General features: G+C 38.6%; 1 protein-coding gene across 3 annotated transcripts; it reads left to right on the top strand.

Annotated features, from left to right (window-relative positions):
* Positions 1 to 23,367: 23,367 nt before the first annotated feature.
* TDRD15 (tudor domain containing 15) lies at positions 23,368 to 108,179 on the top strand. 3 transcript variants are annotated; one of them, XM_070799084.1, is made up of 6 exons: positions 23,370 to 23,665; positions 45,109 to 45,274; positions 46,436 to 49,856; positions 52,867 to 63,628; positions 69,750 to 69,853; positions 72,822 to 91,703. In XM_070799084.1, exon 6 carries the CDS (start codon positions 72,825 to 72,827, stop codon positions 79,194 to 79,196), a length of 6,372 nt encoding a protein of 2,123 aa, XP_070655185.1. In that variant the 5' UTR covers positions 23,370 to 23,665; positions 45,109 to 45,274; positions 46,436 to 49,856; positions 52,867 to 63,628; positions 69,750 to 69,853; positions 72,822 to 72,824; the 3' UTR covers positions 79,197 to 91,703. The 3 variants fall into 3 exon arrangements, 2 of the variants coding, with proteins under 2 accessions (XP_070655186.1, XP_070655185.1); XR_011569370.1 differs by lacking the exon at positions 72,822 to 91,703 and adding an exon at positions 107,232 to 108,179 and having other exon boundaries at positions 46,436 to 63,628; XM_070799085.1 differs by lacking the exon at positions 45,109 to 45,274 and having other exon boundaries at positions 23,368 to 23,665; positions 46,436 to 63,628.
* Positions 108,180 to 135,514: the final 27,335 nt, after the last annotated feature.

Raw genomic sequence — 135,514 nt, 5'->3', positions numbered from 1 at the left:
TGTGTGAAGGCAAAAAGTCCCATTGGGTGAACCACTGGTCTGAGTAATCACAGAGCTCAGGGTCCCCATTAGAAAGCCATCTGATGAATGGAATTTCAAGGAATTAGATAAGGCTGAATACCCCAGTTTCAGTCTTCAGAAACGAAACTATGCATTCTGTTTATCTGCAGGTGACCAGAAGGGTCCTGGTCAAGTTCAGGGACCTACAGGAACTATTCAAGGCCCCTCGGCAGCCCACTATCCTGAGTTCAGCATAGTTTATATACTGAAATGTATTCAATATATATTTGCTGAAAACAAATGAATGACTTTATGACATTCAGTTTTACCTCTGTTGCTTCCAGGACATTCAGGGACAGTGACCATGATGTTAAATATATCTTTTCAGGGACATAAAACAAGAAAATACAATCTGATACAAATTATTCCCAGCTATACTGTTCAAATAACTCATCTGGCAAATAGGGACCAGAATTGACAATGATTAATTGGCTCATTTCTTTTCTGCCTATGACAGCATTATAATTGCTAAATGACGCCCAGAAGCTAAAAGTAAACTTCAAGAATTATAGATGGAGGGATTTCCCTGGTGGTCCAGTGGTTAAGAATCTGTCTTCCAATGCAGGGGATATGGGATCAATCCCTGGTCTGGGAAGATCCCAGATGCCACAGGGGATGAACCCACACGCTACAACTACTGAAGGTCGAAACCGTAGAATGTATGCTCTGCAACGAGAAGCTGCAGTAGTGAGAGACGAGTGCACCGCAATAGAGTAGCCCCTGCTCGTCACAACTAGAGAAAGCCCACACAGAAATGAAGACTCAGTGCAACCCAAAATAATAAATAGATAAACTGAAGAAAAAGAATTGTAGATGGGGCCATTCCCAGTATGGTCTGTGCATGCTGATAACAGAGTGCAGACGCACATATGTACAAACACATACAGAAATGATAAATGTCAAAGAAAAAAACAGTGCTAAATGGTGTAAAAGAAAGATGGTGGGAAGGGCCAGCATCAATCAGATGAAGACATGACTGATGGATGATTCATTTCTGGTGAAGAAGCAAAAAGAAGCCTTCCTCCTCAGTTATTCTGCTATCCAAGAGATAAGGTCAGACTGTTGAGCTGCAGTGCTTACCGAGGAGGAAAGTCCGAAGTCAGCATGGTTCAGCGTGCGGTCAGGTCGTATGGGTGTGTAGCCATCCCTTCCATGACCGTGCAGATCTCAGCCCTCCACCCTGCCAGGGCAGCTCTAGCCCCACCTACTTCCAGGAGCCTTTCTCTGGCTCCCATCGTTAGACCTCCTGGCTTCTGATCCTGGTCTCTCAAGGGTCAGTTCCTTTATAGGGCAACAGTTCCTAAAAGACCTCCATACAGACATCCTGTTGCCCTGAATCTATATTTGTCTCTGGTGATATTATTTAATTTTTATGTGTTTACATATTATCTTGCCAACTGGAGAGATAAGCTTGGAGGACAGGACTGTGTGTTGTTTTCGCCTTTGTGTTCCTCTTCCCTCTCCCTCGCCAGCGCCTCACAGAGGGCCAGGCAGGTAGCAGTGAAGGAGTAAAACCCTGTGACTGTTATGTGAGATGGTCCTTGTGAGACAGGTTTTTTTTTTTTTTTTTTTAATTTTTCCATACCTACAACTCAGTTTTACTCTTGGGTGCTGCTGTATATGCTTATATGTTAATTTATTGGGTTGGCCAAAAAGTTCATTTGGATTTTTCCATAAGAAACCCGAACAAACTTTTTGACCAACCCAACAGAATGAGTGGTGGATCTGAATCAGCATGAGATAGGCAGGATCTCAGAGCCGGGATCATGGGACAGTCTCAGACTGAGTATGGTCCCTCACCTGTGAGATGAGTAAACATGATTAGGTGACCTTTTAAACTCATTGCAGCTCTGACTACTTGATTCTGCGGACACTTTGGAACTTAAAGAAAACAACCTACAAATTATCTTGGGTTCCGACTTCACTGTGATGAGGAACTGGGGCTGAGGACGTGGAATCACTGAGCAGGATGCATTTCCAGGAGACCTGAACTTATACTGTGTAAGAAATATAACTCTTCATCTGTTTTAAACAGATTTCCAAATAAGGAGAGGTCCTGCCCTCCTGGGGGCAGTGGGGACTCTTAGGAAGTCCTTCCTCATGTATGCTTTTAGGCTTCATCCTTGCCTTGCCTTTTTTTTTTTTAATTTTGACGACATTGGGTCTTCATTGCAGTGCATGGGCTTCTCTCGTTGTGGTGTTTGGGTTCAGTAGTTGCAGTGCCTGGGCTTAGTTGCTTGGCAGCATGTGGGATCTTAGTTCCAAAACCAGGGATCAAACTGACATCCCCTGCATTGGAAGGCAGATTCTTAATCACCGGACCACCAGGGAAGTCACTTGTCTTCTTTAGACATATCTTAGTTTTTCCTTTGAAAGGCTTTTTGCCGGCTTTAGTCAGCTGCTCTTTACTGACTTTTTTTAAGTTTTGTGTTCTTACAGGACCAAGGTTTATAACACGCTACCCTCAAAGAGCTGACCAGCACTAATGACAAAGAAATGGCTGGATAGCTAAACAAATCCCACCTGCCCCACCCACACAACTGCAGGTTCTCTTCAAGTATTCAGGGAGCCTCTGAGCACTTCATCTTCTGAAAGCTTACAGGTGAGGAGAAGGGCCTGAATGCACATCACAGCTAATAAAAAGAAAGAAAAAGCTAAAGAGCCCAGTGTGGGGTCTACACAGCAAGGCTGCAGTGGTCCGATGTGGGTCTCTGAGGTCCCGCAGGAGGTGGGTCTTGAGTAGATCTTGGATGATGGACAGGATTTGGGTACTTTGACTGGGGGGTACCACTGAAAGTGCAAGGGCCAGAAGTTGAGTCTCTGATGTGGCTGACAGTCTGTAATCCAGCCAGCCAGCTGAGTTCATGGAGAAGGGTGGGGAAAAGTGGGATGCGGATTAGGACGGAGCACAGGGCACTGTGCCTGGGACACAGACAGCTGGCTGGCTAATTCAATCTTTGGTTTAACTGTGAGTTACTGCATAAATGGAATATTTGTCATTAAAAGTGGTACTTTACGGCATTAAGTGGGGCTTCCTTGGTGGCTCAGATGGTAAAGAATCTGCCTGCAATGCAGGAGACCCTGGTTTGATCCCTGGATCAGAAAGATCCCTTGGAGAAGGGAATGGCTACTCACTCCAGAATTCCTGCCTGGAGAATGCCATGGACAGAGGAGCCTGGTGTGCTTCGGTCCATGAGGTCACAAAGAATTAGACATGATTGAGTCACTTTCACTTCACATGGCATTAAACCTCTAGCTAGTATGAATGCAATGATTATATTGCGCTGGATTCTCCTTGTCCAAAGCTGTGAAGGGAAATGGAGGAACAGGGATTCCCAGAGTGTAAAGGCACAGAATATATTAGAGGGTGACTCCAGACAATATTCTTACTCTATAGATAAACTGAGGCCTTGACAGCCTGAGGTTCTTTTTTTTTTGTTTGTTTATTTTTTCCAGACAAGGGCAAAGATGGGGTAAGAACTTGGGTCTCCTAATTTATAATCTAGACTATTCATTATTCTCTAATTGCACTAAATCTATGCTGACTACATAAAATTGCTTGGAGACGCTTTATGAAAATGAATCTTTGATCTCAGTGTATTTCCTTGTAATCTATTGCCCATTAAAAGTGAAAAACTTAATTAATATTTTTGTGGGTTTGTGTTCAGAATAAATGTTGTTATGTAACAAACTACACAGAATCACAGAGATTTAGGGCTTCACAGGGCCATTACAGTCATTGCATCCAACTCATCTCCCAACATGGGTATCTCATCAAACTCAAAATACCTGGGAGCCCATTAGCAAGCTGCCTAAAAATGCTCTAGTTAGCAGAGCAAGTAAAATTCCCTTAAAGGGACACTCCCCCAGCCTGCTTATCTGCAGAGGACCAGCTGGACCCTATGTATGGACAGCAATGCCTGTGGTCATATCTCAGGTCTCTTCTATTTCTGGCCTCTGCCCAGGTCAGATCATCCATCACTGGGAAAACTGAGAAAGGGGCCCATTTGGGGATGGAAGTTTCTCTGATACAGTCTGTATCTGTATTTTGGTATGAAGAGCAAATAACTGTCAGATTGGCTGATATTATTTTCATCTGTACCTCCTTTGCTGTCTGTTAGCTTAGGGGGAGGAGTCAGGCCATTCCCAGAACCCAATCTGCTTTGGTGTTTCGTTATTCAAAACAGAAAGTGGGTAGACCCATGTGCTGTTTAGTATCTGGGGTTCTTTGCCTTTCTTCTTTTTAATGGTGGCACTTAGCTTTTAATAGTTATTTTAAAAAATAATGGTCACCTTCAGCTATTTTGAGATCTATCTTGGAAAAGAATTTTTTAAATCAGCTTTATTGAGATAAGATTCATACCATAAAATACACCCATTTCAAGTGTATAATTCAATGTTTCTTAGTGTAATCAGAGAATTGTACAACCATTACCTCAACAGGTTTTTAGAAAAAATTTTAACATCTCTGAAAGAAATCTTGTTCCAATTAGCCAGCAACCCCCTAAACTCCCCATTCCTTCATCCCCATGCGTGTGTCTAAGTCGCTTCAGTCGTGTCTGACTCTTTGTGACCCTACGGACCATAGCCAGTCAGGCTCCTCTGTCCAGCCACAAACTGCCTATGTTAGACATTTTGTACAAATGGGGTCATAAATGTATTGTTTTTTTGTGACAGGTTTCTTTTACTTAGCATAATATTTTCGAGGGTCATCCATATTGTAGCATCATTCCTTTTTATTGCCAAATAATATTCCATCATTTGGATTTACCACAGTTTATCTCTTCATCAGTTGATGGACATTTATGCTGCTTCTACTTAGTGGCTATTATGAATAATGCTGCTATGAATATTTGTGTACAAGTTTTTGGGTGGATGAACGTTTTCATTTCTCCTAAGAATATGAACAACAACACTTGTTGATTACCGCCATTCTAGTGGGTTTGAACTGTTTTCTCATTGTGATTTTCATTGGTATTTCCATGAGGGCTAGGATATTGAGCATATTTTTTGTGTTCTCACTGGCAATTTGTATATCTTCTTTGGAGAAACATTTATTCAAATCCTTTGGATTTCAAACTGTTTAATTGAGTTATTTTTATTACTAAGTTGTAAGAGTTCTTTGGGGCTTCCCAGGTGGCTCAGTGGTAAAGAATATGCCTGCCAATGCAGGAGATGTGGGTTCAACCCCTGGGTCAGAAAAATACTCTAGAGAAGGAAATGGCAACCCACTCCAGTATTCTTGCCTGGAAAATCCCATGGACAGAGGAACCAGTGACCTACAGTCCATGGGGTCACAAAAGAGCCGGACATGACTCAGTGACTAAGCAACAAAACAAGAGTTCTTTACATATGATAGACACAAGACCTTTATTAGACATAGGATTTGCAAATATTTTCTCTCATTTTGTGGACTGTCTTTTCACTTTCATGGTGTCCTTTGAAATACATTTTTAATTTTGGTAAAGTCTGCTTTATTTATTTTTGTTACTTGTTCTTTTGGTATCTTACCTAAAAATACTGCCTAAAACAAGGTCAAGAAAATTTACTCCTATATATTCTTCAAGGAGATTCATAGTATTAGATATTATATTTATGTGTTCAATCCATTTAGAATTAAATTTTGTACACAGAGACCACCTTTCAAGCCTTGCTTTTGGAAATGTCTGAGTCCTGTGAGCCTGCACATGACTCTGAATAACCTCTCCCTCCTCCCTGCTAACAGGGTGTGGCTCGTTCCCGATGAGAATGACATCAGGCCCCTTGCTCAATGCACAGGGTCAGCCCCTTATCAGGTGCTGCTCCTCCCTGGTGCTTTCCAGGCAGTGACCAGTCACCAGTGCCCGAGAGCCACAGTCTCTGAGAGGACAGGCCTTGAGCCCTTGTCTTCTCAGAAGGAAAAAAGATGTTTTTGGTCTCTGAAGCTGAACTTCCAATCTCCTTTTCAAGTCCATGAGGCTCTCTGATAACCATGCTTCCTTTTTCCTTCCAAAAGTATCCAGTGGTTAGAGAAATGAGGTGTTTCTGCACCCAAGATGGCTCAACATGTTCTACAAGGAAATATACAAAACTAGAGACAAACAAACAAATGAAGTGACATCAAACACATCAGAATGATTGCTTAGTGGGTAAAGGGAAGAAGAGCAGGAGTTGTAGGTGGGAATGGGGAGTTAGGATGGGAAATAAATAAACCAGGAGAATGAGACAAGGATCCCTGCAGACCAATAACTGTGTGTCAGAGACTGGGAGGGGGAACAGTCATGTCTCCTCTTGAGTGATAACAGAACAACACTCCTAACTAAAAATGTTAAAAGAAAAAAAATCGTGTTTCTCAAGTACCCAAAATGTACTAATCACGGTGAGAGTTAACTTTCATAAATCATTTAACATTAAAAAAAAAAAAAGAAAATCTGCAAAACAGGTATTTTTAACCCCTGTTCCTAAAAATAAGGAAGCAAGGGCTAAATTCTACATAAAAGTGAAAGTCTTAGTCGCTCAGTTATGTCTGACTCTTGGTGACCCCATGGCCTGTAGCCTGCCAAGCTCCTCTGTCCATGGGATTCTCCAGGCAAGAATATTGGAGTGGGAAGCCATTCCCTTCTCCAGTGGACCTTGCTGACTCAGGGAGTGAACCCAGGTCTCCTGCATTGCAGGCTGTGTGAGCCACCAGGAAAGTCACAAATTTCACTGTCTTCCTTATGCAAGGTCTTCCTCATGATCCCTAGAAGAGGCAACCATGGATGTATAATAGGATCAAATGAACACCAAGGTTCATCTCAATTCATCTGGGTACATATACTCAAGTGGCTCTTTATCTGGGGAAATAAACTACTGTCTTATTAACAAGAGCTGCAATTGTATCTTGCTTTAAGTTTTGCCAAAGTCTTTGGTGTCCATTATTTCTTTTTTCTAATAACCTTTTGATCTGTTTTTTTTTTTTTTGGCTGTGCTACCTGGCATACATGATCTTAGTTCCTCAGCCAGGGATTGAACCTGCGCCTCTTGCAGAGACAGCACAGAGTCTTAACCACTGTACTGCCATGGAATTTCTAACCCTGTGAGTTTTATATTAGATATTACAGGTGAGGCTCTGGAGGCTCCCTGGAGTTAAATGACTTTCTGAGCACACCTGGCATGTCACCAGCTGAGCGAGAACTCAAGATTAGGTGTTCTGACTTCACATCCCCAGGAATTCATACTTATTTCACCATCCTGAATCTTAATGAGAGAATTAGGGAATCCAGGACTTTTTATGGAATGTGATAGAGGAATAAGGCACAGGGGTTCTGAGCCTCTGAGACGCTCAGAGAGACAACGTGAAAATACGGGAGCAATCCACTGCCGCAGGAGGAGAGGGGGTTTGGTGGTACTTCCGAAGGGCCACCTTTGATAACATGCAGCTTTCTGTTGAAACGCACTTAGGTGAGAAGCAACAATGTGCTGAAACACCTGTGGCCGTTGCTCCTTTGATGTGTTCTTAATGTAAATGCTGTTTCTTGCAATTTTCCCCTTCTCAGTGCCTTCATGCATTTCCTCTAAGTAGGTAAACAAGAAGCTGGCTCAGACACCTCAGTTCTTTTTCCATATTTATCTTGCACATGATGACCTCACATGGTTATTCCTATGAGTGAGAATGTGAGACACTGTCTCATACTCAGAAAATCTGAGAATGAGTCAGTATGAAATGATGTGTCTGTCCTTTTATTCCAGACCAGGTCTTGGGACTGGAGAGTCCCTTGGCAGAACACTGGGTTAACAACATTCTCCATCACTGGCCAACCCATAGGCAAAGCTAATGGTCATTGAAATAACTTAATTTGGAGAAGTCCAATATAAAATGGTCTAAGTGATGGTGCTCAGTTGTATCTGACTCTTTTGTGACCCTATGGACCATAGCCCACCAGGCTCCTCTGCCCATGGGATTCTCCAAGAATACTGGAGTGGGTAGCCATTTCCTCCAGGGGATCTCCCTGACCCGGGGATCGAATCCATGTCTCCAACGTCTCCTACACTACAGACAGATTCTTTACTGTTTGAGCCACCAGGGAAGCCTTGAGGCAATTAACTCAAATCAATATATGCCTCTTGACTCTTACACCCAGACTTCTTAGTTAAATATGGTGATAGATGTCTGAATTACCCAGGTAACTGCTTCATCCTCACTTCATTAATAACAGAACTGTTTCTCCTTGTTAGAGGGCAGATGTGCTGTTTGCCTCCTTACTGCTCAGAGAAGCTAGAACCTTCCTGAAAAGAGGGAGGTTGAGGGTTGGGCAATCAGACAATGTAGCTTCCAGCCCATCCCATGGATGAGAACGCCACCATCTTTAGCTGCCCTGCTTCCACCTCTCTGATGGCCCCCTTCCATGGAGGGAGAGGAAACTCTCCTGGGAGCAACTTCCCTCTCCTCCACTCTCCTCACTTTCTTTCTCACTCTTGCCTCAGCAAATTCACTCTCTTGCCCTGGTCACCAAACCCCAGCCCCAAATTCCATTTTCTTTATTAAAGCTGTCTGTCACATTCTTCGTCCTCTTTCACATTTTCTTTATCATCACCACCAATTTAGCACCTTGTTATCTCTGAATTAATTGATATTTTGAGTTATTTTATGGACCAAGAGGCTGCCATATAAGTGAATATGTTGTCATGACTCCCAACATAGCCTGTGTATTAGTTTGCTCAGGTCACCATAACAAAGTACCACAGAATGGGTGACTTAAACAACAGCAATTTCTTTTCTCAAAACTCTGGGGGCTACAAGTTCAAGATCAAGGTGTTGGCAAGGCTGGTTTCTTTGGCTTATGGATGGCTATCTCCTCTTCCCTCAGTTTTCTCATGGTTTTCCCTCTCTGCCTGCCTGCCTGTCTGTCTTACAAAGACAGCAGTCTTATTGGATCATGCTCACACTAATGGTTTCATTTTAATCACTGTGCTAAAAGCCCCATCTCCAAATACAGTCACATTCTGAGATACTGGAGCTTAAGATTTCAAAGTATGCCTTCGTCTGCTCAGACTGTTATAGCAAAAACCATAGACTGGGGCCTTAAACAACAGAAAATTTATCTTCTCACAGTCTGGAAGCTAGAAGTTTGAGATGAGCGTGCCAGCATGGTCAGGTTCTTGTGAGAGCTCTCTTCCAGGACTGCAGATGGCTACCTACTACCTGTGTCCTCACATGGTAGGGGGGTGAGTGGGAGCAGGGGTAGGAAGCAGAGAGAGAGAGAGAGAGAGAGAGAGAGAGAGAAAGAGAGAGAAGCAGGGAGCTCTGATGTTCCTTCTTATAAGGGAACCAATCTCACCATCAAAGCCCTGTCCTGAAGTTGTCTAAACCTAATTACCTCCAACAGCTCTATTTCCAAACACTATCACATTGGGGATTAGGGCTTCAACATACACATTTGAGGGGAACACAATCCTATTCATAGCAACATCCAAATTTTGGGGGGGATACACTTGAGCCCTATACTCAGTGACTATACAATATAGTCAGAAGGGCTTTATAAACAGAAGTATATGACTTCCTTACAACTGGCAGTTATGCAGACTCTTTCCTGAGAAGGACTCTGGAAAGCTGCAAAAAGACCCTGTTAGTGGAGTAGCTGACTAGGGACTAGGGTCCAAATGGGCTTGGAACTGCCTCACTGAGTTAAATGGCTTCCTCAGAGTCCTGAGATGGGCTTTGGCCATGTGATTGCTCCGTGGAACGACACCTTGGGAGAATAGTGCCTCTAGAGCATTCTTCTGGGCAGCCAGGAGCTGTGCTTAGTTGCACATTCGTGTCCTACTCTTTGTGACCCCCATGGACTGCAGTCCATCAGTCTCCTCTGTCCATGGGATTTTACATGCAAGAATACTGGAGTGGGTCACCATTGCCTTCTCAAGGGGGATCTTCCATACCCAGGGATCAAACCTGCACATATTGTAAGTCTCTTGCATTGGTAGGTGGGTTCTTTACCACTAGTGCCACTTTGGAAGTCCTGGGTAGCCAGGAGATCCTGTGGTAATTTCAATGGTAGGACAAGTCCAGAAAACAACTGGCCTGGGACACTAAGACAGCCTATCAGCAACAACAAAATAACCCATAATAATAATAGAGTGCATTGTTTTGCTCATTATTATTTTAAAATATTTATTTATTGATTTATTTGGCTGTGCTGGGTCTTAGTGGTGGCAAGCAGGGTCTTTAGTTGCATCATTTGGGCTCTAGTTCCCTGACCAGGGTTTGAACCTGGGTCCCTGGAGTTGGGGGCTCAGAGTCTTAGCCATTGGACCACTAAGGTAGTCCTGACTTTTGCTCTTAAAGGACTACTTTTCTCCCTTTTATTCTAGCAGAATAAACTCATCTCTAAGAGAATTAAAGATAGATTCCTGGGAAATTATGGATTCCCTTGTACCTGTGGGCCAGCAGTCTTCTTAGCTCAGGAGCAGGGCAGCAGTGGCCTTAACCTGATTAGGAAGGGCAGATTAATACTTTGATACTCTGAATGCTTTGGGTGGAGAACAGAGAAATAAAAGTGTCTCTTGCAAGAAAAAAAATAGGTGCAAAAATCTACAGATTAGAAAAGACTCATTTACATGAAATACTAGGCTTCTTCTCAAGGAAATGTGAGAAATCATTTATAAAATTTTTTTTAAAGTGACACCATTAATATCAACCAGCCTATGATAAAGGCACGGTAACAGCACATTTGGGTAAAATCACAAAAATAAGGCAACGATAACACTATATTATTTAGTTGAGTAGTTTCACTGAAACCAAAAGTGATTTCATTGTGGTCAGAGAATTTACTCTATATGATTTTAATTATTTCAAATTTGTTGAGGTTTGTTTATGGCCCAGAATATGGCCTATGTTGGTGAATGTTTCAATAGTCATTTGAAAAAATGTGTATTCTACTGAGTTGGGTATAGACTTATATGCATGTCCGTTAGATCCTGTTGGTTGATGGTGTTGTTGAGTTCTTTTATATTCTTGTTGATTTTGTCTATTGATTCTATGAGATGCTGAGAGTAGGGTGTTGAACTAGCTGACTATAACTGGAGCTGGGACACAAAAAGAATAAGGCTTCCTCGTATCAGTCAGTCAATAAGTCAATTAATCAGCGAAAGAACATTTATTATTTTCAGCATTCTTTAGTCCTTACACTGGGTGGTGAAAGAAAGAAGATATGGATTTAGTTAATAAAACTGGGAGTTTATGTCATGTATGAAATTAGTGTGTATGGGCTCATGATGATATGCTGAAATATTTATAACTTCCCTTTCTAGAGAACTTTATGTGTTCATTAATTCATTTGGTCAGCCAAATTGTGTTTGAAGTAACCATGTGTGTGCATGCTAAGCTGCTTCAGTCATGTCCAACTCTTCGCAACCCCATGAACTGTAGCCACCAGGCTCCTCAGTTCATGGGATTCTCCAGGCAAGAATACTGGAGTGGGTTGCCATGCCCTCCTCCAGGGGATCTTCCTGATTCAGGGATCAAACTCACATCTCTTACATCTCCTGCACTGGCAGCTGAGTTCTTTACCACTAGCTGCACCTGGGCAACTCTATGGCCCAACAATGAAGGTGGGCTTTCAGAATGGACAGTCTATTGAGCAACTTATTCTTGCAAAACAAGCTGATCCCAGGAGACCCAGAAATCCATTTTTTTCCAGAGCTGGGTACTGATACTTCCCTTGCTCATGTATTCTTTTCAGGAAGTGCATTTGCAGAATGGTTAAGAGCCCAGACTCTGAAGTCAGCACTACAGCTCTGTCACTTACAGGTAATGTGACTGGGGGCATGTTATTTAATCTCTTGTGGCTCTGTTTCCTTATCTGTAAAAAGGGGATCGGAATAGATCGTTCCTACCTAATAAAATTGAAGGTACTGCACATAGTTCTTATGCATGGTAAAGAGTCCTTAAATATTAGTTACTATCATTGGTCTGTCAATATATCCTTTCACATTCAGCTTCCTTCCTTCTTGCCAATGTCTGTGGTCTACTGATAGGCACACATAATGTCTACTTCAGATATCTTCCCAAGATGAATACAAAGTTTTTCTGTTAATTTACATTCTTAAAGAGGAAGTGAGACCTACAAGAATAGCCAGACTGTAAGACCAGACGTTATTGCTCTAGAAGAGGTGCAGCTGGGTCACCAGAGGTGGTGGAGGGAGACAATGTGCTATCATGAAAGATCCAAACCTTTGAAGGTTTTGCAATAAGTTCCTTTGCATGCTAGCTGAATGGCCAACTGACTTTTTTGTGATATTTATGTTTTACTAAATGTATTCCTGGCATTTTCTTTATTAGATGCGATTTTCATTTGAAGTAAAAACACTAACGTCTCATTTTGTAAAATGAGTTTCAGCTTCTTACTTGGTATTTTTACACATTTAGTGGAGATTCTCAGAAATCTGGAAACTCTCAAATTATTTGTCTGGTAGGCTGTTTCTTCATCTAGCTTTAGCATTTATGAAAAAGCAAGTAATTCTTTTCCCATGCAATTTGTAAAAATATTTTCATAAGTATAATATAAAGTTTGCAATACAATTACAATATCCATGGTTGGGCTGAAAGCTGAGTTACCTTAGAACCTTCTGAACAGGGTAGGAGTGAATGGACTGCCCACATCTCTGATCTCTGGTCAGGGGAGGAAACTAAAGCCTCATAGTGAAATCTGATAAGGAAGATTCTTCTGTTGAAGAACTCAGAATTGGGACTCATGATTTTGTGATTTGTTACATGGAGAGGTATTTTCTAAAATTTTAGTTTCATGAAAGACTAATACTAGAGGGTAAAACGCATCCAGCTCTCCAGTAATTCAACCAGCTGTTCTAAAGTTTTTTAGAGCTGTGATTCTTTCTGATGCAACCATAAAAAGGAAAGAAGTAAGGCAAAAGTACTTTCAGACCTTGAGCAAGTCTCTGAGTCTCTAACGATCTTCTTTTTACCACATCCCCAAACCGTAAGAGTTGATCATATGGTATAACAAGTGGCCTCACAGAAGCTAAGAGAATTGAGAATTTTAAGAAGGGTCCAGTGGAATCAAGGGATGGAAAATGTCCACTGGCTTTGGAAATTAGGAAATTGTTTGAAGTCTTGTTTATGTTAAAGGTGTGAGGCCTAAAGCCAGATCACAATAAGCTGGGATTGTAAATGGGAGACAAAAAGGAAGAGACTCTTTAGAAAAGCTAGCCTATAAGGAAAAAAGAAGGGTGATCTGAAGAGAAGAGCATAGAAGAGCCTTTATTTGGCAAGATGGAAACATGGATATGTCTTGAGGTTATGAAGGAGAAGGCTGATGGTATAAAAAGAGTAACTGAAGGAGGATTTTCCCAATGGAGTTGGGAAATAAGGGGGAAGAAGATGTGGTAAAGATTGAAAATAGATAACTCAGTGGGGAAAAGAAACGGAGACTAGGATAATAAACCCTCTCTCAAGGTGAGCTCAGTGTCTAACTGATGTTGGAAATAATGTTTAAGATGATCCTGAGAACTCAGTGGGAATTTTCTCTCTATACGGCCTTGTATATCCCTTGTAGATACTGCATGGTCAAAGTAAGCATGGATTTGGGACTGACTGAGGGATGTGAAGAAGAACAAAGGAGTCAGGTAACCAAGGGTGGTAGTCTTTGGAGGGATTCACTACGTAATCTGGAGATGAGAGGGCACAGGGGTCATGAAGTGTAGACAGATTAGAAGGGGTGAAGGGACTGAGGCTCTTTGTGAAGGTGAAAAGAAAGCTTAGTGGATGTTAGGGTCAGATGTTGGTTTTCTGAGTTTAAGCTTTCAGAAGAAGAATAACTCTGGGATTCTGGACAAAGAGATAGTTTGGAATGTGACCATGGATGTGGGTTGCTAGAATACAGGTGAAGGTCACTGGAGTTGAGGTGATTTAGAGACCTTTGATTATAGAGTACAGGTGAGTCACTGATTTAGAAACTAACATTATTAAAAAGTTGGCAGGAAAGGAAAAAATAATTTGTCCTGTTTGTTCATTCACCTGGATTTATTCAACAAACACTGATCAGTATGTATTTGTCTTAGTATTGCTGCTGCTGTGCTAAGTCATTTCAGTTGTGTCTGACTCTGTGCGACCCCATAGACAGCAGCCCACCAGACTCCCCTGTCCCTGGGATTCTCCAGGCAAGAACATTGGAGTGGGTTGCCATTTCCTTCTCCAATGCATGAAAGTGAAAAGTGAAAGTGAAGTCGCTCAGTTGTGTCTGACTCTTCTCGACCCCATGGAATGCAGCCTACTGGGCTCCTCCGTCCATGGGATTTTCCAGGCAAGAGTACTGGAGTGGGGTGCCATTGCCTTCTCTGGTCTTAGTCTTAAGAACATTCAAATAACTTGACTGTATCAGTTTGTGTCCAGAATCTATTCTGGAGTGATTCAAGTATAAAAAGACAGACTATGTAACAATCTTTAAAGGCTTTTACTTATAAGACTAAACACTTTTTGAGATAACTGCATATTCATATGCAGTGGTAAGAAATAATACAGAGAGGTTTTTGTTTACCCTTCACCTGGATTCCCACAAGAGGAACATTTTGTAGAAGAATAACACAGTATCACAACCAGGAAAATGACACTGATACAATCCAATGACTAACTTTCACCAGTTTTGCATGCATTTGTTTGTGATATGTGTGCACATAGTTCTGTGCAGTTTCACTGCATATGCAGATTTGTGTGGCCACCCCCACAGTCAAGACACGAATCTGCTGCTGCTGCTGCTAAGTCGCTTCAGTCGTGTCCGACTCTGTGCGACCCCATAGACGGCAGCCCACCAGGCTCCCCCATCCCGGGGATTCTCCAGGCAAGAACACTGGAGTGGGTTGCCATTTCCTTCTCCAATGTGTGAAAGTGAAGTTGCTCAGTCGTGTCTGACTCTTAGCAACCCCATGGACTGCAGCCCACCAGGCTTCTCCGTCCATGGGATTTTCCAGGCAAGAGTACTGGAGTGGGGTACCATTGCCTTCTCCAAGACACGAATCTATTCCCTCACAAATACCTTTGTACCTTCTCATCACTACAACTACTTTCCTCTTCAGTGTTCCTCCTTAACCCTTGGAAACCTCTAATCTGTTCTCCATTTCTATAATTTTGTCGTTTCAAGAATGTTATATAAATAGAATTATACAGTATACATACTTTTGAGATTTTTTTTCACTCACAATTGCCTACAAATCTATAGCAATGTGTATCAATAACTGTTCCTTTTTATTGCTCAGTAGTATTGGATGGTGAAGATTTATCAGAGTATGTTTAACCATTCACCCTTTGAAGGACCTTTGGCTGGTTTTCACATTTTTGATTATTAAGACAACGACTGCTATAAGCATTGTGTATGGGTTTTTGTGGGAACATAAGCTTTTGTTTCTCTGAGATAAATGTCAGAAAGGATGCTTGGGTAAACATTATCCTGAGGCTTTGAGAACCTGCAGAGAGGTGTTTGCATGTGGAGACAGGAAGCCATTCTGCTTGGACTAAGAATTCTTGGTGGTCACCAGTGCTAAACGATAGCAAAGAGAATTGTGAATGATAGAGAGTTACTTTCATCCCTCTTCACACCTCCCCCTGGACTCTGACCTCCTTCCCTGGGCAGGAAATACATTTACCGTCTGTTTTTGTTTGTGGTGTATTAAGAAAGCAGCAGGGTTGGCCTTGAAGAGTTTCTTTCCAATCCTGTGATCTGTACATTCCTGGATTTGCTCACATGTTGCAGATAACAGATGAATTGCTTCACCTGCGTTGTTATCCTCTTCTGCTTCTGGAGGTTCTTATTCCACATGTTGTGCCCTCTCTCTCTTATCTTTAGACTCTGCTCCGTCAGCAGCACAGTTGTTTCAAGCTTTGGAGTAAAGCATTCTCTGCCCCTCTGCTCTGAAACTCATTGACTGACCTCACAGTAGGCAAACTGTTTAACCTCTTAGACTCCGCTTCTCATCTTTAAAAGGGTGATAGGAACAATTTTATCATTTCTTGGACTTTGGCATTAGACTTCTGGTTCAATTTTGACCTGGCTGTTTTATAACTGTATGCCTGGAGATATACTTCTCTGTCCTTCAGATTTTCTCATCTGCAAAATGAAAGTGAAATGAAAATACCAGTTATCCCATAAGAGTTTTCATAAGGATTAAATGAGGTAATATATGTAAAGTGTCCATTTCCTATATTAGAATGCAGGAAGCACTCAATAAATGTTAAATATGATTGTTATCATCTCAGAATTATTCTGAGAATTAACCAAGAGTGCATATCTAAAATGATTAAAATTGCATATAAAACATGCTATGCTGTTTGCATATATAAAACCTGTCAAATCCCTACTAACTTAAAAAATGTTTTTTGATACTGAATCACTAACTACCACCCTCTATTCCTCCTTGATTTTCCTACAGCTTTTCCTAAATGCAGTTCACATAAACATTGCTTCCATTTTCTCACTTCTAATTCACGTCTCAGCTCAATGCAATCTGGTGTAGACCCTCTCAGCCACTAAAACCCATGACAACTACTTTGTTAAGGGTGCCAAAACTTATTTAACACATCCCGTGTCAGCATCCCAGTCTCTATGCTGCTTGACTTAACTTCAACTTTTGACACTGATATGTGTTGCCCTGTTTGTGAAGTCCCACTCTCCTGATGAGTTTCATGTCATTACAATCTACTAGTTCTCCTCCCATCCTCCACAGAGCAACCTACTTTACCCAACATTGCTGTATCTGTTCTTTAAATGTCACTCTTCTCTCAGGCTCTCTTCTTGTCACTCTCTATCTCACCTATCCTGTGGCTTCCACCTCTATTGACATGCTGATGGCTTCTCATTTATATTTTCAGCCCAGTTTTCTTGTTTGGGATCCTCACCAACATATATAATTGCCATCCAATTGGACGTCCTGTAGGCATCTCAAACACAACACATTTGAAGCTGAATATTTCATTTTACCCATCCTTGAATCTAAATCTCTTCACCATGTGCATTCCCTATTTTATCGATGGGAAACAGTTTTCTCCACATACCCAAACCAGAACCCTAGGAGTCAGTAGGGCCTCTTCCCTCTTTATTTCTGAGCCCTGTCAATCACAAAAACAAGTCTAGTCTACTTTCTAAATATCTCCATTACTTTTTTCCTCCAGTTCTCTACAGCCACTGATCTGGACAAGAGCCATCGTGCACCCCATCTACAGCCATACAATTCAATGTGTAGTTGCCTGAATATTTCAACATCTTTCACTTCTTGGAGTCCTTGAAGATGCCACTCTCTGCCTGGAATGCTCTCCTCCCATCAGTTTGACAAACAAACTTAAAGGCCTTTCTGTAGCTATCTGTGATGTCCCCAACAAATTAATAGTTGCTTTTAATGCTACTTCTGTGCTTTGGACATATTCGCATTATAGTAATATCTGGTGGTACTGTAATCATCTATTTGTCCATCCATTTCTTCATTACTCTGACCATTTTAAGGGCAGAGGTTCTGCCTTTTCACTTTGTCAGCTCATTGCCAGGCACACCAAAATGTCTCCACTTGGATACCCCACAAATATCTCAGACATGACTTTTTCGAAAGTACAAAATTTGTTGAATATACTTCTTTTCATCTTCTGTACTTTAAGTGTGAGGATCTTCATCGTCTTTGGTGGTGAATATTTAATCAATCCTATGTCTTAAGTGATGGAGATTCACAGACTATTGGTTCTCATCTGTCATTCACAACCTGTTCCCTTCTCAAGTGGCAGTTTTCTGTAGGGTGTAATACAGACTTTTTTTCCTTTAAACTCCAATGAAGTTTCCATTGTTTCACAGAAAGATCCTCATTTGAATTAAAGCACAGTGTTAATAGGAACGCTTCCTGGATGCACAGTTGGATTTGAACAGGGCAGTGGTATTTCAAGAGCGTCGCTTCCTTTTTATCTGGCTTGCATTTAAAAAGATCAAGAAAGATAATTTCTTTTGCAGAATCATTTGCAAAAGTTATGGTTGTGTACAAACATACACACACTTCATTCACAAACCTCAAAACAATTAATGAATAAAAAAGGAAAATTAATTCACATTGTCTTAGAGGAATTGATGGTTTTTAGCAATTTCTACTATCTGTTTGGTCAGAGTTAGAAAATGTTCTTCCTTTGTGTCATGTGAAATTCCTTCTAGTTCCACACTTTATGAAACATTGTTCTACTCTGAGCAAAAGAACAGAGCCTACTTTTTATTATTTTTTATGATTCAGTAATGAGATATAATTTTCACTCTAGTAAAATTCTTTGGGGTTTAGAAAAATGAAGTAGTTTAGAATTGGAAATATAAACGCTCTGGTACATGGACCACTGGTTCACTTCTTCAGCAAAAGAACCTATCAATTCCCACCAATGAAACATAAAGCTGTGAAGGGAAGAATATATTTCTCATTTCTCAGCTATCTGAAAAATGTCACTGGGCCAACTTTAATCATCTTTCCCATTACCATCTAAATGTATATTTGAAATGCAGCATCATAAACTAAATGGATATTTTTAAATTGTCATGTTAGATTTTCACTGGTCATAAAGCTGCTTGATATTATTTTCTATTATTTTAGCAGCCAACTAGAACTTATTTTATACAACTCTCCAAAATCAACATGATATAACTAAATAACATGGAATAGTTAACTATTAACTTTTTCTACTTTTTCATTATTCTATCAGTAATGACTCAGTCATGATAGAGATAGTTATTGATTTAGAACACTGGAAAGAATGAATAGAGGACAACAACATTTTTATAGCCCAAATTTTTCTCTTGTTGTCAGATCCCTGCTTTTAAAAGTGAATGAATTAATTTTGCTGACATTAATTATCTGTAAGAAACTTAATACTTAAATAATTAGGTATTTTCATACAAACAGAAAGAAACAATCCCAATTTAGGCATGGGATTAACCTTCTTGGAGCTCAGGAAAGCTACAAGCTGTGAAATTAGGCCATAGTTAATCTTCTGATAAAAACACCTTGATTTAGATTATACAATTGTGTAAAAGTTATTTAGTCATTTAGAGGACATCAGGTAAACTTTTTTCTCAGCTACTCAGCAATAAAGAAAAGAATGTCTCTTCTGGAACAAAAGATAAATACCCTAGTTTCAAAGGATACAGTTTTAGATTTTCTTAGATTCAAATTTTTAAAAATCAGACTATAAATACACAATGTGATCAGATAACAATTAGCCAAATGAGTTGCAATAAGCCAATTCAGTAAGAAACATCATGGCCTAGCTGGATACGGTAGAGTCATCATAGCCTGCTCTCTCAGTATTTTTAATAGCAGCGATTGAAGGAACAGAATCCACTGTGGGGAAATCTACACTCTTCACGCTGATGACAGAAACTGGGGGACTGCTGTATTGCATAACAAATGGACTATCTTCTATTTACTTGTTTTTGAACATGCTGCTACAGTAGGATCAGAAACCAATGCTTACACAAATAGTGCAGGGATAGTAACGTGTGACACTGCGTTTTAAGGAAATCAGCCCTTAGATTTGGTCAAAGCGCTTCTAGCTAGTCTTCCACAGGGTACGCATTCCCACTGAGGCAGTAACACCCTGGCCACTAGAATCTGTTAACTGACCACTTACTAAGTAGATGCTGGGGCAGTAAATCATACAGACACCATCTTCTGTTACTCAAAAGATCTTTGTCCCCATTTTACCCAGGGTTACAAAACTACTCTTCTTACTATTAGAACACATAAAGATTATACGTGAGAAAACTGATTGTTCTCAAACATTTGGGGGCCACAGAACCCTGCCCTTTGATGATCTGATCCTAGCTAGTATCCTCTTACTATAAACAGCTACAAATGGCCTGCAAATTTTGCACAGAACTTCAAGAGGTTGTGAAGTCCCTGGAACCCATCCAGACCCCAACAATGCTTTAGCTGCTTACTCTGACAACTAGAGGATCAGGTTTAGACTTAATTTGTCCCTGTATCTTTAGACTTCCTTGTGCAGTGACTAGCCTGGAGCAGGATTTCAGATTTACTGGCAATAAATAACTTACCAGGGGTTGGAGTTGGTGCTCTCAGCCACAGGGAGCCCCAGAGCACCAGGAGGAAGGCTCTGAGAATCTCAGTGCACCAGTGCCTGCATCTCCAGAGGTCGAGTGCTCCCCACCGCAGCCCGTTGTCTGTGCATTCAGGATAGAGGATTTCAGGAGAATTGGGAAGCCCGGGCAGCGCTGGGTGAGTGCTGGCTGTCAGGGACACCCACATGCTGGCACCAGAAACCCCAGCCTGACCACCCTGGGCAAGTTATGGGTGAGGTCACTGCTGTCAGGATGGTTTTTGGTGCTTTGGCCCGTGATATTAGATGATAGAATAATACCATCCTTCAATAAATGGTATGGTTAACCGCTCTAGTGTCATCAAGAAATCCTGGTGTGAGCCAACAAGTGTGCTGAGCCACAGGTCCAGAAATGATGGTCTTGACAGGGAAAATGTACGCTTTGGGAAGAATGCAGAGAAAGCCTTCAAATGGAATCCATGAAGCCTTAGAATCAGGTTTTCCTCTGGGTGTTGCCGTGTGTGTGTGTGTGTGTGTGTGTGTGTGTGAAAGAGAGAGAGAGACGGGGACAGGGGGCAGAGAAGGAAGTCCCAAAGCTGCGCCTCAATCCATGCTTCCAGGGATGTTTCGAGGCTCACCGTCCTAAAGCACACGTGACCTGTGACATCACTTTAACTTCTGAGCCAAAGCCTTTGGCACTGTCCCAAAGACTCACTGTACCTGGACAGTGTCTCAATACTAGAGCCACACTGAGCTGTGTAGGACAGTCATGTGCTGATATACCGCATCAGTGCAGAGATCAGGTTTCTGTGAGAACATCCCACTGGCAAAGGTTCCTCTCAAGTGCAGTAGCTCAAGAATACAAATGTGTTAAATCTCAGATGACATGTTGTTCTGCTGCCTGTCTCTTGTCCTGTCCTGGCCTGTAGTAACTGTGCGTGGTGACTGGCCAGGGTTAGGGCTGAGAGAAGATGATGCAAGGGAGGGAAACTCGGGCTATGCTTGCTGAGAGCTGGTAGCTGGGGTCAGCCAGCCAGGCAGGAGCTTGTGGGCACAGAGGACTGGCAAGATGTCAACCCATTTACACGGTGCTGCCCTTAGGATTTGCTCTCAGTGGACTTATTAGAAATCTGCCTGGATATCTCAGTTCCCCTCCTCTTCAATGCCATTCTGTTAACTGAACTGTAATGATTACCTGGTGTGACATTTAAATATTCCTAATATTCTCTATTATTTGTGATCATTCTCCTTTACTGGTTATGTCCTTGGGAGTGAGATGTCTGTAGGCAACACCCCATGGAGTTGAGCAGGTGTAGAAATCAAGAAATACTGGCTTGAGTGAGTTAAGAATCTAACTATTGAATTATTAAAGAAGCAACCAGGCTTAGTCCAGATAATTTTATAAATATTCAAGTAGAGAAGGCATGCAATCTCTATCAACATTTCAAACTTCTTGAAAGTGACTTCTAAGTACTTTACCATTCCAACAGAGTACATACACACACACACATGAGATAAAAGTTACCTGAAACAAAACTTACTCTTATCCTTATTACATGTGATACACTGATTTTTAAAATTCTGTTTCATTAAAAAAAGAAGAAAAGAGCTGGTCACCACGCATTAAATTGATTTCCTGATCTACCAATGGGTGGCAATTTGTTTGCAAAATATTGGCTTACTTCATTGGACTATATTAAACCCGGTAAGGAACCCTATTCTGCTTTGCCCTTTTCTCTAAAAACCATAAAAATATTTTCTATTCATACATAATTTACATAAGCTAAGCTTGGAAGCAAAGCTTTACAACATTTCTTAAGTAGGTTTCACATCCAGGAAGTAGTGAAATTTAGAGCCACAGCCAGTCTTAAGTTTCCAAATCAAAGGCTATTTCCACTTTATCATGCTGCATTCATGATCTGATTAGTGTCGGTCTAGCCTCCAAAACTTGGTTGTAAGTTCCCAAAAGACCATGAATACTCCTAACACCATGCTGGATGCCCCAGGGGTGATGTGCTCAATGGTAAACAGAAAGGTATAATAAGGTTAGTCAAAAGCCATGTTCTGGTTTTGATATTGTATTTTGGGCATTTTTGTGCCGAAACTTTTTATAATGCTTTAGAGGCAAACCTCATAAAAGGAATGATTTTGTTTCATAGATTGTATCATATTTATGATACCCTATGTGTCAATGTTTCCCAAGGTTGTAGGATCTTTTGAGTGAACAGATAGGAAGTCATGAGAGAGGGACACTGGTTCCTGTACTTGAGCTTTCCCCAGAGCTCAAAGAGAAAGTTCCAGAAAGGCCAATAAAAGGACCAGACAGCAAAGTCTTTATTTCTGCTAGTTTTCCCAAATGGCTTTCCTCAGGCTGTAATTTGCAGACCTGGCAGACTCTGAACCCATGGTCAGTGGTAAAGTATCAAGAATAAGCCCCCATTTCAGTTCCTTTGGGGCTCTCCAGCTAAAATGCAAAATCCTTAGGGGAACACATACATACATCTGTCCTAAGGTATACCCACATATGTATGTGGGGGTAGGTAAGAACTTGTAAAGACTGAATAGGCAATAAATACTCACCTGTTGATTGAGAGTACGGATGTGAAAAATCAAAGTGTGAATGTATGCTATACATATGCGGATATTCAGCATTTTTATATGTCCTCATAAGGCCTGTTTTCCTCAATGTTCTAGGAGCAGGAGGTGTGACAATACCAGTCCTGGGGGCACTCAGAAAGGAAAGGATTGGGGAAAGAATAGCTGAATGGAGAAAAGTGAAGGGAGGAATGGGAAAAAAAGAATGAGAGGAAAACGTGGCTGAAATTGCAGGAAGAAGGCCCAGCAACACTGAGCGCTGATCACATCTTTGTTAGTTCTAGAATCATCTTTATCTTACTTGTTACTCTGTATACTTTGTTGGACTCAAAGTACACATTTCATATGGTGGAAAGTTTCCCTGTTTACTTACTCTTCCTGACCCAGCTTTAAAGGCTATTTGACCATTTCAATATGTTTCTTGTAGCTGATATACCTGTGAGCTGAGGTAAGGAGTGGGAGGAAGCAGACTAAGATGGCTTCCTACATCTAGTTCATGTGAAAGAAACCTATCCTAATATTACATCAAATGGAACCCTCTCAGTAGGAGAAAAATAGGTGATGTTGCAAGGATAAGACTCACCTTTCAACCTCATGACTGATAAGGTTTGGAGGAAAGAATGACATTCTGTTCAAAAGTCAGGTCAAAAGCTTATCCACACACTGATTTCTCAATCCAGGATCTGTAATACCAAATAAAACAAAGGCCTTGGTCCCAAATGAAGTCATTAGCAAATATCTCTTTGCTCTGCTGGGAGTTCTGTTCTCTCACAACATCCTTTTGAATTATCACTTTGTATTGAGGCAGCAGTTTTACTCTTTCAAATGAACTATACAATCTCAGAAGAGGCCAGTGGTTCCGAGGGAGGAAGGGAAGGCTGGTTCTACCCTTGTGCTGGGAGAAACATTAAGATCAAGAGCACAGCTATGGGAGTCAGACAGCCTGGATCTGAAATTGGTTCCACCACCAGCTCTGTAAGTGACACAACCTTTCTATGCCTCTTTTGTCAAAGTCAATGAAATGGTTTTCATATGAATGATACAAGTGATGTACTTGTTTAAAGCAGTGCCTGAATACAGCAGGCATTCATTAAATCCTAGATATGACTAGGATCTAAAAAATAAATATTATTTGCTAAGTTTGTGGTTTATTTTGGTAGGTTTTTTCCCCTGCATCTTTATAAGGACCAGTGGTTTTAAGAATCTTGGAATAATAGGTCTGAAAGGAATGTTTATTTTACAGAGATGTAAAAAGCCCAGAGCATTGAGCTCTTCAAGGTCACACAGATATCTAGCGGTACATTCAGGACTAGAAACCAGACTGCTGACTTCAGACCATTCTCCACTGGACACTTTTTCCCTGGGGGAGGATGTCCAGGACCAAGAAAGTCCCATCAGAGCAATAGCAACAACCAGAACTGCCGTACCTCCTCCAGGGGCTCCCTTGTCACCCCAATGACAATCTTAAGCTGGTTTGTTCATTCGTTCATTCACTCACTCACTCACCCATTCCCTCACTCACCCATTCCCTCACTCACCCACTCACCCATCACTGAGTTAGGCTATCAATGAAAGGTACAGAAAAGTAAAATGCAGTCTTTGTCTTTAAAGGACTTTGGTTGAAACTGGAGCAACAAAAGAGGCAGAAATAAAATGATACAATAATACAAACACTTAATGATATGGAAAGTATTAGAAAGGTTAGTCATCTTTTGCTATACAACCAATCAGAAGTTTGGTAAAAGAACTTATGATAAGGTCAGTACATTTATAAAATGACTAGGATAAATGAAACTAAGCAGGTCTACTACGAGCTGGGCTGTGCTTACTGTTTAATGTAGCTGTAGGTGTAGGTGCGGGAGGCGTCAGGTTTCTGCAGTGCCTTTCTGTTCATCTCCCCTGCTGCCCAGGGATGATTCCCTGAGAAGTCCTCCTTAGACAGAATCTGCATTTTCAACCATAGCCCCCTGCTACATCACAGCCCTGTTTGTGTGGTGGTGAGGTGTCTGGGAGGGAAAGCATTCTATAGTTTTGTAGTTAAATCTCAGTGTTTGAGTGTGCTTTGGTCGCTGGTAGGTGACCTTCACAAGTGTCCCTTGGACCCCTTCTCTGTTAGGCAGGACAGGAAACAAACACATTGAGGGCTGGAGGCAGGGGAGAGCACTTCTCCCAAATGGACAAAGACTTGGGTAGAATCTTTCCCCTGAAGGGCAGGGCTTTGTTATGGAAATCACTCTGGATTTATTTCAAATTAGGAAAACTTTTCCACCACCTGTCAGAGCCATGAGGTGATGTTTCTTGGTTCTTCACTGTGAGAACCTGGTGGGTTTCCTAGAAGTAAAGTCCATGAAAGTATGAGTGATCCCCTAAGATCAGAGATTCTAGGAGTCTCACTCTCTTACTAGTCCGCACTCAGCTCCTGCAACTTGTCAGAATTACCACAAAAGTATTGTTATCAGTGTCTGGCTCCAGTGATTCCCATTCCAGGGAAGTGGACCTCAGTGACCTTACCATCCATCCAGATTTTGGGGTGGTCGCTTGCCCTGCTACCTAAGCTTCATGAGTCCAGGGAAAGTCCCTGATTTTTAGTGGGTTTTTTTTTTTTCACTTTTTTGGGGGGTAAGATTGTGGTTTTTACATGCAGGGCTGAAGCCTAAAGCTCCAGATTCATTTTTTACATTTGGATCTGCAGTTATACCAGCACCATTTGTGGCAAAGACTCTTCTCTCCCCACTGAATCTTTTGGCATCCTCATCAAAAATCATTTGACCATAAATATGGGAGTTTATTTCTGGACTTTCAATTCTATTCTCAAATGATCCAAATGTCTACTTTTATGCCAGTATGACACTGTCTTGATGACAGTAGCTTTGTAGTAAATTTTGAAATTGGGAAGTGTGAGTCCCTCAAATCCATTATTTTTCCCCAAGATTGCTTTGGTTATTCTAGTTCCCTTGCATTTCCTATGAATTTTAGAATTACCTTGTCATCTTGTGCAAAGAAGCCAGCTGGAATTTTGAAATAAATTGCACTGAATCTTTAGATCAATTTGGAAAGTTTTGCTTATGTTAACAGTATTAAGTCTTCCAATTCTTAGATGTGGGATGTCTTTCCATTTATGTAGGCCTTTTTTTCTTTCAATGATGTTTTAAAATTTTAGGTGTACAAGTACTACACTTTTGTTATATTTATTCCTGAATGTTTTATTATTTTAATGCTACTACAATTGGAATAGTTTTTTTTTAAGTTACAGTTATGGATTGTTCACTGCTAGGATACTAACATAAAGTAATTGATTTTTGTATGTTGACTTCATATTCTGCAAACTTCCTGACTTGTTTATTAGTCCTTATGATTGTGGAGTGTTTCTTTTAGGATGATCAGTTATAACTTCTCTACAATTCAGTGAAATTGGGATTAAAAATGCCCATGAAACTTATCAGCTAGAACCATAAAATTTGTCAATTAGAACCATTCTTTAGTCGTGTGTGCACAAGAATAAAGATAACAGTAAGCAGTAATAGTGTTTTGATCTTTGGCTGGAGATTTACTGTCCAGGTGTTGTTATGAAAGTATGTTAAAAAAGTGTCAAAGATACTGATAAAAAAAAATTGAGACAACCTATCATGTTATAACAGTCTAAGTTGGCATGCAAGCCTTAGCAAGTCCTCACAGACCGGGAAACATTATGGGGGTTAAAGAACTGGAGGTCTCTCTAGTGTTGAAAGAAGGTACAGTGGGAGTGAAGGCACAAGAGAAGTAGAAGGATAAGAGGTTGAGACTCATAACGGGACAGTGCACTTCAGAGTTTCAGATGTGGTGCGTTCCAGGTGATGACAAGATTCTAGGTGTGATTTGGCTAAAGCAGAGTGGATGTGAGAGACTCTGGAATCATGAAAGTCTGGGTTCGTTTTCTGGATGGCTCATCTATTAACACACAACCTTGATATCACCAGAATTATGATAGGAACTGGGGTAGAAAGAAAGATTCAGGTCCTATATTTGCCAGTTAATGAGAGGGGATATCCTAGGAAGTTGGTAGATGACAGTAATAAAGTGAGGTAGAGGTTGGTAAACCTGAACGACCTAACCTCATGGGATCAAGAGCTTATACCCAATGTAGCCAAGGGTTACAAGGCTCTCTTTAATCACAGTGGCTCCTTCTGAGATGGTTCTTAAGGTGGGGAAGCATCCTGAGAGAATCTTTTGGGGGTGAACCAGAGCGTTAGCCCATCTCTGCATTCGAAAACTCAGCCTGGTTGTTCTGATTTAACCAACAGTTCAGTTCAGTTCAGTTCAGTCACTCAGTCGTGTCTGACTCTTTGCAACCCCATGAATCGCAGCACGCCAGGCCTCCCTGTCCATCACCAACTCCCGGAGTTCACCCAGACTCATGTCCATCGAGTCAGTGATGCCATCCAGCCATCTCATCCTCTGTCGTCCCCTTCTCCGCCTGCCCCCAATCCCTCCCAGCATCAGAGTCTTTTCCAATGAGTCAACTCTTCTCATGAGGTGGCCAAAGTACTGGAGTTTCAGCTTTAGCATCATTCCTTCCAAAGAAATCCCAGGGCTGATCTCCTTCAGAATGGACTGGTTGGATCTCCCTGCAGTCCAAGGGACTCTCAAGAGTCTTCTCCAACACTGCAGTTCAAAAGCATCAGTTCTTCAGCACTCAGCCTTCTTCACAGTCCAACTCTCACATCCATACATGACCATAGGAAAAACCATAGCCTTGACTAGACGAACCTTTGTTGGCAAAGTAATGTCTCTGCTTTTGAATACGCTATCTAGGTTGGTCATAACTTTCCTTCCAAGGAGTAAGCGTCTTTTAATTTCATGGCTGCAGTCACCATCTGCAGTGATTTTGGAGCCCAACCATCAGGAGGTGTAATTTCCCACTGTTTTCCTCTTCCCAGTGAGAATTGCTGTTTTAGGCATGGCTACAGAAATCCAGGGAGAATTCCTGAGGGGCATATGGCTTCTGTCCTATTCATACTCTTGTGCTTGCAACTGACAACTACATACAGACTTGAATTTAGATTTCTGACAGACCTTCCCAAGGAAAAACACATGTATTTTTTCGTAATTATGTTTAATTTGATATGAAATAGTATAAATGCATGCATTCATTTTAATAACAGGTGTTATTTACAGTGAAATGAACAGATCTTAAATGCACAGTTTGGTGAGCTTTGACAAATGCATAAGCTCTCACCTATATCAGGCTACAGAATACTTACTCTAGAAAGTTCCCTGATGACCCTTCCCACTCAATTCCTGCCCTCCTTGAGGCAACCACAGGACTGATTTTTATCATCATAGATGAGTTTTGTTATTTTAGGGCTTCATTTTAATGGAAACATGGTTGGTACTCTTTCGTGTCTGGCTTCTTTTGCTCCACATAATGAGGCTTAAGTTAGAACTTGGGTATTAAAACAAGTAATTCTAATAGAAAATTCTCATTATTACCAAGGTGACTGAATTCAGATCAAAAGAAGGCAGATATGTAAAAGAACTGTGGTGTGTTTCCCCGCTCCTGGATAGAATTTGCCAAGAAAGCCCAAGATACTTTAATTACACATTGCAGAAATTATCCTGTGGCTAAAGTCCACTTGGCTTTGTGTCCCCATCACCACCCACTTCCTGAATTCATCTTCTGTTGATGGATTCTCAGGTTGTTTCATATATCTGCTGTTGTGAATATGCTGCTAGGAATATGGGGGTGCAGATATTTCTTTGTTATCCTCTTTTCATTTTTTTTGGATATATACTCAGAAGTAGGATTTCTGGATTATATGGTAATTCTATTTTTAATTTTTGAAGAACCTCCATACTGTTTTCCATAGTGGCAACACAATGTACATTCTCATCAAAAGTGGACAAGGATTCCTATTTTTCCACATCTTCATCAACCTTAACTCTTGTCTTTATGAGGACAGCCATTCTAACAAGTGTGAGATGATTTATTGTGGTTTTGATTTTCATTTCACTGATGATGACAGATGTTGAGCACCTTTTCATGTATCTGTTGGCTTCCTGTATAACTTCATGGAAGAAATGTCTATTCAGTTCCTCTGTCCCATTTTTAATTCAGCTTGTCTGTTTTTGCTTTTGAGTTGTATGAGTTCTTTATATATTTTGGATATTAACCCTTTATCAGATATATGATTAACAAATATTTCCTTCCATTTCATATGTTGCCTTTTCATTTCATGGATTGTTTCCTTTGCTGTGGCGAAGCTTTTCAGTAGTCCCACTTTTTAATTTTTGCTTTTGTTGCCTTATTGCTTGATATTTTCACTCTTCTGGATAAATGTGCTTTGCTGACAAGTGAGAGAAAAGTTCAGTTATCTAATTACAGACTTTTGGAAGTGTGTGTATGCATGCAAGAGAGAGAGAGACAAAAACAGTGGGCAACATTTCTCTGATAGGACATGTGCCTCAAAGATGGCCAGAAAACACTATTGTCTAGTGTATCAAGCATTGTTTAGTTAAAATCTTTTAATTGAAAGCATCAGTTCAGTTGCTCAGTCTTGTCTGACTCTGCGACCCCATGGACTGCAGCACTCCAGACTTCCCTGTCCATCACCAACTCTCGGAGCTTACTCAAACCCATGTCCATTGAGTTGGTGATGCCATACAACCATCTCATCTTCTATCATCCCCTTCTCCTCCTGCCTTCAATCTTTCCCGGCATCAGGTTCTTTTCCAGTGAGTCAGTTCTTCGCCTCAGGTAGCCAAAGTATTGGAGCTTCAGCTTCAGCATCAGTCCCTCCAATGAATATTCATGGCTGATTTACTGTAGGATGGACTGGTTTGATTTTCCTGCTTATCTCTCAAGAGTCTTCTCCAACACCACAGTTTAAAAGCATCAGTTCTTTGGTGCTCAACTTTCTTTATAGTCCAACTCTCACACGCATACAGGATTATAGGATAAACCATAGCTTTGACTATATGTACCTTTGTTGGTAAAGTAATGTCTCTGCTTTTTAATATGCTGTCTAGGTTTGTCATAGCTTTTCTTCCAAAGATCAAGAATCTTTTAATTTCATGGCTGCAGTCACCATCTGCAGTGATTTTGGGGCCTAAGAAAATAAATTCTGTCACTGTTTCCATTGTTTCCCCATCTATTGGCCATGAAGTGATGGGACTGGATGCCATGATCTTAGTTTTTTGAAAGTTGAGTTTTAATCCATGTTTTCCACTCTCCTCTTTCACTTTCATCAAGAGGCTCTTTAGTTCCTCTTCATTTTCTACCATAAGGGTGATGTCATCTGCATATCTGAGGTTATTGATATTTTTCCCAGCAATCTTGATTCCAGCTTGTGCTTCATCCAGCCTGGCATTTTGCATGATGTACTCTGCATATAAGTTAAATAAGCAGGGTGACAATATACAGTCTTGACGTACTCCTTTCCCAATTTTGAACCGGTCTGTTGTTTCATGTCCATTTCAAACTGTTGCTTCTTGACCTGTGTGCAGGTTTCTTGAGAGGCAGGTGAGGTGGTCTGGTATTCCTATGTCATTAAGATTTTCCCACAGTTTGTTGTGATCCACACAGTTTAAGGCTTTGGTGTAGTCAATGAAACAGATGTTTTTCTGGAATTCTCTTGCTTTTTCTATGATCCAACAGATGTTTGCAATTTGATCTCTGATTTCTCTGCCTTTCCTATATCCAGCTTGAACATCTGGAAGTTCTCAGTTCATGTACTGTTGAAGCCTAGCTTGGAGAATTTTGAACATTACTTTGCTAGTGTATGAGATGAGAACAATTGTGTGGTAGTTTGAGCATTCTTTGATATTGTCTTTCTTTGGGATTGGAGTGAAAACTGACCTTTTCCAGTCCCGTGGCCACGGCTGAGTTTTCCAAATTTATTAGCATATTGAGTGCAGCACTTTTACAGCATCATCTTTTAGGATTTGAAATAGCTCAACTGGAATTCCATCACCTCCACTAGCTTTGTTCGTAGAGATGCTTTCTAAGGCCCACTTGTCTTTGCACTCCAGGATACATGGCTCTAGGTAAGGGATCACACCATTGTGGTCATGTGGGTCATTAAGATCTTTTTTGGATAGTTCTCCAATGTATTCTTGCCACATCTTATTAATATCTTCTGCCTCTGTGAGGTCCATACAGTTTCTGTCCTTTATTGTGCCCATCTTTGCATGAAATATTCCCTTGGTATCTCTAATTTTCTTGACAAGATCTCTAGTCTTTCCCATTCTATTGTTTTCCTGTTTCTTTGCACTGATCACTGAGGAAGGCTTTCTTATCTCTCCTTGCTATTCTTTGGAACTCTGCATTCAGATACATATATATTTCCTTTTCTCCTTTGCCTTTCCCTTCCCTTCTTTTCTCAGCTATTTGTAAGGCCTCCTCAGACAACCATTTTGTCTTTTTGCATTTCTTCTTCTTGGGGATGGTTTTGATCACTGCCTCCTGTACAGTGTTATAAACCTCTGTCCATAGTTCTTCAGGCAGTCTGTCTATCATATCTAATCCCTTGAATCTATTTGTCACTTCTACTGTGAGTGAAGAGGAACTAAAAAGCCCCTTGATGAAAGTGAAAGAGGAGAGTGAAAAAGTTGGCTTAAAGCTCAACATTCAGAAAACTAATATCATGGCATCTGGTCCCATCACTTCATGGAAAATAGATGGGGAAACAATGGAAACAGTGGCTGACTTTATTATTTTGGGCTCCCAAATCACTGCAGATGGTGATTGTAGCCATGAAATTAAAAGACACTTACTCCTGGGAAGGAAAGTTTTGAACAACCTAGATAGTATATTAAAAGCAAAGATATTACTTTGCCAACAAAGGTCCGTCTAGTCAAGGCTATGGTTTTTCCAGTGGTCATGTATGGATGTGAGAGTTGGACTGTGAAGAAAGCTGAGCACTGAAGGATTGATGCTTTTGAACTGTGGTGTTGAAGAAGACTCTTGAGAGTCCCTTGGACTGCAAGGAAATCCAACCAGTCCATCCTAAAGGAGATCAGTCCTGGGTGTTCATTGGAAGGACTGATGCTGAAGTTGAAACTCCAATACTTTGGCCACCTCATGCGAAGAGCTGACTCATTGGAAAAGACTCTGATGCTGGGAGGGATTGGGGGCAGGAGGAAAAGGGGATGACAGAAGATGAGATGGATGGATGGCATCATTGACTCGATGGACATGCGTTTGAGTAAACTGGGAGTTGGTGATGGACAGGGAGGCCTGGCGTGCTGCGATTCACGAGTTGCAAAGAGTTGGACATGAGTGAGCGACTGAACTGAACTGAACTGTATAATCAAGGGATTTGATTTAGGTCATACCTGAATGGTCTATTCCCTGGTGGCTCAGATGGTAAAGCATCTGCCTGCAATGCTGGAGACCCAGGGTCAATCCCTGGGTGGGGAAGATCCCCTGGAGAAGGAAATGGCAACCCACTCCAGTACTCTTGCCTGGAAAATTCCATGGATGGAGAAGCCTGGTGTTACTGTACCTGGGCTACAGTCCATGGTGTCGCAAGAGTCAGACACAACTGAGTGACTTCACACTTTCTTTCACACACTTTCTGAATGGTATAGTGGTTTCACCTACTCTCTTCAATTTAAGTCTGAATTTTTGCAATAAGGAATTCATGATCTGAGCCACAGTGAGCTCCTGGTCTTGCTTTTGCTGACTGTATAGAGCTTCTCCATCTTCAGCTGCAAAAAATATATCCCACCCATCAGAACAAGACCCAGATTTCCCCACAGCCAGTCCCTTCCATCAGGAAGCTTCCACAAGCTTCTTATCCTTATCCATCAGAGGATAGACAGAATGAAAACCACAATTTATAAAACAGATAAACAACAAAGACTACTGCATAGCACAGTGAACTATATTCAAGGATAATGCAAAAATCTATAATAGAAAAGAATCTGAAAAAGAATATATATATCTCACTTTACTGTATACATGAAACTAACATAACACAGTACTATAAATGAACTATACTTCAATAAAAAAGAAATTGGAGGGATTCTTGGGACCTAATTTCTCTGAACATAAAGTTAACAGGTTAATTAAATACCAGATGATCTCTGATATCCCACCCAAGCCAAACTTTTCAAGACTTTTACACTCAGTTCAGTTCACTCGGTCATGTCCGACTCTTTGCAACCCCATGCACCGCAGCACACCAGTGAGGTCCGCAGCATGCCAGGCCTCCCTGTCCATCACCAACTCCTGGAGTTTACCCAAACTCATGTCCATTGAGTTGGTGATGCTATGCAACCATCTCATCCTCTGTCATCCCCTTCTCCTCCTGCCTTCAATCTTTCCCAGCATCAGGGTCTTTTCAAATGAGTCAACTCTTCACATCAGGTGGCCAAAGTATTGGAGTTTCAGCTTCAACAGACTCTTAACTATTTGATTTTAAATTATCTTCCAAGCCTCATCTTCTCTAACTTGATATAAACCTAATTTTTTCATATATTCATATATTTTTACCATTAGAAATACATTTTTATATCACTTCATAAAAAGTAAAATTCAATACATAAGAGTTCAGGAGCAATGAAACATTTTTCTTCTCTTCAAATGAATTTATTAATTCAGTTCATGTTCCATAAATTGTCACTGATCTGGTAATTTGCTGGAAACATTTATATACAAATATTCCACTAAAATAAAAAGTCTGTGGACACTAAGAAATTTATTCAGCCATATATGTAATCTTAGAATAAAATACTCTGAATACATACAAATGAGTAAGACATGAGAGTATAATAAAAAGCATTTCTACTGGAGGAGTTTGATGATATATGTCTCTAGAGATTTAAAATTGCATTAGAATCACCTTATCTCCATTTTCTTTTATTTCAAAGATCTTTCATATAGCACACTACTCTTATGTTGGGAGTTTATCACTAAATTTAACTTTTTTACAATCTTAATTACTTCATTATTTCTTTTTTGTAACCATTTGAAATATTGGAATAAAGTCAGTTATTGCCAGGCTTTATGAAAATTATATCAAATTCTAAAGTCGCCTAGCCCCTTCTGAATGGTGTTACCCTAGATAGCTGCTTCTCTATAGCTATTCTTTTTAACACCAACATTTTTATTCACTTTGTCATTTTAAAGAAAAATTTTCCATAATCAGAGCATCCTCCTCAGAGAATAATGAACAGAGCTCAGTATTTTCTTTATGATTGAAGATTATCCTTAACCTTTTTCTTTTACTGCAGAATCATTTATTAAGCATACATTGAACAAATTGCTAGAGATGCTACTACACTATCTCCGTGTAGGGCCTAAGTACAAGGAGACATGCTCAGGGCATATTTGGGCATGGACACAAGTGATTGCTGGCCTGGAGATGGAAAAGGTTATAAATGTATCATAACTGGTGTGTCTTCATATTTTTTCATTTTTGTTCCACACATACCCTTCAAACTAACACTAAATCTCCCATGTATACTTCTTTTTATCCATTACCAGATGTTCACCCTCTTTTAATCCTCAAATACAAATCTACAAGATAGATGGGTAAATGGTATCCTTCCCATCTGGTGGGTGAAAAAGAAATACAGGCTCTAAGGCTAAGTGCTTGCCTGGATCCTGCAATATGTAGCTGGTTGGAGTGAGGATACATTTGTCTTCCAACTCATAGCCTGACTCCTTAGTATCTCTGATTATTTTGCCTAATCTTTGCACAAAATAGGAGAGGAATTAGTAGTTGTGAATAGGAATGGAAATATGGTGAAAAGGAATACATCTATAATGAAACTCGTCAGCTTCCTTCAAAAAATAAAATGGCAGGTCTCCACACAGGTTGGGAAGCTGGATCACAGAACTCTGACTTTCATCCTTGAGATTCACTTGCCCCTAAGTGGTTTTTTACACTGGCCCAAGCTTCCCTGGTGGCTCAGAGGGAAAAGCGTCTGTCCACAATGCGGGAGACCTGGGTTTGATCCCTGGGTCAGGAAGACCCCCTGGAGAAGGAAATGGCAACCAACTCCAGTATTCTTGCCTAGAGAATCCCATGGACAGAGGAGCCTGGTACGCTACAGTCCACGGGGTCGCAAAGAGTCGGACACGACTGGATGACTTCACTTTCTTTTCACTTAAGCAGGTACACACAGATCACTTTCTTGACTCTCCATAGCACAGCTGAGAAACTTTTTAAAATGTATTTAAATAGAGATTTGTTTATTCAGATTTTTGACTCCATCTTAATCATTTTGATTTCAAGTTCTTTTCTTTCAGCAAAGATATTGTTCAGTATCTTCTTTCATCCAATACTGTTGATGATACATGTAATGCCACTTATTTTGAACAACCTTTTTCTAACCCTCTCTGGAGGCTTCAGAAGTCTGTCTTTTCTCTTGTAGTTTTAGCACATTGACTATATACCTCATGTTCTTAACTTTCATTACTTTTGTACATTGTTTTATCTTTGTTGTGTGTTTATTTTTAATCCTTCTCTATAGTTGGAATCCCGGGGATGGGGGAGCCTGGTGGGCTGCCGTCTATGGGGTTGCACAGAGTTGGACACGACTGAAATGACTTAGCAGCAGCAGCATAGTTGGTACCATTTGAATCTGAGGATTTATATGTTTCTTCAACTATAAGAAATTTCATCCTATTATTTCTTCATATTTTACCTTTCCTCTGTTTTCGTTATTTTCTACTGGGTAGATACTATGGCTTGCAGAACTCTCTTCCATGTGTTAAGTTTTCATCTTTTTCTCACCTCGTCCTTCATTTCCAGGCTGTCTTCCAGATATCCAGTTTCTTTTATAGCTGCGCCCATTCTTCTATTTATATCTACTGAATTTTTAATTTCAATAATTTTTTACTTCCAAGGTCTGTCTTTGGTTTTATGACAGACAGTTTCTGATTCATTATTGTGACTCCATCCTATATCTGAAGACACTAATTAAACTTGTATTAAAGTCCTTTTCTTATCACTCTATTAACTTTTGCATAGTTGTACCTCTGTTGGGTTGTTGTCTGTTTTTTCACAGTGGCTGCATGCCAGATGTTGGTGATTTCTAATTATAGCTCATCTCTGTGCTTTGGATCCTTTGCCAGATCCTTTATACTGCCAGACCCTCAGCCTTCCTTGTGGGAGCTGGAGAAACAGCTATTGAGGTTCGTGCTCCCCACTGTTTTCAGTTGAAATGGGGAAAAGGTGGGACGCATGCTGGATGGGATTCCTTCGAGGCTGGTATTCTGGGCTGAGTCATTCTCTCTGGGCACTGTCAGTTTCTGCCTCTCCTTCAGCATGGCTCCTGCTCAAAGACAAACCTGAACGAGTGGAGAGGAGAGTAGGATGCACGTGGCACAGCCACTGTGGGGATCCCATCGTGTTCCCTGTCATCTGCACTGAATCCCTCTTCTCTGCTCCTGGCTTCTACCTGCAGGCATGTGTGCTCAGCTGTGTCCAACTCTTTGCTACCCTATGGACTCTAGCCCACCAGGTTCCTCTGTCCATAGAATTTTCCAGGCAAGGGCACTGGAGTGGGTTGCCATTTCCTTCTCCAGGGGACCTTCCTGATCCAGGGGTTGATACCCCGTCTACTGTATCTTCTGCATTGGTGGCTGGATTCTTTACCACTGAGCCACCTGGGCAGCTCTTCTCCCTGCAGGCAGGCGGAATTCCTGGTGAAGCCCCCATGTGCTGTGGCAGTACTTTCCAAAATGGTCCAGCACAAATTCCAGACTGCAATTACCCTCTTCAAACTTATCCTTTGTTTTCTTAGACTCTCGGAAATTCTCATAATTTTCATTAGCTAAAAATTTCCCTTTGAATTTACAGAATGGGGTATATATTTCCATACTCATGAAAAGAAAGCCAAGGCTTAGAATAGAAGGACAGAGAAGGTTGGGGAAGGAGAAAACATTCCTGGGTGCGGTTAGTTTCCCAACAGAAAGGCAAAAACCCCCAATTTTATTTTGGGTTGGTTGTCTTTTTCTTATATTAGAGATATTAACCAATTGTTAGTTATGTTGTAAATACTTATTACTCATGTCTAAGGTACTGCCTGAGATACAGAAATTTTACATTTTTATGAGGACAAATCTGTCCATTGTTTTACTTCAAGATTTCTGGGTGTTGTGTCATGCTCAAGAGACCATCCTAATACAAACCGAAACCTATTTTACTGTATAGTGACTTTTAATATTCAGTAGTTCAGTCTTTTGTGGTTAGATATTTCATGTTTAGATACATAGCCATCAGGATTTTAATTTTGTGTTTGGTCTGAGATTTCGTGTGTATCCCTTTTCCAAATAGAGCCTTGTATTGCTGTTGTCCCCTTCCGCTCTGCTACCTGTGGGTATGCAGGAGTTGTGAACGTTTGTTAATATTTTTAGTTCATCGGTCACCAAACCATAAGGAACCACATACTTGATCTGAAGTATTTGATGAATTGGACTGCACTGCAGTGAGAGTTCTTACCTTTGAGATGAATGTAGTAACTCCCTAAGATTTGGGGTTATCTCTCTTGGGGACAAGGTGAGTGAGAAGCGGGATCTGCAGATACAGTTAGCCAGAGCATCCACAGAAGCAATTTTCCAGTTTTCCCTTTGAGCACACAGCTAGAATCTATCTTCCTGCTTCCCTCATGACTGGGTACAGCCATGGGACTATGCTCTCCCCAGTGTAATGTGAACAGTATTTATGCCAGGCCCCTAAAAACTCTCACTTACACTCCTCCATCCTCCTTTTTGAAGCTGAATATAGAGGATGAGTTTCCAGGAGATGAGGCCATGAGATGCAAGGATTCTGAGTACCTGTAAGACTGTGAATAGGGCTTGCTAACCAGAAACACTCACCTTGGACTTAAGTAAGAAAGAAGCTTCTTTGGTTGTTTGCCTAAACTAAGACAGGAGACTTAGGTTTCTAGTAGATATGTTGTACCCAGTTAGGGAAGTTTCCTTCCATTTACCTAATTTACCAAGAGACTTTCTTGTGTAATCAGGAATGGATATTAAATTTTTTAAAAAAGATTTATTATTTGATTTTTGGCTGTGCTGGGTCTTCATTGCTGTGTGTGAGCTTTCTCTCTGTTTGCATAGGACGGGGCTGCTCCAGGCTGCGGTGCAGGGCTTCTCACTGCAGTGGCTTCTCCTGTTGTGTAGCACAGGCTCTAGGTGACGGGCTTCGGTAGTAATTGCAGCCCGTGGGCTCAGTAGTTGTGGCTCACGGGCTTCACAGTGCATGAGCTCAGTAGCTATGGCACGTGGGCTCAGTTGCTCTGTGGCACATGGGATCTTCCTGGAGCAGGAATAGAACCCGTGTCCCCTGCACTGGCAGGTGGGCTCTCAACACTGGACCACCAGAAAAGCTCTGTGTTACATTTTATTAATACATTTTTGATATCTATCAAGGGTATTGTAGACATCTTACCCTTAAGTTTCAAAATGTAATAAATTACAACTGTTATATTAATATTGTCCTTAAAACAAATGGTATTGTGCTTAGTCATGGCCAACTCTTTGCAACCCTTTGGATTGTAGTCCACCAGGCTTCTCTGTCCCTGGGATTTTTCAGGCAAAAATACTGGAGTGGGTTACCATTTCCTCCTCCAAGGGACTTCCCAAGCCAGGGATCAAACTCACATCTCCTGTGTCTTCTGCATTGAAGGCAGATTCTTTACCCATTCAGTTATGGGGGAAGCCCCAATAGTCCTTAAAACAGAATTATATTTAAATAATTTCATGGCATAGTATTCTTTTAAAAGCAGTTCTGGAAATAACTTTGCTTATAATTTGTTAAAACTCTCCAAATAATTCATTGGTTTATGGTTTCCTTGTTTTATTCTATCTTTGTCCACTTTCCACATTGAGTTTATGCCAGATACAAACTGAGACACTTGTCAGATTTTTCTCTGGTCTTGAACAACTGACGTCATGAGTCACTGGGGACTGTCTTTGAGAAATACATTTTTTTTTTAAACTATAGTTCTAATTTCCTCTATGGTTATTGGTCAACTCAGTTAATTACAAGTGAAACATCTTTCTACTTTGGAGTTTTCTGGGCCATAGTTTTTCCAGCTTATATCGAGTTAATGAGCAAGCAACTGAAAGCAGACCTGTATTCCTGTACAATATGTTTGGTGTTCTTGATGTACAATTTTACCTATTTAAGTGTTTTAGAACTTAAGTCTTACTGTGGATAAAAAGGAACCTGGATTCTTATAGATAACCTACATCTTTTTTTTTTTTTTTTACTAATTGGAAAAATGTACATATTGAACTTATCCATGTTAAAACTTCTGAATTCTAAAATTATCACAAATATGAGAGCTTAACTAATAGAAACTGGCAAACTTCTGTCTTTAAATATTTCAATTTTGTTATTGTTTAGTCACTAAGTCTGACTTTATCAGACTGGACAGTAGCGTGCCAGGCTTCCCTGTCCTTTACTATCTCCTGAAGTTTGCTCAAACTCATGTCCATTGAGTCACTGGTACTCTTCAACATTTCATCTTTTGTAGCTATATGTGAAAATGAAGTGTCTTATTAAAATGACATGGTGATTTACACTTCTTGATTATCTGTATCTTTGGAATTAGCTGCCAAATAGAAACCTGATATGACCATAAAGTAACCTTTATATGACTTGCTCTAGGGATTTAAAGATGCATTTTCTTTTTTTTTTTCTAATCATCTCATTATTAAAACCAAAAATATGCAAAGTAAATTCATTCATTAGGAGGCTATCTAATATCATCTCCAGTCTATATCAATACAGTTCAGAATATGGACTTTGGCCTAGCTCTGTGACATTTGGCAAGCATCTTAACCTCTCTGTATTTCAGCTCTCTCAAATGTAAAGTGACAACAAATATGTTAGCGGCTTGATAGGATTTTTCCAAGGGTTAAGAGTTCAAAGTGAAAAGTTACTAGAACATTCCTGGGGAAAATATGACAACTGTTAAGAGTAAATAAATAAAAAAACACTGGGAAAGATTGAAGGTGGGAGGAGAAGGGGACGACAGAGGATGTGATGGTTGGATGGTATCACTGACTCAATGGAGATGAGTTGGGGTAAACTCCGGGAGTTTGGCATGGCCAGGGAGGCCTGACATGCTGCAGTCCATAGGGTCACAAATAGTCGGACATGACTGAGCAACTGAACTGAACTGATTTTTATTACAATCTAGGAGAAATCACAGGCACCTCTCTGAAAATCTTTTGCTGATTTTCTTCTCATTATTAGAGTGTCCTTTATGTTAAGGAACATTCTACAAATTATCATAATCTTATTTTAAACCTCATGATATAGTATCATTACACTCTGTAAGAAAAACTAAGAAACATGAAATAACTGTTCAAATTCACAAAGCAGTAAGAGGCAGAATTGGGATTTGAATCCAGGTCTGTCTGACACCAAAGTCATGCTCTTTTCATTACATTACTCAGCCTGATGCTACCTCTCTCTGTAAAACCCACCATGATCACCTCTTTCTGCCATCACCAAAGCAGAGCAGTTAATATTTCTTTTGGAATACTGAAAATAATGATCCAGCAGTGTACACCTCTGTACTGACATTAAACTGTTGGTACCTGATGACATTAATGATTTATTCCTGCTTCTCTCAGCTTACCCCAGATAATGTGTCAATCAGTACTCAGTTTTTTGGTTTTCTCTATGCCATGCCTCTCAGCTTCCAGTTTCAAATAGGTGTTTAAGGATGCTGTCTACTCAGACAACATTGAAAGGCTACTGTAATCAAAACAGCACAGTTCTGACATAAAAACAGACATATAGATCAATGGAACAGAATAGAGTCCAGAAATAAACCCACACACCTAAGGTCAATTAATCTTCAACAAAGGCAGCAAAAATACACAAGAGAGAAAAGACAGTCTCTTCAATAAATGGTGCTGGGAAAGCCAGACAGCTACATGTAAATCAGTGAAATTAGAACACTCCCATATACCACATACAAGAATAAACTCAAAATGGTTTAAAGACCTAAGTATAAGACATTACCATAAGTATCCTGGAAAAGAATAGAGGCAAAACATTCCTGGACATAAATCATACCAACATTTTCTTAGATCAGTCTCTTAAGGTGAAATGAATAAAATCAAAAATAAACAAATGGGACCTAATCAAACTTAGAAGGTTTTGCACAGCAAAGGAAACCATCAACAAAATGAAAGTACATTCTATGAAATGGGAGAACATGCTTGTAAATGATGCAACAAACAAGGGTTTAATTTCCAAAACACACAAAGCTCATACAACTCAGCATCAAAAAAAAAAAAACCCAAAAAAACAAACAAAAAACAAACACAACTCAATCAAAATTAGCATAAGACCTAAATAGACATTTATCCAAAGAAAATAAATGAACAATTTTTACTCTATCTGGCATCTGGATTACACTTCACAGTTGATACATTTTTTTTGCATAAATTACCCCTTTAATTCATTATAATAATCTTCAGCTTAAAAGTTATATTTTTATTATGAGAGAAAGAATTGAAGCTTAAGGGTGGTATATCACTTGTCCAAGACCACAAAGCTAATCAATGGGAAAGTAAAATACATTACTTTACTCCCAGTTCTTAATGGGAGAATTAAACAATCTATGTTCTTTGAGATTCTTCCCTACATGCTCTATTCACTCTGAATCACAGAATTGAGAAGTTTCCAGAAAAGGATACTTGCTGTTTTCCCATATCTCATAGGTGTCAAAGAAAATAAAGGCTTAAATAAGTAGCAGGAGTGATTTAGGTTAGATATTAACTGGGTGGCTGATGCTGATGAGACTGGAAAAGATGACCAAAGGATATTTTGAGATTATCTGTTTTGAAAAAACAGTATGGGTTGGATTCCATTCCAGTACATGCCTGGTGGTGCAAGAAGTAATTAAATGAATTCTTGTGAATTATTTGAAAGCAGTTTATAAACTGGATGATTTAATGGAGTTTCTTCGAGTTCTCTGATTCTATAACAAATATTCTACTGAACGGATTTATATTACTGAAGTTGCTCTCTGGTATATGGGGATGGATCTTGTTTTCTTGACCCCTTCATCTGTGATCTCTGGAGAATGCAGATCCCCTTATTCAATTCCATTTCATACCCTCAGGGTTAAGCCTTCAGGGAAGAGGTCAGAGATGACCTAACTTACCTGAGGTCCTGAGCTGCTTCCTGGGCAGTTAGCTTTCCATCCACTGTTGATTTGATTTCATTCTGCACCCCAGGGAGATTTTAAAGATATACAATTTTAGTCTGAGTGTGGTTCAATTTCCAACCTTTATGGGATGTCAGATCATGTAAGATCATGGCATCTGGTCCCATCACTTCATGGCAAATAGATGGGGAAACAGTGGAAACAGTGAGTGACTTTATTTTTTTGGGCTCCAAAATCACTGCAGATGGTGATTGCAGCCATGAAATTAAAAGATGCTTACTCCTTGGAAGCAAAGTTATGACCAACCTAGACAGCATATTAAAAAGCCAGAGACATTACTTTGTCAACAAAGGTCTGTCTGGTCAAGGCTATAGTTTTTCCAGTGATCATGTATGGATGTGAGAGTTGGACTATAAAGAAAGCTGAGCGCTAAAGGATTGATGCTTTTGAACTGTTGTGTTGGAGAAGACTCTTGAGAGTCCCTTGGACTGTAAGGAGATCCAACCAGTCCATTCTAAAGGAGCTTAGTCCTGAGCGTTCACTGGAAGGACTGATGTTGAAGTTGAAACTCCAATACTTTGGCCACCTGATGCGAAGAGCTGACTCATTTGAAAAGACGCTGATGCTGGGAAAGATTGAGGGCAAGAGGAGAAGGGGACAACAGAGGAGGAGATGGTTGGATGGCATCACTGACTCAATGGACATGAGTTTGGGTAGGCTCTGGGAATTTGTGATGGACAGGGAGGCCTGGCATGCTGCAGCTCATGGGGTCGCAAAGAGTCTGATACAACTGAGCGACTGAACTGAACTGAACTGAACTGATGGGATGTCAGAGCTGAAGAATAAACAAAGGACCGGGTAGTTGGCTTAAGGCAGTAAGCCTAATAAAACAAAGACACCTAGTGGGGAAAACAAAATTGTCTGGGTATTTATCCAGATGCTGCCACAATCAGATACCTGCCTTAGAGCAGCATCTGTAGGGTATTAAATCCATGTGATTTCACTCATGCTGGAAAGTCCCTTTTCTCCTCAACAGAAGTGTCATCTGTGCATCTTAAACTGATCCTATGCATGTTAAGTTGCTTCAGTCATGTCCGACTCTGCGACCCTGTGGACTGTAGCGTGCCAGGCTCCTCTGTCCATGGGACTCTCCAGGCAAGAATACTGGAATGGGTTGCCATGCCCTCCTCCAGGGTATATTCCCAAGCTGAGGATCAAACCCACACCTTTTATGCCTCCTGCATTGCCAGGTGAGCTTCTTTACCATTCAGTTCAGATCAGTTCAGTCGCATCCAACTCTTTGTGACCCCATGGACCGTGAATGCCAGGCCTCCCTGCCAACCACCAACTCCCAGAGTTTACCCAAACTCATGTCCATTGAGTTGGTGATGCCATCCAACCAAACAATCCTCTGTCGTCCCCTTCACCTTCTGCCTTCAATTTTTCCCAGCATCAGCTTCTTTTCAAATGAGTCAGCTCTTCGCATCAGGTGGCCAAAGAGTTCAGCTTCAGCATCAGTCCTTCCAATGAATATTCAGGACGGATTTCCTTTAAGATGGACTGGTTGGATCTCCTTGCAGTCCAAGGGACTCTCAAGAGTCTTCTCCGACATCACAGTTCAAAAGCATCAATTCTCTGGTGCTCAACTTTCTTTATAGTCCAACTCTCACATCCATACATGACTATTAGAAAAACCATAGCCTTAACTAGATGGATCTTTGTTGGCAAAGTAATGTCTCTCCTTTTTAATATGTTGTCTAGGTTGGTCATAACTTTCCTCCAAGGAATAAGAAGTGTCTTTTAATTTCATGGCTGCAATCACCATCTGCAGTGATTTGGGAGCCCCAAAAAAGAAAGTCTGACACTGTTTCCCCATCTATTTGCCATGAAGTGATGGGACTGGATGCCATGATCTTCGTTTTCTGAATGTTGAGCTTTAAGCCAACGTTTTCAATCTCCACTTTCACTTTCATCAAGAGGCTTTTTAGTTCCTCTTCACTTTCTGCCATAAAGGTGGTGTTATCTGCATATCTGAGGTAATTGATATTTCTCCCAGCAATCTTGATTCCAGCTTGTGCTTCCTCCAGCCCACCATTTCTCATAATGTATTCTGCATATAAGTTAAATAAGCAGGGTGACAATATACAGCCTTGACGTACTCCTTTTCCTTTTTGGAACCAGTCTGTTGTTCCATGTCCAGTTCTAACTGTTGCTTCCTGACCTGCATATAGGTTTCTCAAGAGGCAGGTCAGGTGGTTTGGTATTCCCATCTCTTTCAGAATTTTCCAGTTTATTGTGATACACACACTCAAAGGCTTTGGCATAGTCAATAAAGCAGAAATAGATATTTTTCTGGAACTCTCTTTACCATTAGTGCTCAAATGATCCTGTAGCATGAGTGTTAGTTGTTTAGTCATGTCCGAATCTTTGTGACCCCATGGACTGTAGCCTATCAGGCTCCTCTGTCTATGGAATTCTCTAGGCAAGAACACTGGAGTGGGTAGCCATTCCTTTCTTCAGTGGATCTTTCTGACCCAGGCTTCAAACCCAGGTCTCCTGCATTGCAGGCATATTTGTTACTGTCTGAGCCACCAAGAAACTAATTCTGTTTCCCTGATGTGTTTAAATCTATGTGTTTTAGTTTCCTCTTTATTCAAAAGGAAGAATTAAAACTTCCCACCTCACAGTGTTAGAGAGCTAAGTAATGGAGCTTTCTGAAAGGTATCATGCATTTCACTTTAAAGACCCTTTCAAGAGAATATCGAAATTAAGGGAAAACTGTTGTAGAACTCATCTAACAAAATACTTCCTAAAAATTAAGGTAATGCATTATATGCAAACAAAACTGGTAATCAATTCAAAAGTAATGTGCATCTGAAACTCAAAAACATAAAAAAGAAAGTCATTTTTTTTTTTTATAAAAGTACTGCTTCTCACCCACATATCCTTTCTTTCCTGTGTCTTTGAACTCCCCTCATTGGGGGGCCCTGACTTCCAACACTGTATCTGACAAGTGAAGAACTGGGTTTAGAGGGGCAGTCACCAAAACATTATTTTAGCAAACAGCCCAGCTTTTCCAACAGGCCCGCACTGTGAACCTGGAGCAGTGATTACACTGCTCCTGCCTAACGTGGGACATTTAGCTTCTGGAAGTCCACAGAAGAGAATGCAGGGCTGGGGAGGGTACTCAGTGATGATGCCGTTCCACCAACCCTGTTACTGTGCAGATGACAAAACTGAAGCCAAGACATAAGCCAGTTTTTTTTTTTTTTTTCTCTTTTAAATTTCAGAGTTAAATTCTTCATTGAAGAATGCAATGAAAAGCAACGTGAAAAAGGCAAGGGTGTACCCATGTATCCCACATTCAGGGTGTGACTGTTTGCAAGCAGACATGCCTTCAGATAGCCCACCAGGTCTGCAGAGCCTACAGAAAAATGAAAGATCACTCCATACCAGGTATCGTCTCAGTAAGTCATGAGGTTAAGGCCAACAGAGTTTAGCTTCACGCTTAGCAAATCCCCGTTCTTGGCAGAACTCTCTTCTAAGCCCAGATAACATCAGATAACATGAGAATCTTGCCTCCAAAGATCTGCCTCTCTACCTCTTCAGGGCAGCAGGAGGCTTCCGTTGGCAGCTCTAATCAGCGCAAGATCAACACAAATCCACACACGTCAATCACTCTGTTTTCACCTACTCTAGATTGCCTTCTTTCAGATTTAATTGTCTGAATTTTAGTGTCTGTGATAAGAACTCAGGGGTCATATCACACACCTCTGGAATCCTTCCACTGATTATGGACTGTGCCTGGCAAGTGATGACAGTGGAATTTAGGCAATTACGAGTGCAGGATTTTCTGGCCCTGTTAGGATCTTCACAGAGAACGTCATGCTGTGCACATTCTCACGGAGCTGGCTTGATTTTGCAATTTTTTACACCCTATTGTAAAATACTGCTATCTCCAACAAGGTCCCTGTCCAAGCATGCTTTGATGTTTTACTGGAATAAGTGGCAGCATTCAGGATTTAAGCATCAAAAGTAGAAATACACGTTTTTCTTTTTTATTCTGTAAGATTTAACACATCAATTATAAGCTTAATCACAAAAGAGGATGGTGAACAAAATGTGCTGTTATGGAATTATGAAAATGTTTTAATACTTTTACATAATTTAGAATGTTTCTACAAAGAAAAAATAATTATATTTCTGAATCATGTGCTTTAAAGGATCCCACTGAATGTTGTGGGGCTTACTGGGCCTCTGAGAGGCTTACTGTGGATTGTAGGGCACCCCCGAACCCAATGATGACAGGAAACACTAACTTCCAGGTTTGGGGCCACCTTGAGGTTTTATGATTCCTTGAAAGCTCTAAACTCATAATTAAAAATGGATCGCCAAGGCCTGGGGCATGATTCCAAAATTAGTTTTATTGTTTTGAAAGTCCAGATCTGGAACCGGAATGCTTCAGAAATCCACTTGAGGAGTTGAATAAAAGGCAGGTGCTCCTTCAGGAGGAGAGGGGGCTGGGTACCTTACTGTTATTAATACTCCTGTGATTTCTGTTGCTTCTGTGTTTTCCTCAGTGTGACTAACTAAAATGCTCTTTGTTCTTTGTTCCAGACTCAGAGACATCCCTGCCACGCGGCACACAGATTTATAACTCTGGGCAAAGGTTTCAACAAATATGATTTCTTCACTCCAAAGTCCATCTATGTGTATTGCCTGAAATACAGAGTGGTGCGTGATTGTCTGCTGGTCTCTAATCCCAGGAGCCTCGGCAGCAGAGGCAGGACAAGTTCCTATAACTCTGGAGACAGAGATGGCTCACACAGTGCTATGTAGGGGCGTTCATGGAATTTATTGTTCTTTTTTCAAACTGACATAGTGCCTACACTGACACAGCCCAGAAAAAAGAAACTATTGTAAATGAAAGATCTAAAATTTGTCTATTGTAAATGAAAAGATCATAACCCAAAGATTTGGTGAAAACATGCTCCTTATCCAGACAGTCCACTGTAATGTTTCAATTGAAGAGTTTCACTCAGAGAAAGAGAATGGGTTCAAACAAACAAACAAAAGACGACAAGATCCAGGGGTTAGGTTTGATGGTCTTAAACACACAAGGACGAAGACAAAACTTCTGATTCCATGTTGGCGAGCTGGGTACATGAACTGGGATGTAAATTTGAATCTTTAAAGGCTATATTACACTTTCCCATCCACCTCTTCCATGAAGACAGGCAATAGGGAGGTACTTAAATTTTTTCATGTCCTATGGGTGTCACTGAGCAATTTGTTTCCTAAGCATCTCCCATGAATATGGCTGAAATAACAAGTAAAACACACCCGGGTGCCTAACTGGAAGAATGTACTTCTAACGTCCAAAGTCCATGTGACAATGTTATCTGAAAAACATTTGACATGAACCCTATGCAATGATACTGCTGCTAAGTCACTTCATTCGTGTCCGACTGTGTGTGACCCCATAGATGGAAGCCCACCAGGCTCCCCCGTCCCTGGGATTCTCCAGGCAAGAACACTGGAGTGGGTTGCCATTTCCTTCTCCAACGCATGAAAGTGAAAAGTGAAAGTGAAGTCGCTCAGTTGTGTCTGACTCTTAGCGACCCCATGGACTGCAGCCCACCAGGCTCCTCCGCCCATGGATTTTCCAGGCAAGAATACTGGAGTGGCACTAAACTCACTCTAATGAGCAGTCCTGTAAAAGGCATCCATTTTGGAACCCAGGCCAGATATGAGTGAAACTCAGTAATAAGTATGACAATCTGACTTTACCACAAGGTCTTACGACAGAGTCCTGGTATGGTGTTAACCTCTGGATTACCCAATCTTGGGAAGGAGCCAACTGGCCTATAGAACTCCTGAAAATGAAACACTACCCATCATAGGTTGGAAAGTACGTCTACCTAAGTAACTCTGATAAGAGGCCCTCGAAAATGGAAAACCACAAAAATGCCAACAATACTATAGTTCTTGAGAAGTTCCTTGTCTAGTGGGAAAAGGAGATAAAATAAAAAGCTTGGGACTTCCCTGGAGGCCCAGTGATTAAGAATCTGCTTGCCAACGCAGGGGACATGGGTTCAGTCCATATTCTGGGAAGATTCCGCATGTCTCAAGAGAACTAAGCTCATCTGTTACAACTACTGAAGCCTGTGTTTCTAGAGCCTGTGCTCCATAACAAGAGAGGCTACCACAAGGAGAAGCCCAGGAATCAGAAGTACAAAAAGCCTGTGTGTAGCAAGGCAGACCCAGTGTAGCCAAATAAATAAAAAAATGTTTTTTAAATATTGTTATTGTTGTTCAGTAGCATCTGACTCTGCAGCCTCATGGACTATAGTACGTAGGGCTTCCCTGTTCTTCACCAACTCCCAGCGCTTGCTCAAACTCATGTGCATTGAATTGGTAATGCCATCCAACCATCTTGTCCTCTGACATTCCCTTCTCCTCCTGCCTTCAATCTTTCCCAGCATCAGGGTCTTTTCCAATTAGTGGGCTTTTCGCATCAGGTGGCCAAAGTACTGGAGCTTCAGCTTCAGCATCAGTCCTTCCAATGAATATGCAGGATTGATCTCCTTTAGGTTTGACTGGTTTGATCTCCTTGCTGTCCAAGGGACTCCCAGGAGTTGTCTCCAATACCACAGTTTGAAAGCATCAGTTCTTCAGTGCTCAGCTTTCTTTATGGTTCAACTCTCACATCCACACTTGACTGCTGGAAAAACCACAGCTTTCACTATACAGACCTTTGTTGGCAAGGTGATGTCTCTGTTCCTTAATACACTGTCTAGGTTAGTCATAGCTTTTCTTCCAAGGAGCAAGCATCTTTTAATTTCATGGATGCAGTCACCATCTGCAGTGATTTTGGAGCCCAAGAGTATAAAGTCTGTCACTGTTTCCACTGGTTCTCCATCTATTTGCCATCAAATGAGAGAACCAGATGCCATGATCTTTGTTTTTTGAATGTTGAGTTTTAAGCTAGCTTTTTCACTCTCCTCATCAAGAGAGGAACTCTTTAGTTCCTCTTTACTTTCTGCCATAAAGTGAAGTGAAGTGGCTCAGTCGTGTCTGACTCTTTGCGACCCCATGGACTGTAGCCTACCAGGCTCCTCAGTCCATGGGATTTTCCAGGCAAGAATACTGGACTGGGTTGCCATTTCCTTCTCCAGGGGAACTTCCTGATCCAGGGATTGAACCCGGGTCTCCCACATTGTAGGCAGACGCTTTACTGTCTGAGCCATCAGGGAAGCCCTTCTGCCATAAGGGTGGTGTCATCTACATATCTGAGGTTGTTGATATTTCTCCCTTGCAATCTTGAGTCCAGCTTGTGTTTCATACAGCCCAGTATTTCACATGATGTACTCTGCATATAAATTAAGTAAGCAGGGTGACAGTATACAGCCTTGACATACTCCTTTTCCAGTCTGGAACCAGTCTGTTGTTCCATGTCTGGTTCTAACTGTTGCTTCTTGAATTGCATACAGATTTCTCAGGAGGCAGGTAAGGTCGTCTGGTATTCCCATCTCTTGAAGAATTTCTCACCGTCTGTTGTGATTCACACAGTTAAAAGCTTTAGCATAGTCAATGAAGCAGAAGTAAATGTTTTTCTGGAATTCTCTTGCTTTTTCTATGATCCAATGGATGTTCATAGTTTGATCTCTGGTTCCTTTCCCTTTTCTAAATGCAGCTTGAACATCTGGAAGTTCTCGGTTCACGTACTGTTGAAGCCTCCCTCGGAGGATTTTGAACATGACTTTGCTAGCGTGTGAGATGAGTGCACTTGTGCCATAGCTGGAACATTCTTTGGCATTCCTTTTCTTTGATATTGGAATGAAAGCTGACTTTTCCAGTCCTGTGGCCACTGCTGAGTTTTCCAAATTTGCTGGTCTATTGAGGGCAGCACTTGCATAGCATCATCTTTTAGGATTTGAAATAGCTCAACCGGAATTCCATCACCTCCACTAGCTTTGTTTGTAGTGATGCTTCCTAAGGCCCACTTGACCTCGCACTCCAAGACGTCTGGCTCTAGGTGAGTGACCACACCATCATGGTTATCCGAGTCATTAAGATCTTTTTTGTATAGTTCTCTGTGTATTCTTGCCACCTCTTCTTAATATCTTCTGCTTCTGTTAGGTCCATACCTTTCTGTCCTTTGTTGTGCCCATCTTTGCATGAAGTGTTCCCTTTGTCTAATTTTCCTGAAGAGATCTCTAGTTTTTCCCATTCTTTTATTTTCCTCTATTTCTTTCCATGGCATGGCAACCTACTCCATACTCCTGCCTAGAGAATCCCATGGTAGAGGAGTCTGGCAGGCTACAGTCCATGGGGTCTCAAAGAGTTGGACATGACTAAAAGATAGCATGCATGCACAGAGAAACATTTACATTTCCTGTAAAGTTATCTGAGTTGGATGAGCTGAAAGTTGTAGAATGGGCTCTATCTGGCTGCTTGGAGAGATCAAGGCCGTAAAAGTGTATGCTGTCATTTTCTTTTTTTTTTTTTTGATATTTATTTACTTATTTGGCTTTGCTAAGTCTTAGTTGTGGCTAATGGGATCTTTCAGTCTTTAGTTGTCTCATGTGAACTGTTAGTTGTGGCACATGGGATCTGGTTCCCTAACCAGGGATTGAACCCAGGCCCCTGGCATTGGGAGCATGCAATCTTAACCACTGGACCACCAGGGAAGTTCTTGAATGTCATCTTCTAACTGCCTGGTAAAACTGTTTATCTTTCATGGGTTAGTTAGTTTATATCCAGGACAGGGTCTGACTAGCCTAATCATGAAAAAACTCAGTTGTGTATTAGAAACTTCTTATCCTTCTTTCTTTTCTCACTGGAAATATTCATAGGTCCATTATTGCTCTGGACTCAAGAGGGAAAATAAGCTCAGAAAGACAAACTGCAGGCTGGGGTTATGCCAAGGGTATCCTCTGGATGTCTTATAGTGGGTTTCTTAAGAGAGGCATGATTTGTTGTTCAGTAAGGGCCACACTCTAGGATTTTACCCTGAGTTTGGACACAATGCAGGATCACTTCTATTATCTTGGAAATGAGAGTGGTGGTAGCCAGTGGAGAGACTCTTTTGGAGTTAAGACAGTAACATTATCTAAAGCCACTTCCAGTTTGTAGATAAATAAATATGCACCAACTGATAGGATCATGCAGATTTTCTCATCAGACCTGCTAATGTAGTAAATTGAACAGTTTTTAACAGTTCTGTTGAGATGTAATTCACATACTATACAATTCACCCAATTAAAGAATATGATTTAATAATTTTTAGCATAATCACATAATTGTGTGGTCATCACAATTTAATTTTAGAATATTTTCATCACACCAGAAAGAAACCCAGTATCTCTTAGCCATCACCATCAAATGTCCCTATTTCACGCCCAGACCTAAGAAACCACTAATCTACTTTCTGTCTCAATTGATCTGCCTATTATAGACATTTCATATAAATAGAATTATATAATATTATGCTTTTTTGTGACTGGCTTCTTTAATTTATCACAGTGTTTTCAAGGTTCATCTTGTTGTGGCATATAACAAGGGCTCATTCTTTGTTATTGCCAAAAAAGTTCCCTTGTATAATACTCTTTGTTTTATTGAGTTATCATTGGTTGGACATTTAGATTATTTCCACTGTTTGGCTACTATGAATAATGTGGCTATGCAGCACTATAGCTAAGACATGGGGACAATGTAAGTATCTATCAACAGATGACTAAGTATCTATCAACAGATAAAGAAGATGTGATATATATATATATATATATATATATATATATATACACACACACACACATACAGTGGAATATCATTCAACCTTAAAAAAGAGGAAATCCTACCAATAGTAACAACATAAATGGACTTTGAGAACATTATGCTAAGTGAAATAAGGCAGACAAAGACAAATACCATATGATCCAACTTATATGTAGAAACTAAAAAATCAAACAAACTCATAGAAAAAGAGGTCAGATTTGTGGTTTCCAGAGGTGGGGTTGGGGGAGATTGGATGAAGGTGGTCAAAAGGTACAAACTTCCAGTTATAAGATAAATAAATACTAGGGATGTAATTTAAAACATGATGATGATAGTTACATTGCTACATGATATGTATGAAAGTTAAGAGAATGACACCTAAGAGTTCTCATCATAAGGAAAAACTTTTTCTTCCTCTTTTTCTTGTCTTTGGTATCTGTATGAGATGATGCATGTTAACTATTGCGGTAATCACTTCACAATGCATGTAAGTCAAATCATTATGCTGTGTACCTTAAACTTATACAATGCAGTACGTTAATTATGGGCTTCCCTGGTGGTTCAGATGGTAAAGAATCTGCCTGCAATGCAGGAGACCTGGGTTCAGTCCCTGGGTCAGGAATATCCCCTGAAGAATGGAATGGCTACCCACTCCAGTATTCTTGCCTGGAGAATTCCATGGACAGAGGAGTCTGGTGGGCTACAGTCTACGGGGGCACAAAGAGTTGGACATGACTGAGTGCCTAACATACACACACACACACACACGTTAATTATACCTCAATAAAAATGGAAAAAATTCAGCTCAGTTCAGTTCAGTTGTTCAGTTGGTCTGACTCTGCGACCCCATGGACTGCAGCACGCCAGGCTTCCCTGTCAATCATCAACTCCCAGAGCTTGCTCAAACTCATGTCCATCAAGTTGGTGATGCCATACAACCATCTCATCTTCTGTCGTCCCCTTCTCCTTCTGCATTCAAACCTTCCAGCATAAGGGTCTTTTCCAATGAGTCAGTTCTTTATATCAGGTGGCCGAAGTATTGGAGTTTCAGCTTCAGTGTCAGTCCTTCCAATGAATATTCAGGACTGATTTCCTTTAGGATTGATTTGATGGATCTCCTTGCAGTCCAAGGGACTCTCAAGAGTCTTCTCTTGAGCATGAACATTCATACTCAAGTATTTGCATGGACATATGTTTTCAACTCTCGGTTATACATCTACGAGTAGAATTGCTGGGTCTCTATTGTAATTCTATGTTTAACCTGTTAGGAATTGAGAAAACCAGAAAACACTGGGCTTTTTTTCCTAAGAAAATGTGAAGGACTGGCCATAAGAGGAGATCAAGGTTGACTCTGAAAGAGGCTATCCTCAAGCCAGACTGCTCTCTAAGTCTGATATCATCTGGATATCAAGGGCAGTAACAAAAAATACTTCGTGGGCAACACAGAAAGCAAAACTACAAGTAAACTTTCCAGTAGTCCTAACATCCCAAGATTTTTTTTCTTTTTTTAGATTCAAACAGCAAGGTAGATAGATTTTCAATTCCTGTAAATTATTTCTACATGGCAAGTCTTAGAAGTACTTCAGGAGAAGCTGTGTAGATCTAGAGTCATATCTGATTCCTATAAAGATATATGAGAAATATAATGGCCACTGGTTCTATATGGCTTTAGCAATTAAGTTAATCAAAACAAAATAATATTTAAGTCATGTCCTCAGTTGTACTAGCCACTCTGCAAGTGCTCAATACGCACATGTGACTTGTGGCTACTACGCTGGGCATTTCCCTCATTGCATAAAGTTGCAGAAAGGGTTGTTGTGAAGCAGAGGTCCTAAATGGTGGCAATTTAATCCCCTCTCAAAGAAATCTGGCAATGTGTGAAGACACTTTGATTTTTTCAACTTGGGGAAGGAAGGGTGCTTCTGTATCTAGTGGGTAGAGGCCAGGGATGCTGCCAAACATCCTATAATGCACAGGGCAGCCTCCAGAACAACTAGTCATCCCCAAATGTCAATAGTTGTAGGACTGAGAAACTCTGTTCTGAAGCAAGGATGTCCAAACCTGGGTAGCTTTTTATCAAAAAATCAAAAGAATCACCTGTTCCTCTTTTTAACAATTCATATACCTGAGTCCCATCCCTAAGATTCTGATTAAGGAAGTCTGAAGATAATCCAGAAATCTGTGTTGTTCAAAAGCTTTCCAAGTGATTCTAATGACTGAGAACATTCAAGAACTATTATGTGAAAGGAATTGACTCTCAGATCTTAATTCAGAGGAATATCACCTGGTAAACACGAGCAGTACTCCCAGAATAGATTAATGGCTCCAAGGCCATTACCTCTTCTGTTTAATTTCTCCAATTACTTATTTGACAATTAATGGGGTCATTAAGCACTTAAGAGTTGCATTAATGTCTCTCCTCTTTAAAAAAATTCTTTTATTCTGCGTAAATCCAGTTTGCAAATGGTTACATCTCGTTAATTATTGTACACTTTCTGTTTACAAACAGAAAAAATGACCTAGAAAAAGTCTGGCAGCTGTCTCTGTTCACTGGTGTTTGATGAGATATAGCTGAGCAAATTAGCATACCATCCCTGTAGGTAGTATGGCATGGCATATTAATATCCATTCCTTTGCTACCAACTAACTTAATACATAGAAGCAGAATTCATTTTAAGTGGTTTGAAGTTGCATAGTTTAAGGTCAATACAATTCTTCTAAACTTAGAAAAGTGTATAAATGAATTAATTTTAGCTTTAAGACATTTTTTCCTTTTCCATTTTCTATCACTCTGTAATAAATTACAAAAAGGGAATAGTTCTTGCTCTTAAAGCTCAACATTCAGAAAACGAAGATCATGGCATCTGGTCCCATCACTTTATGGCAAATAGATGGGGAAGCAGTGGAAACAGTGTCAGACTTTATTTTTCTGGGCTCCAAAATCACTGCAGATGGTGACTGCAGCCATGAAATTAAAGACACTTACTCTTGGAAGGAAAGTTATGACCAACCTAGATAGCATATTCAAAAGCAGAGACATTACTTTGCCAACAAAGGTCCGTCTAGTCAAGGCTATGGTTTTTCCTGTGGTCATGTATGGATGTGAGAGTTGGACTGTGAAGAAGGCTGAGCGCTGAGGAATTGATGTTTTTGAATGGTGGTGTTGGAGAAGACTCTTGAGAGTCCCTTGGCCTGCAAGGAGATCCAACCAGTCCATTCTGAAGGAGATCAGCCCTGGGATTTCTTTGGAAGGAATGATGCTAAAGCTGAAACTCCAGTACTTTGGCCACCTCGTGCAAAGAGTTGACTCATTGGAAAAGACTCTGATGCTGGGAGGGATTGGGGGCAGGAGGAGAAGGGGACGACAGAGGATGAGATGGTTGGATGGCATCACTGACTCGATGGACGTGAGTCTGGGTGAACTCCGGGAGTTGGTGATGGACAGGGAGGCCTGGCGTGCTGGGATTCATGGGGTCGCAAAGAGTCGGACACGACTGAGCGACTGATCTGATCTGATCTTGCTCTTAAAAAACTTAAAAAGTGGTAGTGGAAAATGAGACATAAACACAAGTATCTGAAAGAAAAAAGATGTTAAATATCTTGAGAGGATATAAATTTGAGAGGAAGAAATCATTCTGACTGGAGAGATCTGGGAATATTTTCAAGCAAGTAGAAGCATTTTCATTCATTCAGTAAGTGTTTGCTGGCCCTACCTCATGCTAGGAACACCATATCTGACATATGTAAACAGCAATTCAATATTGAAATAAAACCAAACAACCCAATCAAAAAATGAGCAGAAAAACTGAATAGACATTTTTTCCAAAGAGGGAATGCAGATGGCCAACAACACATGAAAAAATGTTCAACATCACTAACCATCAGGAAATGCAAATCAAAACCACAGGGAGATATCACCTCATACCTATCAGAATGGCTATCATAAAAACAAAACAAAAAAAACCCCCGAAAAACATCCAGTAACAAATGTTCGTGATGAAATGGAGAAAAGGGAACCCTCTTACACTATTGGTGGGAATGTAAATTAGTGCAGCCACTGTAAAAAACAGAATGGAGAGGTTTCAAAAAACTAAAAGTAGAACTATCATGACCCAGCAATTGCACTCCAAGTTATATATTTGAAAAAAACACAAACGCTGATTCAAAAGATACATGCACCCTGTATCACACCTGATGTTCATAGTTCAGTTCAGTCGCTCAGTTGCGTCTGACTCTTTGTGACCCCATGAATCGCAGCATGCCAGGCCTCCCTGTCCATCACCAACTCCCGGAGTTCACCCAAACTCACGTCCAACGAGTCGGTGACGCCATCAAGCCATCTCATTCTCTGTCATCCCCTTCTCCTCCTGGCCCCAATCCCTCCTAGCATCAGAGTCTTTTCCAGTGAATCAACTCTTCGCACGAGGTGGCCAAAGTATTGGAGTTTCAGCTTTAGCATCAGTCCTTAGAAAGAACACCCAGGACTGATCTCCTTTAGGATGGACTGGTTGGATCTCCTTGCAGTCCAAGGGACCTTCAAGAGTCTTCTCCAACACCACAGTTCAAAAGCATCAATTCTTCGGTGCTCAGCTTTCTTCACAGTCCAACTCTCACATCCACACATAACCACTGGAAAAACCATAGCCTTGACTAGACAGACCTTTGTTGACAAAGTAATGTCTCTGGCTTTTTAATATGCTGTCTAGGTTGGTCATAACTTTGCTTCCAAGGAGTAAGCATCTTTTAAGTTCATGGCTGCAATCACCATCTGCAGTGATTTTGGAGCCCCCAAAAATAAAGTCAGCCACTGTTTCCACTGTTTCCCCATCTATTTGCCATGAAGTGATGGGACTAGATGCCATGATCTTCGTTTTCTGAATGTTGAGCTTTAAGCCAACTTTTTCACTCTCCACTTTCACTTTCATCAAGAGGCTTTTGAGTTCCTCTTCACTTTCTGCCATAAAGGTGGTGTCATCTGCATATCTGAGGCTATTGATATTTCTCCTGGACATCTTGATTCCAGCTTGTGCTTCTTCCAGCCCAGCGTTTCTCATGATGTACTCTGCATATACCTTAAATAAGCAGGGTGACAATATTACAGCCTTGACGTACTCCTTTTCCTATTTGGAACCAGTCTGTTGTTCCATGTCCAGTTGTAACTGTTGGTTTCTGACCTGCATATAGGTTTCTCAAGAGGCAGGTCAGGTGGTCTGGTATTCCCATCTCTTGAAGAATTTCCCACAGTTTATTGTGATCCACACAGTCAAAGGCTTTGGCATAGACAAAGCAGAAACAGATGTTTTTTCTGGAACTCTCTTGCTTTTTTGATGATCCAGTGGATGTTGGCAATTTGATCTCTGGTTCCTCTGCCTTTTCTAAAACCAGCTTGAACATCTGGAAGTTCACATTTCACGTATTGCTGAAGCCTGGCTTGGAGAATTTTGAGCATTACTTTACTAGCGTGTGAGATGAGTGAAATTGTGCGGTCATTTGAGCATTCTTTGGCATTGCCTTTCTTTGGGATTAGAACGAAAACTGACCTTTTCCAGTCCTATGGCCACAGCTGAGTTTTCTAAATTTGCTGACATATTGAGTGCATCACTTTCACAGCATCATCTTTCAGAATTTGAAATAGCTCCACTGGAATTCCATCCCCTCTACTAGCTTTGTTTGTAGTGATGCTTCCTAAGGCCCACTTGACCTCACATTCCAGGATGTCTGCCTCTAGGTGAATGATCATACCATCGTGATTATCTGGGTCGTGAAGATCTTTTTTGTACAGTTCTTCTGTGTATTCTTGCCACCTCTTCTCAATATCTTCTGCTTCTGTTAGGTCCATACCATTTCTGTCCTTTATTGAGCCCATCTTTGCATGAAATGTTCCCTTGGTATCTCTAATTTTCTTGAAGAGATCTCTATTCTTTCCCATTCTGTTGTTTTCCTGTATTTCCTTGCATTGATCACTGAGGAAGGCTTTTTTATCTCTCCTTGCTATTTTTGGAATTCTGCATTCAGATGCTTATATCTTTCCTTTTCTCCTTTGCTTTTTGCTTCTCCTCTTTTCACAGATTATTTGTAAGGACTCCTCAGACAGCCATTTTGCTTTTGCATTTCTTTTCCATGGGGATGGTCTTGATGCCTGTCTCCTGTACAATGTCATGAACCTCCATCCATAGTTCATCAGGCACTCTGTTTTTCAGATCTAGTCCCTTAAATCTATTTCTCACTTCCACTGTGTAATCATAAGGAATTTGATTTAGGTCATACCTGAATGGTCTCATGGTTTTCCCTACTTTCTTCAATTTAAGTCTGAATTTGGCAATAAGAAGTTCATGATCTGAGCCACAGTCAGCTCCTAGTCTTGTTTTTGCTGACTGTATAGAGCTTCTCCATCTTTGGCTGCAAAGAATATAATCAACCTGATTTCGGTGTTGACCATCTGCTGATGTCCATGTGCAGAGTCTTCTCTTAATGATAGTAGTACTATTTTAAACTGCCAAGGTATGGAAGCAACCCAAGTGTCTACCAACAGATTAATGGATAAAGAAGATACATATTTGTAAAATGGAATACAACTTGGTCATAAAAAAGAATAAAATTCTGCCATTTGCAGTAACATGGATGGACTCAGAGGTCATTTTGCTAAATGAAGTGTCAGACAAAAAGGCAAATACTGAATGATATCACTATATGTGGATTCTAAAAAATGCAACAAACTAGTGAATATTACAAAAAAGGGGAAGACATACAGAACAAACTAGTGGTTATCAGTGTGGAGGGGGATTAATACAGGAGTGAGAGAGTGGGAGGCACAAACTATAGGCTCAGTGATGTACAGCATGGGGAATATGTCTAATATTATGTAATATCAGTAAATGGGAAGTAATATTTAAAAATGGATAAAATATTTTAAAAATGGAAAAAGCAATAATTCTTTTAGTAGATATCAACTTTATTTTTACCTATGCCCCTCTTCTTTTAAGTCATGTTTACATCACTAACAGTTTTAATTCTATATAATCATTAAATTTGTTTTAATGGTTTCCACTTTTATTTTGAGGAATCTTCAATTACTTCACAGATGTAGCATCAGCAATTATTTAAATTTTTGCTAATTGCTTAATTAGAAGAGATTTCCTTTTCATTTTAACTCTTCTGACCACAAACTCTGTTGGCTAAAGCAAATCAAACCACAAGGCCAGCCCATCAAGGGAAGGGAAATAAACTCATCTATTCGTTTGTAAGATCTGGAGAGTCATTCTGCATTTTAACCTTTCCAGTACCTACCCACCCTCAGAAAAGACTACTATGAAATCAATGGTGTGCCTTAAAATTGATGGCTTCTTAGAAGGGGGTTTGCTACATATACAGTAATGCCAGTTTAGCTCTCTCACACATTAATCCTTCATTAGAAACTACTGAGTATTTGTGTTCAATACACTGTACTAGGTGTAAAAGATATTAGCAGTGAGTAAGATAGATGTGATTCTGGTCCTTATCTAACTTACCTTAGGTCTAGAGTCCACAGTCACAAGGTTCTGTTAATTTGACATTCTAAGTAATCTTGAATCTGATCCATCTTCTCTCTGTTTCCTACCTCTGCTCTGGCTCAAGTCCTTAACATGTCTCACATCTGTAACTGAAAAAACCCCTCCCCACAAATTCATTTTTCCATAACAATCTGTGATTTGATTTCATCACATCTTAAAACTTAATTGGCTCATCCATCAATTCTAAGATGAGGTTCACTGTCTATAAAATATCATGCTCTGTCCTCTGTAGTCAGGTTTCTGCTACCCTTAGGCTATGTCTCTGAACAAGCTTCTTAATTTATCCCCGTGTATCACCGCCCTGAGTTTAGGCTCTGTGCATTTCATGCTATTTTTCTCCTCTCTGCGTTGGTCTATATTATCCTGACAAGCCACTGTCCTTGGTCTTTGGCTTGCCAAATCCTCCTCTTCCTTAAAGGCTTAATTCAGTGTCACCTGCTGGAATTCAGAAGAAGAAACAGAATTGGAGGTTTCAGGAAATACTATGAAAAGGGACATGAAAGCTATGAGGATGGAGCTGGAGGTCAGAATGAAGGAAAGCTGTGTTGACAAATGACAAAGGGCTGGGTTGAAAGGAAAGGGTGCTGGGGCCGTGATGACAGGGTGAAGCCTGGGCACTGGAGAAGGAATAGGACAGGGAGCTCCTAAGGAGGATGGGGAAAAGGAAGACTTATGTGGGAAGTCTTAGGGTGGTGTTTCTGGGACCTGGGAGCAGATTTAGGGAAATGGAAGCAAATGGTGCTTTTCTATGTAGTAATTAAAATTGTCTAGTGTAACAGAGCTGGTGATACATATACCATTTTGGGAAAATATTTCAACACTGTTGTTTTTTAACAGCTGCAAATTCCTGAATTTCTTATTGCTGAATCCTTACTTTGCTTCTAGTTCACATTATTATAAGCAAAGTCGTATGCATTGTCTCTGTAGCTGTATTTTTGCTCAGGGTCACAATAATTTCTTTAAGAGAAATGACTAGGGGTGGGAGAGTGGTTGTGGGAAGGAGGAGTGCCAGGGTAAATGGTATACACCCTTTGAAGGCTTTGGATGGATAGTTTTCAAATTGCTTCAATTAACACTTCTACCACAAGTATATGATGGTACTTGTTACACCACATCCTTATTAACAATGTATATTTTGGGGAAAAAGAGGTCAGTTTTAATTGCATCTTAAGTAGAAAAGACTTCTCACCTTAAGGAAGTGACAAAATGACTGCAGATGTATAGGCATCAAGGGTGAGATAGAGTGAGATCACAAACCAAGTTTGTGCTGCCTCCTGGTGGCACCTAAGAAACCAACACGACAAAAAATGCAGTTAACCAGAAAGGAGACTATGCCAAAAAGTCATCAAGGTTAATTTATTTAATGCTAAAGTTCTGGAGAAGGCGGTGGCAACCCACTCCAGTACTCTTGCCTGGAGAATCCCATGGACGGAGGAGCCTGGTAGGCTGCAATCCATGGTGTTGCTAGGAGTCGGACACAACTGAGTGACTTCACTTTCACTTTTCACTTTCATGCATTGGAGAAGGAAATGGCAGCCCAATCCAGTGTTCTTGTCTGGGGAATCCCAGGGACGGGGGAGCCTGGTGGGCTTCCATCTACGGGGTCGCAGAGTCAGACACGACTGAAGCGACTTAGCAGCAGCAGCAGCAAAGTTCTAGAAAATGGGCAGTAGAAGTCTAGAAAAAAAATGGAGCTAACTTTAGGATATTGGAGGATACGGGAACTAGAGGAAAAATATTCTTACCCACATGTATCACACATGGCATGCTATACTCATAAATGATTAAACTGAATGATTAAAAAAAATAAATGGCATGTTCTGAGGACGGATCATGTACAGCTTCCATGAAAAGGGGTGATGGAAATGACTATATTTTATATGTTTTCCTACAAGATGGTAAAGGCCATGAGGCACAAAAATTTAAGAGACTTGCCCAGTTTATAGTCTTCTGGAGTTAAGTATTTCACTGAAAAGAACACGCTGCTTCCCAGGTGGCGCTAGTGGTAATGAACCTGCCTGCCAACGCAGGAGATGTAACAGACGTGGGTTTGATCCCTGGGTCAGGAAGATCCCCTGGAGGAGGGCATGGCAACCCATTTGAGTATTCTTGCCCAGAGAATCCCATGGACAAAGGAGTCTGACAGGCTGCAATTCATAGGGTTGGATAGAGTTGGACACAACTTAGCATGCAAGCATAATAGCAGCTGGGTATTTCGGATTTTAGACTGGTTTGGTATAGCAGGGTTATTTTTACTCTTGTATGTTTCCTGTGTGCAAGACACTGTGCTCCTTACTCAGGACAAAAGAGGAAAGGAAAAGAGGTGCAAAAACAAATGACACAGTTGTGGTCCTAATCGGAATTGTTAATACACTGTTCTTTTCAAGGGTTCCATCCTCTGCTTTGCTCACATGTTCCAGATAATCTCATCTAACTCCCAGACTGCAGATACCACCTAGACAGTAATGTATTTGTTCATTCAACTTCTCACTTAAAGATTCACTGAGGAAAAATAATATGCTCACTATTATTTCTATGAGACTTGATGTTGCAGGAGAAACAGACACTAATAATCATATAATTATGCAGATGAAACCCCCCTTATGGCAGAAAGTGAAGAAGTACTAAACAGCTTCTTGATGAAAGTGAAAGAGGAGAGTGAAAAAGTTGGCTTAAAGCTCAGCATTCAGAAAACTAAGATTATGGCATCTGGTCCCATAACTTCATGGCAAATAGATGGGGAAACAGTGGCTGACTTTATATTTTGGGCTCCAAAATCACTGCAGATGGTGACTGCAGCCATGAAATTAAAAGACACTTGCTCCTTGGAAGGCAAGTTATGACCAACCTAGACAGCATATTAAAAAGCAGAGACATTACTTTGCCAACAAAGGTCCATCTAGTCAAGGCTATGGTTTCTCCAGTAGTCATGTATGGATGTGAGAGTTGGACTATAAAGAAAGCTGAGCACTGAAGAATTGATGCTTTTGAACTGTGGTGTTGGAGAAGACTCTTGAGAGTCCCTTGGACTGCAAGGAGATCCAACCAGTTCATCCTAAAGGAGATCAGGCCTGGGTGGGTGTTCATTGGAAGGACTGATGCTGAAGCTGAAACTCCAATACTTTGGCCACCTGGTGCAAAGAGCTGACTCATTGGAAAACATCTTGATGCTGGGAGGGATTGGGGGCAGGAGGAGAAGGGGAGGACAACAGAGGATGAGATGGCTGGATGGCATCACTGACTCGATGGATATGGGTTTGGGTAGACTCCCGGAGTTGGTGATGGACACAGAGACCTGGCGTGCTGCGGTTCATGGGGTTGGAAAGAGTTGGACACAACTGAGCGACTGAACTGAACTGAACTATGTATTCACACATTGTAATTATTAAGGGGAAAAGTCCAGCTTGCTATGAGAAAATAAAATAGTTCAGTGGTTCCTAAACCTTTTTGCTATCATGCTGTTAATGCACCTGTATCTCTAATGACTGAATGATTGAGGAATTGACTAAATTCTTCAGTCTTCACTTTCTCTCTCTCTCTCTTTTTTTTTTTAGTGCTAAAATTAGAGACCACTTGACTTGAATCATCTTTCTTAGTGTCTGGGAAGTTTCATAAAAAGGCCTTATCAAAAATTGCCAAATTATATGTGTTATTCTTTTTCTTAGATGTGACTCACTTAACAGATAAACTCAAGACAAATATTGTTAATTCCTACATTCCTTTTTCAAAGTTTGTGTTTTTCTTTTTTTCATTGAGGTATAATGTAAAGCATACTCAAGCGTACAGGTCAATGGCTTTTTAACATAAAGACAGTGGTAGCAATGAGACCTTTAATAACATTTTAGAAATGACCACTATCTGTTGCAGGGATCCGATTCAAGTTTCTGCAACACAGAGAAACAGAAGAAAATACAATAACGTATAGAAATACCTGATTCATTGGGGCTCAATAAGTGACTTATTTTCACTGGTCTGTTAAGTCTACAGACTGGGGGCAGCCGGGTTTCTTTCCTGGGCAGTTACAAGGGGGATTGTCTGCGTGCTCTGCAGTCTTCACACAACCAGATCTGCAGTCTTCACACAACCAGATACGAGGGGTGATTGCACCCCATGTGCCACATCCACCAGGCAAGCAACATCCTTTACAGCACCCTAGCCCTGCCCCCTTCCCCAGAGGCCTCCCACAAGGCTCTAACCCAGGTGTTAGCCAGGCCCTCAAAGACCAGGCTGTGAGGGTGCCCACCTGGAGTAGGTAGCTCAAATTGAGCAGCAAGCTTTGCAGAACCGCGGTGGCTGGCGTTCTCAGGCTGGAGGAACAGCTTGCACCTGCGAGCGAGCCTCCCGTGGCGCCCCCGGCCTCCACGTCCTGAGCCTGCGCCCCGCGGCGCACAAGGGGCGAGAACCGGCTTCAAGTTTACCGCCATCTTGGGCTGTGGGAGGAAACTGACCTGCGTCAGGAAGAAACGGACTCCCTCTGAAGGTCCGTAAGTCGCTATCTACAAAATGGTCAACTCGCGGTAGGCGGTATTGTTTTTGAAGGTGACGCTTCTGCAGCCCCCTTCCCTCTTTGTTCCTTGACTGTTGTGGTTTTGGCTTCAGAGGAGCGGGGCGCCGGCCCACAGCCTTCGATCCGGGTCGGTATCCCCTCAGCTCTGTGACCTCCCGGCCTCCTAAAGGTGTTCGCTGCTCGGCCTCTGCGTGGGCGCCGGTGTCCTTGACCTGAAAAATGCTATTTTCAGAGAAGGTGTACCCTCCAGGTTTGGTTCAGGAATCGCTGATAGTATTGCGGAGGCCTTTTTTTCTGTGGAGGTCAAAAGATACCAAGTCGGAGTGTGACGTTGCTCTTTTGAAGAGATTGAGCTTTGCTGAGTCACCTCATTGTTGTAACAGTTTAATACACATTCAAAAATAACGTGTTACCTTTTGGAATTTAGAAAAAGAAATCCAAGCCTTTTGGAGTAGAGCAGCTAAACAGACCCACCCCCACCCCATTTTGCCAGTTCCATCTCCTAATTTATCCTTCTTCTCTTTTATCTGTTTGCAGGCAGACACATTCCTGTACATATTTAGAATATTATTTTTGTTTTTTCTAAGTTACTCTGAGCCGCCCACCCCAACTTAACAGTATTCCGAAGACCTGTTCCAGTCAATAAAAATTGACTATAGTCCACGGGTCGCAGAGTCGGACACGACCCTTTCACTTTCACTTTCAATAAAAATAGATTGAACTTACTGCGTGGCTCAGACGGTAAAGCGTCTGTCTACAGTGTGAGAGGCCTGGGTTCGATCCCTGGGTTGGGAAGATTCCCTGGAGAAGGAAATGGCAACCCACTCCAGTACTTCTTGCCTTGAAAATCCCATGGACGGAGGAGCTTGGTGCAGACTACTATCCATGGGGTCCCAAAGAGTTGGGCACGACCGAGCGACTTCACTTCACTTTTAAAATAATAGAGACGCCATAATTTTACTCTTTTCAGGTTGTGTGTTTGTAGGGTGTGTGTGTGTTTGACAGCTTTGCTGAAGTATAATTCAGGTACAACAAACTTGCATGTGAAGTGTGTAGTTTGACACTTGACAGAATGTGTGTGACCATGAAATGATTATAATCAAGATAATAAATACATCGGACACCCCCAGAAGTTTTTTCTGCCCGCCTCAACACTGATCAACTTTCTGTCACTATAGTTTACATTTTCTAGAAATTTTATGTAAACAGTGGAATACAGTGTATATTGTCTCAGCTTTCTTTCACTCAGGGTAATTACCTTTGAGATGTATGTCTGTTGTGTGTACCAATACTTTGCTCCTATATATTGCTGTTTAGTTTTCATTGTGTGGCATACAGTCATTGTATGATTCCATTCTTACTTCAGAAACAAACTATGATCATTCAGATTTGGGTATTTTGCAGACATTTTCCTGAGAATGAGTAAAGTGAGCTTGACACTTTAAGGAAAACACCTGATTGTATTTGTCAATGATATAATTTAAGCTTTAAAGCCAAAATTGAAAAGTTGGAAAATATGTGGACTGTCAATGCAAGCTTGATGCCTTCCCAGTATTTGGGTTTTCTAATAAAGTTGATGGTGATATTAATTTAACTTGATGTTGGTTAATGTGCTATGTATGAAAGTTTTGTATAACTGAATCAATATTTTCAAATCAGTGTATCTTTGAAATCATTCATGTTTGAAAATCTCATTCAAGGTGCATGATAGACCAAGGAAGTTTAAGGTCACAGAGTACAAAAATTTGTTAATATGATTTAATATTCCATTTTGTAAATAATTTCTAAGAAATGACTTCTCACAGAGCTTTTGTGAATATAAATAAATCCTCAGTTATATGAAAAAGCTGTTAAAGTGCTCCTCCCTTCTCTAACTACATTATCTGTATGTGGTCAGTTTTTATTCATATACTTTAACCAGAACAACCTATTGCATACTGAATGCAGAAGCAGCTGTGAGAATACAGCTATTTTCATTAAGCAGAGATTGATGTTTTCAAAAATTGTAATTTTTTGGTTCTGAAAAATAATCTTCATGAAAGTACTAAAATTTAATGGGTTTATTGTTATTTGAAAGTGAATTACTAAATATTTTAAAATTTACTATTATTTATAATATGGTCGGAGAAGGCAATGGCACCCCACTCCAGTACTCTTGCCTGGAAAATCCCATGGATGGTGGAGCCTGGTAGGCTGCTGGTCCATGGGGTTGCTAAGAGTCAAGACACAACTGAGCAACTTCACTTTCACTTTTCACTTTCATGCATTGGAGAAGGAAATGGCAACCCACTCCAGTGTTCTTGCCTGGAGAATCCCAGGGACGGCGGAGCCTGGTGGGCTGCCGTCTATGGGGTCGCAGAGTCGGACACGACTGAAGTGACTTAGCAACAGCATAATATGGTAAATGTTGACAGAGCCATGTATATGTTCTTTGGGGTCTGTCTTAGTTTGGACTGCTGTAACAAAATACCTTAAACTGAATGGCCTATAAACAACAGAAATCTATTTCTCATAGTTTTGCAGGCTGAGAAGTCCAAGATCAAGGTTCTTACTGATTTAATATCTGGTGAGAGCCTGCTTCCTGGTTTACAATTTTTCACTGATGTTTGTGTTTTGCCTCTTTTGTCTCATGAAGAAAGCTTTAAGATTAGATTGTTTTCTACTAATTCTTTAGATGGTTTTAAAGAATTCTTTTATCTCCCTGTTTTTGCTCTCAGCAAAGCATTTTCTCAACCAGTATTTTGGTATGGATAATTGCTGTGTTTTCATTGTTTCACTGGTCACATTCATGAGAACTCAGTTCTCATGAGATAGTCTTATCCCATCATTGGGAGATACAGTTTCAACATATGAATTTAGGGGGAGAGGACACACAACCTCAGTCCTCATTAACTGGTAGGTGTATAAAAGGGTCCTGAGGCCAGATATTTGAGAACCGGTAATACACATTGTGTATTATATTTTAAAAAAGATCATCTGGTTACAGTGCTGAGAATCATCATGATTGAGAATAAGGTAGGGTTAAAGACAGAGCAGGAAGATAAGTTAGGGACTTAGCATTACAGATGATAGGAGTTTGGGCCAAGGTTGTAGCAGCAGAGATGGAAGAAATGTCAGAGTTTTTTTGTACTCTGGAGATGAATCTAGTAAGATTCCTTGATGGATTGTGTGTGAATGTGAAAGTCGCAGTCGCTCAGTTGTGTCCGTCTCTTTGCAACCCCATGGACTATACAGTCTATGGAATTCTCCAGGCCAGAATACTGGAGTGGGGAGCTTTTCCTTCTCCAGGGGATCTTCCCAACCCAGAGATTGAACCCAGGTCTTCTGCATTGCAGGCAGATTCTTTACCAGCTGAGCCATCAGGGAAACTGGATAGCTTCCACTTGGTAAAAAGTGGAGTCAAAGGTGACAGAATATATTTGGACTGAGGAAATCATTTTTTAAAATGTGGTAAATTATATTGACTTTTATATATTTTTAAATTGATTTCAATTTTGTTACAGCTTTATTTTTTGTAATATTTTAAATTAAAACTTGGTAGCCTCTTTTGTCTCATGAGGAAAACTTTAAGATTAGATTGTTTTTCTACTAATTCTTTAGATGGTTTTAAAGAATTCTTTTATCTCCCTCGGGTTTGTTTTTACTTTCAGTAAAGCATTTTCTCAACCAGCATTTTGTATGGATAATTGCTTTTTTTTGTGGGAGGTTATTCTGTCCATTATGGGATATTTAGCAGCATCTCTAGCATATATTGGGCTTCCCAAGTGGCTCAGGTAAAGAATCTGCCTGCCAATGCAAGAGACGCAGATCCAATCCCTGGTTCAGGAAGATTCCCCTGGAGGAGGAAATGGCAACCACTCCAGTATTCTTGTCTGGGAAATCCCATGGACAGAGGAGCCTAGTGGGCTACAGTCCATTGGGTTGCAAAAGAGTCAGACACAACTTAGCGACTAACAAACAACTGGCATATGCCTGGTATATGCCAGTGGGAACCCTGACCCTGGCCCAGTTATGATAAGTGAATATATCTCCAGATGTAGCAAATGTCCCCTATGGGACAACATTGTCCTTGATTAAGGAACTACTTCAGTAAAGAATGTTAACAAAATTGAAGTACTGATTTTGAAATATGCAATTTTAAAAGTACTCTATGCTGTTTTATTTTTACTTTATCAGTATCCTTAAAGACCTAAACCTAGAAACCATTTTGAATATATGGAGAATATAGGAGGAGGAAAACCAAGGCACAGATGCCTAATTTGATCCAGTCTTTTGGAACATGGTAACCTTGCCAGAATGCTAGTCAGAGTTTGACCAGAATTATCTTAAATTTTGAAAAAGGAAGAATAAGCTGATTCTATCCCATAAGGGTGCTTTTCCTATTTTTTTTGTTGTTGTTTAGATTTTTGATTTGTATCTTTCACTTTTTATTTCTTGTCCATGATTACATGGGTTAGTTGAAAGAGCAGTGTGAAACAGTGGGAGTAATGTGGGAGGAGAACTTGGAGAACTGGACTGAATCAGAAAATGTAAATTCAAGCTCCCTCCTGTATTTCCTTTATCTTAAGTTTTTTCATTTGAAAAAATGGAAGTCTTATTGCAAAGATCTGTTAAACTAATGTGCAGAAAACTTTTTTTAAAAAATGTAAAGTGTTATAAGAAGCTCTTAATATAAGGAAAGAATTCAAATTTTTGTTAGAAAATTTACAAATCAAAAATTTAAATTACTTACATGACTCATTAAGAGTGGCATCATCTCTAATATGTATTCTGTAGAATCAGGGAATTTTAGTGTAGGAAGGGGTTTCCATATCAATTTTAATAGTTTTATGGATTGTATTTTCACAAACCTTAGCAGAACAGTGATACTTTGAATTTTTGACTTAAATTTAATTCATGAGTTTGTGAACTTTGAATTTAATTTTTAAAAATAGTCTACTTTTTAAAGAAATAAAATATTTCAATATGATATATTAAACTTAAAAGCAGTGATGAGCACTGATTGGTGCCATACAATTAATTTATTTAAATTGAGGCTCTACTGCATTTTTTTTTTTTAAGATTAAGAAAAAAGATTTATTGAGCTGATAAATTGAAAACAGCAAGAAATGGGGAGGTGACAACTAAATGCTTGGATAACTTCCTAATAGTCAATTTATAAACAAACCTTAACATACATTAAGAGGCAAATAGCATGACTCAAAAAAACACAATATGGGTTAAGTGATCTTCATATTTAAATAATTACTAGTGTCATCCTTGAATCCAAAATAATATGGATGTGTTTTTTAATTGAAGTATAATTGACTTACTGTGTTTCAGGTATACAGCAAAATGATTAAGTTATTTGTTTATATTCAGATTATTTTCCATTTTAGGTTATTATAAGATATCAAAGTTCCTTGTCCTACACAGCAAACATTTGTTGCTTGATCTATTTTAAGTATAGGAGTGTGTATCTGTTAATCTCATACTCCTAATTTATCCCACCCCTGCCTTCCCCTTTGGTAACTGTCTGCTCTATTTTTGTTTGAACTTACCTGTATCTGATCATGTACTATTGTGAAAGTGTTACAAATGTCTGAGCCTAATTTTTCCCCTAATACTGTTACCAAATACAATATTAAGGAAAATTATATGATGGAGCTGCTAGAAGACTGTGTTCATCAGAATGATTTTATTATTCTCATTTACTGGCTTTATAATTGTATAAATTTATGAAATTATTGGGGCTTCCCTGGTGGCTCAGAAGGTAAAGAATCTGCCTGCAATTCAGGAAACCTGGGTTTGATTCCTAGGTTGGGAAAATCCACTGGAGAAGGGCATGGCAACCCACTCCAGTATTTTTGCCTGGAGAATCCCCATGGAAGAGGAGCCTGGTGGGTTACAATCCATGGGGAGGCAGAGTTGGACATGACTGAGCAACTTAGCACAGCACATGAAATTATTAGCATACCATTTATGAATCTAACTGATAGATATTTGAAGTTTTATATTTACTTTTTGCACCTTTAGATTAAGAAGGATTTCTACTATTGCAAAAAAAAAAAATGTTCAAAAAACCCAAATTTAACTCAGCTCTCTCATTTTACAGATTTGGAATCTGATTCTAAGAAAACAGTTCCCCAAACTTCATACTGTTAATTGAGTCTCAAGTAAAACTCAAGCTTCCTGATATCCTAATCTTGTGTACAAAGTGTAAGTACTTTCTGTCAGTGTAATAATAATCTAAGGAATATAATACTGAATAGAGTTTGGATCTAGAACATCTTTAAGTTATATCCTTAAATAATTGTCCCTTGTATAAAATAATTGGTTTAGTTTTAAATTTCCTGTTGATGTTTTTTCCCTAATTTTCTCTGAATTGTTATAGTTTGATGATCTTCAGATACACAAGGGTAGGAGCTTTATCCATGACCCAGTGAACCTTCTTCATGATCGTATTGAGCAAGCATTGGAGAGGCAGGTGCCGGAGGCTGATTGATAGTCATTGAATAAGTTCTGTCTACCTGATTAAGAATCTTTTCCATAGTGAGCCCTTCAATGCACATCACATGTGATCTACAAGTTTTATTCATGTGCCAAGTCTGAGAGGCTCATCCATATGCCTCTTCTTCAGATTTATTTTGTAACAAATCCTCCAGCCTTGTTCCTTCAGAATTGCTAATCATCCTGCAGAAACTATTAGCTGTGGCCTACTAATATGCATAGGTTGTTAACTGAAACAGTTTCTTCTTCAGGCAAAGTAGACGTACTGGTAGTCCTGTCAACTTCAATATCTCCTTTTATTTCTTTGGCAAGGACTCTCCTGGGTTGGGATACAGTGCTTTTGCGGTCCATTTCTGGAAGTTACTGGCATTAGGTGAGAGAGCATGTGCAGATCAAGCTTAGATTTTTTTCCCCCTTTCTCTCTGAAATTCTCCATGAGGCCACTTATTTTGTTTGAAGAAGGGACAGCGGTGTGGAGGAGCAGGCTTCTGGTAGTTGGGATAACCTCATCACATAACTTCCTTTGGGCTTTTCTTTGGTCTATTTTGTATATACCACATTCGCTTCATCAAGGAATCCTTCTGGCTGCATCTGCTTTTTATATCTAAAGTGTGTGTGATTCCTGGAAGACTTAACTATTTTTATCCTTTTCCTATCTACTCAGGTGACCCTTTGGGTGAATACCAAGAAGAATGTTCTTGGTATAATCAAACACAGGATCCTTTCTTAATAATACTTGGTCTTCCCTTCATGTAAGGTATTATAGATTTATAAACTGACTAAAGTCTGGTAATTGAGTAGAGGCCTGTGACTTTAATTAAAGGCGGCTTAGTCTGATGAGAGTCTTTAATGTATTGCTCATTGATTTTTATTCTTAAGGACATCAGGGTCAAATGAGCATTGCCTGGAATCTCTGTAGATCAAGCCATGCTGATTATCACACCAAGTTAATTATCTGGGAGGAAATAAGAACCGTACTCAGTACCCAGATGAACCTACATCATTCCTCTTTCTCTAGCTTTCCAGTGGCCTGTTTCACTGTGTGGACCTGGGTCTTAAGTCTAAAAAAGGGCTTCTCTTCTCTTATCTCTGAGATAACAACATTTATACTTTGGTAAGATTTTATATTCCTGTCCTTCATGCTTGTTTTTCATCTTTTTATCCTTCTGAGTGTTTTGGGTATTTCACAAAATTTTCTTGTCTTCCATTCATCTTTATTTTGCATTGACTTTCCTCATAGCAGTAGGGACATTCCCATTGACTCTTATGTGTGGGTAGTTATTCCTGATTTCAGTTGTTGCATCTTAATGACTACTTAGTCATATAAAGATGCATCATCCTCTTTTGGGCTTTTTAAAAATAGGAATCAAACTATTGAAAAACAATGTTTTGCTGTTTCCTTCAGTACAATGTTTATTCCTGAGGTGAGGGTTTCCTTGGTTTCTTTTAAGTGGTTCCCTCATTTTTTTTAGCTCCAGTGTTTCTGTCTGTCTGTCTCGCATTCTCATAGAAAAAAAAATTGCCAACTATTAGAGTCAAGCTGGAGTTATGCTGTATCCTACCACAATAGATGTTGGTTCTTACCTGAATTTGGGGGCTATTTTATACTTCTTGAATATTTGACTTACAGTTTTTAGAATTCTAACAATCCAGAGAAACTTAGCTGGAGCCGTAGTTGTAGTAGAGAGCTTTGCCTCTGTGCTAAAGATTTATTTTCCTCTCCCCCTCCCTCCACACTTTTTGTGGGTGCCACCCATGCCAGTGACAGAGGCTTCCCAGGTGGTGCTAGTGGTAAAGAACCACCTGCCAATGCAGGAAACATAAGAGATGCAGGTTCAATCCCTGGGTTGTCAAGATCCCCTGAAGGAGGGTGTGGTGACCCATCCAGTATTCTTGCCTAGAGAATCCCTATGGATAGAGGAGCCTGGCGGGCTACAGTCCATAGGGTTGCAAAGAGTCAGACATGACTGAGCAATTTGACACTTACACATGCTAGTGACAAGCCTGGATGTACTTAACCTGTCTCAGGGTCTTTCCATGCCTGGCTTTCATTACTGGTGTCCCAGCCTATCGTCTCAACTTGTTGCCCTCAGAGGAGGAACCTGGAGTTGTATAATGATGCTGATAGGGTCCACATACTGCCAATTGACACAAGGTAGGGAGGATAAACAGTGTGTCCCCTGTTGGGTAACCATCCACCCTTGCTTCTAGCACTCACCCCTTGGAATTATGGGTACTGGAAGAAGTCTGCATGAAGGAGTGTAGTTCTCTAGTAGACTTTATTTGGCTTTCTTCCATTACACAGTATCAGTCCAATATCTAGTAGAGATTTGTTGGTCTCTTGAAAAATACTGCCTTTTTTTTCTGTTTTCCAGTGATTATATTCATCTCCGTATTTTTAAACATATCTTGGTTATTTCAGTAGGATTTTTTGAAAGTGTGAAAGGCAGTGAGTGGTCAGATGCATTTTATTTATTTCGTCATCTTGTCCAATATATATAATTTTTACCAACATGTTCAGTTTGATAAATACAGACATGGAATTATTTTGATATTATATGTTTACATACATGTAAGACTAATTTGGTTTATGTTTACATACATATAAGAGTAATTTCATTTAATTTTGACAACTGTCAGTCCAGAAGCTAATAGGTTCTTATTATTTGCTTTTTAGAAAATGGATCCTACATCTTTGTTACCAACCCTTTTAAATGTGGATCTGACAATATCACATATAGAATGTCTTCCCAAGGACATTCTGGTGAAATTTCAAGGCAGAAATAATATTGAATGTGAGTTTGACTACCACATATTGCAGAGGGAAATACAGCATATTCAAAAAGGAAACAATAATGTAGACATTGATGACTTTTGTTTGGTAGAGGAAAGAGTATCAGGAGAATGGCAGAGAGGAAGAGTTGTGGAAAAGAAGAATGAACTCTATACTGTGCTCCTCATAGACCGCGGAGAGGAACTGAGAGTTGACAGTACACAAGTTGCTTCAGCCTGTGGCAACTTATTTGAGCTACCACCACGGGTAACATTTGGCATTTTGGCCAACATACTACCAGCTGGGGAAAAATGGTCTCCCAAGGCTTTGAATTATTTCAAGTCATTAGTAGGACTACAAGTGAAAGGTTGTGTACAAGCTGTTTTGCCTCTTCAGATGATTCTTCTTGAAGTGCCAAACATAATATCCCAGGTACTTGAATTACAATTAGGGAGACTCATTGATGGAGATTCATTTCGTCTTATTGTGGAAATGGTAAAAGAATTCCCCAAACAAATGCCAGATTCATTACACCATAAAAGACCTGAATCATCATTAAGTAATAACGATACTTTACTTGATATTCAGCATGTTCTGGATAATTTGCAACCATCTTTGTCAGTGGGCAGTACTGAAAGTGTAAAAGTATCATCTGCGTTGAGCCCGAGTAAATTTTATTGCCAATTAATTAAATGGATTCCAGAGTTAGAAAACTTTACAACATGTATGACATTGCATTATGACATCATCAGCCAAGGAAGTGGTCCCACCTGTGATAATTTTGGACTACTTTGTGCTGCCAGGAGGAGAAATGGACAGTGGCATAGAGGAATTCTTCAGCAGCTTTTGCCCAATAATCAAGTGAGAATTTGGTTTATGGATTATGGCAGTACTGAGACTGTACCTTCAGTTCTCGTAAAGAAACTTAAACAAGATTTTATCTTAGTACCATTATTTTCATTTCCGTGTTCTCTAACATGTTTACACAGTCCAGACAGAGATACAAGAAAATTTCAACTGAGTATATTTAAACAAGCCTTGTTAGGACAGGTAGTATGTGCGCACCTTGATGGGTTCAATAAGGACGAGCATTTGTATTATGTAACCTTAGAAACTCAAGAGTCTACAATTAGTTCTAAGTGTCTGCTGAAGACTGTAGGCACGCAAGTACTTTGTCCAGTGTCTGATTCAAAAATTTATAATAGGCTGAGGGCGACTAGTGCTTCTGAGGTAAACAGCTTTGCAGTTGAGAGTTTTATTGCAAACACCAAGCAGTCAATAGACTCTCTAAGTAAAAAAGATACTTTAAAAATAGATTTTCCTGTTAAAACTGTAGAAATGAAGATAGAAGCTGCCTACATAGCTTTTGTAGTGTATGTATTAAACCCATCACATTTCTGGGTACGTACTAATGAACATCAGAATGAATTTCAAGATATAATGAAAAATATAAACAAACATTATGATTTGTGTGAAAATGATGAACTGATTCTAAGAAATCCAGAACCTGGATTACTTTGTTGTGCTAGATATAGCAAGGATAGACATTTTTATAGAGCTGTCATCACTGAAATTAACGGTCATAAAATTAATGTTTATTTTTTAGATTATGGAAATACTGATTCCATACCATTTTTTGATGTAAAAATTTTGCTTCCAGAGTTCTGTGAGTTGCCTGCTTTAGCCATGTGCTGTTCACTTGCACATATATTTCCTGTTGAAGATTTATGGGTGAAGGCTGCTGTTGATTATTTTAAAAAAATTGTCCTGAACAAAGAAGTTTTGCTTCAGGTTATAGCAAAAAAAGATGACAAATATACTGTAAATATTCAGAGTATTGAAGCCTCAGAAAGTAGTGATATTGTCTCTCTTATGTTACAAGCTGGATATGCAGAATATTGGGAAGTAGAACCAGAATGTTGTCCAAAATTTGTAAGTGAGTATTCAGTGTTAAATTTAAAATCTAAAAACAAAGTTAAGAAAGTCATATCTGCCCTTGAAGGACCTCAGTCTAAAAGGTACTATTCAAATAAGCTAAAAGAAAGTAACTTGTCTTTGTTAAAGTCCCCACCTGTTAATTTCTCTGATTTTAAAAACCCTTTCACCTTGTCTTTGGGACCTGAGTCACCATGGCGTTATAAAGAATATGTGTTTAAACCAGGAACAATCCTTGAAGTTAAGTGTTCTTATTCTTGTGGCCCAGGTGACTTCTTATGCCAGCTGCAATGTCAGTTAGAAGACTTAAAATTACTAATGGAACAACTTCAGCATTATTATAGTGTTCATTCTGATCCTTATCAGGTTGGGCACATGGCTTGTGTTGCTAAATCCTCTAAAGATGGGAAATGGTATAGAGCTGCTATTTTGACTCAAATATCAAAAAAAGAATTTGATGTAGTACTGGTTGATTATGGTTACCAGGAAAGAGTTTTAATTAGAGATCTTTGTGCTATTAAGCCACATTTTCTTTCTTTAGAAGCCCAGGCCTTCAGATGTAGTCTTAACCATTTAGTTGAACCCATTAGTTGTAAAGTACTCAGTTGGTCGAGAGAAGCATGCAGAGACTTTGAGAATTTTATTTCTTCATCTAGAGGGTTATTGACTTGTGTCATCTGTGCCATAGTTCTTATATATCCAAACTGTTTAAGTAATTTAGTGGATTTACAGTCTCCATTTACTAGTGCAAAAGAATTTCTTATTCGTCATGGCTCTGTACAATATTGTACAGTATCAAAGCCATTTCCATCTTCAGTTAGTCTTTACAGTTACTGTTATTCTTCCTTCAATATAAAAGTTGGAAGTGAGGAAGAAATATATATATCTCACATATATAGTCCTCAAAAGTTTTATTGCCAACTTAGTAGAAATAATAAAGACCTAGAGATGATAGAAACAAAAATCAGGGAAATTAGTTACCTCAGTGATTGCCCCAAATATAATTTTAGTAAAATGAGATTATGTATAGCTAAGTATGTAGAGGACGGTCTCTCTTACAGAGCTTTATCAATGCCAACAGATTCATTATCTGACATCCTGGTGTATTTTGTGGACTTTGGAAATAAGCAGTTAGTAGAAGAAAGTATGTTGAGGGCTGTTTCAGATGAATTTCCAGAGTTGCTGTTTACACCTATGCAAGCTATTAAATGTTTTTTGTCAGATCTTAGCGATGTAGATATTCCAGCAGAAATCAATAACTGGTTTGCAGATAAATATTTTGGAAAACCATTAAGGGCAAAAATACTGTCCAGGGAGCCAGATGGCCAGTTTGGTGTGGACTTATATGATGGATATCAACATATAAATCAGAAAATTAAAATGTTGCTTCATGCTTATGGAAAAAAACATTGTGACCAAGCACAGTGTGTGAAAAAGGATCATAAAACAAATGAGAATAAAAAGGAGGCTGTTGCCTTGAAAGGCAAAATAGAAAACAACTATCACCATAACGTAAGTAAAACTAGTCTGATAACATATTCTGAAAGCAAAACACATCAGCTAATGAATCCCAGAAGTATGTATGCTAGGCTTTTGAAACCATCAGTTTGCTGTAAAGTGGAACCTGTGTCAAAAAACAAGGTGAAGTCTTTGCAAGATGAACTTAAAGATGTAAAAATTGTCCCTGGACTTGCACATATTCTTGATGAACATGATGTGGGCCAACAATCAGTAAAGGTTGTATCACAGTCTTTTATCAGAGAATTAAATCAAGCAGCCTCAAAAAACATATATAGTCATGCCAGACCACAAATTAAAGACCTTCCTCAACCCAAGATTTACTTGAATGCCAGCGTTAAAGGATATGTTTCTAATATAAGTAATCCAGCGAGTTTCCATATTCAGCTTGCTGAAAATGAAAATGTAATCATCAGACTAGCGGCTGCTCTAAATGCAAGAAGAGCCAGTATAGTGAGAGAGAGAATATCAGTTAAACCCATGGTGGGAGATCTTGTAGTTGCAGAATACTCTGGTGACAATGCCATTTACAGAGCAGTTATTAAGAAAATTTTGTCAAGAAATTCTTATGAAGTGGAATTTATTGACTATGGTAACACTGCAGTAGTAAGCACATCTAAAATTTATGAAATTAAGAAGGAATTCTTAACCATTCCTCAGCTAGGAGTTCATTCTTTCCTTAGTGGAGTCAAGTGGAATGAACCTAATGAAATATGGGACAGAAAAACTGTGGATTATTTTGCTTCAAGAGTAAGTAACAAAACAGTTTCCTGTGAGTTTTTGAAAAGGCATGAACAGAAATGGGAAGTAAATGTAATTTGTGATGAAAAATGTGTCATTAATGAACTAGTGAAATGGACAGCATGCTTGAAACTACAGAAAACAGTATTACAAATGCCTCAGGTTGTCTCTCAAAAGGTGGGCCCTGTTGATAATGAAATGAAGAAAGGAGGATCAAATGGATATGAAGGTTCTGTGATCCTTCAGCCATCCTACCAACAACTGGTTAGTATTCCTTTTGAAGAGTTAAAACCTGGACAACTTGAAAAGGCTGAAATACTTCATGTTTCAAAAAGTGGAACGTTTTATGTGAAGTTATCTAAAAATAAAAAGATTTTATCAGATTTAACAGTATTAATTACTAAAGAAGTAAGAAACCCTGATTTTTTATCGGTGGAAAATATTGAGAAAGGCTTGGAATGCTTGGCAAAATCTAAGAACACTTTTCAGTGGTATCGATCAAAAGTAGATAAGTATGTTGATGAGAAAGTGCTTGTTTTTTTAGTAGATCGTGGTAAGTATGAAATAGTGCCTTTATGTAATACTAAGGTGCTTAGTAATGAAATCAGAAATATTCCAAGACAAGCTGTGCCTTGTAAATGGATTTGGTTTGAAAATTTTAGGAAGATGCCATTTGAGTCCATTGTGGGTTTGTTTGCTCATTTGGAAATAAAGATCCTTTTCCTGAAATATTTAGACTCTGCTTGGAAAGTAGACATTTTGATAGATGGTCTGTTACTTTTGGAATATTTAAATTTAAATACAGTTCATGTTGAAGAAAACAAATTTAGATCTTCAGGAATTATTTGTAGTGTTGAATCTAAGACTCCTGTATCACCATGTACCATAAGATCATTTACTTGGACACAGCTTCAAAATGGTAGGCAATATTTTGGTATTGCCACTGCTGTTTCAGATCCATCAGACTTCTGTGTTCAGTTGGAAGATTTCTTTGACACAATGAAATCTCTCTTTATGTTGCTTTCTGATCTACCAGAAGACTTACAAACAGTGCCTCAAGAGCATATAATTCCCGGTTCTGGTTGTTTGTTCAAATATGAATCGGAAGATCAGTGGAATAGAGTAGAAATTTCCGAAGTCTCTGATCAGAATTTACTTCTTACATTGATTGACTATGGATTTTCTGTTTACATACATTATTCAGATATAAAAAATCTTAAAGTTGTTCCTGAAGCACTTCTGAATTTGCCGAGGCTAAGTTACCCTTGCATCTTACATGGTATCTTACCTGCTGAAGGGAGACATTGGAATGAAGAAGCCAAAAGATTTTTTCAAGATTTCCTGAGTAAACCAGGCTTAGTGTTTCAGTTTAGGGAATACAGTTTTGAAACAAAACTGAAGGTAGACATCATTCATGAGAAAAACAATTTGGCAGACGTGTTAGTTGCCTCTGGTCTTGCAATTTATTCTAAAGATTCAGCTCATCTTGACGCAGTTACTACTACTGGATCTATTGAAGTCCAATATAAGTCAGAGAGTAAGCCTATTTGCCAATTGTTAGATCAAAATAATTCCAAAATAGAAAATATAAATTGTACATGCACTGAGAAGCAAGTGCTAAAAAATCAGAAAACTATAAAGAGGAAAGACATCTATAAACACCTCTTAAGGAAAAGCCATATTACTAGAAGATTACAGTCTGGAAACTCAGTACTGAGGAGGAAGAAGGTTGATACTGGAAAACATAATCCCCAAAGTACCATTACATTTGATACATATGCAACAGCTTCATTTTGGGAACTACCTAATGGTTTGAAGAATAACACCAATTGCATTGAAACCATTTTTGCAAAGCTAAGTGAAGGATTGCAGGAAAATAATACAGTGGACTTAAGAACAACAGGAAAAGCACTGCATGTTAATGAAGTAATGGTATCAAAACATTTGAAAGGTAAGTGGACATTTTTAAAGAAATCATTCTTTTTTGTAGATTTTGTAGATTCTATTTTTGATTATTTAAAGGTTTGTTATTTACTAAAATTATTCAAGTTGAAAATGCCCTGCAAGATTTTACTAAAAATTTGAATAAATGGATAACTAGAAGAGATCACTTGAATTATAAAATGATGCTTTGCTATTTTTACCTTTTATGAATGCTTTGTGAATGTAATGAAGGTAGAGGATTTGAACCACATATGCATGAACACGTGCATGACATTTTGCAAACTTCAGGGGTTTCTCAAAACTCCTGAAGGTTCACAGATCTCAGATTGATCTTACTACTGTTAGAGAGTTTCCTGGGTGCATTTTGAAGGTGCATTATACTTTGATTCTTATCACATTAAATATATCTTGAGGTTTTTTGAATGTGATTTTTAGCATATTGACAATGTAATTAAACTTGTAGAATAAACTGACTCTAGCATATTCATCTGAAAACTTTTAGACATCAAGCTGTTTGTAAACATTAAATTTTTAATAGCCTATGTGCTAGAGTTAAAATTTTAATATTCTGTGTGGAATATTATCTTTTTTTTGCTTATGCATGTTATATTTCATTTTATATATGAATTAGTGAGGATTTATAGGTTATAAAGAATATTCTATGCTTAATGAATGCTCCAACTTGTATATTATTCCACATTATAACTAGTATAACAGGTTACATTGTTTCAATGAATGGAGGTATCTTATTTTTAATATATTTTAGAAAGAATATTTCATTTGAATTCATATTAGATGTTTTATAGTGAATTGATAAATGCTGTAATATGGGCCCTTTTTTTCTAATTTTTGAATCACTCTTTTATCATAATAGCAATAATGGTCGAATGCTTATTATGTTCCCAGGTACTAGGTGGAGTTATACATATTAGCTTATTTAAAGCTTTCCACCACTCTTTTAAACTTTACTAAGATGTAAACTAATAACTAGTATCCTACTTCCTTGCCTGAATTCAAAACCACCTTACAGAGACAAGCAGAAAGACAATTGAGCAATATACTACATTTATTAAAAACAAAACAATATTTTAATGTGGCTTACATACATGGGTATATGGGTTTCCCAATACTGAATCTATAATATAGGCTTAACCCACGTAGGCACAGAGGAGAGTTTCTCCATGAGGGCTTACCCATGTAAAATTTACAGCTTGAGGTAGCCATATCTATAAAGGGAGAGAGGAAGGAGGAAGAGACTAATAAAACATAGATCTTTCTCACTGTAAATGAAACAGATTGCCTCGACTTCTTGAGTATGAGTAAGGATGGAATGAGACCAGAGGGTTGTTAATCTAGGAATGTGCCTCAATCATGAATACTTCACATGGAGGAAGATCAGGAATGAGAAGTGTCCTTCTCCCCCAAAATTATTATGAATATTTTACACTAAGGCTCAGGGAAATTAAGTAAATTGCCCATGGACATAGAGCTGGTAAGTAAGAAACTGAAATTTTAAATTCAGATTTCTCCAACTACAGAGTCTACTTTTGGCCATTATTTATACTTTAAAAAATTGTTTATTTTAGAAAGAGTTTTTCTATAAAACTCCTGACCATCAGTCCATTTATTTTGGCACTTACGTATCTTTTATTGTTCCTTTACCTGTGAACGTTTTTGCTTTCTTTGTTTTGCTCATCAAATTCTTTAAGATCCCACTTTTGGTCACCATGTCTATCCCACCTCCTGCATCCTTAGCACACAGTGAGTCAAAAACTTAAAGTGTTGAAAGTAACAGTTATAAAAGGAGTTAGAGAATCAAACATTAAATTATACTTCTAAAAAATTTGAAGTCCCTTCTAAGGAAAGATCATAACTTCAGTGATACAAAAATATATTGTTTTATGGACAAAGAATAGCACGATAGATTTGCTATCATCATAGTTTTAAAACAAAACAAAATAAGAAAATAACATAAACTGATTTCATTGCCTGGAGTGCAATCTGGGTTCTACCTGTATTACTTATCCAAGGGCGATAGTAACAACTGCTGTTCGCTACTATTATTGGCTGTAGCTTGTCTGAGTCTAGAGCAAAATAGTTTTAGTAGTTCTTATTTGAAGATAATCAATACTTGAGAAACTTTCTTGACTATTAAAAATGTTAGCAGAGGGACTCTAACAGCCATGCTTTTCAAGCTAGGCTTTGCATTGGCGTTAAGAAAGGATGTTTTCTTTTTTTAAAATTCTGATGCCTGTGTGTCAGTTTTACAGATTGTAGATTGTTTTAATTGGTCAAACTGTGGCCTTGCCATTAGGATTTTAAAGCTCCCCAAGTGATTCTGATATATAGCTAAGGTACAGAATTGCTATTCTAGAAATTACTATAGATAGCTTCTTGAATTGTGGAGAAAATAGTAATTTTGTATTTTTATGTGGAGAAAATGTTTAGAATTGTTTCTGTATTTGGAGTCCAGACTATACATAATAAGTCAGACTAATCCTCTGCTAAATCTAATTTAAGGTAATGGACATTGTATTAGAAATGGCCTAGAAGTATATAATGCATTTATTTCTTCTTGCTCAGGTATTGTTTTAGTTATAGAAGTTTGTTGTTGTTCAGTTGCTAAGTCATGTTTGACTCTTTGCGATCCCATGAACTGCAGCACACCAGGCTTCCCTGTTCTTCACCATCTCCTGGATTTGCTCAAACTCATGTTCATTGAGGTGGTGATACCGTCCAAACATCTCATCCTTTGTCAGCCCCTTCTCCTTATTCCCTCAATCTTTCTCAGCATCAAAGTCTTTTCCAATGAGTCAGCTCTTTTGCATCAGGTGGCCAAAATATTGGAGCATCAGCTTCAGCATTAGTTCTTCCAATGAATATTTGGGGTTGCTTTCCTTTAGGATTGATTGGTGTGATCTTGCAGTCCAGGGGATGCTCAAGAGTCTTGTCCAACACCACGGTTCAAAAGCATCAATTCTTCAGTACTCAGCCTTCTTTATAGTCCAACTCTCACATCCATACATGAGTACTAGAAAAACCATAGCTTTGACAATATGGACCTTTGTTGGCAAAGTGATGTCTCTGCTTTTTAATACACTATCTAGGTTTGTCATAGCTTTTCTTTCAAGGAGCAAACATCTTTTAATTTCATGGCTACAGTCACCATCTGCAGTGATTTTGGAGCCCAAGAAAATGAAATCGTACTTTTTCCACTTTTTCCCCATCTATTTGCTATGAAGTGATGGGACCAGATGCCATGCTCTTAGTTTTTTGAATGTTGAGCTTTTTCACTCTCCTTTTCATCAAGAGGCTCTTTAGTTCCTCTTTGCTTTCTGCCATTAGCTTGTAGAAGTTGCTGCCTCTAATATTTAGACAAATGTCTAGATTTAGCCTTATAGTAGGCTAAATGGCACCCCACTCCAGTACTCCTGCCTGGAAAATCCCATGAACGGAGGAGCCTGGTGGGCTGCAGTCCATGGGGTCGCTGAGGGTCGGACACGACTGAGCGACTTCACTTTCACTTTTCGCTTTCATGCATTGGAGAAGGAAATGGCAACCCACTCCAGTGTTCTTGCCTGGATAATCCCAGGGACGGGGGAGCCTGGTGGGCTGCCGTCTATGGGGTCGCACAGAGTTGGACACAAATGAAGTGACTTAGCAGCAGCAGCCTACTATAACATATGAATATTTAAATGTTCAAGGCAATTGTTTTTATTTACAGACTGTTTTCTCCAAAGTAAAAATTACTAGTCCTTCTCCAGGATGTTTTTACAGGGTTCTTTTGTTTTTGTTTTATTGGTGTGGTTGGTTGGTTGGTTACTTGCTTTTTTATTTTGCTCTGGAAGTCCTGTAACAATTATTTCAAAAAGAATCTTCATGTGAACTGTGCTTGCGTGCATGCTAAATTGCTTCAGTCTCGTCCAACTCTTTGTGACCCTATAAAATGTAGCCCACCAGGCTCCTCTGTCCATGGGATTCTTCAGGTAGGAATACTGGAGTGGGTTGCCTTGCCCTTCTCCAGGGGAATCTCCTGATCCTGGGACTGAATCCACATCTCCTGTGGCTCCTGCATTGTAGGCAGATTCTTTACTGCTGAGCCAGATTCTTTTCTCATTTGGGTTATTACGGAATATTGAGTAGAGTCCCTTATGCCATACAGTAGATTCTGAAGTGAAAAGTGCTCAATCTTGTCTAACTTATGAGATACCCCCCTACCCCCACCACCATGGACTGTAACCCACCAGAATCCTCTTGCCTGTTGAATTTTCTAGAAAAGAATACTGTAGTGGGTTGCCATTTCCTTCTCCAGGGGATCTTCCAGACCCAGGGATTGAATCCGCATCTCTGGTGTCTTCTGCTATGGTAGGAAGATTCTTTACCACTAATGCCACCTGGGGTCCTGCGTGTAAGCTTTATCTCTGACTTACATCACTTATGATAAACTTCAGTTCATTCATGTTGCTATAAATGGCATTTTTTCATTCTTTTTAATGGCTGAGTAATAGCCCATTGTATATATTACTACATCTTTATCCATTCATCTGTAACTGTACCAATTTGCATTCTTACCAACAGTGTAGGAAGGTTCTCTTTTCTCCATACCCTTTCTAGCATTTACTGTTGTAGGTTTTTTTTTTTTTTAATCATGGCCATTATAACAAGTGTGAGGTGATATCTCATGGTAATTTTGGTTTGCATTGCTCTAATAATTAGTGATGTTGAGGATCTTTTCATGTGTGTAAAGGTTTCCTTTGTGGTGCAAAAGCTTTTGAGTTTAAATTGGTCCCATTAGTTTTTTTGTTTTTATTTTCATTTCTCTAGCAGATGGCCTGAAGAAGATATTGCTGTGATTTCTGTTAGGGCATGTTCTGCCTATGTTTTACTATAAGAAAAACAGTGATATTTGTTACAGTGATGTTTTCGGGTTTGTGCCAATACCTGTTGTTTTTATGACTGTAGCTTTGTAGTATAGTCTTAAGTCAGGGCACCTGGTTCCTTCAGCTCAGTTTCTCTCAAGATTGCTTTGCTTATTAGATGTCTTTTGTGTGTCCATACAGATTTTAAGGTTTTCTTGTTATAATTCTGTGAAAAATGCCATTGGTTACTTGATAGGGATTGCATTGAATCTGTAGTTTGCTTTGGTAGTATAGTCATTTTGAAAATACTGATTCTTCAAGTCCAAGAACATAGTTTATATTTCCATCTGTTTATGTAATCTTCAATTTCTTTCATCAGCATCTTGTAGTTTTCAGAGTACATGTCTTTTGTTTTCTTAGGGTAGGTTTATTCCTAGGTAATTTATTCTTTTTGATGTGATGGTAAATGGGATTGTTTCTTTAATTTTTTTCTAATCTTTTGTTGTTAGTGTATAGAAATACAACAGATTTCTGTATATTAATTTTGTATCCTGCAACTTTACAGAATTCATTGAACTCTAATAGCTTTCTGGTACCATCTTTCAGTTCAGTTTAGTCACTCTGTCATGTCCAACTCTTTGCGACCCCATGAATTGCAGCATGCCAGGCCTCCCTGTCCATCACCAACTCCCGGAGTTCACCCAAACTCATGTCCGTCGAGTCGGTGATGCCATCCAGCCATCTCATCCTCTGTCGTCCCCTTCTCCTCCTGCCTCCAATCCCTCCCAGCATCACAGTTTTTTACAATGAGTCAACTCTTTGCATGAAGTGGCCAAAGTATTGGAGTTTCAGCTTTAGCATCAGTCCTTCCAAAGAACACCTAGGACTGACCTCCTTTAGGATGGACTGGTTGGATCTCCTTGCAGTCCAAGGGACTCTCAAGAGTCTTCTCCAACACCACAGTTCAAAAGCATCAATTCTTTGGCACTCAGCCTTCTTCACAGTCCAACTCTCACATCCATACATGACCACAGGAAAAACCATAGCCTTGACTAGACGGACCTTTGTTGGCAAAGTAATGTCTCTGCTTTTGAATATGCTGTCTAGGTTGGTCATAACTTTCCTTCCAAGGAGTAAGCGTCTTTTAATTTCATGGCTGCAGTCACCATCTGCAGTGATTTTGGAGCCCCCAAAAATAAAGTCTGACACTGTTTCCATTGTTTCCCCATCTATTTCCCATGAAGTGATGGGACCAGATGCCATGATTTTAGTTTTCTGAATGTTGAGCTTTATGCCAACTTTTTCACTCTCCTCTTTCACTTTCATCAAGAGGCTTTTTAGTTCCTCTTCACTCTTCTGCCATAAGGGTGGTGTCATCTGCACATCTGAGGTTATTGATATTTCTCCTGGTACCATCTTTAGGATTTTCTATATATTGTATCATGTCATCTGCAAGCAGTGACAGTTTTGCTTCTTCTTTTCCAATTTGAATTTCTTTTACTTAACTTTTTCTTCTCTGATTGCCATGGCTAGGATTTCTAAAACTGTGTTGAATAAAAGTGTCAAGAGTGAACATTCATTTCTTGCTTCTGATCTTATAGGAAATGCTCTCAGCTATTCACCAATGAGTATGTCTTATACAGTTTGTTTATTTACCTGGAAGACATCTTTGAAAGAAACCTGGAATGGCAACCCAGTTTTAGAGAAGAATATTGTCTCACATTTTAAATTTGAGGTATCTGGACATCCAAAGGGGAGTGGCTGACAAGCATGCAAAATGCCAGATGGAATTTTGAAAATATAACACTAAGTGATATATATTCATAAATCACCTGTATTAAATCTAGCATGGTAGTGAAAAGTATGGGCATTGAGGCCAAATTCCCTGAATTTGAATTCCTTTTTCCATCCTTTATTAATTGAGTAGATAAGCTTTTTAACTGATCTGTTCCTCAGCTTCTTCATCTGTAAAATGGAGATCATCGTAATTACTCCATTGTCTGGTGGAGGATTAAATAAAACACAAAGTGTTTTCACTAGTACCTCAGTTCAGTTCAGTTGCTCAGTCATGTCCAACTCTCTGCGACCCCATGGACTGCAGCACGCCAGCCCTCCCTGTCCATCACCAAATCCCAAACTCATGTCCATTGAGTTGGTGATGCTATCCACCCATCTAATCCTCTGTCATCCCCTTCTCCTGCCTCAGTCTTTCCCAGCATTAGGGTCTTTTCAAATGAGTCAGCTCTTCGCATCAGGTGGCTAAAGTACTGGAGTTTCAATTTCAGCATCAGTCCTTCCGATGAATATTCAGGACTAATTTCCTTTAGGATGGACTGGTTGGATCTCCTTGCAGTCCAAGGGACTCTCAAGAATCTTTTCCAATACCACAGTTCAAAAGCATCAATTCTTCGGTGCTCAGCTTTCTTTATACTCCAACTCTCACATCCATACATGACTACTGGAAAAACCATAGCCTTGACTAGATGGACCTTTGTTGGCAAAGTAATGTCTCTGCTTTTTAATATGCTGTTTAGGTTGGTCATGACTTTCCTTCCAAGGAGTAAGCGTCTTTTAATTTCATGGCTGCAGTCACCATCTGCAGTGATTTTGGAGCCTCCCCAAAATAAAGTCAGCCACTGTTTCCCCATCTATTTCCCATGAAATGATGGGACCAGATGCCATGATCTTAGTCTTCTGCATGTTGAGTTTTAAGCCCACTTTTTCACTCTCACTTTCATCAAGAGGCTCTTTAGTTCTTCCTCACTTTCTGCCGTAAGGGTGGTGTCATCTGTGTATTAGGTTATTGATATTTCTCCCAGCAATCTTGATTCCAGCTTGTGCTTCATCCACCCCAGTGTTTCCTCATGATGTACTCTGCATATAAGTTAAATAAGCAGGGTGACAATATACAGCCTTGACCTACTCCTTTTCCTATTTGGAACCAGTCTGTTGATTCATGTCCAGTTCTAATGGTTGCTTCCTGACCTGCATACAGATTTCTCAAGGGGCAGGTCAGGGGGTCTGGTATTCCCATCTCTTTCAGAATTTTCCAGTTTATGTGATCCACACAGTTAAAGGCTTTGGCATAGTCAATAGAAGTAGATGTTTTTTCTGGAACTGTCTTGCTTTTTCAATGATCCAGTGGATGTTGAAACTTTGGTCTCTGGTTCCTCTGCTTTTTCTAAACCCTGCTTGAACATCTGGAAGTTCACGGTTCATATATTGTTGAAGCCTGGCTTGGAGAATTTTGAGCATTGCTTTACTAGCGTGTGAGATGAGTGCAATTGTGCGGTCATTTGAGTATTCTTTGGCATTGCCTTTCTTTGGGATTGAAATGAAAACTGACCTTTTCCAGTCCTGTGGCCACTGCTGAGTTTTCCAAATTTGCTGACATATTGAGTACATCATTTTCACAGCATCATCTTTTAGGATTTGAAATAGCTCAACTGAAATTCCATCCACTAGCTTTGTTTGTAGTGATGCTTCCTAAGGCCCACTTGACTTCACATTCTAGCATGTCTGGCTCTAGGTGGTCACACCATCGTGATTATCTGGGTCATGAAGATCTTTTTTGTACAGTTCTTCTGTGTATTCTTGCCACCTCTTCTTAATATCTTCTGCTTCTGTTAGGTCCATACCATTTCTGTCCTTTATCGAGCCCATCTTTGCATGAAATGTTCCCTTGGTATCTCTAATTTTCTTGGAGAGATCTCTAGTCTTTCCCATTCTGTTGTTTTCCTCTATTTCTTTGCATTGATTGCTGAGGAAGGCTTTCTTATCTCTCCTTGCTATTCTTTGGAACTCTGCATTCAAATAGGTATATCTTTCCTTTTCTCCTTTGCTTTTCACTTCTCTTCTTTTCACAGCTATTTGTAAAGCCTCCTTAGACAGCCATTTTGCTTTTTTGCATTTCCTTTTCTTGGGGGTGGTCTTGATCCCTTTCTCCTGTACAGTGTCACGAACCTCTGTCCATAGTTCATCAGGCACTCTGTCTATCAGATCTAGTCCCTTAAATCTATTTCTTACTTCCACTGTATAATTATAAGGGATTTGATTTAGGTCATACCTGAATGGTCTAGTGGTTTTCCCCACTTTCTTCAATATAGGTCTGAATTTGGCAATAAGGAGTTCATAATCTGATCCACCGAAGAAGGCAATGGCACCCCACTCCAGTACTCTTGCCTGGAAAATCCCATGGATGGAGGAGCCTGGAAGGCTGCAGTCCATGGGGTCGCTGAGGGTCTAACACGACTGAGCGACTTCACTTTGACTTTTCACTTTCATGCATTGGAGAAGGAAATGGCAACCCACTCCAGTGTTCTTGCCTGGAGAATCCCAGGGACGGCGGAGCCTGGTGGGCTGCCGTCTATGGGGTCACACAGAGTCGGACACGACTGAAGCAACTTAGCATTAGCAATCTGATCCACAGTCAGGTCCCGGTCTTATTTTTGCTGACTGTGTAGAGCTTCTCCATCTTTGGCTGGAAAGAATATAATCAATCTGATTTCGGTGTTGGCCATCTGGTGATGTCCATGTGTAGAGTCTTTTCTTATGTTATTGTAAGAGGGTGTTTGCTATGACCAGTGTGTTCTCTTGGCAAAACTCTATTAGCCTTTGCCCTGCATCATTCCGTATTCTAAGGCCAAATTTGCCTGTTATTCCAAATGTTTCTTGACTTCCTACTTTTGCATTCCAGTCCCCTACAATGAAAAGAACGTCTTTTTTGGTGTTAGGTCTAAAAGGTCTTGTAGGTCTTCACAGAACTGTTCAGCTTCAGCTTCGTCAGTGTCACTATTACCTGGTTCATAGTAGATGCTTATTGTTAGCCAGTAATCATTATAATAAAGCAACTATATTTACTTTGAAAATATTTTGGGAAATGGTAACATGAAAAAGTTCTGATGCTACTCTGTAAGAAGTGTTTAGGACAATGTATGCGTGTGCACACATCCTACTTAACAGTGTGAGATTAATGGTTAAATTTCTATTTTGAAGTTAGGACTTATGATTAAGAGATAATTATTGTTTTAAATAAGCATTGGAATAGGCTATAGGTGTTTCACAGAGGTTATACTTGTTTAAGAAAGCTATTTTTAGTTTCTCTGTATATGGTTATTTGTTTACATTTTAGTGTATGCATAATTTGTTTATGCTGTATTTCATATCTTTACTTTTTATATTGGGACTTTTAGGAATTATGTAGAAATTCTATTTATGTCAAATCTTGAGTAACTGTTAATTGAACCCATAATGCTTTGAAAATTGTATTCATCATGTTCATTTTTGTTTGCTTTTTCAGTAGAGGGAGAAGAAAGTTCAGATCGTTTATGCATCAACAGATGGTACATAGGATACACAGTAATTGCTATAATTAGATGTTCCAGATATATTTTAAAAGTTGTAAGTGTAGAACAACTTCTAATATATTAAAACTGTTAAAATAATCTAGATTGTTCAGATTATTTTCTCAGGAGACAGTAACTAGAATGTTAGAGAAATTTTTGACACCAAGAATTGTTATTTGATGTAAAAAGTGTTACTTAGGAAATGTGTTTCACCTCTAAAGTATCTTGAAAAACTTTTATTCAAGAAATAATTTTTACACATGCTTTTACAGTCACTAGATAATATCATTTCAATATTTTCAGCTGTCTTCACTGACTAATGTCTGTGTTTCAGTTGCTGCTTTGTAGGGTCCTAATTTCAGTCCTGAGTTATATACAGAGTTAACCCTGTGTAACTGTATTCCCTCAGAAGTAGAGGTGCTTATAGGACTGACATTTATCGGAAGGTCATGGTTAATCCTATTTTCCCATTTTTTTAGCTCTTCAGTTCAGTTCAGTTCATTTCAGTCGCTCAGTCGTGTCCGACTCTTTCCAACCCCATGAATCGCAGCACGCCAGGCCTCCCTGTCCATCACCAACTCCCGGAGTTCACTCAAACTCACATCCTTCGAGTTGGTGATGCCATCCAGACATCTCATCCTCTGTCATCCCTTTTTCCTCCTGCCCCCAATCCCTCCCAGCATCAGAGTCTTTTCCAATGAGTCAGCTCTTCGCATCAGGTGGCCAAAGTACTGGAGTTTCAGCTTCAGCATCAGTCCTTCCAAAGAACACCCAGGGCTGATCTCCTTTAGAATGGACTGATTGGATCTCCTTGCAGTCCAAGGAACTCTCAAGAGTCTTCTCCAATACCACAGTTCAAAAGCATCAATTCTTCAGTGCTCAGCTTTCTTCACAGTCCAACTGTCATATCCATACATGACCACTGGAAAAACCATAGCCTTGATGGACCTTTGTTGGCAAAGTAATGTCTCTGCTTTTGAATATGCTATCTAGGTTGGTCATAACTTTTCTTCCAAGGAGTAAGCGTCTTTTAATTTCATGGCTGCAGTCACCATCTGCAATGATTTTGGAGCCCCAAAAGATAAAGCCTGACACTGTTTCCACTGTTTCCCCATCTATTTCCCATGAAGTGATGGGACCAGGTGCTTTTTAGCTCTTACTATGGTGTTTTTCTTCCTTTCATTTTATCATTATTTCTACTTTTAATTTGGGTTTGGGTTTATTGCTTGTGGATATTTGTGATATGTGGGTATTTGTGACATTAAAGAACATCCTTCTCTAGTGGTAGGAGTATAGATATTGTCAGAGCATTTACCTGTGAATTGAAATTTATTTTGCAAGTAAATATTGTCGCTCAGTTGGTAAAGAATCCGCCTGCACTGCAGGAGACCTGGGTTCGATCCCTGGGTTGGGAAGATCCCCTGGAGAAGGAAATGGCAACCCACTCCAGTATTCTTGCCTGGAGAATTCCATGGACAGAGGAGCCTGGTGTGCTACATTTCATGGGATTACAGAGTCAGATACAGCTGTATGACTATGTTTAGTTCAAATATTTATTGGGCAAATCCAGTGTTTTGGTGCAAAGATAGAACCTTAAAATTATACAAGTGTGCTTAAGAGTCAGTGTAAATCAAATAGTTTTGAAAAACTAGAGATCTAGGGATACAAAGAATTTTGTGAAAAACTTAAATTTTCAAAGCTGGCTAAGGGAATAAGCTTTGTCATTTGTACATATATATTGAGTGTTGAATATGTGTTGGTATTATTTTTTGAGCCTAGGAAATAATTTCCAGAAATACTATTTATGAATATATTGACATTTAAATTTTGTATCCTGAAAGTTAATTTATTCAAGGCAGGTAGACATTATTTATATATTTTTACATTATGAGTTAATATCTAGTTGTGATTATTTTAGAAAGAGTTTTAACATTTACTCATTCTTACCTAATTTTTTTGAATAATTTTGTGTTACTTGCCCTCAAACCTCACCAGATATTAAAGTTATTTACTACAGTTTAGAAGAGTGATTCTATTGGAAAATAATATCACTCTACATAACTTCTATGACTATTGTATCTCTGGGTTGCTTTTGTTCTTGTGTGGGTGTTTTTTTTTTTTTTTAATGATTTGATTAGTTTTAAAGAATTTGAATGCTAAAGTAAGATAAAGTTAGTAATAATGAATTTTTGGGCACTAATTTAATCACGAAGGGCTGCATACTCCTTTAGATTTTTAGAATTCTTTTAACTTCATTTATGTCTTACTGTATAGTATTTTATGTTTGGAAATGATCAGAAATGAACAGACTTATTCACAGAATTTGAATTAATAAATCCTGTAGAAAATATTTTTTCAAGTCTGCATTTCAGATTTTAATAAGAATATTGAGCTCTAATATTTTAAATGATAAAACTTTCTTACATTATTAATGAATATTATTTGTGTATACCCAAAGAAAATTATTTTTGTTTTGTGTATTGAATGTTTTGAGTTAAATTTTTTCACTGTAAAATAATTGTGATACTTCCTAAACAGTATATGTGTGTGTATATGTTTTAACAAAATCATGCCATATGCATATTGTGATGAAAAATTTAATTCATTTAATTTTATTTACAAAGATAGTTCTTACTCAAACACATTATAGTTTCATGTGTTTAAAAATAGTTTTGTCTTCTCAGAAAACAGACTTTTAAAAATATTCTTCATCCTTTTCACTTTTAAAAATTGAAGCTCTCTTTTAAAACATTTTTTTGGTTTCTACTCTGAATTCTCATCCATTTTCAGAAGTCTCCAGCATTGTATTTTTATCTCTACATGACTTTTAGAATAATTTTTCTTGGTATGGATATCATAATATAACCTAGATACGTTTAAGATTTATTCTAATAGTCATTCCCCTTTGGCTATGATGCATTAACATCTTCGTGTGAACCCTAAGTAATAGTTTTAATATATTTCCTTAGTTTTGTCATAATTTTTTAGTAATCATAAAGTGATCAGTTGCTGACTAAAGCTACTCTTGTCATAATGCTTTCGTGTAGCACAGTGTATTTATTTCTGTCTTTATGTCCTTGAACATAATGATCTTTGAATATCTTCTCGTTACTAAATCATCATCCTTTTTAAACTCATTATATTCTTCTTATGGTGCCTTCATTCATCAAAAGTTTTGAAAGTCACTGTATTAGATGTAGGAGATAGAAAAATAAGTCAAATTCTGCTTCTTAAAGATATGTCATTTACAGTGGTGGAAACCAATTTGTAAACATTTATTATAAAGGTTGATATGTAGAAAGTGGGGAGTGAAAAAGTTGGCTTAAATCTCAACATTCAGAAAATGAAGATCATGGCATCTGGTCCCATCACTTCATGGGAAACAGATGGGAAAACAGTGGAAACAGTGTCAGACTTTATTTTTTTGGGCTCCAAAATCACTGCAGATGGTGACTGCAGCCATGAAATTAAAAGACGCTTACTCCTTGGAAGAAAAGTTATGACCAACCTAGATAGCATATTCAAAAGCAGAGACATTACTTTGCCAACAAAGGTCTGTCTAGTCAAGGCTATGGTTTTTCCTGTGGTCATGTATGGATATGAGAGTTGGACTGTGAAGAAGGCTGAGTGCCGAAGAATTAATGCTTTTGAACTGTGGTATTGGAGAAGACTCTTGAGAGTCCCTTGGACTGCAAGGAGATCCAACCAGTCCATTCTGAAGGAGATCAGCCCTGGGATTTCTTTGGAAGGAATGGTGCTAAAGCTGAAACTCCAGTACTTTGGCCACCTCATGTGAAGAGTTGACTCATTGGAAAAGACTCTGATGCTGGGAGGGATTGGGAGCAAGAGGAGAAGGGGACGACAGAGGATGAAATGGCTGGATGGCATCACTGACCCAATGGACGTGAGTCTGGGTGAACTCCGGGAGTTGGTGATGGACAGGGAGGCCTGGCGTGCTGCGATTCATGGGGTCTCAAAGAGTCGGACACGACTGAGTGACTGATCTGATCTGATGTAGAATGCAATAAAGGTATATAAGAGGTGTTTTACCTCCACAGAGGATGGTGTATCTAACTGCCTAGGAACCAGTTAAAAGACTTAAAGAAGTATAATGTGTGAGCCTGATTCTTAAAAGGTATGGTATAGTTTGGTAGGGAACTTAGGAGTACCGGAAAGAAAATTATAGAAAGCATAGTACAGCCAAGTAACGCTGACTCACTACAAACACACTACTTTTGTTTTGATTCCCAAGGCCTGAGGGGAGGTAGGTGATGGGTATGGGGTTTCTCTTTGGGGTGATGAAAAATGTTCTGAAGTTCATTGGTGATAGCAGTTGCACAACTCTGAATATACTGAAGCTCATTGAGTTTTACACTTTAAAAAAGATAAATTTTATGACAAGTGAAATCTTAGTTAAACTTCTTAAATTACATGTATGATGCATATGTATAGCTTATGAATTAAGTAAGCTATCCTTTGAAACTGTTGAAGAAAGAAATGTAATGAATAGTTCTGATATCTGTTGCAAGGGTTTCAAAATTAAATGAAATATCAAACCTCAAGGTTTTTTTTTTTTTTTTTAAAGATCCAGGAAAGGGAGCACAGCATCCTGAACCAAGAACATTCTTTGCATGTCATCATTAGTTATTGGCATATAATGCATTTTAAACTTTTGTTATTTTAAAATGTAGCATAAAGAAAACTGCACCAAACAGAATTATGCAGTTGGAGGGATTACTTCTGATTGAACACTGATGATAACCACTACACATTTAAGAATAGAACATTGCCAAAACTTCAGAAGTTCTTTCCCTCTCCTTTTTGATATTTATGCCTTTTCCAACTGAACTGCTATCTTGACTATTGCATATTTCCCTTATTACTTTTTATGTTTTAAAAAGTTTTACCACCTAATATTGCCAACAGTAAAGAAGTAATGTTGCTTTCTTTTCTTTTAATGGTTGTCAGTGGAAATCATGGTCTGTTTTTGTATCTGTAATTTGCTTTTGCAGTTTTTTAGATGTTAAGATTCATCCATTTCATGTATAGCTATGGTTCATTCATTTTCTTTTTCAAATTTGTTTTCAAAACAATTTTTGTTAATTTATAATAGTAAGTTTCAGGTGTGCAACATAGTGATCCAGTATTTTTTATAGATTATATTTAAAGTTATTACAGAATAATGGCTATATTTGAATACTTTCACTTTATATATTGTAATTTGTACCTCTTAATCCCCAACCCTTGTTGTCCCCGGCCCCTCCCCGCATTGGTAATCAATCACTAGTTCTCTATATCTGTGAGTCTGTTTCTGTTTTGTCATCACATTCATTTGTGTTAATTTTTAGATTCCACATAGAATTAATAAAGTGTTTGTCTTTCTCTGACTTATTTCACTAAGCATAATATTCTAGATTCATCCATGTTTTTGCAAATCACAGAATTTAATTCCTTTTAATGAATGAGTAATATTCCATATTGTGTGTTTTTTGTGTGTGTATGTACGTACCACTATTTCTTATTTGTTATTCTGTTGGTGGACACTTGGGTTGCTTCCTTATCTTGGATATTGTAAATAATGCTGCTGTGGACATTGGAGTACATATATCTTTTTGAACTACTATATTTATTTTTTTCAGATACATACCTAGCAGTGGAATTCCTGGATCATTTGGTAGTTCTATTTTTAGTTTTTTGAGGAACCTCCATAGAAATCGTGCCAGTTTACCTTCCCAGCAGCAGTGCACAAGGGTTCCTTTTTCTCTACATCCTCACCAACGTTTGTTGTTTGTATTTGTGATGATAGCCATTTTGACAGTTGTGATGTGATTTCATTGTTTTAGTTTGCATTTCTCTGATTAGCAGTGTTGAGCATTTTTTTCATGTACTTGTTGGACATCTGTATATTTTTGGAAAAAGTGGCTATTCAGGTTGTCTGCACATTTTTAATCATGTTTGCGTTCTCCTGTTGAGTTGAATGGGCTGTTTATTTTGGATATTAACCCTTTATCAGTCATATCATTTGCAAATATTTCTTCTATTCCATAGGTTGTCTTTTTGCTAATGGTTTCCTTTATGTGAAGAAGCTTTTACATTTAGTCAGGTCCCATTTGTTTATTTTTGCTTTTGTTTTCTTTGTTTTGCTGTGCTGTGCTTTGTTGTTTAGTCATGTCCAACTCTTTGCCACCCCGTGGACTATAAGCTGCCAGGCTCCTCTGTCCATGGGGATTCTCCAGGCAAGAATACTGGAGTGGGTTCCCATGCCCTCCTCCAGGGATCTTCCCAACCCAGGGATTGAACCCAGGTCTACTGCATTGCAGGCAGATTCTTTACTGTCTGAGCCCCGGGGAAACCCAAGAATACTGGAGTGGGTAACCTATCCCTTCTCCAGGGAATCTTCATGACCCAGGAATTAGACTGGGGTCTCCTGCATTGCCAGTGGATTCTTTATCAGCTGAGCTACCAGGGAAGCCCTTCTTTGTTTTGGGAGACAGATTTAAAAAAAATAGTGTTACAGTTTATGTTACGGTGTCTTATTATATTTGGGTCCTTAATCAATTTGGGTTTATTTTTGTATATGGTGTGATAAAATGTTCAGATTTCCTTCTTTACATGTAGCTGCCCAGTTTTCCTGCTTGTTCAAGAGAGGCTGTCTTCATTGTATGTTCTTGCCTTCTTTGTAATAGATGAATTGACCATTAGTGCTTTGGTTTATTTCTGAACTCTTTTCTGTTCCATTGATCTGTGTGTCTTTTTGTGCCAGTACCAAACTAAAAGAAAGTGGAAGTTGCTCAGTCCTGTCTGACTCTCTAAGACCACCTGACTATACAGTCCATGGAATTCTCCAGACCAGAATACTGGAGTGGGTAGCCATTTCCTTCTCCAGGGGATCTTCACAACCCAGGGATCGAACCCAGGTCTCCCACACTGGAGGCGGGTTCTTTGCCAGTTGAACCATCAGGAAAACTCAAGAATACTGGAGTGGGTAGCCTGTCCCTTCTCCAGGGGATCTTCCTGACCTGGGAATTGAACTGAGGTCTCCTTCTTTACTAGCTGAACTACCAGGGAAGCCCATGTATGATGGTTTTTGTACCATGCTGTTTTTGATTAATGTTGTTAATAGGGAGTTTTGGTCTGTAGGCTTTTTTTTTCCCCTTCCTTGTGATGTCTAGTTTGGATATGGCATCAGGATAAAAGAATGACTTGGGAAATATTTACTTCTCTATTGTGTGAAGAATTTTATGTAGGATTGGTATTATTTCTTCCTTTAAAATTTGACAGAATTTACCAGTAAAGCTCTTTGAGCCTGGGCTTTTCTTTACAAGAAGTGCTAATTCCTACTTCAGTTTCTTTGCTTGTTATAGGTATGTTCAGATTTTCTTTTTTTCCTGAGTCAGTTTTGGTTATTTGTGTCATTCTAGGAATTTGTTCGTTTCACCCACATTATCTAGTTTGTTTACATAAATTTGCTCTAGGAATTATTGTAGGGTTGCCTTCCAGGGCCTGTGGAGAATGGGTAGAACTTCTGTGCTAAGAGCTGAAATGGCTGTTAACTGCAGTTTACCCCCTATTCAAACTTTTTGCTTGGCAGTTGTAAGCAACTTAAAGAAGTGAAGTCGCTCAGTTGTGTCTGACTCTCTGTGACCCCATGGACTGTAGCCTACCAGGCTCCTCCATCCATGGGCTTTTCCAGGCAAGAGTACTGGAGTGGATTGCCATTTCCTTCTCCAGAGGATCTTCCTGACCCAGGGATTGAACCCGGGTCTCCTGCATTGTAGGCAGATGCTTTACCGTCTGAGCCACTTCAATTATTTTAAATCTTTGTGTAATAGAATTATTTAATACTGTAGACTTGTTTCAAGTATTCTTCAGCTGCATCTTGTAAATTTTGAAGTGTTTGTTTTCATTTTTGAAGTTATTTTCTGATATATTTTAATTTATATTAATTTGGCTCTTAATAACAATGAATTTTTTCAGTTTTTGTCTGTGACTTTTAATTTTGCTGCTTTAAAAACTAATTAGAGGCATGTTTTCATATCCTATACCCTTTTCAAGTGTAGAATTCAATGTCAAGTGGTCTTAGAGAGTCAGGACTGAGCAACTTCCACTTTCTTTTAGTTTAGTACTGGCACAAAAAGAAACACAGATCAATGGAACAGAAAAGAGTTCAGAAATAAACCAAAGCACTAATGGTCAATTCATCTATGACAAGGCAAGAACATACAATGAAGACAGCCTCTCTTGAACAAGCAGGAAAACTGGGCAGCTACATGTAAAGAAGGAAATCTGAACATTTTATCACACCATATACAAAAATAAACCCAAATTGATTAAAGACCCAAATATAATAAGACACCGTGGCATAAATTGTCAGTGTTTTTTTGTAATTAAAAAAGTTGTGAACTGTCATCAGAAATAATTTTTATCATCCACTATCATTTCTGCTAAACATTAATCCCTGCATTTCATTGTGTGAATACACTGTTTTAGCTGTTCCTAAGTTTCCACTATTATGATTAGTGCTGCTAAAAAGATATTTTATAAGCATTTATGTGAATACATGTGTTCCTTTCTCTTGGCTATATATCTGAGTAGAATTACTGGATCATAGAGGAAAACAACAGAATGGGAAAGACTAGAAATCTCTTCAAGAAAATTAGAGATACCAAGGGAACATTTCATGCAAAGATGGGCTCGATAAAGGACAGAAATGGTATGGACCTAACAGAAGCAGAAGATATTAAGAAGAGATGGCAAGATTAAACAGAAGAACTCTGCAAAAAAGATCTTCACAACCCAGATAATCACGATGGTGTGATCACTGACCTAGAGCCAGACATGCTGGAATGTGAAGTCAAGTGGGCCTTAGGAAGCATCACTACAAAGCTAGTGGAGGTGATGGAATTCCAGTTGAGCTATTTCAAATCCTGAAAGATGATGCTGTGAAAGGGCTGCACTCAATATGCCAGCAAATTTGGAAAACTCAGCAGTGGCCACAGGACTGGAAAAGGTCAGTTTTCATTCCAATCCCAAAGAAAGGCAATGCCAAAGAATACTCAAACTACCGCACAATTGCACTCATCTCACACGCTAGTAAAGTAATGCTCAAAATTCTCCAAGCCAGGCTTCAGCAGTTTGTGAACCGTGAACTTCCAGATGTTCAAGCAGGGTTTAGAAAAAGCAGAGGAACCAGAGATCAAATTGCCAACATCTGCTTGATCATGGAAAAAGCAAGAGAGTTCCAGAAAAACATCTGTTTCTGCTTTATTGACTATGCCAAAGCCTTTGACTGTGTGGATCACAATAAACTGTGGAAAATTCTGAAAGAGATGGGAATACCAAACCACCTGACCTGCCTCTTGAGAAATCTGTATGCAGGTCAGGAAGCAACAGTTAGAACTGGATATGGAACAACAGACTGGTTCCAAATAGGAAAAGGAATACGTCAAGGCTGTATATTGTCACCCTGCTTATTTAACTTCTATGCAGAGTACATCATGAGAAACGCTGGACTGGAAGAAGCACAAGTTGGAATCAAGATTGCCAGGAGAAATATCAATAACCTCAGATATGCAGATGACACCACCCTTAAGGCAGAAAGTGAAGAGGAACTCAAAAGCCTCTTGAAAGTGAAAGTGGAGAGTGAAAAAGTTGGCGTAAAGCTCAACATTCAGATAACGAAGATCATGGCATCTGGTCCCATCACTTCATGGGAAATAGATGGGGAAACAGTGTCAGACTTTATTTTTTTGGGCTCCAAACTCACTGCAGATGGTGACTGCAGCCTTGAAATTAAAAGACGCTTACTCCTTGGAAGGAAAGTTATGACCAACCTAGATAGCATATTCAAAAGCAGAGACATTACTTTGCCAACAAAGGTTCGTCTAGTCAAGGCTATGGTTTTTCCTGTGGTCATGTATGGATGTGAGAGTTGGACTGTGAAGAAGGCTGAACGCTGAGGAATTGATGCTTTTGAACTGTGGTATTGGAGAAGACTCCTGAGAGTCCCTTGGCCTGCAAGGAGATCCAATCAGTCCATTCTGAAGGAGATCAGCCCTGGGATTTCTTTAGAAGGAATGATGCTAATGCTGAAACTCCAGTACTTTGGCCACCTCATGTGACGAGTTGACTCATTGGAAAAGACTCTGATGCTGGGAGGGATTTGGGGCAGGAGGAGAAGGGGATGACAGAGGATGAGATGGCTGGATGGCATCACTGACTCGATGGACGTGAGTCTGGGTGAACTCCGGGAGTTGGTGATGGACAGGGAGGAGCAGTGATTCATGGGGTTGGAAAGAGTCGGACACGACTGAGCGACTGAACTGATGGTAAATTTATGTTTAACATTTAAAGAATCACTGAACTGTTTTCCTGAGTGGCTGCACCATTCTTCCATTTCTACTAGTCATATGTATGCACCTGATTCTCTGTATCTCTGTTAATATCTATTACTTGCCATTTTTATTCTTGCCACATTAGTGTATGTGAAATGCTGTTTTCTGGTTTTAATTTGCGTTTCACTAATGACTAATGATATTGGGCATTTTTTCATGTGGTTATTAGTCATTTGTATATCTTTTTTTGTATAAATATGTCCAAACTTTTTCACCGCAAAAATGTTTTTGTCTTTTTATTGTTAAATAATAAAATTTCTTTATATATTCTGGATACAAGCCCCTTATCCTGTATATGGTTTACAAATATTTTCCTCCGTTCTGTAGGTTATCTTTTTACTTCTTGATTGATGCTCTTTTGAAGCATAAGAGTTTTAATTTTGGACTTCAGTGTACCTGTTTTTTCTGTTGTCACTTTTGCTTTCAGTGTCATATATAACAAATCATTGTATAATCCAGGATCATGAAGATTTACATGTTTTTCCTAAGAGAATTTTAGCTCTTATGTTTAGATCTTTGATCTATTTTAAGTTAATTTTATATATGGTATAAAGCCGGGTCTGCATTTTTTTTGGCAAATGGATTTCCAGTTTTTATAGCACCACTTTTTTAAAAAAGACTATTCTTTGCTCATTGAGTTGTTGTGGAAACTTTGTCAGAATTAGTTGACCAAAAATGTAAGGATTTACTTGGGGATTCTTAATTCTATTCCATTGATCTGTATGACTAGTCTCATGCTGGTACCTCATTACTTTGATTATTACGGCTTTGGAGTATTTTTGATGTTAGAAAGGTAAGTCTCCATAGTTTTTTTGTTTTTCCAATTGTGGGGCTCCATTGGCTATATTACATTTTTATTTGAATTTGAGAATCATCTTGTAAATTTTCACAAAAAGCCAGCCAGAATTTTTATAAACATTTGGTTGAATGTGTAGATTAATTTGGAGAGAATTGCTTTCTTAGCAGTATTATCTCTTCCAATTTGTGAACAGGGAGTATCTCTACATTTGTTATTTAATTTCCCTCAGCAGTGTTTGCAGTTTTTAGTGTACCAGTCTTGAACTTCTTTTGTTTCTAAATATTTCATTCTTTTGATACTAAATTTTTAAGTTTCTTTTTTCAGTTATTCATTGTTGATCTATAGGAATACAGTTGATTTTGAATTTTGATCTTCTGTCTGGTGACCTTTCTGTCTTTTTCATTGGTTCTAATTTGTACATGTGTGTATATGTATGTGCATGTGTGTGCCTTTGAATTTTCTGCATAGAAGATAGTGTCATTTACAACTAGATAATCTTCCCTTTCAAGTGTAGATGCCTTTCTTATCAGATTACATGAGGTAGAACTTTCAATATAATGTTGAAAAGTTGTGAGAGCACGCATCTGGGCTTTGTAGTCTGTCATGGAGGAAAGACCTTCTGTCTTTTCACCATTAGATATGATATTTGTGGTAGGTATCTTAACTTCTAATCATGTTGTGCAAGTCCTTTCTATTCTGAGTTTATTGAGAATTTCATCATGAATAGATGCCTGATTTAACCGATTATTTTCTCTTGGTTATTGATCAGTCTTTCCTGCCTTTTTAAAAAATTATATGATGGATGGTGTGAATTTATATTATAGTAGCTTTGTGGTTGGGAGAAGGCAATAGCACCCCACTCCAGTACTCTTGCCTGGAAAATCCCATGGACGGAGGGGCCTGGTAGGCTGCAGTCCATGGGGTCGCTAGGAGTCAGACGCAACTGAGCGACTTCACTTTCACTTTTCACTTTAATACACTGGAGAAGGAAATGGCAACCCCCTCCAGTGTTCTTGCCTGGAGAATCCCAGGGACGGCGGAGCCTGGTGGGCTGCCATCTGTGGGGTCACACGGAGTTGGACACAACTGAAGTGACTTAGCAGCAGCAGCAGCAGCTTTGGGATTATGTTATTTTCTTCTTAAGTCTTTTAAACTTTTTGTTCTGATAGGTAGATAAACTGCAAATGCATCACCTGAATCATACCAAGATTTAGTTTAAGGAAAGATCTATTTCAGTTTTATTTTAAGGAAAGATCTGTTTGTTTCTCCACTTTGTTCATGGTCCCCACTTCTATGGCATAAGTTTTCTTGGGTCTGAACTGAATGCCAGCCAGGGTTGCTTTATGGGGTGCTTATGCTCTAGTTTGGCCCCAAATGCGAAATCTTTCAGGCACTCTTGTTACCTCTAGAATTTCTTTTCAATTTCAACTTCTTAACACAACCAATTAGAATCTTGCCCTGTAAATTTGCAGTTTAGAATTTGGCTAAGGACTAAGGGCTTATCATGCAAGCCTGAGGGATTCACTCTTTCTGGCCCCCCTCAGTATGGCATTGCGAATTCTACCTACCACAAGGTGCACTGAACTTTGATTTCTGCATCCTTAATTTAGCAAAACTACTGTCCTATGCTTCCATTTTCTGAACTGTGGCCTGTGTAATTTTCCGAGGGAGAGAACTTGGATGACTACGGGGATTCTCTTGTGTCTTCTTTCTTACAGCCCTATATAGGTGCTTGAAGATTTTATATATTCATTCTTGGTTTTGTCTCCAGTTGTATTTAATAGGAGAAGTCTAATACCAGGTACTCATAGCCAAGACCAGAATTTTCTAGTTTTTCATTAACTTTTACCATTGGACAGCTCAATCTTCTGTTTATATGCTTGGTATTTTGATTACATTTCTTGATCTTGAAGTAGTAGTCTTAGGTAACGAATGTCCTGTAGAGCCCAGAGGCATGCTCCCCTCTGGTTAGCAGAGCCATGTGCTCTAAGAATGCCCCCTATATGTGCTGTGTGGTCCCTTCTGTTGTGGCAAGGGCTGCTGTGGGTACAGTGGTAGGTAGTATTGGTCCCTGGCACAGTTGACTACAGTCTGCATCAAGTGGCTGCAGGTTTACTGGAGGGTGGGTAGGCTTCTTGTGTGGTTGGCTCTGTGGCGCAAGCCCTCTTGGCACTATTGCTGGCTCACAAGAGGGTAATTCATTATTCTGCAGTCTGTGTGGCTTCCGGCAGCTTGGGGCTAGGGCAAGCCTTGGTCCTTGCAGGGCTTCCTGTGTTGCCTGGAGTTTGGGAGCTGGGCTGGGTCCTAGAGTAGCTGACTATGGGGGCTCTGGGAGCTCAGGTTTTGTGCTAGCCTGCTGGTGGACAGGTAAGCCACTAACACTCACAGGCTAGAGGGAGGATCCAAAATGGCACTTGCCAGCACCAGTGTCCTCTTCGAACAAGGTCTCCAGATGGCTTCTGACAGCATCTGTTTCTCTGGGGGCTGGGGTTCCCCATTGCCTCCCATCTCTATGGGTTGGAGGCTCTTTAGGATTAACAACAGGTGAGTCCTTTCAGATCACTATCTTTGTGCTGGGACTCAGAGCCTGTGAGATTTTGCATGTGACTTTTTAATCTGTTTCCTATAGGTTTCCAGCTCACCTGAACAAAAACCCTGCTGGTTTTCAAAGCCAGGTTTTCTGATGCCTCGTTTTCCCTGTGCAGGACCCTTAGACTGGGGAGCCCAATTGCTCAGACACCTCACTTCTTAAGGAGGAGACCTCTATGATTGCACTATTCCTCTGTTTGTGTGTTGCTGAAATGGGGATGTGGGTCCTGACTGTACTGTTTCTCCATTCCTCCTGCCCTGTATTATTCTGTTTCTGCCTATATGTCTTTAGTTGTTGAAAATATTTTCTGCTAGTCTTTTAAGTTGATATTCTATCATATGATATCATAAATATCATAGACGGTTGCTCCTGTAAGTAGTTGTAATTGTGGTGTGTCTATGGAAGGAGGGGATTCAGTGTCTTCCTGCCCTGCCATCTTAGCTACCTATCCTCAACAATTGCCCATCATTCTTACTGATTATAGTGAACCCATAATAAAGGTAGCATGAAAATTGAACGTGAAAGTCACTCGGTCATGTCCAACTCTTTGCAACTCCATGGATTCTAGCCCGCCAGTCTCCTCTGTCCATGGAATTCTCCAAGCCAGAATACTGGCGTGGGTGGCTATTCCCTTTTCCAGGGGATCTTCCCAAACCAGGGATCAAATCAGGTCTCCCACGTTGCAGGCTGATCCTTTACCATCTGAGCCACCAAGGAAGCCCCATATTTCACTTTAATAGCTGGCATGCTGATAATAGTCAGAGCCTTTGCCCCAGTATATTTCTTTTTTTCCTTTTAATTGGAGGATAATTGCTTTATGATATTGGGTTGGTTTCTGCCATACCTCAGCATAAATCAGTCAGGGTATACATATGTCCCCTCCCTCCCACTCCCTATGTCCCTCCCACCCTTCTGGGTTGTTACAGAGCCCCGGTGTGAGTTCCCTGAGTCATCCCAATGCATTTGTTAAATCAGTTGTGAAGAAAATGTTTTTTGAGTGTTCTTTGGGAACTAGGGAATTAGTGAACAAGTCACATAGTAAATACACTTGCATTGTTATATCCCTATGAATTTCTTCTATATCAAAGGTTTTCAAACTGCATATATCCTATCTTTTGGAGGATTTGTTAAAACAGGGATTTCTGGGTCCCAGTGCCAAAATTTCTGATTTAGTAGCTCTGAAGGAGGACTGAGAATTTTCATTTTAAACAATCCCTAGGTAATGGTGGTGTTGCTGGTCTGGGGAGGCCATCATTTGAGAATTGTTTTATATTATACAAATAGAACCCTGGAGAACCCTGGGTCAGGAATATCCTCTGGAGAATGAAATGGCAACCCACTCTAGTATTCGTGCCTAGGGAATTCCATAGACAGAGGACCTTGGCAGGCTACAATCAGCGGGGTTGCAAAGAGTCAGACAGGACTGAGCGACTGACACTTTCAAATAGAATTCTGGACATCTCGATTTCCATGTGTAGCACCATTGAGTCCACATTTTACTCAACCAGTTGAGCAAGCTATTGGAACCACTCTCAACTACTTAACACATTGTAATAGTTACACAGGTAAGATAGTTGAAAGTGTTCACAAGACTCTTGTATACTCGTAAAATACTTTAATAAAGGTTGGACATACAGTGTGATAGGAGAAAGTAAGCAAAGGCAGACATATGAAAGCTGTTCTCTGTCACCCAGGACATGCTTCATACTTAAATTGTGACCCATCAGAAAACATGTGAGATCCCTTTGACTTAGGAGAGCCCCATCCTCATCTGAGAGAGGATCTTTCATATCCCTGGGGTTATTTTTTTATAGATCTGTGTTCTGTTTTAGTGATGCAAAAATGTTTTTAAGTTTTATTTTGTTCTTTGCACTGTTGGTTTTGTTCTCCTAGATTTTCCTCAAAATTTTTTTTTTCAGTCCACTCATGTTGGTTAGTGAAGAGACTTAAAACAATGATTGGAACTTCTCCATTCATATGCTGAGGTATGATCTTACAGGAGCAAAGCATTTTGTTATGTTGGCTTCTCTTTGATCCATTTTCCCTGCTAACAGTCCTCTTATCTACTACTTGGTGGATATATGCCAGGTTGTCAATCTGGAAGCTAAATTAGGAAACAGGTTGGTGAATTCTATGTATAGTATTTCATTTTGTCTCTAAATTTTGAACACAATATGTTACCCATGCCTTCTGTTGCGCTTGGCATCACCAAATTAGGAGCCTCTCTTATTTCCGGTATAAATTCTCTAGAGCAGTGGATTGCAAACTTTTATTCTCAAGTTCTCCTTACAATCTTAAAAACTAGTGCAGATCCCAAAGAGCTTTTGTTTATGTGGATTATATCTATCAAAATTCACTATGTCAAAAAATTGAAGATTAAAAATAATTCATTGACAAATAGCAATCTAATTATATTTTAATTTTATAGTGTGATTTTAAGATTAGCCTAATTCTTTGAAGGTATTTCTGAAATAAAAAAGCAGTGAGAACAATGTCATTGTTTTAAATTCATAAACTTAATGCCTGCCTTCATGGAGGATGGCTGGATTTTCATACTTGCTTTTGCATTCAGTCTGTTTCTATATCACATGTCATGTGGTTCTTGGAAAATTCCCTTCTGTACTCATGGGAGAATGAGAATGAAAAAGGCAAAGCACATCTTAATATAATAATGAAAACAGTCCTTATCTTTATCGACTGGTAAGATAAGAAAGGGTTTCAGGGCCCCAGTAGTAGTACCCAGACCACAGTTCGAGAGCTGCTGCTTTAGAAAATAAATATACCTCTACTGAGTAGTGGAGAGGTAATTACCTAGGCATTTGGGGTTGGGCTGAGGTCATTGGTTTAATTCTTCTGTACAAAATCTCAGTAAATCCTTTTTTTTTTTTTTGAGCTTTACCTGCTTACCTCCTCCTTCATAAAAATAAAGCTCTGCTGTAAGGTATGTCCTTGGAAATGCTGTTTCAGATATTAAGTGATTGGCTCTGATCCTCTACCATGATTCTGCTTTTAGAGAAGTTGGGCCAAAGTTGTTATCTGGGATTAGAGAGGAAGGGAAAGTTGGATCAAGATGGCAGACAAACTCTTAGCTAGAATGAGATGGTGTATCTTTATCTCCACAGCCGTCTCTTAGCAAAATCTGTCTAGGTCAGACTATTCGACTATTTGAATAGATATCAACTAATTTTCTCTTTCCATTGCTGTCTTTATTTTTGTCCTTTGGATTTATCTTTATTTTTTCTGTTATTCTAATAGGGCTTTAAGAGGCAGCACAGATATGTGTTGTAGCCATTAGTTCTTCCTTCTGTCATTATGCATGGTTGACAATAGTACTTTGATCTTCTTTACCATTTATTTCTTGATTAGTTGGTATAGGGGATTTTCCAAAAATGGCCACAGTGCTATTTCCTGTCCTTATTTTCTTCTTCAAAGAGTATAGAAAATGATGCTGTGTGACTTCCAAGACTTGGTCATGAAAGCTGTGTTTCTCTAACTTGTTCACTGGAATACTTGTGCTTGATGCTGAGCTGCCGTGTAAGGAGGCCAGTTACCATGAGCTAGCCACTCTATGAGGAAACCCATTCTACATGGAGAAGAAATGTTTAGGTACTTTTTTGATAGCTTTAGCTTATGACTGTTTTAATATCCCTGTATAAGGCCCAGACATTATGAAGCAGTGCTCCATCCTGTCTGAATTTCTACATCACAGAATCTGTGAGCATAGTAATACCATTATTTTTATCACTAGGCTTTGGGGTAAGTTGAAATAATAACTGGAACAGATTTTGGTTACCAGAAGTGAGAGGCTGACCTAACTTTTGGATTGAGCAATGGACAGAAGCTGGAAGGGTCTTAAAGAGGAAACATGATGCAGGCTTCAAGGAGGCTGTCAGTGAGGGATTTGAGGAAGTTGAGGAAAATGTTGGAAGCTGAAAGAAAGGAGACTGGAAATCTTTGTTAGATATAGTCAAGAAAATTTAGCAAAATGGTTACTGCCACAATATGGAAAACTGAAAATGTAGCTAACTTGAGGAATCCAGATAGCAAGGTTAAAGAGATTTCTAAGCAATTACTGTATTCCTGCTGGCTGTCCTCCTTTTGAATGAGAGTGTATACAGAGGTTAACCTGTGCTTGTTCCATAGTTGTGTGTTAAATGCATGTGGGGTAACATGCCGCTTTGTTTTGTAGATCTTCAGGGCGAGAGGTGCTGTACTTGAGGAACCACTTCTTGGGAGCTTAATCTACCCTTGGACCTGATTTAGATAATGAAGTTCAAGATTGTCCTGATGCCATAGTGGATTGAGACTTTGCAGGTCTTGGGGGAGGGTACAGTGTAGTCTGCATATGGGAATGATGTGAATTGTGGCCAGAGTGAACACTGTGTTACATTGTATTATCCAAAGATTGTCACAGTAATATTTCCATTCTCACATGCTTTTATCCAGTGTGCCCCTTGTCATTCTTCACCATTTGGATCTTAACAGGCTTGTGAATGCTTTGATCGAAGCATAGGGGAGCAGTGATGCAGTGTGACCTTACAAGACTGGCTCATAAACAGTGATGCAACTTTCACCTTATTTTCTGAAACATTTGTACCTGGTTCCCTGGACCATCATGAAAGAAATCTACGTTTAGCATCTAGGCTGGGAAGAAACCCAAGTTACGTAAAGATTCCTGTCAGCAGTTCCAGACCCCAGGCATTTGAGTTGTTCTTGCTGAGGCCATGGGCATTGTGCAGAGACAAGTCAATTCCATCATGCCCAGATTCCTAAGCTGCAGGATGCGTGAACTTGATAACACAGTAGTTTTATGTATTAAACTCTGAAGTAGTAACTAGAACAACTGGATAACTTAAATACGTTATAAGAATCATTAAGACCTTTTGGTGTATAGATGTGGTAAAGATGCTTAGTAATGTATACAGTATGAGTTTCAGTGAAAATGTGTATGACACACATATTAGCTGCCTAATGGCTTATTTATTCAGTTATTTGGTTTTGGGATACCATGTCATGTGACTGTGTCTGAGTTCTAGATAATTCTTATGCTGTTGTACATTTAGTGTGTATTGGTTTATTTGTAAACATTCTATTCAGTTTTCATTTTGTTCTACTTGATTAAAAATTCAATAAATGATTCTTTCAATTTGTCTTCTTATTTTACACATAAAAGATTTGAGATAAATACATATTGAATAAATACTAAGTGTGTCGTCTTTTCAGACGACATAATTCATAAGTTTTAAAAAATGTGAATGTTTCAGATGACTTAGGAAATGGAGAGTTATATATGACTATTAACTCCTTTAGGACTTCCCTGTAGCTCAAAATGGTAAAGAATCTGCCTGCGATACCGGAGACCAGGGTTCAATCCCTGGGTTGGGAAGTTCCTCTGGAGAAGTGAATGGCAATCCACTCCAGTATTCTTGCCTGGAGAATTCCATGGACAGAGAAGTCTGGCAGGTTATAGTCCGTGGGGTCGCAGAGTCGGACATGACTGAGTGATTAACACACATATTAACTCCTTTATTATTAAAGGTTATAGTCTGTCTTTTAAGGAACTTCATTCCTGATAATCATCTAATTTGAATGTTTTTAATGAGGTAAAGAAAGATGTTTAGCAGTTAAGAAAAATGTTTCTATAATTTTTGGAGGGTTTTACTGCCATCTAGTGGCACTTAGTCCTATATGATTTAAATTCCTTTTAGTTTTCTTTATTTCTACTCATTTTTCCCATAATTATCTTCTCTTAGTTTTTAAGCTTGTTTTTTTTTCTTTTTTAAGGAAAAATATTTCAGGTGCCTAAAGTAATGGTAGGGTTTTTTTGACGATACATGATATTATACATATACCACATATATGATATATATATAATTTAACATAAGTGAATAAAGATATCATTCATTTTTAGGTATAATAATTTCCTGCCCTTTTTCCCCCTCTCATTTGCTTAGATTCTCCTTCCTCTTTTCTCTGTTTTATTCTTATAATTTATAAACTTTCTGTTTATATAACTCTTCCATCTCTGCCGAGTTAGGTCATAAAAGCCTAGATTTTCTCCATGTGCATATAATCAGTGCTTTAGTGAATTTAATGATGTTAGCATAGAAATACAATGTACACATCTTTGTTTTAGAAAAATAAGATCATACAAGTTTCTGCATTTTATTTTTCTCACTTAGAATTCCTCTGAGAAATCTAAGATTAGTAATGTGCTGCTGCTGCTGCTAAGTCGCTCCAGTCTTGTCCTACTCTGTGTGACCCCATAGACAGCAGCCCACCAGGCTCCCCCTTCCCTGGGATTCTCCAGGCAAGAACACTGGAGTGGGTTGCCATTTCCTTCTCCAATGCATAAAAGTGAAAAGTGAAAGTGAAGTCACTCAGTCGTGTCTGACTCTTAGTGACCCCATGGACTGTAGCCTACCAGGCTCCTCCGCCGTGAGATTTTCCAGGCAAGAGTACTGGAGTGGGGTGCCATTGCCTTCTCTGTAGTAATGTGCTACTTTTACTCTTTAAAATTATTCATAATTTGAAAAATATGGATATATTTTAAATTCTGTTTTCAGCAACTTCATTGATTTATTTTTGCAGTTTTTGCCTCCTTGAATGTAGCTGCAGTACACATCTGTGAGTGTACACCCCTTACATAGTGATAATCTATTAAATATGTTTTTCCAAGATTTTTAGCAATGGAGATTGTTAAATAAAAGAAAATATTTTTAATTTCAGTAGCTGTTACCATTATTGCTTTCAAAAACAACTGAAATATCAATGAATGATATATGATAATACTTTTTCCCTATGTTATCTTTAGTAGATTTTATAGCATTTTATACATTTTTGTATGAGGGTGTAAAATTTATTATTTCAATTTGAATTTCCTTATTAATAGAGAATTTTAACAACTTTGTGTTTGAATTTATCCTTCTATGAAGTTTCTAATTTTAACTTTTGCCGTTTGTATATTATGTTAACACTTTATCATCCAATTTAGACATTTTGTATGGAAAGAGATATAACACAGTTTTAACTCTTCATTCAATTAACCATGTTTATCTTTTGTTTTTGAGACTGAATTTCCCAGATATAGTTAAGAAAGTCTCTTTTACATTTGGATTGTATTCCAGGTTCATTCCTGCCTTTTTTATTTTGCAATATTTTTATTTTCCAAGTGTTACCTTTAAGCCTTAATCCCTGTGGGATTTAATTGTTTTAATAGACTTTCATAAACTTTTAAAAACTTAAAGATAACATGCATAGTTAAGTACAATATTATCACAAAGTGAACAGAACCATGTACTCTTCAGCCAGTCAGAATAATTCTTATGCGTTCTTTATTACTAAGCATTCAGTATCATAGCACTCTCCTGATATGTGATAATCACATTCTTTCTGCTTTTTGTATTTTTAACCTTCTAAACTGAGTCCTTTAAAAAAAACAACTTCTCTGGTGGCTCAGAGAATAAAGAATCTGCCTGTAATGCATGAGACCTTGATTTGATTCCTGGTTTGGGAAGATCCTCTGGTGAAGAGAATGGCAACCATCTCCAGTATTCTTGCCTGGAGAATTCCATGGACAGAGGAGCCTGGTGAGCTACAGTCCTTAGGGTCGCAAAGGGTTGGACACGACTGAGTGACTAACACACACACAGAAGCTGAGTCCCTAAACATTATAGTTTGATTAGTTAATCCTTGACCTCAGTATGTTCATGTGTATTTTTATATCTGTTATCTTTTGCTTATTAACATGTTATTTGAGTTTTGTCCATGTTATGTGTAGCAGTTCATTAATTATTCTTGCTATGTAGTATTCCATTCTATTGCTGTGACTTACCTGTTTTCTTGATGGATATTTGGATTGTTTTCAGTTACGGCTATATGGAATAATGCTGCTATGGTCCTTCTTAATACATTATTCTGATGCTTTTGTGCATATAGTTCACTTGGATATATTGGATATATATTTCAGAGAAAAATTTGATGGCATGTATGTGTGTGTAGATACATATTTCAGAGAAAAATTGATGGGATATATGTGGGTTTGTGTGTGTGTGTGTATTAAAAATCTCTTTCCAGGTTAATTTTGTAATGCAGAGAACAGACATTCAATTTAGTCTTTCAAGCCACACTTTTGGCTTTCGTTGCATTAGCACATGGATGATTTTCCATGTTCTCCAAACTTCTTTTACTTTCAAACATACTTTGTCCTTCTATTTAAGGTGTGTCTGTCATACACAATTTAAAGCTATTTTCCTCATCTGATTGTATTTTTCTTTTAAATGGAGTATTTATTTCATTGACATTTATGTAGCTAAGTATGTATTTGGTTTGTATATACTGTTTTACCATTTGTTTTCTGTTTGGTCCATTTTTTGTTTTCTTTTGAATATAAAATCTTTTTTTATTATATTTTTATACTAGCCTCAGTTATACATCATTTCAGAATTCATTTTAATAGTTATGTAGAAATTAACACATGCATCCTTGATTTAGTAGAGTTTAAATTATTTTTTCTATTTAGACAAAAATAGTGTCTTAGAACACAGCTTAATGCCATTTACCACTTTATTGCATTTTGTATTATTGCTGTCCCAATTTTTAATCTCATGAAATATGAGTATTAAGCAGTTAGATTTATCTACACATCTACCATTTCATTTGGTCTCCGTTTCTTCCTGTATTCTTGTGTTTCCTTCTGGGATCTTTTTGCTTTCTGAAGAACCTGTTAATGTTTCATTTAACACATGCTTTATGATGAGTTCTCTTATTTTTGCCTGAAATACATTTTGTCTTCAATTTTAAAGTAATTTTTATTGAATATAGAATTTTGGAATAGTTATTTTCTAACTAGAATTTTAATAAAGTTTTAGAATGCTAGAATAGTTTTTTTTCCAGAGTTTTAAAGGTATCTTTCTATATCTTGAGACTTGCACCTTTTTAAGTCAGCTCAAAATATTATTGGTTTTCCTTGGCTGCTTTAAGTTTTTTTCTTTTCCCTAAATTTCAGAAATTCTCCTGTGATGTCTGAAACATTCTTGTTTATAAATTGATGCTTTTAAACGGTGGTGTTGGATAAGACTCTTGAGAGTCCCTTGGACTGCAAGGAGATCTAACCAGTCCATCCTAAAGGAAGTCAGTCCTGAATGTTCATTGGAAGGACTGATGCTGAAGCTGAAACTCCAATACTTTGGCCACCTGATGCGAAGAACTGACTCATTTGAAAAGACCCTGATGCTGGGAAGGATTGAAGGCAGGAGGAGAAGGGGATGACAGAGGATGAGATGGTTGGATGGCATCACTGACTCTAGGGACATGAGTTTGAGTAAGCTCCAGGAGTTGGTGATGGACAGGGAAACCTGGCGTACTGCAGTCCACGGGGTCGCAAAGAGTCAGACACGACTAAGTGCTGAACTGAACTGTAATTTCCCTGTTTGGGATTTGTGCCATTTAAAAAAAAAATCTTTAGCTATTAATAGAATTTTGGGGAACAGTTTTAATAAATCCTCAGTCACAATATCTTTAGACATTTCACCCATTGTATCTCTTCTCTTCTTGGATTCCAGGTACACTTATATTAGAGGCTTATACTTTGTCACTTATTCTGATGACGTTTTATTTTTCATCCTTTAGGATGGACTGGTTGGATCGCCTTGCAGTCCAAGGGACCTTCAAGAGTCTTCTCCAATACCACAGTTCAAAAGCATCAATTCTTTGGTGCTCAGCTTTCCTCACAATCCAACTCTCACATCCATACATGCCCACTGGATAAACCATAGCCTTGACTAGACAGACCTTTGTTGACAAAGTAATGTCTCTGCTTTTTAATATGCTATCTAGGTTGGTCACAACTTTCCTTCCAAGGAGCAAGTGTCTTTTAATTTCATGGCTGCAGTCACTATCTGCAGTGATTTTGGAGCCCCCCAAAATAAAGTCAGCCACTGTTTACACTGTTTCCCCATCTATTTGCCATGAAGTGATGGGACCAGATGCCATCATCTTCGTTTTCTGAATGTTGAGCTTTAAGCCAACTTTTTCACTCTCCTCTTTCATCAAGAGACTCTAGTTCTTTCCTTTCTGCCAAAGGGTGATGTCATCTGCGTATCTGAGGTTATTGATATTTCTCCTGGCAATCTTGATTCCAGCTTGTGCTTCCTCCAACCCAGCATTTCTGGGTTGGAGGAAGTATATATGATATACTCTGCATATAAGTTAAATAAGCAGGGTGACAATATACAACCTTGATGTACTCCTTTTCCTATTTGGAACCAGTCTGTTGGTCCATGTCCAGTTCTAACTATTGCATCCTGACCTGCATACAGATTTCTCAAGAGGCAGGTCAGGTGGTCTGGTATTCCCATCTCTTTGAGAATTTTCCACAGTTGATTGTGATCCACACAGTCAAAGGTGTTGGCATAGTTGATAAAGTAGAAGTAGATGTTTTTCTGAAACTCGCTTGCTTTTTCAGTGATCCAGTAGATGTTGGAACTTTGATCTCTGGTTCCTCTGCCTTTTCTAAAACCATAAATTTCTCAGTTTATTCAGGTCTGTTATTTAAATATTGTCTTATAGAGGCCAATCTTGACCATTCTTTATAAAGTAAGTATATTTCCACCTATATAACTCCTTATCCTATTATTCTCCTTTATTTTATGTTCTTATGTTGATGACAACTGATGTTATGGTGTGTATTTATTTTGTCTCTCCCTGTTAGAATGTAAGATGTCTGAAGGAAAGAAATTTGTTTGTATTTTTCCCTATAGCCCCTGCACTGAGGGCTTTGTTCACATATAATATGTACTCAATAAATATTTGTTGACTAGTGAATAGATAAATGAAATTTCTGACAGTCACAGACTTTCTCCCTGTGCTCAGTTCAAAACATTTTCTTTTTTGTTTTTCTTGTATAAGATTAGCTCTAAACATTGCTGGACTTTTGTAAGTATGCCTTTAATTTATGCATTATGAAAGTCAGAATTTTCTGAATTAAATAAGTTTATGCATTCTTTTTAAAATAATACATTACATCTTTTTTCTTTTGTGATTCACTCTTAGGGTGATGAACCAAAAAATTCTGAGGTCCTTTAGAATTTACAAGTAGAAACTTTGGCCACCAGATGGAGACCCAGTACTGACATTTTGATAGGCTGACTATCCAAGAAGTAATGGTAAAAATATAAAATGCTTAAACAAATACCTTTTTCCCCTTCTGATTTTTTTATAATTCTCACAAATTTTACTCTTTAGAGTCAGTCTTACCTATATTCAGGAAGGTTTGGTGTGGATAGCAAGTTGTAGTAAAAAGGAAGCATTAAAATCTGATTCATTCAAAGATCAAGAAGTGAAAAGTGATCCACATGAAGATCAGGGTACTTGTCTAATTCTGTTAAGTAAGATTGGAGGAGCACAGGGCTGTTGAAAAAAAGTTACAGTAATGTTCATTTGATTGGATTTTAGGAGTGAAGGGATTTTTATTAGTGGGAAAAAGGGCAGTCAGGTAAGAATATAAAAAGGAAAATAACTCATGATGAAAACAGCTGTAACTAAAGTGTGCTTTCTTGATACAGTGGAGTAGAACAGCAATGAAGTCCACAGAGAGGCTTTCAGAGATTTGTCAGTAGCAGGATATTCTGAGAAATTTTCTGACAGGCCAGGCAAATTGGATTGTGCTTGTTCCTTCTTAAATGAGTGGAGAAGTTGGCCTATTTCTCACTTTACCCCTTTGTTTTTGGTATCTTTCCATAGTGCTGTGCAGTTTGGAGGCTACATGTACCTCTTATGAGATACCTAAAGCAATAAACGTTTTCTTTGGAGTTCTTGGTGAATATGATTTCCTCATAACTGAAAGACAAAAGACTCCAGAAGGGAAATTTAAATAACTTTTCCATATTTGCTTGCTAGGTTTCACTTACCTTGCTTCTAGAGATGGGCAACTGCACAAAAAGTTAGTGACATTTTGTGACAATGCAAGAAGAAAAATCTTTCATGGCTTATATGCTGTTTGACCCAACATTAGAGGAAAAGTTTACCTTTTGTTTCACTGTCACCTCATGGAGAGGTTGGTGAACTTAGCTCTAGTTTTCTTTTACTCTCTGTAAATGGCAAGTCACCTTTTAACTCGGCTCTCTGCCTCTGCTCTCTCTCCTGTTGCTTTGGCCTTTTGTACTCCTGTCAGGCTAATGTATCTAAAACAATGATGATGAAACCTTCCCATAATCAATCAAAGACTGCATTCAGTGCAGGGTAAATCCAAACTGTTAGGCCTGATGAGGTCTACGCATCTGATCCTGCCTACAGTTTGGACTGATGGCTCATCTCGTGTGTAACTTCTAGAGCCTCCCTTAATGCTTCTGAACAAAAGCCACATAAGTCCCCTCTTCTGTATTTATGTTTTTGTTTGTACTATTGGTGTATACCTGATGCATTGTACCTAACTATATTGATTTTTGACCTTCCATATATTTTTGATGCTTGTCTTCTGGAATCCTCTCTTATTTCCTAGGGTCTTCAGCACCGAAATAAAAGCAATTAGTAAAACGTTGTTCAGCCTTTCAGTTTTATTTTTGTAGGAACGTGTAAAAATCATTTATGTCCTGCCATGCCCTGCTAAAGATTTTAGATAACTTTGGTTTTTAAAATTCATATTCAAAACCAAAATAGCCTCTTGGGCAAAATGAAAAACCATAGAGGGTATTATCATTTTAGCCTTTTAAAATGTAAATAGTTTGTCACATTTATATTACATTATGCATAATATTTAATAGAACTTATTTCTCTTTTGAACATTATATGCAAATCAGAAACCAATAAAGTCAATTCATAACCTTGAAGAACTTACCAAAAGGAAGAATTAGTTCCTCCTTGTACTTTTCTGTCAAAAATACCTACACCAGGGGCTTCCCTGGTTAAGAATCTGCCTTGCCATGCAGGGGACATGGGTTTGATCCCTGGTTGAATAACTAAGGTCCCACGTGCTCCAACTACTGAGCCCACATGCTCTAGAGCCTACAGGCCACAACTAAAGAGTCTGTGCACTACAATGAAAGACTCTGCTTGATGCAGTGAAGATCCTGAGTGCTGCAACTAAGACCTGATGCAGCCAAATATTAAAAAATAATAAAACAACACCTGCACTAAACACATACAAAACAATGTATATAATAGTAACAAGTATAGTGAAAATCTTATTAGAAATTTTCATGTATCGAAAAGTGCTTTGGATTTAATTTATTCCTTAATGAAAAAAATTTTTAACACTTGCTCTTTGTCAGATACCATCCTAGGTCCTGGAAAATATTTATAAATAAAAAGGTCAACTCTTAATACTCATGGAACTTACCATCTTATGAGGATGATAAACAGAAGTAAGCAATGAGCAAACATTCTGGATAATGGTGGTTGCTATTAGGAAAATCAGGGCAATAGTTTATGGAATGTCAAAGAACATTTTTACTTTTTCCCCTCATTTAAAAAATTACATGAGCAGTGGTGATAGATTTGATCACAGAGTAGGGGTGAATGTCAAGACATGGCAACTTGCCTTTTGTAGGGAATATCCTCATGTGCCTCAGATCACTGGAGTTCCGAATCTTCACTGAGATTTTAGGCTTTGGTATTTTCATGGAGTTTATCTCAGATCTTTTTTTGCCACGCAAGTGTCTTATCAAGGTATCTGGCTTACCTGATGTTTCCTACTCTATTCCATCAATGTGGTTCTATTAGTATAATGCACCAGCATCATGCTCTGTGGAATAGGAAAACAATCAAGCTCTCTATAGATTAATTTGCTTTATAGAGCCTGAGAGTTGACCTACTTTGAGGCAAAACAGTGAGGAGTTACTTCTGTTACTCCTAAGTGAGAATAGTCTGCTTTGAGTATTCTGTATCGGATGGTAGAAAAAGAATTCACCAGAGCAGTAGCTGCCTGCCAGGTGCTAGGCGTTGGGTTGATTTACTTTAGTAGAGTGGCCGCATCTGGACCAGCAGCTTCAATTGGCATAATTGCTTGATTAGGATGTCCTTCTTTAAGATATATCTTGGAGTTAAACAGGGCTGTGTTAGGAATCCTTACCTCAGCAGCTTTCAAAAATTTGGTGGTATCCTAATCTCTATAATTCTCCAGAGATATCTGGTATTCTTATAAATGTATTCTTTAGGTAGGTAGGTGTCACTCCAGAGGCTTCCACTTGGCCCTTCCCACTGTAAAAGACTTTACTTTTTTAAGAGTTCATGTACCAGGGGACAGTCCTGGTGGTCCAGTGGCTGGACAATGCAGGGGGCCTGGGTTCGGTCCTTGGGGAATTGGATGCCACAGCTGGGAGTTCACATGCTGCTGCTGAAGGATCTCAAGTGCCACAGTGAGGACCGAGGATCCTGCAGGTTACAACTGCGGCCTGGTGAAACCAAAGAAATAAATGGATAATTAAATATATACACATTTTTAAGAGTTAAAGTGAAGATTCCTCTTTTTTTCTATTGTATCTGTTTCAACTGTATATTAAGGATCTGGGGAAATGGCCATAGGTTGAGACTGTTGTCACTCTGAGTATCTAAAAAACTAAGACTGAACTCCTTTTGTCTTTGAATAGATGACCACAGTGGCTTTCTGGACTCAGAGGGTTTAACATTAACTCAAAGCTATGTTCAACAATCTTCCAAACACCTAGCTATTTCTATACCCTCAAAGCCTCACATTTTATCCCCTTGGGAAAAATCAGGATTTATGGAATATACTTAAATACCTCACCATCCCTTCACTTAAGGGGCTCAGTGTCTCTAACTCAGAATTAAGTATTATATGAAGAACTATGACTCTATTTTGGTGGCTCATGTTGTGATGTTCATCAGATTCAAGAGGTTTTTGAGTTATACAAATCATGTAGAATCTTAGAAAGCTGCCCATTCATCTCAGTCCTCTCCTCAGTTTTCTAGTATCAAAGGTCATTAGTACTTAGAACATCCTGACTATAGCTACGTTCTTCCCTTTGGGTGGTTAGGTGTGACTTCTAGGCTTGTACTGTCCAGAGAACTGATCATTACATAGGGATCCTGGTACCTCTGTCACTTACAGGCATCATCACCAGCATCCTTGCCCTACAAAGAATGCACTCCATAACACTTTTCAAAGATGCTCGCATTTCCCTCAACATTTATATTTCTGAATTCCTTGATTAAGTTAGTATCATCTAAGTTTTCTTGAGGGGCATAGGATAATGGGAGAGTAGACCATTCATAACGAACAGCATTCCTGTCGCCCCAAGTTTTTGGATCCTTTCATTGATATACTAAGAATTTTCTGACATTTCAGCTTCGTTTAAGATAGTCACATTGTGAACAGTTTTTTGTTTGTTTTGGTTCTGGAGTTTAGAAGGGGCTCTGCCAGTACAATTAGATGTAAATCATCTGTAAATAGAGGGTACCCAGATTACTTCATTAGTTCACAGATACTAAGATTTTCTTCTATTGTAATTTTTGTGTTTACATTTTTATTTTTGCCCTTCACATTTGGATCTTTGACTACAATGCATTGTAGGGACTTTATATGTTTTCTCCTTTAATTTCTTTACTGTTTTGTGGTTATACTAATTTATACTCCCATTAATCCTTACCTGCACCATGGCCTACATTGGTGGTATTAACACTTTTTGTTCATTAGATGGTAACTGTCTTGTTGCAGTTGAACAGTTTTTCTTTGTCTATTGAGCATTTCTAGTTCTTTAAAGTAGGTGTGATTTACCATTAATTTCTTTTGCTAATCATTGTTAAAATGTCATCTGCTCAATGACTTGTATTTTAAACTTGCACGCCCCACCATGCAATCTTGATTCTCCTTAAACTACTCTGTTTTTAGTTTTCTCCATAATGCTCATAACCTTCTAGTATAATTTTATTTATCAGGTTTACTGTTTATTGTCCATTTCTCATGGATATCTCTATGGAATGTCAGGTCTATCAGGAAGGATAGTTGTCTGTTTGGTACATTGATGTTTCTAGAATAATGCCTGGCAAATAGTAGATGCAGGTATTCCCTGATATCCAAGTGTAGAGCATTCCTTTGAAGTCTTTTGTAAGCTGAAATGGCATCAACTGAAGAAGCAGTTACCTTAGTACTTACCTTGCAAATGGATGCAGAAAATGAATTGAGGAAAGGCACAGATCCCAGGTGGCGCTAGTGGTAAAGAAGCCACCTGCCAATGCAGGAGACTTAAGAGATGCAGGTGTAATCCCCGGGTTGGGAAGATCCCCTGGAGAAGGAAATGGCAACATACTCCAGTATTTTTGCCTGGAGAGTCCCATGGACAGAGGAGCCTGGTGGGTTGTGGTCCATAGGCTCCAAAAGAGTCGGACACGACTGAAGCAACTTCATGCAAAAGCACAGCTGCTCACAGACAGAGTTCAAAGCTGTGGTGTGTTGATGCTCAGATACTGAGTATACATCCACGTCTGTGGAAGGAGCTTGGTGGTGCTACTCTTGTTACTCAGGGTGTACACTGCCTCTGTAAAGGCTCTTTGCAAAACATGGTGAAGGCTCCTTTCACCCTGTTTTTTTCCTTCATAAAATCGAAAATCCTCTTGGAATTTCTTTTGTTTAGCAAAAACAGGCACTAATGTAAGACTTTTGTAAAAGCAAAGTGGCATAAAGCAAACTTTCAAAAGGTGGGAAATACCTGTACTTGTTATAGACTTCCTCCTTTCTTTCCTTCTCCTCTGCTCCAGCTTCATGTGCTGAAATCACCAGTGCATTAGAACATGACTGTATTTGTAAAGAAGGTTTTTAAAAAGGAAATTAGGTTAAAATGAGGTCATTAGGGTGGGTCGTAATCCAGGACAACCAGTGTCCTTATAAGAAGAGGGAATTTGGATATAGACATACACAGAGGGAAGTCTATGTGAAGACACAGGGTAAAGACAGTTACATATCTACAAGTCAAGGATAGAGTCCTCAGAAGAAACCAACTCTGCTGAAACCGTGATTTTGGACTTCCAGCTTCTGTAATTGTGAGAAAATAGCTTTCTGTTAATGCCACCCAATCTGTGTTACTTTGTTAGCAGCCCTCGCAAACTAATACAGTGTTCAATATATATTTGTTGAGTTGAATTTATACTCTTATTGGAAATTTTGCCTTATTTTTATTTCTTATAACATACAAAGCTTTTTTAAAAAAAGAAGGCAAATATTCATGAACAAAGGAGCCTGGCAGGCTACAGTCTGTGGGGTTGCGAGAGTTGGACACAGCTTAGCGACTAAACCACCACCCACCATGTTTTAAGAATATTTACATTCTCTTGTTGAAAATTTACTTTCCCAGTTTTTCTCTTCCTGTTTAGCTTTGATTACATTTGGTTATCTTTTAACTTTGTTTACGGTGAGGTTTTAAAGTTGTTGTACACAAATGCTTAGTATTAGTGCGGTGACTTTAGTCGCTAAGTCGTGTCCGACTCTTGTGACCCCACGGACTGTAGCCTGCCAGGCTTCTCTGTTGGTGGGATTTCCCAGGCAAGAATACTGGAGTGGGTTGCCATTTCCTTCTCCAGGGGATCTTCCCTGACCCAGGAATCGAACCCGGGTCTCCTGCATTGCAGGCATATTCTTTACTAACTGAACTACCAGTGAAATCAGTAATTTCTTAGTGTAGTTGGGGTTATTTCTGAGATTTTCATTGTGCTTATTTCCATTATCTGTTTATTCTGGTGCCAGTATCATACTTCTTAACTGTGGTAAATTTATAGTATGTTTTAACATCTATCTCTCTTATTTTCTTCTTCATAGATACAATATCTTCAGATTTGCATGAGAATCCTGTTACTATTTAGTGCCTTGATTTTTGCTGCAGGCGTGATAGTTAAAATTGTATTTGTTTGAATTCCTTTAAATTGGTCATTTTCTTTCAGACTACAGAATTATCTCATATAAGTCCATTTAAAAAAATTACTATTTTTTTCTCATCATGTTATTAATGGATGCATTTGGGGTGGGGGAAGTGTATATTTTTCTAATATTGGAAGTTACATACTTTCTTTAAGTGAGAATGAAAAGACTAGATTTACATAATTTTTATTTATTTAAGTTAGAGAGGTCTAAGGCATAGGGAAAGAGTAGGCATGGCCTTGTAACAATAATCTCACCCATTACGTTGATGTGCATGTTTTCAGAGTGTTTTTATTTTATTTTTAATGCAGCCCAACTAGTTAGACCCTAGCAGGTGGTGTGAGGCAAGTGAGTAGCCTAGCAGGCTCCCAGGACCCTGAGAATGGGTGCCTCTTTCAGTTTCGTTCCCTGGGAGCTTCTCTTGTTTCACTCTTGGCTCTTCTAAGGGTAGGCTGGGTGTATCATGGGTCACCCTTCCAAGAGTGTGCAAACAGGTGCTGCTGGCAGAATTTGCTCCCCACATGTTACTTCACAGCCCATTCCCACCTACAGTTGCTGAGGCCCAGGTTGTGTTAGTGGAGGTTTCCCCTGGGAAATTTACTTCCAAGTTAGGGATTTTCTTCACTTGTAATAATTTAGAATTTGCCTTTTCCTTTGTCTGAGGGTATGTTTTACAGGAATTCCTGGTAAGTGTGTATATTCCCCTCCTTTTGAAATGGGAGAATCTCTGTTTATGCTTAGTCATTTCAATTTCAATGAGGAGATAAATATATTGGATCATTTTGTGATCTTGAAGGTTAATACTTTAGTGTATTTTCTTCTAGAATTTTTTTCAAGTATATATTTTATACATAGCTGAAATAAAAATTCTGTACAGTTTTCTGCCTTTTTTTTTTTTTTTTAATTGACAGTGGTTAGTCACTCTGTTGTGTCTGTCTCTTTGTGACCCCATGGACTGTAGCTTGCCAGGTTCCTCTGTCCATTAAATTCTCCAGGGAGGAATACTGGAGTGGGTAGCCATTCCCTTTTCCAGGGGTTCTTTCTGACTCAGGGATTGAAACCGGGTCTCCTCACTGCAGGAAGATTCTCTACCATCTGAGCCATCAGATTTGACATTTTTACCTGACATTATATCAGAATATTTTGCTGAGTTTTGGTGAACATATTTTTAATGACAGCATTCACTTTTCACTTTCATTGGAGAAGGAAATGGCAACCCACTCCAGTGTTCTTGCCTGGAGAATCCCAGGGACGGTGGGGAGCCTGGTGGGCTGCCGTCTATGGGGTCGCACAGAGTCAGGCATGACTGAAGCGACTTAGCAGCAGCAGCAGCAGCAACACTCCATTAAAAGGATATAGGGACTTCCCTGGTGGTCCAGTGGCTAAGACTAGGCACTCCCAATGCAGGGGGCTCAGGTTCCATCCCTGGTCAGAAAACTAGATCCCACATGCTCCAACCAAGAGTTTGTATTCTGCGACTAAAGATCGCACATGCCAGAAGATCGAAGATCCTGGGTGCCCCAACTAAGACCTGGCACAGCCAAATAAATAAATATTTTAAATAAAAAGGATATAGTAAGTTCTTTCTCAGCCATTTGACTTCTTATTGTTTGTGCATAAGAGATATTATAGGCTTACTGACAATGTAGTTTGCTGTAAATGTGCACCTACTGTATGCCACCCTGTTTTATAATGCTAGTGATGGTGATCGAGAGATGTGTAAGTTGGGGTTAGGATGATACATTGTAATGAAATATATAAAAAGTTATTTTGGAATACTAAGGAGAGAGTATGATTGATATTTGGTATTGCTATTTGTGGGTATAGTTTCACCAATGAGTGGCATTTGAAATGACCTTGAAGGCTTAGTAGTTTTTATAGAGTTAGGAAGAAAGCATTCAAGGAAGAAAGAACAACATAAATAAAGACATAGAAAAAAAAATGGAATTCAATGCTGACCTGTTATCTGTGCTTACAGTAATTCACTGATAAGTCTAGGCTGTATCCTAGTGAGTACTTTAACCATATCCCTTTTTAGACCCCACTAGCTGTTGATAAGAATATCTAGTTATGTTATTTGTATATTATGTCCACATATTTTCACCTCTTTTCTGATGTCATCTGTGAAAAATAGGTTTGATATGTGTCTTTTGTTTTCTTCTATTGAATTTAAATTCATTAGTCTAGTAAGAAATTATTTTGGTAAAAGGCAATAGCCATAGAAAAATAAGAACCAACTTTGAAAGTGTCTGCAAGATCTTATGTGGAAATGAAGAAATAGTTTTTAAAGAAATAATTGTGGTGTTTTTAGCTAGTGTGAACAACAGAACATAATATAGAAGAAAATCTCTTTTTTACTTCCCACCCTTACTTGTTTGTGTGCACTTCTCTTAACATTGAGTATATTTAAGAACTGCTGAGAATAAAGAATTCTGAGAACAAAGGATCTATATCACACATATTGTAAGCTTTAAGTGGGCATTTTATGTGTGTTTTAATGTTGCCAGAATATATATTAGGAGTGGAAATCACCAACTCTGGAAACAAGGAGGCCTTTTATCAAATTAGTAAAAGGGCAGTGAGATTTGTTAAGGCCAGAGATGTAATGGTTAGATAATATGTCAAGTCTGTGGAGAGCACTAATTGCAGCAAGAGATTAAAGTCTCTGTTGAAATCACTTAAAGCTCTAAAGACTTGCTGAAGTAAATCAGAACAATGCCCTGTGTCACAGCGCTATCAGCACCCGATGTTCATTCATCATGTGCTTCTACTTTTTGCCTTGAGTGTTTCTACAATTGTCCTCAGGACAGTGTGACTGTAGTTATCATACTGAGGAAGATTAAGAGCTTTGCACCTCTAATAGCAAACCTGCAATTACCCAATGGGGGAAGACACCACAGATTAAGTGCAACAAAAGGGAGGTCTCCATCACCTTAATTTATTCAGGCCACCAACCTGGGGAAGCTACTTAATAAAATAATTCTGAACTTGGCCAAACTTTATGGCCGTTATTTTTTAATTTGAAAATTAGTAAATTAACCTTTCTGGCATAATCACGTGTGAAAGTAGCTCAGTCGTGTCCGACTCTGACTCTTTGTGACTGTTTAGTCCATGGGATTCTCTAGGCCAGAATACTGGAGTGGGTAGACTTTCCTTTTTCCAGGGGATCTTCCCAACCCAGGGATTGAACCCAGGACTACCACATGGCAGGCAGATTCTTTACCAGCTGAGCCGCAAGGGAAGCCCAAGAATACTGGAGTGGGTAGCCTATCCCTTCTCCACCAGATCTTCCTGAGCCAGCTATCAAATTGCAGGCGGATTCTTAACAACTGAGCTATCAGGAGATAATCATGGCTGGGTCTCAAATCTAAGCAGTTAGATGTCCTTCTCCCCACCCAGCCTTTTCTTACTAAAAGGTGTGTTAGAAAAGGATGCTCTTTAGAGTTAAACATATGTGGTTGGCTCTTAGGGGAATTCCATCCACTCTCCAATAAACAGAATACTTTTCCTATACTCAGGGACAACACGAGGCTGTTGACAATCACACTGGAAGGTTAAGGTGCTGGTAGTACAGATGTTAGGTGATGTTTGATTCTGAGCTTTGTGGTTCAAAGGATACTGTGACAGGATTTTTAGAATCGGGTGTAGAATGGCAGGCACCTTTTGAGGGAAGAAATGGATTTTTAAAAGCAAATTTTGGATAAAATATAAATATATGAAGTTTTAATTTTAAAAGCTTTTTTAGGTTTAAAGTTTTTGTGAATTTGTGAACACATATTCTGTGTTAGAACATGGTTTATCAAATTATTTTTTTCTATGTGGATATGTAAAGTCCTATAAAATATACTTCATATTTTTTTAAACAAATTTCTCTTAAAATATGTAAAATCCAAATGTTTTCCATTATTTTTTATATAATAAAGCTTTTTAAAGATAGAGACACCATTCTTAAAAAAACAGGTATTAGAATTAAAAAACAAACTTGAATGCTGTTGGCTATGGAGGTCTGCTAGGGATATTGTCCCTAAAATATCTTTTCCCTTGGGATTCTCTCACTTATGTACTGTCACCATGCAGGTTAAAAATGGTCTGTCCCTAGGGCTGCGTTAAGACTTTAGAGGCCATAAATGCTAAAAGGAGTAGTAGTACATGATGGTTTTATATCATTATTAAAAAAATACCGAAGAGTGAGAATACTAAAGGTGTCTGTTTTTATTCTCTTTATAATGACTACTCCAACGCTCTCCATTCACACATATGTTTATTCATTTAAAAGATTCATTTAAAAATATTTTTGATATCCTTGCATGCATTTAATCCAATACTGACTGCCTCATTAGAACTCATAGAATTTTTCTTTTTTTTAATATAACTCCCTTCTGCCTAAAATTTTCCCAGAATTCATGGCCAATATCATACTGATACCCTTTAAGCTAAAATCAGCCCACTGTGCATGTTGTGCACACACACACACACACACACACAAAATGTGTATATGTGTATAGGTATATGTGTATATGTATTCATACATGTTAGTACGGTTTCATTTTTATGAGCTTTTTAGAATTTTCAGTTTTTAAATCTATGTAACTGATAAAATAGGAATAGGTTGGAGGGAGAGGAAGAAAAATCCTCATTCTGTTACCTCTCTGCTTTGGAAACATGAGGATTTTACTTGAAGTGTCTACCTTGTTTCCTTGCATTAAATTACTTCCAGCAAGTGAAATTTGTTACCTGGATAAATAGACTACACTTGTCTCAAATATCATGATTCCAAAAAAGATCTTGTTCTTGTAGCATTTCCCTCCGGGACTCAGAATTGATTCATTCTACAGATATTTTGGTGTGTCTACTGGATGCAAATCACTCCATAAATATTTATGCAAGGTCTGTGTTTGGGACGCAAATGAATAATATCATTCCTGACCTCAAGAAGTTTATTTCTGATAGGAGAAATGAGAAAATTAGAATTATCTGTAATAAAAGGTGAACTAGAGTAAGTTCTGCATTAATGTCCATTTAATATTTAAGGAGTTAGGGCAGAGTAAGATTTAGTGTCATAAATGTATTTTAATTTTAGCTCTAACCAACAAGACTTTTTTTTTTTTTTTTTCATTCTTGCACTCCATGAGCATGGAGGTGAATTCATTTTTAGAGAGAACACTGTCTCTTTTCCATTAAGAGACAAAGCAATTAAATGGAGAGTTTGAAATTTTTCTGTGTGCTTTGCCATACAGGAAGTTATCTTGCTCTTCCCACTCAAATAATGAAAGCAAACAAACAAAGGAAAACACCTGCTTATTTCACCTCTAATTGTGTTTTCTTTCATCCTGCCCCCCAAGGGCCAGATTCAGTCAACAGCTGTGCACCATGTGTGCCCAGAATCTGTAGAAATTTGTGTGTGTCTGCAGAGCACACTTCTTTTTTTTCTCATGGCATAGTCATGATTGAGTTTAGTTTATTTTTTCCATTGTAGTGTTTGAGAGAATGCGTGATGAGAAATAATACACACATACTTATAATTAAAGTGGTCTTTCAAAGCACATTTGAAATTGTATCACATTCATCTCCTAATATTTGGCAGCTACAAGGACATGTGAAGAGTTGCTGTCCCTATGGCTTACTTTTTCATGGGGAAGGGGAGAGGTCTAGCTGCCTTCACAGTAATTAATCTGTAGACTTTAACTAGAGAGTTATATTCTGCGGAGTTTTTATGATTGGGGATATGGAAACTTCATTTCTGGGCTTCCCAGGTGGTGCTAGTGGTAAACCTGTCAATGCAAGAGACTTAAGAGATACGGATTCAATTCCTGGATCAGTCTTGAATTGGCTCATCCCCTGGAGGAGGGCATGGCAACCACTCCAGTATTCTTGCCTGGAAAATCTCATGGACAGAGGAGCCTGGAAGGCTACAGTCCATGGAATGACAAAGAGTAAGACAGGACTAAAGTGATTTAGCATGCCTGCAGGCAGACTTCATGTTTGCAAACAGGACACTGCTGAGAAAGAGCTATGCAGGGGTCACAGTTTGAATACTGATTTTTCTTGAATATTTTAGGTTATGAATGTCAGAGCTGGTATTTAGGTGCTCCTCATAAAGGATTTCAAAATGTTATTAACATTGCTCTTATGAATCCTCTTGTTTCATATGGGGGCACAGAACTGACTAGTCAGTTAATATGCAGTAAAAGAGAAGCATAACCTTTCTGAAACTTCTGTGGTAACTTCATTTTTATTTATAGTTCTGCCTTGTTGCTAGAGGTTCCCAGTCATGGTCAGGTGCTTAGGTAAAGTGCTGAGCCATTTAACTTTTCCTAGATTATAAATGAGTTTATCTTATTTCAAATGTTCTTAATTTAAGACAGCCTACATTCTTTAAAAACAATGACCCTCAACCAGATAAATCAAGGAATGAATAAATCAGAACTCTAGAAAACATCAGTCTAGTTTATCAAAGTCCTGATATTGTGGTGATGAAATAAAGCAGTAGCCAGTTGCAAGTGACAAATGGCTAAATTGATTAACATCCCCCTTCAAAATTCATTTTAAATAAATTCATACAGGAGATATCATCCTTATAGTAGTCTAGCAGACCCACAATGCCATATGGATTTCTGTTTTCACCAAGAAGAAATTATGGTTTTTGAAATTAGTATGAATATGCTTGATTTGTTCTGTAGTAGCATCAAGTTTTTACTGTTTTTAGTTTCTGTTATTTGTTCTTGCCTTTGGTTGATGTTATGTAGTCTTTGAGGGACTTTTTGTAAGGCCATTTTTGACCTTATTTCCTGTAATTGAGGCTTTGTGACTATCAACACGCTGATCCCTGCAGTGTGTGCTTATTTTCCTTCTGGACTTGCAGCAGAGGTATCCCAACCAACGAGTGAGACGTCAGTGTCCGCTCAGTCATGTCCGACTCTTTGTGACCCCATGGGTTGTAGGCCACCAGGCTCCTCTGTTCATGGAATTCTCCAGGCAAGAAAACTGGAGTGGGTTGCCATTCCCTCCTCAGTAGTTACCTTTGTTCTGCTGATCATCTTTGCAATCCCACCAGGCATAGCCTGATAGTGATTTCCTGGGTTTCCCAATAAAGGTTGGAGCTTATCTCCATAAATTATCATGATGCTGTTGAAGGGAAACAACAGGACACAAAGTCTGCAAATATTTTCCCTGACATAAATTATATATAAATAAAAGTTGTAATAGATGTGAAAGCTACTGGCTTAATTAATCAGACATTTCAAAATTTTATAATAAAGTAAATTGATTTGAATTTTGATGAGAATATAGCCTGCTCAATTAAGTGTGGTAATGAAGATTTACAAGATGAGTAGAAGTATTTGCAGTTGACTTAAACATCAATCATTGATATAATCCTTTTCATTTCTTTTCTGCCCATTTAATTCTGTATGGCATGTGTGGTTCAGGAAACTATTCTTTAAACTGCCATGGTAGCCAGAATTTTGGCATATCCTCTAGGCTGCTACAGTGCCTATGTTTATGATTTGGAGGATTGCATATCCTTGATGAGATTGAATTAGTCACAGTGTTTTGAGGAATCCTGTGTCCAGTGATGTTATTATCGTTGCTTATCCTTATTTACATATAATTGTCATATTGTGGAATATTTATCTCTGCCAGCTTTAGTATGGATAGAGAAAAAGAAAATATCTGACCTCAACAAATTGACATTGATTCGGATTACATTTACTATTCTGTTCATATTGTCATATTACTGCTTTCAACTACTAGCACATTTGGTAAAAATATTTAGTTTTTCTTATCAGTTTTTTTTTTTTTTTTTGCCTTAACCTTTTTCTCGTTGCTGACCAATCACTATTCTCAGAAGATCGAGTAAGATCAGTTCTGTGTAACTTCTCTGTCATCTTTGCTGAAGAAGTATCTTTTGATGAACAGATTTATCTAGAATTTTTCCTTTGTCAAGTTTAGTGATCAGCCTGTTTAGGAGGATTACACATTCATTATTGTTGTTCAGTTGCTGAGTCAGGTCGGACTCTTTGCGACCCCATTAACTGTAGCACACCAGGCTTCCCTGTCCTTCTCTCTCTCCCGGAGTTTGCTCAAACTCATGTCCATTAAGTTGGTGATGCCATCCAACCATCTCATCCTCTGTCGTCCCCTCCTCCTGCTTCAATCTTTCTGAGCGTAAGTGTCTTTTCCAGAGTTGGTTCTTCGCATCAGGTAGCCAAAGTATTGGAGCTTTAGCTTCAGCATCAGTCCTTCCAATGAGTATTCAGGGTTGATTTCCTTTAGGATTAACTGGTTTGATCTCCTTGCTGTCCAAAGGACTCTCAAAAGAGTCTTCTCCAATACCACAGTTTGAAAACATCAATTCTTTGGTGCTCAGTCCTCTTTATGGTCCAACTCTCACATCTGTACATGACTACTGGAAAAACCATAGCTTCAACTATATGGATCTTTGTCAGCAAAGTGATGTCTCTACTTTTTAACATGTTGTCTAATTTGGTCATAGTTTTTCTTTTGAGGAACAAGCATCTTTTAATTTCGTGGCTGCAGTCATCTGCAGTGATTTTGGAGCCCAAGAAAATAAGATCTCTCACTATTTCCAGTTTTTCCCCATTTATTTGCCATGAAATGATGGGAATGGATACAATAATCTTCATTTTTTGAATGTTGAGTTTTAAGCCAGCTTTTTCTCTCTCCTCTTTTACCCTCATCAAGAGGCTCTTTAGTTCCTCTTTGCTTCCTGCCATTAAAGTGATATCATCTGCATATCTGAGATTGTTGATATTTCTCCTGGTAATCTTGATTCCACCTTGTGAGTCATCTGGCTGGACATTTTGCATGATGTAATCTGCATGTAAGGTAAATAAACAGGGTGGCAACATACAGCCTTGTCATATACCTTCCCAATTTTGAACCAGTCTATTGTTCTATGTCTAGTTCTGTTGCTTCTTGACCTGCATACAGGTCTCTCAGGAGGCAGGTAAGGTGGTCTGGTATTCCTGTCTCTTTAAGAATTTTCTATACACACAGTAGAAGGCCTTAGCATAGTCAGTGAAGCAAAAGTTGTGGGGAAAAGAATATCTGAGCTCAATCCTCAGATCCTCTTGAGAAACAAATAGTTCCAAAAAGCAAACCATGTTGAACATATCAATATTTCTTTTATGATTTATAGATTCTATGGATAATATAAAAATTAAAGTTCAGTATCCACCAATTCAAACATTTGATTTCTATTATCTCTTTTTTTTCCCCCTAATTGAGTTGATGGGTTACATTGGAGGAAAATAAAAACATTACTCATATAAGGACAGATTCTGAGTAAAGAATATTGCCAGTGCTGACTCTTATCCAGGTTAGCGGTTTCAACATTGATGCTTTATTTCAATGTTATACAATGTTTAGTTAATACGTGGTGGTTCTCCGCAAGAAAAGAAAGTGTCCTGTAGAGTCAGTGCTGTTTTGTCAGACTATTAGTAGTAGAAGTTTGTGATATATCTAGAGAAGGAAAAAGAATGCCGCTAGCCTTATCATTGCTTAATTATAGATTCACTTTGACAGTTTTCCTGAAGTTGCTAGTTCCTGTTAAGGAATTTCAGGATTAAACAATCTAAATAATTGGAAAACAGATTGATTTTTCCCTATGGTTTAACTAAAGACAATAAAAAAATACTCCATACCCTCAACTTGAGAAACAAAATGTCACCTTTATCTCTGAAAGATTCTGTGTCCCACCCTAATTACTTCATCCTCCATTCATATTAATATAACCAAACTCCTGATTTTAGTGATGATTACTCCAATACTATTCTGTATGGTTTTACCACATTTGTATCTGATCCAAAATATGCTATTAATTTTGTACTTCCCAGTTTTTATATAAATAAAACTTTAATTGAATAGTATATTATAAAGTTCATCCATTTTTATGATGTAGCTATACTTCATTTGTTTCCCAATGCTGATAATTTGTTTCTGATTTTCCTTATTTGCTGGCTAGAAGCTTATTAGTTTTATTGAACTTTTAAAGCAATCAGCTTTTGGTTTCTTTGACTTATTTTTTTTCTATTCCTTTTGATTTTCAATTTGATTGATTTATACTTTTTATTATTTCTTTCCTTCTACTTGCTTTTTATTTTATTTTTCTGATTTTTAGTGTAAAGATTCAGGTAGTTGATTTGAAACCTTTTCTTTTTTACTTAAGTATATATTATCCTCTAAGCTCTGCATTGTCTGTGTCTCACACATTCTGTTACATTGTGGTTGTATTTCATTTAGCTAGATTTTGTAAAGCTGAACTCTGTCATATTGTATGTATCATCTTATAGCTTGCTTCTTATATTCAACATTTTGCTTTTGAATTTTAACCAATTTGATACATGAAGATATGATTTATTCATTTCAGCTACTTCATAGTATTCATCATACCCATAAATAACAGTTTATATATCTGAATCTATACTTCTGGACAGTTCTTACTTATTTTTGCTATCATAATCAGTTCTGTAATGAATATTTTTGTATCTGTCTCCTTTTACTTATTATTACTTTGTTGACTAGAAGTGTAAATTGTGGGTGATGTCATTCTGTAAGTGTCAACCAAGTCGAGTTGCTTGACTGTTGTTCAAGTCTTCCAAATGCTACTGATTTTCTTTCTACAATTCTAAATGTTTATGTCCTTAACAAGAGGACTTGATAATAAATTAAGCAAGAGAATTCCACAGAACTACAAAAATGAAATAAATTTACAATTATAACAGGATATTTTAGTACCCTAATATTAGTAAGGTTATAGAAGACTTGAGAGTACAATCAACCAACCTGACCTAGTTGAAATTTATAGTATACCTTATCCAACAACAGCAGAATACATTCTTCTCTAGTGCACATGAGATATTCATCAAGACAGACTATATACTGGGCCATAGAACAAACTTGATATTTAGAAAAATTAAAATTGTATTAAGTTTGTTCTCTGACTACAGTGAAATTAGCAATTAATAATAGAAAAATATCTATAAAAATCCCCCAAACTTATAAAGTTAAACAATACAAATCCAGAGGTCAAAAAGGAAATTACATGGTGTATTAATAATTATTTTCAGTAAAATGAAAGCAAAAGCACTGCATATCTATAGGATGCAACTAAAGCAGTTCTTAGAGGAAAATCTATAGAATTAAATATTTATATTAGGAAAGAGTAAGAGTCTCAAATTGATGACTTAAGATATACCTTAAAAGAATAGATACAACACAAAACAAGTAGAAGAAAATAAGATCAGAAGTAGATGAAATTGTAATTACAAAAACAATAGAGAAAAATCAATAAACTCAATAAAAGAAGTGTTTAAGAAAGAAGATAGAGAAGATGCTTTTACCTCTATCATGAATTTTAAAAGAATACCAGTATAAATTTTTCAAATATTGAAAAGATAATAAGGAAATATTGTGAACATCTTTATGCCTATAAATTTGACAATTTTGAAAAACTTGCAAAATTTCCCCAAAGACACAAACTATAGAAATACCTTCAGGAAGAAATAAATAATTTGTAAAGTTTATTCATCAAAGAAAGTGCATTCATAGTTAAATACATTCGAATAAGAAAAACCTCCCATACAGACAATTTCACTGGTAAATTCTATCAACACTTAGAAAATTTAATAGAAATATACTAATTCTACTAAATTTCTTTACAGATTAAATAGACATGGTTCTCAACTTCTCTACTCATTTTTTAGAGGCTGACATTACTCTGATGTTAAAACCAGACAAAGACACTACAAGATAATAAAACTAGAGACAAGTATTCCTCGTGTACATGTTAGAAATTATCATCAAAATGTCTACTGTCATTATGGCAAATGTCTGCTGTCATTCTCCCAAAATACTTACTGTCATCCTGGTAAGGATTTGAGGGATGCAAATTTAATCAAGGGATGCAGCATCACACATATTAAATTTGTTTTGCTCTATTTAAAGCCTGTCTCAGATTTTGACATTTGGACTTTCAATGAAAATCAGACCTTTTGTTGAGTTTGAGTTGATTAACCTTTTTCAGTAGATAACATTCCTTTAAATAGTGCCAAGAGATTCTCTAAGGAAAGAATCCATTGAATACTTATTTATAGTCATAATATTGCAATTCATCAGTCTTAAGTTTTATATTTTAAATGGGATTAAAGTATTAACTATCAAGGAAAATTAAGCTTACTTTAACTTTTCCTTAAAAACAGAGTCACACTTACTTGGCATTGCATGCAGAGAATTTGAAATTCTAAGACTTTTGTCTGAGACCGTGTGGAAGGTCAACTGCTTATATTGATGCTTAGGCATAGTTCAGTGTCTGACTCTACACTTTGTTTACAATAATATGCTATTCCAGATCATGCAAATATATTCTGATTGTAGACCTGACACTAAGTCTGAAAGGTTCATAACTTTTCAGTTTGGCCCATGGTTACTGTTACCATTGTCACAACTGCAACCAATAAAGTGCCCCTGTCGCCAAACATCTGGTTTTCTCAGGACTGTGGGGATTCCCAGTGTGTGAAGCTTTCAGTACTAAATGGGAAAGACTTAGGTAAACTGGGAGAAGTTGATCACACATATCATTCTAAGGTTTTTTTCATTGTCCCTTGCAATGATTAACACATTCTCTTTTATAGTAGATGAAAAACAAATATGTGTTCAAAAAATTGTTGAACATAAAGCTTTATCTTCAAGATTTTTCTAATGTAATAGAAAATAACTTTCATATTGCTTGTGACATACTTTTCAATTGCTGAAAAAAAATCTCCAGGAACCACTTGAACAAAGATGCTGTTGAGGTAAGGAAAGAATCACTCAGTATGCAAATAATTGTGGTAGCAAAAATAAGTATGATCTGTATGCTGTTGTGGGTAGTGATTTAATGAATTGTCTCCACCGATATTATGGAATGAACTAATCAGAAAACCCTGAAGATCGTTGATGAAAGTGTGCACTTGTGACTTGAACCATTTTATAGTTACTGAGACTGATTTGGTGGCCCAGAATATGGATAAATATTCTGGATGCACTTGAAAAGACTATGTATTCTGCTAATGTTGGGTGGAATGTTCTACAAAATGCCACTAAGGTAAAGATGGTTGATTATGTTGTTTAAGTCTTTTATATCCTCTATGTTTTTCTGTTTACTAGTTCTTTCAACTTTGGAGGGCTTCCCTGGTGGCTCAGATGGTAAAGCGTCTGCCTGCAATGCGGGAGACCCCGGTTCGATTCCTGGGTCGGGAAGATCCCCTGGCGAAGGAAATGGTGATCCACTCCAGCACTCTTGCCTGGAAAATCCCATGGACAGAGGAGCCTGGTAGGCTACAGTCCATGGGGTCACAAAGAGTCGGACACGACTGAGCGACTTCACTTTCACTTTTAACTTTTGAGAGAGCAAATGGAAATATGTAGTTATAATTATGGATTTGTTTTTTTCTCCTTGTAATTCTATCAGTTTTTGTTTCATTTACTTTGACGGTCTGTTATTAGGTGAAGAAACATGTTATTAGGTGAAGAAACTAGGACTGTTATGTCCTTTTGATGAATTGACCCCTTTATAATTATAAATTTTTTTTTATTCTTGTTAAGAACTTTTTTCTCTTGAGATTGACATACACACACTACTATAAAATAGGTAACTAATAAGAACTCTGTATAATGGAAATATGTAGTTATAATTATGGATTTGTTTTTTTCTCCTTGTAATTCTATCAGTTTTTGTTTCATTTACTTTGACGGTCTGTTATTAGGTGAAGAAACATGTTATTAGGTGAAGAAACTAGGACTGTTATGTCCTTTTGATGAATTGACCCCTTTATAATTATAAATTTTTTTTTATTCTTGTTAAGAACTTTTTTCTCTTGAGATTGACATACACACACTACTATAAAATAGGTAACTAATAAGAACTCTGTATATTGCAGGGAACTCTACTCAATATGTTATAGTGACCTGTATGGGAAAATAATCTAAAAAAAGAGTGGATATATGTATCACTGATTTACTTTGATGTACAAGCAGAAACTAAAACAACATTGTAAATCAATTATACTCCAATAAAAATTTATTAAAATTATTTTCTCTGAACTATACTTTTTATTTCTTTTGATTAGTGTTATCATGGTATATACTTTTCCAGCCTTTAAATGTTAAGTTAGCTTATTTGTGTTTTTATGTTTAAAATGCATTGTTGTAGGCAACATGTAGTTGTGTTGCTTCATAATCTGACCATGTCTGTTTTTCAATTGAGATTATCAGACCATTTACACTTACTTTTAATGTAGTTGGTATGGTTAGATTTAAATCTGTCATCTTTTTATTTTCTATTTGTCCCATATATCCTTTGTTCCCTTTTTTTTTTGTCTTTCTGCTTTGTTTTAGGATTAATTCCATTTTAATTCCCTTGTTGACTTATTAGGTATAACTCTTAGTTTTGTTAATTTGGTGATTTATTTAAGGTTATAATTATATAATTAAACTTACCAGTTTACTTTCAAGTGAGGTGTGATAACTTCACATAAATTTTAAGAATGTTGCAGTTGTATACTTCCGTATCTATAATATTGTTTTCTACATTTTACTTATATATA

The sequence above is a fragment of the Bos indicus genome, chromosome 11 (assembly GCF_029378745.1).
Source record: "Bos indicus isolate NIAB-ARS_2022 breed Sahiwal x Tharparkar chromosome 11, NIAB-ARS_B.indTharparkar_mat_pri_1.0, whole genome shotgun sequence".
NCBI classification, from domain to species: domain Eukaryota; kingdom Metazoa; phylum Chordata; class Mammalia; order Artiodactyla; family Bovidae; genus Bos; species Bos indicus.
This window is presented reverse-complemented; position numbering and strand designations above follow the sequence as displayed.

Excerpts from the sequence above, each read along its gene's own strand:
- TDRD15 (XM_070799085.1), top strand. The coding sequence starts at position 72,825 with ATGGATCCTACATCTTTGTTACCAACCCTTTTAAATGTGGATCTGACA.